Below are 144,179 nucleotides of genomic sequence, written 5' to 3'. Positions count from 1 at the left end.
AGTGGCCAAAGAACTTCCTTCTGGGAGCTCAATAGCTGCTGGCCAGGCAGGAGGACTGTAATTTGTAAACTCTTAAATTAAGATATACAAAAGTCACGGGCAACATGTAAGCAGTCCTCTGCATGATATTTTATTCTGTTTATATAGCTTAGCACTCAGAATGAAAAAACAATGATGCTTCATCACTATAGTTGCCCTGGGCTGCCTGCACCATGCCGAGGGCAGCAGAAGCCCTCTCCTTCCTGCTCCTCTTCCCTGCAGGGTCAGTTTATTACAAAAGCTCACAGCCCTGCTCCATGAGGATCCCGTGCCTCGGGAAGGAAGGGTGGCAGAGCCTTTGTGTTTGAGCAATGATGGCTGCAGGACCATGGGTGATATTCTCAGCTCCATTCATTAAATAGCAACTGCCCTCTTCATCCCAACCCAGGAATCTCCTGGTAGTGCATTGCAAGGCAGGAGCCACTGCCAGGGAACGTGATTTAAATGAGCTCTAGACCAAAATGCAAGATAGCTCCTGGCCTGGTGAAAACTCAGGTGTCCTCCCTGTGCAAGAATCAGCAGTGAGACCCGGGAGAGGAAGCCCCCAGGCTGTTAGCTCACTTCAGGATTATACAGTTTTTAGCACCTGCTGAGCTGTGCTGCCTGTCCCAAGTGGAACTCCTCAGCTACAGCAGGAAGCCTTACAGGGGTTGGAAGCAAGGGCCTGGAAGAAGATCAAGGGCTGCTTTGTCATGCAGGGTTTTGCACATTAGTGGAATTCATTAATGAAGCCTGATAATAAAGAACAGTAATAAAGTGCATTAGACCACCCTGCGCCTCCAGAGCTGTGCTGAGCCCGGCTGTGGCAGAGTGCAGCTCCGGGCTCTCCTAGCTCATATCTCAATCTGCAGCCAGAGCAGAGCACCAGTCAGGGAGATCCAAAGCAGATGCAGCCTCTCAGACTCAAGCAGAACGAATATCAACCAGCACAGCCTTTTTCTCCCAGCCACTCGCCTGGGCCAGCCATGACTAAGGTGGAGGACAAAGCAGTGCAGGCAGTGAAGGCACGTGCAGAGTGAACTCAGTGCTTCAGGCCCAAACATGTGTCGTCTCCATGAAGGCAGGCTGTGCTTCCTTCTGCAGGTCCCACTCTACAGACAATTTATAAACTGGCACAGACTCTTCTGAGATTGTATCATGGATGCCCTGGTGTCCGGGCTGTGTGCTGGCCAGCTTTTGGTTCTCAGCTTCAATCTTGCCCAGGGCTGGGTGTGGAAAGAGCAGAGCCAGGGTGGCAAGAGCTCTGTGGAACAGAGGAGAAGTTCCCCATTACACACTCCCTCCTAAGAGCTCACATGGCAATCTGAAACTTCCCACTCTGTGTTAAGTAAGGAAGACACAGAGAAGGGAATGGGAGGTGGATAGCATTTCATGTGTTAGGACAGCCGGGCCCAGTGCCTGTGGGTGGCACAACCAACCACGTTGTGTACACCTGACAAGGGTCTGGCTGCTACCCCCACACCATCTCAGTGCCCTGCAGCCCCTTCCATCCCCTCAGGAAAAGATGCTGCCTTGGAGATGTGTCAGTAAAGGACCAGCCGGCAAGGTCTGTACTCACAGCTCTTTTGGCATCTGCATCTGTTCTCTGCTGGGCTAGTGAAGGTGTCAGGGACAAGACCTGAGGCATTTTTTCACAGCAATCTCTCTGCAGTTGTTGAGCCCAGTGACTGCCATTACTGCATGCACACAAGGCAGCCTCGTCCCCGTCAATGCCATGGGAAGCTGTCACCCGGTACTTCAGCATCACTGACACCTGTCCCCTTCAGCCCCCACTGCCTGCAGCTCTGCCACTGCCTGGGCACAGGCCTGAGAGGGGCTGGGCTGGGCTTTCAAAGGAGTGGTCTGGGTTTATGGCCCCCCAGACTGCACAAGCAATTTGCACAACTGAGCAAGATGCCGCCCATTGTGGACCAAAAGGGCCTGGCCTGAGCTCTTCCTCCCACCTGCACTGTCCCCTCCAGTGTTTTGCAGATGCTAATGGGCTGTGGGGGAGGCTGCCTCCTGACTTGGGGATGCCTGTAGTGAATTTTTCTGGCTTCCTTAGATCTGACAAACATTCATCAAGCAAAACTCAGAGCTGTTTGTCCACAGCAGCTTCAGGTGTTTGGGCCCCAGCTCCTGTGTTGGATCCAGCACTGCTGGGCTCTTGGTGTATTGTAGGGAGGACAAGGGAAGGTAGGGAGTGAAGAAATGTGAAGACATCTAAAAAGTGTGAGCTGGATTGGATGGACTCTAGACTGTAATGAGACAAACATGGCCTGTGCCCTGGGAGCAAATCTAGCCCAGCATAGGTGGCTGCTATTGTCTAGGTTGGTCAAGATCAGAAGTGAGAGGAGCTGTAAAAGCCATGATGCTCCATAAACCAGGCAGACTCACAGCCCTCTACCCTACCAAGGCAAAGGGATCTGGGAGCAGTGGGGTCCCACGTCCACTTTCTTTAATCTCCCTTAACACTTGGCACTTCAGTCCCAGTGTGAACCATCCACTCACCTATGAGTACAGTCACCAGTGACTCTCACTTTCAATCAAATGAAAGGTGTCAGAGTGTGCCTCTGAGGGCTGGGTGTTCTCTGAGGGCCTCTTCCAGCCTCCACAATTGCCATTCCAGGGCTGGCCTGCTGCCTTGAGCACAGTATAATGACAAGAGAGAATCTCAGCTCAGGGGAAGGGGTTCTTGGTTATCTTGGTAGGGAGAGACATGGGAGACCAGTGCTTGAGAAAGGAGTGAGGAGAGATGGACCCACAATTAGTGGGCAGCAGTGGAGTCTCCCCAGATGGACCTGCATTCACCCCGTAACAACAGAACCTTTGGTCCCAAAGGAACAACTATTTCAGGAGTTTGAACCAAAGTGAGCAGAAAATTGTTGTTAATCATTGACCCCTGTGATGCTGAAAGTGCTGCATTAGGGAGGAGTTGAGTACATGAAACAAAAGCCTACAATTCCATTCTTACAGTGATTAAATTGACAGAGGTTGTGTCCAGCAATGCAGCATTATGAAAGACAAGGCAAACAAGATTAACCCACATTGGCAAGGCATTTATCCATGGCTAAGAAGAGACCCATGCCACAGAATCTCAGTCCCACAAGTTTACACCAGCCCACAAGCTCTAATCCCTCATGGCCTGTCAAGCTATTAGGCAAATCTCTGGCTCTCATTTGCCTAATCCAATAGCTCCCAGCTTCATAAGAAAGACCACCTAGGGGGCCTTAACAACCATGTTTGTTAGGCCTTATATAAGTAAACAAAGCTCTTAAAGCCAGTCAGCTTCCTCTTCCATATGGGACCTCAACACTCGCTTAACCTGGAGATAAACCCAACCACACTCAGGGAAGGAGGATGTGTTTATAACAGGTTGAGTTCTGCCTCAACAATAAGGAGCATCTGAAGGATTTTGCCACCACTACCTCTACACTTAATACCCCTTGCAGAGTTGCCAGGTGCCTTCATATCATCAAGGATTTATTGCACAGCCATGAGGTCACAGTGCTCATTCCCTGTTCTGCCAGCTTCAGGAGGAATAAGCAGTGTAAAAGCATCCTTTCAAGACCACGATGTTTTATGTCCATGTGTGAACATCACCAGGAGGCCAAACACTTTCGCAGGTTTGTACACCTGAATCTACAAATGCTTTATCAAAAACCCTCTAAATATAATTTTTCTGAATCCTACATCTGGCAGTGATACCTCTGACATTAAACAGGATGAAGGTATTTGCTAGTCCTTGAATTTGAGGTCACCATCACCTCTGCTCTAGAGATATACCCCTTCCCAGGTACTTTGGCCAAAAATCCTAACTGTGTCCAAGCTCTGGATCTCCTGGAGCTGAGAGCTGCTGTTATCTCTGACACATCATTAACAATGTCCTTGACAATGTGGTTTGCTCCATAGACAGGAGAATCTTTAGGAAGGGTTCAGGCAGATGTTACTCCAGGCTTGGCTGCCTACTTGTCTTTGCCAGGCTTCTGGGGATTTGGAAACTAGACTGAAAATAACACAGAAACAGGTTTCCTAAGGGGCCTTCCTATACAGCTCAGTTGAGGCTGAGGTCAGGAAGCCATAATCTCATTTTCTGCCACTTTCTTCATAAAGTGCATTTGCAAAGGCAGAGCTGAGAGAGAACATTTTAAGGAGAAACGGCCAACAACAGAGGTCCAGTGAACAGGAGCGCTGGGACAAATACCTCAATGGAAGAAAACCCAAGGGCTGTTACAGACAGTTCTCCACTGCCTGCCCCAACCTTAGGCAATTTGGAGATGACCAGGTTGTGGAAGTAGCAGAAGAGCTCTGTGGAGAAGCCACAGGCAACACCTGAAGATGCAAGAACGAGCCTTTGTCATGTTGGCAGGACTATTCCATCTCCACCTTGCCCTTCCACCATGCATGATAATTTCAATGCACAGGGCAAGACTGAAGAATGAGCATTTTCACCTGAAAATATTAAAAGGCTTCAAGAAAGGCTTTTTGGCCATTTGAACTGCCAGCCTCTGCACTTGCCCAATCTCCAGGGATGCAAGTATGAAACATTATGTGTTTTCCATCAGTCTGGAGTGGAGTTCCCTCAGAGACTGGTAGTGAGCAGGGACCTGATCTGGAACTGTAAATCCTTCGTGCCCACCAGCTGAGCAGCTGTTCAGGTTAGGTCTCATTTGTATGCAAAGCAGTTCAGCCATCAGCAAAGATCTCTAATGATGCAAATCAGTCGTGTGTCATCCTAGCAATGAAAGTCAAGGGAGCCCTTACTTGCTTGAATCCAGCACATTTCAGCAAAAGTGCCATTTAGTAAAAGAAAGGGGGTTTCTACTGTGGAGTGTGGCCCACTAGCCTCAGTCACTTTCCAGCTGAGATCACAGCTAAATCACTTATCTTTACATTTTCATACAAATCTGATTATCCTTGAAGAGCTAATTGTTTCGTAAGTGCCACTTGGAAGCTATCCATTTCCAACACAAGTAAAGAAATTGCACTATAAAACTGTCTACCTTTGCCATGAGTCACTTTAGCACATCGGATGAATATTTGGCACTCTTCACTTTTTCAGATTAACTAGCATATTTATTTTGGAAGAAAAAAAAATGGACTGCTTTAATTCCTTCCCATCAGAATTCCTCATATTTGCTTAGCTTATTGAAACTTTTTTAATAGACCTTACAGTATGTATGTTATATAGTGACTGCTGATGGAGCAGACATTCACATCTCCTTTCATGTAAAAAAAAAGCTGAAAAATATCTATGAGAGCATTTGATACTTCACTTAGAGACTCAGTAAGCCCTACAGATTATGTCACCTGCTATGAAGAAGGGTTTCATCCCTTTGGCCGAGACCATGGAAACATCCAGCAGGGACTTAAATTCAGTGTCTTCTGGATGGAGTATGTGTTTCTCTTCCAAAGAAAAATTCTAACACGTTACAATTAAATTTCTTAAGGATCCATTCTGAGCTAGGCTGGGAAAACCCTTTAGAAAGAAAAGAGGGTTCTGGGCTTCAGAAAGCAAGATTTCCTCAGCTGTTCACTCAGTCTCATGAAAATGTAGTGATACACCTTTGCAAAAGGATGTTGCTCAGCCTGAGTAGAAGAATTCTTAGTATTTTTGTATGTGACTGCATACACAAGCTAGAGTCTAAAAGACTAGCTGAATTTAGCTCAGCATCAGTTAATTACACAGTTTATTAACATCTTTGGACTACTATCTAAAACAAAAAAGTAATGCTCTTCTAGGTGGGCTTGATTTAAATGTCATATCCAGGAGCTGAAACAAAGAGTTCTGACTTCTGAAACAAAAACTTTTGCATTTTGCCAACTAAAATCCTGCAGGGTGGAGAGATTGCAGGAAAAAGAAACAACAAAAGTTGTAGGCATCTCCCAAAGTGCCATCAGAGATCCCAGACAAAGGATGTGTCTCTATGCTATGTATTCTTGGTCAAGTCACTTACCCCAGTCTGCTATTCATTAATTAATGAATAACCAGGGAAGAAATTGCAGAGCAATATAATCAAGTGGTATATCACTATGAGAAAGGCTTGTATCAAAGCCTAATATTTTTATAAATGTAGGTGAAATGGATTTATACAGTGACCTAAGCAAAGACTTAAAAGCAGTAGGAAATCAGAGGTACTTCATGCAGGCAGGAGCCTTCCATTCTAAGAGACTGTGCCTCTGCAGGAGCTACATGCCCTCCATTCCTATAAACTGCAAGGAGGGCTGAGGGCTCTCCTCCCTCCCCAGATCGAAGCCTAAAATTGTCAATTAGGAAAACAAATGTAGGTACTAGACATCTTTTTGTGAGTGTCAGTTCAGCAATCACTTTATTACAAGCAATTTTAGTATTGAATGTAGTGCAATTTTGGTAATTTTGCAAAGTACAATGATGGATTGAAGTGCCTGGTGATAGACATTTATATCACCTTCAGAAACACAATTATTATGCACTTTACTTAATAATAGTATCTTGTTCCAACTAAAACACACGTTGTGTAATTCTTTAAGCTGTAGAATCATAGCAATTAGAGAGGGAAATGGCTGATTAGGTCACTGATTCCAGGTTCTTGCCAGCCCACGATTGTTCCCTGCCCTGTATCAGCTGGAATTTTCCCCAAACTCCTTTACTCCTTTCTTTTAAATGTTTTAGTGATGATGATATACATTAAAAAAAAAAAAATAAAAAAGATACTTCAACCACAGTTGAAAGATTCAGCCTTTTACCACAGAAAATTTTACTCCAGAAAATCCTGAATTTTCACAGTGGGAAGGGTCTGAGGGGTTTTTACCTTCTTATGGGAGATGGCTGAAATGCTTTCAGCCAGAATGCTATTCAATGACCTTTTTTCATGGAAACAGCTTTGCTGAAAAATTTCCCAGTTTCCCATTTAGGTTAAATTTCTGCTTTTCAGTCTGAAGTTCCTCTTACTACTTTTTGCCTAATCACAGCTTAATATTTAGCATTTGCTAAAACAGAAAGAAAAATGAGCCTGACTGAAATTTTACTCAAGAAAAGCCATCGTTCCTGACCTATACTGGCAGAGGGGTGGCTGGGGGATGTGTTTTCAACTGGTCTTTTTAGAAAGCTCACCTGCCCAAGCCATCTCAGTGCTTGGGGACCATTCTGCTGTCAAATGCTGGCTTTGTGCCTTCTCTGCCTTTATCCATGGGTACTATCCTTAAGAACAGGTGCAACCTATGGAAACAGCACATCTTAAATAAACAAAAGAGAATTTCTTGAGAAAGCAGGCTTTTGGTGTAACTCATGGAAGCAGGTGGGCAGAAAAATCTGTGGAGCTGAGCTCCTCCAAACACTGAAGAGAAAGACCAGCAGGGAGCTGCATGTGCAGCCGACACCCCCATGGGGTGGCCACCCCTTACAAGCGTGGCCCAGCTGTGGATGGGCCAGTGAGGCATTGCCAGGCTTGGCAGGGCCAGCAGTGCCCTCAGTTTGCCATGCAGCTGGCACCAGCAGAGGACACCATGCTTAGACACAGAATATGACAGGCTCTCCTGTCACAGATAAGCTCAATTAATGATTAAAAAGGAAAGAAATGTGTGATTCTTCCAGACAGCTCAGCCAAGCAAGCAGAGCCACAGCTTCTGTCATCCACCCAAAAGCCCAGAGCTCAGTCCACCATCCAGCACAGGAAGCAGCTTTAGCTACATGAGAGAGAGTCAACAGACATCTTCTGGGGTAAAATACTTTCTGTGCAAGCCAGTATTAAACTCAGCCCCATGGTCCTTTTCCCCTCTATCTCACCAGCTCTCTGAGCCTTCCTGCCTGGTTCTTGTCCCTTAAGGTTATCCTGTAACTGCACACAGCGACGTGAGTACAAAGGTGCACTGGTGCAACTGACTCAAAATTAAGCACCAAACGACTTCTGTTGAATTGCAGAGTTTTCTGAGGCTTTAGCTGCATAGTGAATGCCTGTGAATCTGGAGACTGGGAGAAAAATTTCCCCTGGTGCAACCGTCGGGTGCCATTCAACTCCAGCCATGAAATCACAACATTTACTTTGTAGGGCCGTGCCTGTGTCTTGTCAGGGGCACAGCCTCTCACAGTACAGGAACAGGCTCTGTTCCCAGCTCTACCACAGACTTCCCGCATCTGTCTGGAAAAAAATCACTGAGAAGCACATCTGAAAAAATGTTACACACAGCTCCAGACATTTGATCTAACACCTGGCCTAGCTCACAGCAGCACTGGACACTGCAAATACTGTTGGCCTCGACTGGGGCACTTGTAAAATCCAGACCTGATGGATGCAATGGGGATGGAGGGAACATCTGCTTCTTCACTGCACTACACAGACTTCACATGAAGGTTCCTTTTCAACGGAGCTGTGTACAAGTCAAACCAGTTAAACCAGCGAACAGTTGCTCTTTGTTCTGCACACATGCCAGAAATTAAAAGCTCTCACAGTTTGGCACCAAGAAGACAGAGACCCAAAGCTAGTGACTGTGTTTGGAAACAGGAGACATAAACTCTTTTAGTTCTGTTTTCCCACGTGTAAACACAGGATGCCAATTCCTGCCTGGTACTTAGGACTCCCAGGCATTTGGAAAGCACTGAGAGCATCCCATAGATGGCACAAAAAGCTGTTTGCAATACTTCAGTTTTTTAAAAGTTAGTGAGGTTCTGGCTGGACACTAGTAATGTTTGCTAGGTCAAGAAGAAAACAAGATACTGTTGCTCACACTATAAAACAAATTACTGTTGAGCATGCTGAATACAGGGGCTGCTTTTTGACATTTCATCCGGTGTGTTATATCCTGTCCTAGACAAAGAATGAGTGTGGAAATAGGATATTGCTTAAAAAAAAAAAGAGATAAATACAAAGTTTCAAAAGTGTTTCTCTACCTTGCTGGATTTTTTTTTTTTTTTTGCACATAGCTCTCCGGGTAGAAGTTTTGAGGAGGAATTCGCCTGTGACAGTGTTTGCATTTGACAGGTGCCTTGTTGGGGCAGCACACCTGTGTTGCACAACCACTACACACAGAAGAGCTGAGCGTGCTGCTCTGCAGTGGTGGTCTGTGAGAAAGGAGCACTGAACCTCATGCTCCAGCAAGCATCCCTGCTCTGGATGTGTCATCTCAGCTGAGGAGGCAGAATATGCTGCTTGTTCACTGCCCATCAGCCCTGATGCTGTGATTTTGCTGGTGTTCCAGGAGCTGTCTTCGTCTGCAAGAGACCTGGGGATGGGTTTGATGGGTGATGTTTGCTGCCGTGGGGAGAAGAGCAGTCTCAGACCTCCTCGTGCGTGAGGGTAATGGCAGGCAGCAAGGCAGCTGCAGGCAGCAAGGGTGCCTGCTGCTCCCCATCGCCTCCGGGGCCAGTCAGGCAGTACATGGCCCTCACTGTCACACTCACTGTCACACTCCACCAAGTCTGCTGGGACATGCCACGGCCAAGGATCACTCCTCATCAGGGCTTTTTCAAATAAGCAAAAAAAAAGTGAAATGTCAAATAAAATAGAGTAAGAAAATAAAAGAGGCAACTTATGTTCCTCTTATCTCCTTCACTCACAGGAATCTCTGATGCCTTAAAAGTGTGACAACCTTTCTGAAAGCAAAGCTTTTTGATAAATGATGCAGTTATTTATTTTGCAGAAAGCTGAAATATGTCACGATGTCGTTTTCAAAGTAACACAGCAGCTAACAAAGAGAATCACTGGCGATTTACTGCATGACACTCTATTTGTCTCAGAGGAAGAAAGACCTTGTTTGAACCTCAGGATTTGAACCTGTAATTCGACGAAACCAAAGGCTCTGAAACCTGAAGTTCAGCACTTTTCTCCCTGAAGATAAAGCTAGGTTTTCCTGTTCCCCATGAATCACCACAACGCTGCAGGCTGCTGTGGAACATGAATTGCCCACTACACAAGAAACACCAGCATCTGTACATCCCATCAGCAAGAGCTGACCAATGCAACTGTGCAGCCATCCATGCCACCAGCTGCTCCTGCTGGTGATCTCAGGTTGGATGTTGAGGATAAGAGAATGAGATCTGGCATGTGGGATGCCTGCTATCTTCTCAGTGCTGCACAGTTCCAAGTTGCTCCATTGTTTATGACCACTTCAGCTTCTCCCAAGGCATCTGACAAACAAACAGTTATTTTCCTTGCCAAAACTCCCAGCTTTGCCTCATGCTGCCCCTGCTAGGGTATGCTTTAATGATCCACCATGAGAAATACATGTGAATCCAGAAGCAACTGCAGGGACCACCAGTGCCCATTGCAGATTTTAAGCAGAAGGCGACAAACTTGGAGCTGATCTGGAAGTCCTGCTTAACCTAAATCCCCTCTGCCCACCCCAGGATCCTGCATTCATCCTGCAGCTGAAAATGCAAATGCAAACAGATAAATGCAATCTTTACAGCTTGGATCAGCACTAGCCTCCTCGGGGAAGCATGACCCCATTGCTCTGACTGCTGGTTCTGATGCAACAGCCAGCCATTGCAAGGACCAGCAAGGACCTCAGAGACAGCCCAGGGCTACACTATCATCATGAGATAAACCCCCTGAATTGCTCAATAGATCCTATGATGATCTGAGGCTGGAAGGACTGTGCTTGCGTACTGGGCTCTGCTGACTGTGACACCCACGACCAGCAAACCCATGCTGACCCTAAAGGGCTGTGGTCCCTTGGGGGATGGCAGCCATCCTTGAGGGAGTCACCCTGAGCCAGGCTGTGTGCAGGCATCCCCATGCTGCCAGGAAGGGCTGGCTCTGGTCACCCAGCTACTCTCCCAGCCACTGTCAGTACCGAATTGTGGCAGCAAGCTGAGCACAGAAAAACATTGGGGTTTCCAAGGAGAGAAGCATGCAGTTGGTGACAGCATTTTCCCCAAGCATTACCCAAATCTGCAATGAGTTGTAAGAGGCTTGTCATAAATCTGCACTGCCAAACTCTCCCTGAAAGAATCTCTCCTGACACCCAGGAAGGCAGAACCTCCCTCCCCAGAGAGGAGGGGAAGGAGGTAGCTGAAGTGGGTAACCAGACACTCCTTTACTGTCTCTTCTCTCTGCCATGTGTTCAAAGTGGCTTGCCATGGGCACATTTTTGGAGGTCAGACACCTTGGGAAGGAGGCTGCTCCCCAGGCAGGCTATGGGAGCTGGGCTCTCTGGCCAAGACAAGGCCAGGAGGAAGGAGAGGTTGTCTCCTGCCCTGGGTGATAAAGCCCCAGCTTTTCCCCAGCTCCTTTGGAGAGCAGCTCAGCTGTACCACCCGTGCGGTGGCACACAGGCCCTCTCTGTAGGCTCAGAAAACACACGTTCCACTCCCAGGGAGAAGTGCTGCCCTCACACACAATTAGAGAGCAGCTGCCTCCATCCTGCACAGAGGTTGTTTCGAAGATCACACGTTCACACCAAACAGCAGTGGAACTGGGGAAGGTGGACCAGGCAGGTTGTGCCAGGCTTTCCTGTACAAGAGAAGGAGGGGATGATGGCCAGAGCACAGGACAGGGAATTAGGACATCCAGGGCAGGATTTGTGCTGACAGACTGAGCAGCCTGGCAGGCATGGTGACATCCCATGTCTGTGTGAGCCCAATCCTGCTTAGCTCAAAGCCTTTCTGCTGAGGTCTCCCATGCTGTGCTGATAGTGTCACACTTGGCATATCTGTGGGGGATCTGCAAAACAGCTCCAAGAAAGACTTATCTGTCCCACCAATTGCTTCACTTTTTACCATCAAGCTGAAGTAAAACATTTCCTGGTGTTCTGTTGTGGGGAAATTACATTCTTCTTCTCATTTTAGTGTCAAAAGCACAGGAATAACCAAAGAAACATAATTAGCTCTTGGGAGATATTTGGCTGGAAGAGGCAAAGAAAAAAAAATGGAAGCAAGGTACAAGGGCATTCAGGAGGATTCACACCAAGCAGGGCTCCCAGATCAGCTCCCAGATGCTCCAGGGAAAAGCATCCAAACCAGACCTGAACTGCAGTGTGGAAGTAGTTTGTAAGACAAAATCAGTGACCAACTAGCCAATGCACACATGCTGCCAGGCAGGTGCCAGCAGCACCACTCCCCTCTCTGTTAGTGTCATCTGCCAACTGAGAGATCAAGAATGTGAATGCCTGCATCTGCCAGCCCATGAACCTAGGGTCAGAGTCAGCTGCTGTGACACACCTGTGACATACCTGTGATACACCTGTGACACACCTGTGCCTGCCTGGCCCCTGCCCCCAGCACTGCTGCCCACAGCAGGGCCAAAGCTGAGCACGCTGGTTACTGACAGGGCTTTAGCAGCAGGAAGAATTAGCAGAGAAGCTTTTGTGGCCTTGGATCTTAATGAGATTCTTTTCCAAAAAAGCCTAAGGTCTCATTGCAGTTTCCAAGCAGAACGCGATCACCTGAGGACTTCGAAAGGGAAAGAAGAGGCACTTCATTAGTGCCACAAGAGCAGAGCTCGGCAGGAAGGGAGAGCAGAGAGTTGAGCCCAGGCCACGCACATGGCAGGGCTGTGTTTTGCTCCATCTGTGGCAAGGACATCCGAGTATGCTGGATTCCAGGTGAAAGGAATACACACTTGTGCACAGTCTTCTATACACAAGTGAGATGCCACTTAAAGGTCACACTGAAGCTGGCCTCTCTGTGATTCCCTAGGAGTTAAATCAGATTTGAGGCTACAATAATTTAAGAAAAAAATACTAGAATTGCTTTTCAGGCTTCACATAGCCTGGGATCTGGTTTCAGGGCCTTTGCAGGGACATTCCATGCCACTTCCAAGGACTTGTTAAAAAATACTTAATACCAGCAAAGTTCTGTGGGATTTTTTTCTTGCTACTCCTGCAGGCTACCATGGGGAAATTCACGAGCAGGATTTCTGTAGGACTCTGACTCACACAGGAACTTTTATTACTGCTTTTAAATATTTGACTGCCTTTTGGCTGCTGGCAGAAAAGTTATAAAATATTTTACCAGACAAGGCCAGAAACTCTTTATAAAAGCATCTTGGCCTGGCATAAAGCATATGTGTCTACTTATCTCTGTAGCATGTGCTCAAAGCTTTCACATGCCCCTGGCAGTGGAAGAAACTTTGGACCTTCATGTTTCTAGGCTGTGGATAAACAGAGCAGCCAATGTCCTGTGCTCGTGTGAGTAGATCTTCTGGTATGGAAATAATCCTGCTGCAATAGGCAAGATATATCAAATTTGTAGGACTGAAGAGGATGAGGCCCTGGTACAAACTCTAGGTTATGGTTTATTTGCACAAGAGCTCTTACTCTTGCAAGTAGTTAATGTCACAGGTTGGGTGGCATTTTCATGCTGTATGATAAGTTGTTTCTTTGCTTGAAGCCCTTTCCCTTCCATTGTTTTTTCTCCCTTCATCTTCCTCATGTAAATTAAGATGAAACAAAGGAAGTGTCCCACAAACCAGAGCAAAGATGAACTCTGTCCAAGTGCTGCATGGAAGAAAGCAGGAATAAAATCACTGTCTCTTTGTATTTTCACAGCAGCAGTGAATCAGGATGTTCTGCTAAAGGGGCTGTTCAACAGAAGGACTCCTGCTTGCGTTTTGTTGCTCTGCTCCCTGATTATTTTGTCGTGTGATACAATGATCAAAAGCAGTGGGTTATCACTGAAAGTGACTGCTGCTTACCTGCTTAGATAGCTGTGCTTCAGGAAAGTAACGAACGTTTCACCTTCTCGCCATCCCTCCGTGGGCACCAGGTAGCTGAACCCGCCTGCGGCAGGGATAAAACCAGCGGCTGAGCGGAAGGAGGGAGGATCCGCAGGTCAGGGGCTGCGCAGGCTGGGAGCAGCCCCATCCTTACCGCACGGAGCCGGGCTGTGCCTCGACTGCCCCCGCGGTACAGGGGTTACCCCTAAAAGGAGCCGCTCTGGGGCTGCTGGCCACCCAGGGGCAGCAGCTCAGGCTCGCTGGGGAGCTCATGCTGCAGGAGCCAGGCTGCTCCAGCTCCGTCCCGTGCTGGCAGCAGCGCTGGAGCGGAGCAGCCTGGAGCCAGCTCGGGGCTGTCCCTGCGGGCTGCGCTGGAGGCAGAGCTCACGCTGCTGTCAGCGAGCCTGAACTCCGCTGGACGCAGGGGAGGCTCGGGCCCAGCCTCTGACCCGCACCATTTCACTGCAGATTAACCTCAAATTCCACATTTCAGTGACTTCTGTCGGGGTGCAGATGACAGGGTCGGGCCCCGCCAGGCAGGAGGAGCAGAGTGAGGATTCCTAAGGGCTGACGGTGCCCTCCCGGGTGTGAGTCCTTCCTGCCCCCCGCTTCCCCCACCCCTCCCCCGCCGCATCCCCAGCACCGCCGTGTGCGCTGAGCGCTGCCAGCAGCACCCCCGGGCCCAGGGGCAGCCGCCGTGCCCCGAACGCGAGGAGCTGCCTTTGCCTGGCAGGCTCCTTCCTCCCGCGGGTCGGCGGAGCCGGGGCAGCCCCGCGTGTCCGGGCAGGCAGAGCCGCCCTAGCAAGGGCCGCTGGTGCCCTCTGTTGTCGCACGAACGCATGGGAGCTGCCGGGAGCACGGCTGGGACGTGCCACCCGCGCCGGGGCACGGCCCGCGCTGCTCTGGGCTGCGGCGGGAGCCGGGCCAGGGCCGAGCCCGGGCTCGCTGCAGGCTGGGCTCGGTGGCCTTGCACCCGCGCAGGGCAAGAACGGCTGCAGCTCACTCAGCTCTTTCACCTTCTGCCTGCAGCAGCCAGGGCATCGCAGCGCATCCCAGGATGCCTTCCAGAATAGTTAGGGATGAGTCTGAAACAGTCCATGGAAATCCCATCCTGGTTTCCCAGCTAAATAGTACACGTGCAATGGAATCTGCTTTTTCTTTTAAAAGGAGTGCAGCTCTGCCGTGGCTGATGGCTCAATACACGCAGTGGCACCAAGACATCTGTGCTGAGAGCAGGGTTCAGCCCTCGCTGCCCAGCTCAGGGAAAAGCTGCTGAGTCACACACCACTGTTCTTGACAGGATTTACCAGCGTGTTCCAACACCGACTGCTCTGGTAATTTCCCCAGTTTGGGCACAGGATAACACCACATACTCGCAGGGCTGCAAAGTGCTGCCAGGAGTGACACAGTGGCTTGTGATTTTCTTATAGTCTTGGCCCAGAGACCCACAGTATGGGCTCTGCAGGCTGTGGCCCCAAAAGACACATCTGACAATCCAGCCCGTAGCACAACTTTTTCCCATGCTCTCGAGGGGCAGCATGCCTCCCACCAACTTCCAAGCAACAGCAGAGCCCTCTGGGCATCCATCAAGCACAAGGTTTTGGGCTCTGTGAGGCCAGGCTGCAGTCTCCCACCTCATTCCCAGATACAGCAGGGTGCTTACATTCCCTACTCACCCACTAACAGAAGCCCAGCCCTGCTGAACAGGCATCTGTGTGTCCTGCAGAGTCCTCAGGCTCGGATGCATTTCAAGGCTTGCAGATGATATGATGATACAGCCATCACCTTTAAAATTAATATATGAAAACAGGGTCTTAACTGGGGCAGACAGATTTGACTCCATTCAGAACAGAACAGACACCAGCAAGGAGTGGCTGGGTTCCATGTCCACAGCAATGGTCAGCTGTAATTTTTGTGCACATTAGAAGGCAGCACTAGTTAATTATTATTTTACTACTATTTTTTTTTAGCATCTATCACAAACAAACCCCCCCTCCTTATGGTCTATACATTTTTGTGTAACCAAGTCTAAGCATTAATTGTTACTGGACATGAAAGAAAAATTGCTATCTGGTCAACTTAGTAGAAATTTTATTCTTTGTGAATTATCTCTGGAAAGATGCAGTTTCTCCATGTGTTATTAAAAACAGCTGCAACAATTGCAGCCTCTGGTTCCTGTTAACTCCTTGTTAATGTAGCAGCTCAGGAGTTTCAGATGTAGCAATTACATGGTGTATTTCTGCTGTTTGGGAATGGTAGTAATGACGTACAGGAAATCTCTCCTAAAAAAATTGCACTGCTTCCTTCAAATGCCACAAACACACCTGCCTCCAAAGACCTCATTGTGAATATCTGTGGGAATTACAGGCTAAGGAGCGACAGCCACAGCTGGGGCAACTCACACAGCCCTGAGAATGAATATCAATCAAATACTGGGCAGCGCTGTGCCTTCAGCACAGATGACCCTCCTCAGAAGTCAGAGTCTTCTCTGAGAGGGCAGCAGGACTCTGTTTTTCACCAAAGGAAAGTTTTTCACACAGGCAGTCTCAAACTCTGCCCCGTTGCTCAAGCAGTCAGTCACAGAGCAGAAACGCAAGGCCATAGAGCGATCTGGGCTGTTCTCTGGGCTCTCAGAAGCACAGCTCAGAGCAGACCTTACCCTTGCCATGCCAGCTGCCAGACTGGACCCCAGCCCTGCATGGTGCTCCCCACAGACAGAGCCTCTCTGCACGGGCAGCTCTGCTCACAGCGGAGGCAAGCGCTGCCGGACTGCACAGCCTGCCCTTAGGAACTCCCAGATCAATGCTATTTTATTTAACAATCCCATTTCCTTTTCCTGAATTTCTGGAAAGAGTGTGGCATAGATCCAGGGTTTTGTCTTTAAAGTGCAGCCTACACATGGAAATAAAAACATTCAGAAAGGTATTGGGCATGCTAATTGACTGAACACCTCCAGCAGCCCCGAGATGCTCAAGGAGCAGAAAGAGGTGTGGAGCTTCACACCTTCTGCAGTAAGCACAGGCAGCCTGTTTGCAGTGCCAGGAGTGTTTGTTTGTGCATTGTGTCCCTCAGCTGCCTGAGTCCCTCTGTATTGATCGCTGCAGGCAGGGGCTGCCAGGCCAGACCTGGCAGGGCTCCTCACACAGAGGGATAACGAGCTTTAGGAAGGATTGATTTCATGACAAAACCCATGTAGGAGCACAGCACACACAGGGCTCTGCAGGCTACAGACCACACAGATATGCAGAACTCCTTGCAGTGGCCTCAATATTATTTAGACCAAGTAAATGTTAATATAATAAATAACAAGTGGCTTAACTGCATTTTGAAGATGGGTCTGATCTTGTAACAAAGCCTTTGCAGACACCCTCATGCATCTGTATAAACCAGGTAGGATCAGGCAAGCTGTTTCAAGGATCCTGTTGTGGTGTTACAATAACATCTTCAGGATGTTTGTGCTTCCATCTGGATCCACATCCCCTGAAAGTGCATTGGAAATGTTCTCTCCAAAGGGCTCATCCATTGCAATACTTTACAGGGAGGAGATGACAGAGGAGAGAAAACCACAGGCTAGAACAGTGCAAAGAAGCACTCAAGTTGCTCTTTCATGGCCAAGAGCGCTGTCTGGTTCATTTGAACTTATGTGGTCAGAGCCTGTTTCAGGCTGAACAGTTTGGAACTGTTCAGCCTGAAAAAGAAATTTATCAATGCGTATAAATATCCGCAGGGAGGGTGGAAAGACGTCAGAGCCAGGCTCTTCTCAGTAATGCCCAGAGAAAGGACAACAGGCAATTGCACAAACTGAAACACAGGTTCTACTTAAACAGAAGAAAATATATATTTACTGTGAGAGTGGTCATAAAACAAACAGTGACCAAAGGGAAGCCAAAAAAAAAAAAAAAAAAAAAAAAAAGGAAGCTGGTAATCACATCAAGCTGAGTGCTCTCACTTCTCAGACTGCTTTCTTTCTGAATAGGACAACCAGGGTAAGCTATTGCTAGAAATATGTTTTTAGGATTATAAACTTGAAAATTTTACTTTTCAATTTATTTTTTAAAATCAATTTTAGTTATTGTTTTATTTTTAAAATATAGTGTTTGGTCATTATTACGTTTTACCCTGTATTTCTCCAGGAAAGTATGATTTATATCCAAATGCAGCATTTTTCTGGGCTTTTAGAGTCACAAGATAAACACAGTAAAACCAGGTGTCTTGCCTCATTGCAGGTAGAGAAAAGCACAGATTTCTTGGCATCTTAATCACCCCATGAAGATCAATGGATGATTTTATGCTTTTTTATGGAGAAAGACAGGATAGGGGAAAAAACCACATATATTGATTCTCAGGCAGCAGTGAAATGAATAATAGGGTGAAACATCCTACATAAGTTCTTTGCAGGTCTTGTGAAAGCTGCCTGGCAAGGAAATGTAGCTGTGCATGTAGGTTGTGATTATGCTAAAGAGGCACTAAATTAGTACATTACATGCCCCATTTAGCACTACTGTGCAAAATCTGAAAGTGCTAATATATTTTGTTTCTAGGGTCAAGAATCATTAAAGAATGGATTCATGGTCATTCATTAGCCAGGAAATTAAAGTTTGACAGCTGCTTTTCAGTTCTGATTTCTCTTAAATGGCAGTGTTATATTAGAAGGCTTTTTTTTTCTAAAAAAAACCTTTGAGGCTGTAGAATGGTGTGTATCATCCCTAAAGCACAGTATCCTCAAGCCATCCAGCCAGACTTTCTTCATAAGAGTGCTGTGTGGCTTTGAGGAGTATTTACAGGAGCTGAAAATGCTGCTGTGTGCTATTGAGAGTGGTTTCTTGCTTAGATATATGGTTGTGAATGATCCGGGCTTGGAGCTGTAACCCTTCTCCGTTTGCATTGCAAAGGCATCCTGCACTGAGCAAGCAGAAACAGGGCCCTGCAGTCCTCTGTGGGCCACCAGTCCCAGGAGGGCAAATGGCAGGTGCCCATGTGTGTTTGGAGAGGATGAACCTCTTTATTAAAACAAAAGGAGCAAGTAAACAACAGTCCTCTCTACTCTCAGCGGGCTCAAGGTAGCAGAAACCCTGCCTGGCCACTATAACAGGCACATAACATGGGGAAAGTCCTCGGCAACCCTGACAGAACTCCTGGGATTAGGGTCTCTGTTCTGCAAAAGCCTCTGCACGTGAGCCACGTCCGTGAGCTCCGTGGCACAGCTCACGTGAATGCACAGCACAGCTCAGACACAAGTGTTTGGTTTGCCAAAGCGCTGGCCCACGGGTCGTGCAGCCCAAGGGACAGATTAGCTGACACTGGAGAGGCCTTTGTTCCCTGCTCTGCATTAGCACCCACTGCAAATATACAGGCACACATCCCCCTTTACTGTTTTCCAGCTTGCTCCTATGAAATTTATATCAACAGTAGGAAGGGTCTCGCTTGCTCCACACGCAGACATCCTAATGAGAGCCCTGCTTTATGCCTAGTGCTGTTCTTCCTGACAGGCCTAAAAGCATCTTGTACACTCCAGCCAATGTGTAAGCATCCTTCCTCGCTGTCCCATGGAGTTAACCCCGATTTTCTGTGTGAACACAACTAGCTTTGTGCTCATCTTTTTGAAGAATTAGTATCTCTCTAAAAAAGCAGCTCTGAAATGGCAGCTTTGCATGGGAGAAAAGGATGGAGCAAAAAAAAAATTATTCTCGGAAAGAAAAACAAAACTAAACCAACCAAAAAAACCAAAACAAAAAAACCAAAACACCAAGCAGCCTGGAGCCTATTGATCAGAGCCCATGGGCTGCCTTGGATTAATAATCTCTGCATTAATATTGCAACTGATGTAATACTCAAATATGTTGCATTAAAAATGCCAACATCCAAATGGATTGATCTGGTTATTTGTACTACAAGAGATGCTCAGTTCCAGTAAGAGGAATAGTGGTATGATCATCTGTATGGCTAAAGAGCAGAACTTAGAAAAAATAGTTATTTCACATTTCACTCACCACAAAACACTGTCCCTTCCAGGAAGACCATCAAATAATGCCAAAAGAATGACAAAGTACATCTGAACAACTTGGACACTTAAATAGCAGAAACAGACTAAATTCAATAATTTATTCATTAGAAATTATTTCCTCCCTTATAAATTGGTAGAATTGAAAGGCCATATTTTAATGATGAAGCTTTGCTTAGTTCTAAAGATCCTGTGCTGTTTGATAAATTTATGCTGAATGCATTTCCCTTTTTCTGAAATGTTGCTATCCCCAGAGAGCACAGCAGGAGCCATGGAGCACTACCAGCCTGACTTAAGTGCTTTACCCAGTCCTGTCTTGGAGGTCTTCTGCACCAGAACAACTTGCCACTATCCTTGAGGATTATTCAGATGTTCTGATGCCCCTTGCTATTACTGTGCTCCCCGCCCCAGGGTGACATGATGCTGAATCTGGGTCTTGAGCTTGGTCTGGTTCGGAGGAGCCTGGTGGAGATCCTGCCACTGCATGATGTGATCCCAGGCTATCTTCAGTGCTCACCTCAGAGCTTTCATGGTGTGCAATGTTTGCTGGATCCATGAAATCATATACATGAAGTGCAGCTGATGGTCTGCCATAACCAAGTGACTCCAGGAGCTGGAGTCCTCCTGACTACCCAGAAAACACTCAAGCAGCCAGATCCTCAAACCAAACCACCGAGAGCTGCTGACACACAGCTTTGGTGCTTTTTCAGTCCCAGCTCAACTCCCTGTTGTATTGGCTGGTACAATGACAACTGAGCAGGAATGGGTACCCAAACAGTCCTGTTGTTCTGGGATCAGCCTGCACAGGTCCACAGTCAGGTACAGCCATGTTGCGCCCTTTCCTGTTGCTGCTTTCTGCTGTTGGCCCCATCACAGTCATCCCAATCCAACAGCATCTCTGGGCCGTGCCTCACAATGCTGGTAATTATTCTCTTGCCAGGCTGTGAAAAAACAACTCTAATTAGTGTTTTCTGGAGAAGTCCCTTCCCTGTCACCCTAGAAAAGATGCTGCAGGAGGCAGATGGGGAAGCACAAGGCAGCGGGGCAGAGAGGAGGGCGCTTGCAAATACTCCAAGAGACTCCTGGGCCAAGCGTTATCTCCTGTTTCCTTTGAGAGCCCACAAGACACGGCCTTCCCAAAGCAACCTCTGAGGTGGCCCGTTCAGCTTTTGTCTCTCTCAGCAAAAAAATTTCTGCCCCAGCGGCTCTGAACAAGGCTTCCATTAACTCCGTCCCCGTGAGGGCAGCACGTGGGACAAAAAGCCCAACACTGCGTCCCAGCCCTCAGACAAGCCTGGAAACAAACGTTGCAGGAATTTGTCAGAATAAAATCACCCGCTCGGTGTCACTGCATAAATTTACCTACCTCAGTGCCTATTCAGGGCCCTTCCAAAGGGGCAATATTAACAGAGAGCGATCGGACACCATCTCTATAGCAACACCAACCCGGAAAGTTATGGTTTCCCCAGCAAAGGGAATCCCTGTTTTAGGCACACCACCAAGGCTAGGGGTTAGTCTTGATTTTTTTTAAAAAATCCCCTTCAACTTACTTTTGTTCCTTGCAATAAAACTTATTTAAGCAACAAGAGCACAGCAACCTGAGTGGAAGGATGCAACCAGCGGATGCCCTGCACAGAAGGGACGCAGCAAGAGGGATGGTGTGAAATGCTGCAACACACACACCTGTCAACGATGTAAATCACCAGCCCGCTGCTGTGGGGAGAGCTTTTAATCTCCCAGCAAATCCCAGGGTACAAAAGCTATCTGATGTCACACCTGAAAACCAGGATGAAAAGCATAGGTCAGAGTTCCAGTTTTCATCATATTAATAATCACCAACTTCTCATTTAAAAAAGTTCTTGAAATTACATGAAATGCCTTTAAATTGTGGGCAAAAGAAAGGTGAGAAAGCAAAGAAAGCTGCTGGAGAGCATGAACTGGCAGAGGAAAGTGGGACTCATTGAAATGAGAGCTTGATCCTGCAGAGGATATTAAAGCCAATCTTGGCAAAGATCCCTTAACTCAAATCACAGAGACAGGTCTGCTCTATGTGGGGTAGGTAGAAATGAGTGAGAATTTAGTTATGCCCCAAACTGGATGAGCACAATGCCCCAGTTTGTGCATACAGAGGTTTGAGCCTGAGAGCAGAGACTGGGTGACTGATGGGAACAAGCAGGAGAAACAGTGTCATCTGGGGAAAATCAGCCCACGCAGAGTTATCCACTGCACAACCAGCAGCAGCTCCATCTGCATGCTTTTTATGCTTGTGGCATGATCCAGTCTTTAGCCTGTGGCAATGCTTTCCATGTTGTAAAGCATTCCAAATGCTTGGAAGCTAGGTTCTCAGGTGATGAATTTCTAAATTTGATATGCAAGAAGCCGTTTTGGAAGGCAGTTTGGAAGGTAGGTGATCCAGCAGCATTGCAGACACTCTTACTTCACAATTCTTGACAATTTATTGCATTGATCTGCATTAAAGCCAAATGAGACAGCTTGAAATAGCCCCACAATTATGCTGCAGAGAAGCCTTAGGTGACCTTCCATTAACATCTGCTCTGCAATAAATGTTGAGCATCAATTCACACCAAGATGAAAACCGGGCTTGTAGCTGGGTTTAAGAAGTTCTCAGCACCCCATGGCTACCCTGGCTGCAGATTTGTCCTCCTGCACACCAATATCTTAGTGAAGGTATGCTAAATAATGGCAAAGGCTCAACAAGCTCTGCTAGTGGGAGCTTTGGGTGGACAGCTGGAGGAAAGACCCTGAAGTGCACAGCTGAACTGTGGCTTCACACAACTTTCTCCCATTAAAGTAAAGACTTGTAGATCTGGAACTATCATAACTTACTTGAGTCTAATCTGCCTGTCCAAACTTCAGCTGCAAAGTAAACTCGTCCAGCTGAAATACCACTGGAAAGATTAATGCTTAGCAAATGCATTAAGTGCTGGGAAGGCAGGAGCTAAGGCAGTTGAGATAAATAAAGGGAAGTCTACTTCTAAGACACATTTGTACAGTTACATTTCAAGTAGGCTTGCCAATAATATGTACTTTGGTACGGCTTCAACAAGTAGAAAAGATAAATTGCAGTATATTTGCACCTGACGGTTTCACTAGGAACATCATGCAGCTACAGCTTCCTCCTGAGGGGAAGAGGAGGGACAGCACTGATCTCCTCTCTGTGCTGACCAGTGGCAGGACTGAGGGAGTGGCCTGAAGTTGTGTCAGGAGAGCTTTGGGTTGGATGTCAGGAAAAGGTTCTGCCCCCAGAGGGTGACTGGGCACTGAGCAGGCTCCCCAGGGAAGGGGTCACAGCACCAGCCTGGCAGAGCTCAAGAAGAGTTTGGGCAATGCTCTCGGGCACATGGTGTGAATATGGGGATGGGGCTGAGCAGGGCCAGGAGCTGGACTTGATGATCCTTGTGATCCCTTCCAAATCAGAAGATTCTGTGAAGCTTCTTGCCTAGAGCTCTGGGATTCCCCAAGGAGAGATAGTGGTACAGGTAAGAAAACACAGCAGTAGAAAACCTCACTGCATGGCTCATAAGACCTCATGTCCATGGCCAATACAGAATCACAGTTTATGACAGGAAACAGCCCTCTCCAGATACCTGCCAAAAGCTTTCAGAGACCAGTACTGTCACAAGAGAGGCTCCCTTCTTGGTCTCTTGTTTCTGCCCCGCCAGATTTACTGGATAACTGGCTAACCTTCTCTGCAAAGTGATTCTCTCAGTCCCAAAGGTAAGAAATATTTAGAGGCTGATGCTGCATGTGATAAACAGCACAAGCCTTGGCAGCAGTAAACCAGACCCTTCTCCTCAGCTGTGACCACAGCTTCTCCTTGTTAAGCTCTTTATGCCATTAAGTGGCCCCACTGGGAACAGCAGAAAGCACAACCAGGAACATTAATGAAGATCTACAGCATTACAAGAAAAAGCTCAACGAATCAATGCCTCGTGCCGTATTCCCACGGCTGTGACCTGTCCCCATTAGTAACAGGAGAGGGTTTGAAATGGGAGAGGTCTCCCCTTCTCCTTCTCTCTTGAGAGGTTTGTACTGCTTGGCACTGATAGATGCTTGCAGCCAACAGAGGCGACTTGTTGCCCTCATGCATCCCTTGAGTCTATCCTCACACCCAACTGGTGCAGACACCAGCAGCTGGGACCAGCACTGGCTCTGTCACACACCTCTTCTGTCAGCTGGCAGCAGCTACGTTCACTGCAAAAGCAAACACCCACCTTCTCTTGTGACAAAAATGTGCACGAGGGCTCAAAAGTGCAACCAGCAGGAAATATACAGCAGAAAGGGAGGATTAGGAGATTTTTAGGCTGCTTAGGAAAACCCAAAAAGCATGCATAAGACAGCAGCTTGCTCAGAGGAGAAGCAGTTCTTATGTCCTGAAATGAAGATCTGAGGCACATGTTCAAAGTGTACCACGGGAACCCAGGTGCATGGCCAGGGGATTAGGAAGGGGCTTTCCACCTGGCCACATTCACTCACAGCTGGGCTCATGCTCTGATCAAATGGCTCAAGCAGCAGGGGGGATTGGGTGACGGAAGGGGTCAGGGGTATGGAGCTTCCTGACCCTTGCAAAGTGATTAAGACAGAGCCAGATCTGACACAGCCACGAGCTGCTGTGCTCTCTGAATGCCACCAGCAGCTCTTGTCCAGGTCCCCAGCCCTGCTGCACAACCCAGTGGAATGAGGAGTGCTTTAAGGGTGCCTGCACCCACAAGGACTTGCTGCAGGAACACATCTATACTGGGTCACACCATAAGAACATAGGGGTGTCTCTCTGCAGGAACGAAAATTTGCCCTTCACAAACACCTTGAGTCCAAAGTGCAATGCCAGGTCTGGGAGCCCAGCTCCAGCTCATGCTGCCTCATTATCTTCTCAGCCTTGTTGAGTCTTTGTCTCTAGTGTAGATGGTAAACTCTCAGGGGCAGTGACCATGACTCAGTTCACTGAGTGCCAGACAACTGCTGGAGCTCAGTTAATGACGAGACAACTCCCATGGGCCCATTATCTTAAGAGGGAGTTTTGGCTAAGTGAAGACTTCGGAGATTTGCCCAATAATAAGTCAGTAATTCAGGATGCACTTAAAGACACATTCAATGTGCCTTTGCAGCAACATCCTTGGGAAGTGAGCATTTGTACTCCAGAGCACAACTGTGAGGAAGTCTAATATTAATTAGGAAGCAAACTCAAGGGCCCTGAATAAGCCCTTATAACAAAAGATCTTTTATTGAATAACTGTAGAGGAGTGCAATGCCAAAGTTTCCATGCCAAAGTAACAATAAATGAACTGCAATTAATGCCTTTAAGGCCAGTCTGTAAATTCAATCTTAGCTTAAACAAAACAAGGAGCTTCTAAAAACATCTTTTAAAAACAGTAAGAGGGGAAAAAGAATGAATATAAACTTAAATAAAATACACAGGTTGATTCAACCTGTTTCAGCTGATAAACGGCATAGTACTTGTTCTGTGCCAAAGTGACACTTGACCTCTATATATCTTCTTAATGAAGTCAGCAGAGAAAGACACCCAGTGAGCCTTTGTAACACTGTAAGCAAGTTGCAAGCTGGGCTTCACTAATGGGAGCTGTCACTTGGTTTTTTCCAGGTCACAAACTAAGAAGAGCAATTAAATCAAATTGGAGGCTGTACAGATTGGAGCAAGCCTCAATAGACCAGGTACCTAAATCATTAAAGACATAGTTCTTTTCCATGATAAATTGTTGAGGAGAGTGAAACATGCTGCTGGTCATTAATCTAGGCTAATCAGCTTGAAAGCTAGGTTGTTTTATTTAGTAATTAACTGGTTATTTGAAAAAAATGATACATGGCCTGTAGAGCTGCCATCCAGCAGATAATAATGCAGAGCAGTGGGGAATCTCTTGAGGGCAATTCATGCCTTTTCAATTATAGCCATTGGCAAACTCTGAAAAATGGCTCTAGGTTTGTATTGACACGTAGTAAAGAAAAACACTCCAAGCAACATAGCAGGCATCTTGTGCATGCTGGTAATTGCTCTGGCCTGCCCCTTGCAGACTGCACTAAAGCAAACCAAACATTTTGGAGGAATCCTTCTTCCCATCTCTTGGACTTAGTGTTTGTCAGACCCTTCTGCTGGAACTGGGTGAAAAGAGCTGCAGCATGTCCATGGCCAGCTCTTCAATTAAGGGGGCCCAGCCTTCAAAGGCAGAGGCTGCATCTTCCCACACCAGTGCCCAGTAACCAGTCTGGACTTCTCCAGAAGTGTCCATGGGTCCCCACTTGGCTGACACCAAATATAGTTCAAGTAAAGAAGCAGAAGTCAAAAGTCTGCAGAACCTGCTGAGCAAGGGCACCAGCTGATCAATGCCGCTGTCCCACCTGTTTATTGATGGGCAAAACACACAGGTCTGGCTGTGCTGCCATGAGAAAGCATCTTTGCAAGAACACACTGCTCTTCTGAGAGGAACCAGTCAGGCCCCCCTGCCATGGCAGTGACAGGTCAGTGTCACTCAGAGCCAGCCACAGCCATGGCAAAGTTTTTTCACACTCAGCCCTTCCACTCATTTTGCACAGGGACACCCAACACCTTTGCTCCAGCCATGGATGTATAAATAATTTTCCTTTGGTGACCGAGACAGGTCTTTTAGCATCATCAGTAATTGCATCCAGGTGTCCACAAAAAGCCACCCAAATGCAGGGATCACACAAGTGAACCACATGTCCCCAGAATACTTTTTGTCCTTTGTTAAGTTATATTGAATACATAGACAACAGCTCTGGCTCAAAAGGCTCCTAACCACGAGTATCATGCACACTTGTCCTGTTTTCACTCTACCCTAGGCATGTGCTGCTGGCTAAAGTTGGAGACAGGAAACTGGACTACCCAGACCAGTGTCTGATGCAGGAGGACTGCTCTTTTGTTAGGTACCTTCTCTCCCTAAGATTCAGAGGAAAAGAAATGCATGGCTAACACAGCAGCAGAAAGGATCTGGGCTGGATGGAAGGGCAGTACCCTTAGCAGGTGGGTAAGCACTGTGCAGATGGATGGGCTTGTTGCTCAGTCACTGTATCTAACCAACTGTACTTCAAAAAATATTTCTTCTTTTGAGAGTCTTTGATGGAGATTTCAGAGGCAGGAGGAGAAAAGAATAAGCCTGATCAATGAGGCAGGAAGCAGCATCCACTGTGCAGAAAGCAGCATCCACCATACACACAATGCTTGCAAATACAGGCCATGCAGGGTTATTAAACCTGGTTGTGGGGGTCAGGAGAGCCCCCAAGCCAGTAACGTCCCACAGAGCAAGCAAAGCAAGTTCCAACCAGCTTAAAAAAGTACCCGCTAATGAAAAACTTTACCAGGAAAGCAGATCACATCAAGGCCACACAGAAGCCTCAGATCCTTTAAGCTGCACTTTGAAGACCAGTGGTGACAGACTGACAGATAAAGGCAAGGTCACAGGCCATCGAGACCCCCTCCAACACACCGTGCAGCTGAGTTGAAAAAAAGAAGAAAAATCATTGTTGCTATTTGACTAAACATTATGAACTAAAAATAGCTGAATATCTCTGATTAGGAGAATTCCAAGGGCTTACAATCCTTGCCACTTGGGGTCCAATTTTCCTCTCTTTTATTATGGGCATTAGGTTTTGGACAATACCAGGGGTACAGAGGGCGTATGTTAAGTTAGTCTAAGCCGGCACCATGCGAACCTTTGCACCCTGTAGGCTACTTTACCGAATATTTCTGTCTCCAAATGAGCTGTAAAGGTTGCAGTTTCTTCTGGCAGCAGCCAGCACAATTCCCATTAACATATTTCATGAGTATAATTTTCAACAATATTAATAATTGTACTCATAAAAGTCCATGAGAGGAACTTAATAGACTAGACTGTTTTATTTCCATGAAATTCCTACTCTTTTAAAAGCTCTCCATGCCTGGAATTTATATTTTCTACTTTCAGATCTTGACCAACTGTTTCCAGGCATAAACTTTCCTACTTCAAGTGGGCTAATGCCAAATGAAAAGCAAAGTGATCTAAAGTTCTGCCAGACCCCGCAAGTTGGATTAAAAAAAGTGAAAGATGAAAGGGGCAGAACTGCCAGTCACCCCCAGATGACCAGGGTGGGACTTTGGGGAATCATTAGCTCCAAGAAAGGATTTTTTGACTGCACTGAAGACCTCATCAACCTTTGGGAATGCTCACTGCAAGGCCTATTCCATAAGGGATGGCAACCAGCCAGATAGGGCCACACAGACATAAAACCATGATCCAGTTCCAGACCAGGACCTTGGGCCTGGGGTCAGGTAGTGGAAGAGCAGCAGCCAGGATTGCTGAGCTGGTTTTGCGTGTTTGGATCATTCAGCCACTCTTAGTTTCCATCAGCAAAGCAGGGTACCAATCTCTGCAGGCACAGAACACTCTGAGCACTGGAAAAAATTCTGGTTGAAGCTGGAAGAATGTGCTTGGAAACCCACGTTCAATACCTTTGCTTAGGCTAGTAGGGAACAGAATAAATAACCTCCAAGTTCAGCATCCAGTCATAATTAACACTCTGTGATAATACATTCAATTCAAGACAACTCTTAAAGCATCAGATAAAAGGCAGAATGAAATCTCAGTTCTTGAAACTACAGCATAAGCTTAGACAAAATAAAGTGGTGCTGTTTACCAATGACTGTAATAAACTTAGCAAACTTACCTGGTGACAAGATCCATCACAGAGGATTGTTACATTAGCCCTCGATGCTTCTTTATTGTAAGTCTCCCTTAGCCCAGCAGAAGTTTGGTGCAGATGATCACAGTGATCCATTCTGACCCATTTCTACCACCTAGAAATACCAAGGAGTATGAATACAAACATTTCTAACAAGCTGCTTATAAGCAGGTAATAGATTTTTATTCACTCCCTGACATCTCCGAATTCCCCAAGACAATCTGTTATAGGAAAATAAGGAAAAAAATTTCTGATGTAGAAATACTTTTCTTTGAGATATTTACCTTGCACTGGAAAATCGCCTTGTAAAAACAAAAAATCAAGCAAGAAAAAGCACAAACAGTGGGTCTGGCTCAAATATTTCATGTCAAGGATTGCTGAACTCCTTTGATTTCCAGTGTAAGTGGAAACAAATTGCAGGAAAAACTTCATTTAAGTCAGTGGACCCCCCACCCCAGCAATATCAAACAACTAATGCTGACAGAAGGAGACCAGATGATCATTGGTGTCCATTATACCTCAGAATCTCCTTTTAACCAAACAAACTCACCTTACTTCTGTATCTTGGACCTAACAGGTCTGTTTTCAGCTTATTATAAATGAAATGGTGTTATCTTAAAAATGCTTACCTGAAATGTTGTACCTCTCACTCCTTAACCCTGTTGTCTTCATTGTTGCCTAAAGCCCTCAATTTTGCATGGGGCATTTGGCTGGGACAATCTTTTCTGAGGTAATTCTGCCCTTGTTCCTCATTAGAGTAATTTCAAGCAAAGTTCATATCACTGTCCCGATGATGCCCGAGCAAAACATAACTAACAGGAATGGCATTCTGGGGGATCTGAAAACTGGAATACTGGCAAAATTCCTGAAAACAAAAGGATATACATGAACTCTTGGGAATTTATGCCATAGTTCTCCTGAAAGGTTTTGACTCAGACTTTGCACAACTTATCAGTCCTCTGTCATCTAACCTGATGTGATTTCAAGGCAATCCTTTTGTCTCTTGACTACAAATTAAGCCCTACCTACAGGAAAGCTATTTCCAGAAGGACTTAGAAACAGGGGATTTCAGGCACGGCATATTTCAACCATGAGGAATTTCCAGGGAAAAAGGCCGTAGCAAAGCACTAGTTTCAGAATTCTAACAAGCAAAAAAGCCACCCTTGTACTTCTCGTCAGCCACGTGGGTTTGCACAATTAAAACACAATAGTTTCTTCCAAGGCTTTGTTGAGCCTGGAATAGCCCTATGTGAGTGTGCAGTGTGGCATACCCTGCCCATTCTTTTCTCTCTGCAGGTTTGTCTGCCCAAGGCAGCTCCTCTGCTCCATGCAAACCTCTTTCTTCCTAAATGTTGGAATGGAGTTGTAGTTTGCTGAGTTTGAGTAGTGTTTCTGATAATGTTTAGGATCAGGTGTTAGTAAACTCCAGGAAATACTCAGTTCAGGTCACAGTGAAGCCTTTGTTCAAGTGAGTATTTCCTTAAACCAGAATGCAATTTTCACATTAGCATTTATTCTAAAATTATCAGGCCCAGTGAACCTGACAAATTCTGGGAAAACTTTCCTTCCATACATGAATGACCATTTTGAGAGATAAAAGGTCTTATTCAGGGATTTCTTTGTCTTATTCAGGGATTATTTTCATCCTAAAATCAACTGTGCAGGTAAAAATCAGTGCATCCAAAAGTTCCAAGCTCAGTGCTTACTCTACACTCTGAATATGGCTTAATGCATATTTCCACTTTTTCTGAGGTGGAGTTGATGGAGGCTACTTAAAGACTGCTTGGGTCTTTTCCATTACAAATTCTGATTATCAGTGGCTGAAAGAACTATTACCAACATGTAAGTGTTCACAATAAAATTTCTTCTGCTGCTTGGTTGGTTCCAGTTGATTTCTTTGTTGCTGTTGAATATAGAGTAAAAAGGCTGAGAATCTCTGGAGCTTCTTTACTTAGGAACTGGACTTCAGATTTATTAGAAGTCTAGTTTTCAAATATCTTCTTAACTAAAAAATTGACTTTTTGGGGTTAAGACACTGTTTTGGATAATTCTGAAGAATGCATTTGAAGACAACAGTTTCTGAAGGAGCAGAGTTAATGAACTGACACCAGTCCATAGGGAACTCCCAGTTTGTCAAACACATATATGCAGTTTTCAAGGCAAGCACAACCAAACCTGTGAAATAAACAGACAAGTATTTTAAATGGCAATATAAAATCTTCTTCCCTTTGTTTAACACAGAACCAGCTGTCCATCTGTAGAGGCATGGGAGTTTGTTACCATGTCATAAGTCCAACTCCACAGTCTCAGCAGGGTGGAGAGCTGCTGCCAGTTGTATTTGGCCTGATGAGCTCCTGCTGGGAGAGAAGCTGGAAGATGCTGCCTCACACAGAATCCAACTTCCTCATCAGAAGGCTGCCATTCCCCTTCCCACATGAACTCACTGCTGTCTTCACTGAAGTACCTTTGCCCCTCTGCTTCCTTCACCCAAACAGCCCACAAGCTCTGGCTGAGCCTTTCTGGGAGCTGCTTCCTTCAGAAGGGAAGCCAGGCTCTGCAAGTTAGTTATCTCATTCCTAGCATAGAGTGCATATAGGTGAATGCCATCTAAAAGGAAAAATCACATGAGCTGAGTGTACTGTATAAAAATGAGCCTTAAACCTGGGAAAAACTCAGACACCAGAATTGGGTAGCAGCTGGGAAATCAGTTTCTGCTGTATCAAGCTTTGGCTGGCTCAGCCAGAACAGCAGCCACTTCTGCCATCCACACGCTCAGGTGACACAAAAATACTGCAGCTTTATGGGATGGCCAGGCTCATCTCTCTCATAGGGCTGATGGCTGCTTTCTTTGTCTACTCCACAGCTACAGCTGGGGAAAAAAAAGTACTTTCTTTTGCAAAAGTAAGAAACAGGTCTGACTTCTCCCTCTTGGCTGGGATTTCAGTCAAGGCAGCACAGTGAAGGCCTTGTTCTCCCCTGAAAGTTCAAGACAGTTTTGTTTAAGGGAAATAGAGGCTTCACCAGCTGCTTTTTGGTTAAAGAAGCCTTATAGACAATAGGTGAATCATACCCAAAAGCAGTCACTTGACATCAGCCACAAAAGCTTCCAGCCTCATGATCAACGAACCTCTGAACTAATACGGGAAGAATTACGATGGCATTTTCCTGAAGCGTGCAGCTTTGTCTCTCCCTTTTTGCTGGGAACACAATCACAATCCCATCTCTCATTCCCTTCAGCTCTGAGTGACCCAAGATGAGTCTGAAATGCAAAATGGTCACGGGACTTGTCCTGTCTCAGCACCTGGTATTGAAATCCATGCTGGCCTCTTTCTTTTTTCTAGGGCCTTACATTTCTTTTTAGCATGTGACTGCATAAATCTCAAAGGCAAAGCTGTTGGTTTTTTTCTGAGGCAGAAAGGAAAAGGAAGCACCACTAGTTCAACCCATAAAGGCAACAAACAGCATATGCTGTTGCTATCTGTGTCTCCATCAAGGATACAAAAAGCTGTGGATTAATTTTTTAATACTTCTGTGGAGGGGACCAATCCTCCAAGCTGGTGGGCACCAGTCTAGAGCAGCAGGATCCAAATGGCTGTAAATGCTCTTTCTTGCAGATTCACCTCCAGTCACTGTTTGGGCTAATGTTTCATATGTAATATTGTAACTGCAGGTGTGCAGCTACACACTTTTCAAACAGATTTAGTGTGATATAGGTTACCAGTGTAGTTTGGAAGCTGGTCTAAATAAAGAGTCCATGCACTCACATGCAAAACAAATTAGGTGAAAGTGAAGATGTGAAGCAAAGGAAGAACAGATCTGTTTTAATCTTCACCCTTGACCTAAATATGAAACAAGTAACAAAGCTGTAGTGAAAAAAGACCAAAGGCAGCAGGGAAGAAAACCATTGTGAATGACACCATTGTTATGGGGCTGGTCCCACTGGATCACACACAGCTGAATCGCTCCAGTCTGATCCACTGGGGTCACTCACAGCAGCACAGGAGTGAACCCGAGATGCTGGCAAAGCAGAAGGGAGAGGCCTTGGATTGATGCTATGGGTGCTGGGACACAAATGACCCTGGACCTTCACAGCAGTCATGAGGAGGTTTAATTTTGGAATGGAAAAGGAAGAGGCAAGGAGCAGTGCTCAGCTCAGGTAACAGGATGTTTGTGACAGAATTTTTTCAGCTGCATTTTGGCTCATTACTCTTTTGTATCTCCTAACATGCTCTCCTGGAAAAGAAAGAATTGACAGTGGACTTGCAACATAGCATTTCCTTTCCAGTGGGATTAGTCTTAACTGTACCAATCCAGAGTGATTTTTTTCTGTGAAGAATTATTTGACCCTTGCAGCCTAGTCTGGGCTCCTCTATGTAGACCTGCAACATAATAAAGGAGGGTGGTACAGATAGCTTTCAAAAAGAGAAAGGAGCTCCTTCAACAGCAGTCATGCTGTCACCCTCCAGTGTTTTCAGGAAGAGTGGATTGTTTCAATATCAGTTTGAAGTAACCATGGCAGAGATAGATGTTTGGTTTTAGAGAGCAGGCAGTAAGTAAGTTTATATTGTCAGAGCAAACACTTGGGACTCCAGAGCACAACATCCCTCGTTGTTTACCAAGTGTGTTATGCCAGAATCAGACGTGAAGATGCACTTCATAGTAACAAAGGAGGACAATGCTTTTATCCTGCAATTGTCAACAGTGTTACAGTGCTGAAGACTTTAGTTCAATATTTGCCAAGCAGTAAAATGAGCAATGCCTGTCAGTTTGTTGACCTAGATGCATCAGTTACTAGAAAAAACTATATTGAGCAGACAGCAGTTCAGTTTCAACTGTTGGGGACCAAATTCCAGCCATAGAATTAAGTGCTATTAGTTACATTCATATTAGCAGAAAGAACTGTTGAAGTATTGTTTGGATGCTATCCTAGGGATACAACAAACAAACAGCCTTATGCTGAGACACTTTGAAAGCAACTTTGTAACAACAGTTTTGTCAGAGCCAGGCACTACAGCTCCTGCAGACTGAAATTCCAAGAGGGATTTAAAATGATGTAACAATCCTTCCTGGAAAGGTTAAAAAGCTTAAAAAAAGATGTTACCTTTGCCTTAATGCAGAATAATCACTCTGGCTTCATGGACAGATGTCCTGCAAGCATTAGGCTACAGCAAATGTTGGCATGAGGGCACATTTTTACCAAACCATAATTCTGCAAACACCTGCCTCAGCACAGCCAGGAAGGCTTGAGCTGACTATATATCTCTGCTGGGAAGGCTGATGGACCAGGAAAATTGCCTGCCCTTGTCATATATCAGGGCACATATATGGAGGATTAGTACTCCAGTTTCACCCAGTCCTGGAAAAGTGGCACAGGCCTGAGGCTGACAGCAGTCTAAATGTCCTGTGCTTGCATTCATTGCAACACCTCCCACTGCCAAATCACTGATCTATAGCTGCAGTCCGTGTACAGGAGAGTCACAATCCAGCAGAATGGGCTGACACATTCCTGCAGAGAAAAAGCAAGCAACAACACTTAGAGCAAAGATCTAGCATGGTCTCCTCTCAGGCACTGTTTCAGGCTTCAAAGGGATGACAACACTAGACTTCAGCTAAAGACCTGACAATCATCCCTACCCCACCAGGCTGAACATGCAACTTTATGCCTGCAGGTAAAAGCTGTCAGAATCAGGACAGGATCGGCATTTGTGAGAATCCCTCTTCACCTACATCACAGTGAGACAATTTTACAAAACATTGATTGATGTGATCTGCTATCGAATATGCCCTTGTGCTGCATTGGAGAAAAGCTGGCAAAATACTTTTGCCCATCTTGCCCAAGGAATCTCCCTTTCACAGAGCATCCCCTGCCACTCACTGGCCTGGAACAGTGTCCTGCATCAATGACTTACTGCAGCTTCTTCCAACTGCGTGGACTCTACACACGGGGTGTTTACTGACTAGCAAGCACACCAAAACAAGCATGACAAATACCCAGTATATTAAAGGCAGAGGCCCACAGTTGGCTCCAACCCATGCTTTTCTAAGACAATGCACATATGTCACAGAGATTCCTCTCCAGCTTATCCAAGCTCTCAGAAAGGCTTTTCACTAACTTTTAAAAGAGGCCTTGGATGCTAAGATACCATTCTGCTTTCTTAAGTAATGTCACAAGACTTCTGGTTTGGCCACACAGTTGCTTTTTAGAAATGAAAAGGAGATTCCGTGCTTCTGCTTGGGACAAGTGGCAAAACCACTGCAATCTTTTTTATAAAGAATGGAGGTGAAAAAAAGAGGAGAAAAAAAAAAGGATCAGGAACTGAGTTCAGTCACTCTGGGAACTCAGCCTTTATGTACTGTTTACCTAAAGGATGAGCTGGGGAAAGGGGTGAGGGGCAATAGTGTGCATTAGGTCTCACCTGCTGATTCTCAGGAGTCATGAATATTCTCATAATCCCCATCTCTTGCCCAACAGGCTACAGGCCTTTTCATCACAGAGCTTGATTTCAGTGAGGATCTGGGAGCTGCTCTAAGCTTCAGCAAGTGCTATAATATTCCCTTGTTTCCACATGAAAACAGCCTCTTGCCATGAACCACTCTCCAATGTTTCTTCTCTGTTACTCATCTACTAGTGGCATTTGTCTTTCAGACTGGATTAGATAAATTCTGTTTTGGGCTAGGCAGAGATCAGTCAGCAAGTCACGATTTCTGAGGCAGTCAGCATGTTTTTTTCTTGCATAATTATGTATATGTAATATAAATGTTGAGACACAGGTATATTTATAAAATGTGATACACGCCTGTAACTAAAGCCAAGACAGCAAAAATAAAACTGAAAAGGGACATGAGCAGTAGCAGAGAATTTTTACCATATATTTTCAAGACAGATTATTGCAAGCATCTGATCTGATGTTCAGCACCTCACAGGCCAGAAAATGTTACCTGGTGTGGACATAATTTCCATGCCCATAGGGCAGAGAAGGACAAGGAATGAAGTTGTGCTGGCAGGGAAAGCAAACGGTGTGCAAAAACATCCAACAAAGCAGTGTCCAGAAATGAACCTCACCAGATAACCTATGGCTAGCTCTACTTCTATAAGCTTTAAGGAATTCTAATTTTCAGACACTAGGCAGTGGAAAATGATTTTCTTTTTCTGACAAGGGATGTGCTATTTCCTCCAGCTGATGGGACTTTGCATAAACTGACAGGAGGGAAAAAAGGAATTTTTAAAAGGGAAGCTCTTATTCTCATTATAGCAATAGTTTCCAGTGATAACAAGTCTTGGGTCATAAAAGAAACATTTAATAGCTTAAAAATGCTTTCTTTCAAAAAGATCTAATTGATTAGAACTTCCAGATAAAAACTAATCTTCTGACCATTGGTGAGAGCAGAGTTACAATAAGAACAAAAGGGATAACACTGTCTTCCTGGTTATTGTTCGAAGATTTAAAAAAATTCAGTTATTTGTATGTATTCTTGAAGGGCCTTATACAGATAATATTCCTGCTGGTCTTGCTTGTGAGATAGTAAGGAAGGCCTACACAAAGCTGTAGATCTGCAATACTGGAATCTTGTGAAAGCATTAAGTGTTTTAGCAAGGAATCCAGGAAGTGGGGCAGCAAACCTTTTATCCATTTGGATAAAAAATTTAGTCCACAATTAGTCCCAAATTACAAAATAATTTGCACATGCAAATACCTTTCAGTTTAGGTGGGTTTGAGATAACAACTGTTAGATGAACTCATCATCCCCCTGAGATACACAAACATAGCACAGAGGAATCACAAATGAAGCATGAGCAGAATTTGGTTTGGGGATACCACAAATCTGTGCAGGATGTGGAAGTTTGCTTTTCAAACTTAATACTACTTACTCCATGACATGTAATTATTATCAGTCTATAACTGTATGCAGAAAATATGTTAATATGCATAGGCATTGATGTGATAGGTAACATCCCTTATGCTTGCACTTTCAAGCTACAGTCTACCAACAGAAAATCATGAGTATCTACATTTTTTAAGGCAACATGGGGTATGACCATCTTCATTCATCCCCTTTATGCCTGTGTCTTTTGTATCAGCTCTGAGGCCTTTTGTTCCTACAGATTTGTCTCCATGTCTGATTTGGTTTGTGGAGCCTTTAGTAAAGGATACCTGCAAGGCAAAGTGATGGGCTCAAATGATACACAGGCCTCTCACCAGCTTCGTGCTGGGCTGGGCAGATGGAGACTTGAACTGGACGCTTCAGGCATAGCAAACTTACCGTGTACAATGAAGATTTGGACAGAGCAGTGTTTTTGTAGGGCCAGAAGCTGTACTTCAATGATCCTTGTGGGTCTCTTCCAAGTCAGGAAGGACTATGATTCTATAATTTGTACTCTGTTTGAGACCTTTGAGACCTTTTGAGACCATTACTCAGGAGGTATGAACAGTCCTCCAAACCTCATGGCACTGACAATGCAGAGGGCAAATTTATTACTCTGCAGGACAGCTCAGGTGGGTATTCCCACCTCGTGTTTTGCTACTGGTCACATTCCTCTGGTCTTTTTTCTACAAAAGTACCTTCAAGGATGCAGAGCTCAGACAACTCTGGTGTAAAAAGTCTCATTGCTCCCAAGATTCAGTCCTGGCATGCAGGAAGGCTTTGCCTTCCTTACCATCAAAGACATGATCCAAGATCAATCCCTAAAACAAACCTGACGCTCTTCAAGAAGTGCTGTGCCAATTTCAGACATCAGTCCGAAATACTCCTTTGAAAGCCACTGGTGTTTGGTGTGTGCTGTAGTCAGCTTTTGCCTCAGCCTCACCTCCTGCCCAACTAAAACACATAACACTGGGCTGTTCAAAGGTCATTCTTTGTTTGCTTCTTGACTGCTCTTAAGACAGATGTTCCAAGGCATGACAGAGGATATAAACACGTGCATACTGGGGGAAAAAAAAGGTGTCCAGGTGTTTAAGCAATGCCAAATGAGAAAGAATTCCAATTCACTGCCTTCTCCTTTAATCTGGCAATTCCAAGGGACCAAGCGTGTCAAGACTTGTACCCAGAGCACTTTCCGCTCGGGTGAGCTCAGACAAGGTCTGCATTAACTCCCCAACCTGCGAGAAAATTATTTGAAACAAAAGGTTCAGATATGTCCTTTTCCCTCCAACAAGCCTGGAAACAAATGGTACAGGAACAAGGTCAGAAAGGAATCATCCGCCTACCATACCACTGAATTCATTTACCTACCTCAGAGCCCATTCAAGGAAAGGGGTGGGATGGGGAACAAGGAATGATATAAAGCAGAATGAAGCTCTGGGGTCGCTTGCTACATTACAAGATTTGACAGGCCTTTGCCAGCCTTCAGCTTCTTTGTGTCTTTCACATAATAGAGAAACACAAACTGAGCAGCCTGTGATCTGGGGGTTGCACTATTAGATGGAGCAAACCCTTTGCAAATGCTAATAGTATTGTAGCATCCTGTCAGGCAGCAACACAAAAAAGGATGTTGATTTTCACATGAACCAGAACAGACTCATTGTAAAGAAGGCTGCTATGAATGTTCCATCTCTAAACATCAAAAGCTACTGGCAATTGGCTTGTGAACATGAGGCAAATACAGCTTCCAATGTTCCTAAATATAGGGGGCATACTATTACCTTAATACTTATTTCATGAGGCTGGCAAAGAGGACAGTTGCTTGAAACAGAAGTGAAAATTGTTTTCAGTTATGATTTCTGTAGTGAAATAATATCGAGATCTAAAGAGGCTTTTGTTGTGCAATTTACTGTTTTCCAACAGTCTGGAAGAGATGATCCTTTCTGAAACATGAATGTGCAGATTCAGTCCAAGGTAGAGCTTCCGTCACTTCCAAATTGTAAGGTTGGTAGTAATGGAGCACAAACATGCTTGTTCTTTGCAGTTCTAAGGATGTGGCAGCTGTCAGTGCCGTCCAGTAATGCTCAGTTAGTCAGGTGTTTCCTGAAAAGGTCTCTAAAATGTTATTGAGGATGAAACACACAAGCTTCTATACTAAAACTCATTATAAAAGACCCTTTTAATTCAAACTTCACATCTTCCCCTATACTAGCAATGGTATAAGGCAAGGTGTTATTGCACCACACTGACTGACCTTCAGAAAGTTTGTTGTTGTCCTTTGGGTGAAAAACCTGAGCAAAGCTCACTTTGCTGGTTGTCACTGCCAAGGACAATTTAGAAAGCTGTATTAAGGTCATATTAGGAAACCACCACTGCTCTGGAAGTCCTCTTGGAGTCTACAGACTTCCAAGAGTAGTAAATAAACAGTCTTCTATCAGTGTTCTGCAACACAAACACATAAGCACTTGCAGATATGTGCAATGAACTGCTTTTCAGCAGATAGGACTAGATGTATTTCTGGAATTGGCACTGGAACAGCACCTAAAGCTAATCCCAAGAAACTTGAGTCAATTTCAGAAAAGTTTCTAGAACAATTTGTGAGGTTGGCTTTAGGACTGTTTCACCAGTACTTTCAGAACTACTTCCTCAGTCATTACTAGTCAAAACTAAAATGTCTCTGACTTTCAGCACTTCTTAAAGAACAGCCTGGATAGTTTCACCTTCTGATGTGCTGAAGCACTGAGGTGATGGCAGATGCAAGCAAGATTTGTATACACAGAAATATGCATGGGTTTTCCATTCCAGTACCACAGTATAAACAACCATTACAATCTCTGTACCATTTCAGCTTCTTCCCATCTTTTCTATGTAGTACTTTATACTAAAAAATTCCTGGCAACAGCCATGTGCTGTGAAAGCTCTGTGATAACAGCCATCTAGAACTCATAGCACTCGTGAAACTACAGCTTTAGGAGTTACCTGTCTTGCAAGGGTTTTATAATGCATTTAATTTATCTTATTGAATAAAAACTAGCAAGTGGTTTATCATGGTCTATGAAGATTACTGCAAGGGAAGATGGATTACTGGACTAATTAAAAAATAGAACAGGATCCAAAAAGTTTAAACTGACGTTTAAAAAGAAAAAGGTTCCTTGGATATGGTAATTCACTAAGATAGTAAGCTTTTTCAGATAGCCATTAATGTTAAGTTCTTGTGAGGGTATTGACAGAATCTGAGTAAACTTTACCACTGTACATCCCATCTGTGCGAGGAAGCATTGCTGGAAGATTTCCCTAAACCACCTCAGGACCCAGAAACACATTCCAAACAGTCAAAAAACATCTCACGCTGCAACTCTGCAAGAACACAGAGGTATTTACACAGACAGTTCATATGGCAGTATCTTCCCTGACACAAGAACATCCCACAGACCTCTCCAGCACCAAATCCCACTGAGAACAAAGAGCTCTAGCTGCCTCAAAGGGTGCTGGGTCAGTTTTAGAGATCCCCGTATTTTGGTATTTCAAATGATGAAATCTCTCGCATCTTTTTAAATACAATTTTTAAGAATTACTAAGCTACATTAAGATACATGAAAATTCTCTAAAACTTTAGCCTTGGAACTACATCATAACTCAGCTTATGCTCAAAAATATACTCAGCAAAGAACCAGATGCATGTGGCTTTGATGGTGAAAGAGCACACCAGTGTGTGTGAAATAACCAAGAACTTCATTGATGTATTCACCCTCTATGTTTGGTTTTTACACTTCTAAACATTTCCAAAATTTTAATTTCTCTCATAGTCTGATAACTTAGGATGAGTTTACTAGTAACCACTGAGAAGGAGTAATTCCTGAAATTTGAAAAGACATCATTTATATATTTTTTATGAAAAAGTGTCAGAATACCTCTTGGCCATTAGTATTTAAACCTTGGCTCATAAATGGTTCATTTCATAAAAAGTAGAAATAACTTAGCATAGCTACACAATAGTAATGAACATGCTTTGGAAATGAAATATCCATTTGTGGAACAACAGTGTTTACATTTGGTGATTCTCCTCCCTAAACTTAAAAAGATACAGAAATTTCAGACCAGTCATTGCTCCTTACAATGAATGGCTGTATCCAGAATCTGAAGGTAGCCTACAAAATACAGAAAAATATCGTGAACTTGTACAAACCAGTTTGGAATAACATATTCTTTAGTACCACATGAATTTTAGGCAGTTGAAATAATTGTGTTTTCTGTCTCAAAACTGTTGTAATATTCAGCAAATCCTTCTTGTGCTGCTTGATATAAGATCTTTGTCTAAATGTATTACATAAATGGTACATTAATTTATATAGTAAAGATAACAGCTGGTACAGCCACCGCTGACCTGGTGCAGACCCAGCTCTACTGAATCAGACATTTTGATATCATTAACATATACTGATATCATTAATGTACACTTGTTCACAACTTAACAAACGAGAAAAAGAAGGTAAAAATGACTTCTTAGCTAGGTGCAATAGCACCGTGTTCAAAACCCACATTTTATTATTCCTTCAGTTACATTTTATTCAATAAATACCTAGTTTCCATGGAATACATCATGCTAAGTCTTAGATGAGCAGCACAGAGAAGTTGGAACTAAACCCATAGGAACATCACACTAAAAGAAATGAACGTTGGGCCACTGGATGCGATATTTTGCAACATTTACATTACACAGAAGTTTCAAACAGTGATCTCTAGGTAAATGCAAAAGTTTTTGTTTGTTTCTTTGTTTGGTTTGGTTTTTTTACAAAGTACAGACTTATTTCACTTACTATACACAAAGGTGTCTGCCTTCAAAATTGTGTAACCTTACATTTCTGAAGTTATCTTCAGAGGATGGTCATGACAAAAGCCATTTTTTCATTCTTCAGTTCTTAAACACTCATTTTAAGGAATTAATTTTAAACAGAAAATCTCCAAACATTCAGTTAGATCACCTTGAAATATTTAACATTTCAACGTAATTTTAAGCTCTATGTTAGCTTTTTGTCCACATGGCTGAATATTTTATGTCCAAACATTTGGGGAACATCTTTCCAAACTTTGTATTGTTTCCTCTCAGAACAAACCAAAACAGTATCTGTTGGAAAACATTCAGATTCCTCTCTTTTCATTTCTACACATCAAAATCAATTGCCTTTTCAAAAGGGAAAATAAATCCAGGTCAGTTTTTCAATGTACATAATCAGACAACTGCAACACAAACTGTTTCAGGCCAAACACCTTCTTCCACACAAGTATTCAGAAGTGTATCCAGATAATTTGTGGCAAAGTGTGGGCAGAGAAATGTGGTGGTGATTAACCACCAGGCACCTATGATAGAGAGCTTTTATCATGCTTAAATTTGTCAGAAGTAACATTGCTATGGCAAAACAGAAAGGCAGTTTTCAGTGCCTTACTAATTTTACTGAATGATAGACATCAAGTGGGTGTGGAAGGACCTTGTGCACAACATTCTTAAAGAAGTGATTTTGGTCTTACAGTAGCTATTAGTAAAAATTAAATTAACAAAAAAATTTTTTTTCTAGTTAGGAAGTTAGAGAAGTTGGAATTGTACATTCTTTTTACATTTCACACCTATTCCATCAGGTTACTCTGTACCTATGGTGAAGGGAGGAGTTAACAAGGAAATCTGAGTCTGTGCAATCCCAGAAATGAAATGTAATCGGCTGACATTCAAGAGTAACCACATATATCAGGAAAGAACAGGTAAAAGCTGCTGACATTATTTCCTGAGCCTAAGCCTTTTAAGGTGTCACTGAATAGCAGTCTGTGCTTTCAGGTGAAAGAACTACAAGAATTGCTTGGCTGACATCTCTCAATAGTTTAGAAGTTTAACAAAATCCACCACTTCCTCTCAGGATGTCAATACAATGCTTTTAAATCTGTACCACAGTGATCAGCAAATGCTTCAACACAGAGCATAACAGATACAAATGGCATTACTTAGAAGGGCATTTTAATGTACATACAAATACTAAAATGTTATGTCAAACTCCCAGCATCATCTGCAGGCAAGAAAATGACAACAGATAAAATCATTTTATGAGTCTGATCCAGCTCTACCATACAAGACACATACTAAAAATAACAAGCTTTTTCCCCCCCTTCAGGAAAAAAGCCCCTTAAATGTACAACTTCAACAAGCTCCCAAGCTATCTCATTAATACACAAATCAGATTCTTCTGTGCATGTAGCTTCAAAAAGTAAACGAGCAGGTGGATTTTAATTAAACTTCTCAATCCCATTAGACATTATTTTCTTTTTCTTTCAACATTTCAGGATGCTCCCCAAAAGACAGGAAAGAGAATGGGACACAAAAGCCATTTCAAGTCAGTCTTTGTGCAAGGTATCCTGGAGAAGGCTGCATTCTTGTGTAAAGTTGCTGTTGAAACAGAATGACAATTATTTTAAAATGTGTACAAATGCATGACAGCACTTGGTCTTACAGATTTGATAATTAATAGAGATTTGGAAATTACCTGCATGCAAATATTTTTGCTAACAATATACAGTGTCTTTAAGAAAAACAAAAGAACCAAAATGCTTCCACAGAAAAGTGTTCCATTAATTTTGATTCCAGCTAGTTATGCTTTCTTCCCGTAATACAAATAAAAATATTGAACTGAGAGTAATCAAATAGCCTACAGTGATTCACAGTACTTAAACTACTGGTCAGTAATTGTATTTTTACTAAGTTTCATGTCTGCTTGTATCGTTCTGCAGATTAGAAGCAAGAAGCAGGAGCAGCCAGAGAATGGAATAAAACAAATAGGAATTTTCACAAAGTCTGTATGAAAACATGCATTTAAATGAGATGGATAATTTTATACAGAGCAATGAGATAACTGTAGCAATCTCTTTATGAACAAAACATGATTACCTGCTTGAACAATCTACTTTTCTTGATGGAGGGCTTCTATGAAGGCTTCAAGCTTCTCCTGGATTTCCCGAACTTTTTCTGGTGGAAATAAAAAGATCCCTGTTCAAATACCTATTACTATTAAGTACCTGAGGACAGGTACCAAAAGAAAAAAACAAAACCACCCACACAAAGCCATGAACAAAAACTTGCAAACACAAACAAAAATTAATGCTGTCATCAATATTATCCTAAGCATTTTGTTTCTCAATTACAGAGGTTTACAACATTTTTCTGCATCAGAAAAAAGGAGACCCTGTCCTGTTTGAAGAACTCCTACAGATATATTTTATTGTTATCCTGCTAATTTAATAATCCAAAAATTTCCTGAAGGAATCCAATACTCGAAATGTATTTCAAAAACCTGAAATTTCCATCAGATCATGCACAGCAGAACCAATGTACACTTGTGACATGCAGGGAGCTGTTAGGTTTTAAATAATGCCCGCTAGCCCCTTTCTTCTTTAACCAAATGTCCTCATTCTCCACAGCAAGTGTAACAAACACCACTAATCATTCTAAATAAAGTGGAAAGCTCATGCCCTTTCCCCCAAGAGAATTTCAGGAAACCACACGTCAGTATTCAAGACACCTCCTCCAAAGGGCACACATGATGTTAAGAATGTTTAAAACTTGCATTTTATTTTCTTGCATTTCAGTAGCAACTAGATGGATATGGGCAGAATCTCATTTTATACAAAAACTAAATCTGGGAGTTTACTTCCCTACCAAAACAAGACTTGACCACAACTACAAATAATTAGAATGAAAAGGCAAAATAGATTGCAAAAAATCCAGGGGTGTAGGTATTTTTCCACTCTTTTCTCAATTCCATACAACACTTGTCATCATATAACCTATTTGATTTATTAAATTGCTTATGAAGCAAGATTTAGAACGCAGTTGGAATCCAAAGCCTGTGAGATTTCCTGCTTCTCTCTCACCACATCCTCATTTGAAACTCCTTCTGTGTGTGATTATAGGCATGAAAAACACACACTTCAGAAATATGAAGGAATGGGGGAAAGCAATAGGACAGACAAAAATAAGTTACATGAGCATAAACACAGACAAATATTTTTTTTCCAAGCTAAAAATACTATTGGATTAAAGCCATATGTTCCCTTGTCTGAAATACAAGGTTTGAGCTTTTTAAAAAAAAACTTTTATGTTTTCTTGTCTTTATCAATACCATATGTTATCAACTTTGCTGAGCTGAAGTAACAGCAAAACAAAAATGTAGGTATGGGAACTGAAAGTTCGATCTAACAAAATGACAACCCCACAAACAAAACATCAACATAAAACATAAAGTACAAACATAAACATAAAATCCATTTCACAGTAATAGTAATAACAACTCAACAAAAACCTGCAGTCCTGCTCTAACAGAAGTAGAGAGTTTTAGTGAGCATTTGAAATAAAGTATGGAAAATAGCCTGCATGACTGTGAAGAAACTCAAGCTTCTCTCTTTATCTGGCAATTCTTAGGTGATGAAGGGTAAGCCACTATACTTTCAACACTTCAGCGTGCCCTCCCCAGTGGTGCTTATCTACAAACAGAAGTACAGTGAAGCTGAATCACACTCAAGTCCTAGAGAAAACACCAAAGAAGCTTACTGAATTTCAGCTGATTTTTTTTCTTTTAAGGTACTTTGCTATTAAATGAAGATTAGAGTCAGTGTGAGGGCAAAAGCTGTACTTTGGAAATAAAGAAACAGCAGTAGCTGATTTTTACCAGGTTAAAAAAAAATCTCATTCAGTTCAGCAGAATCTTTGAAAGCCATCAATGCAAAAAAAAAAAAAAGGTAGTCCAATGATCACTTCTCCTTACTGAGCACATTCAAAGTGTTTTCACTACTATCTTTCTAAATGAAAAAAAGAATATGCATTGCATACCAGTATATAAACCTCTAGTGTATAGAAAATATTATTTCTATGGCATTAATTTAGGCAACTACTTAGCTCAGCTTTCAATACTGTTGCTCTATGAATGTTTACAAAATCAGCCTTTGAAATAATGTTCTGCTATTTTGGACAGAAGTAACATTTTTTGACCACACTATGCTGCATGGTGCTTTGACCAGCATGGAAGGTGCCCCTGACCATGGCAGGGAGGTTGGAACAGATGATCTTTACTGTCTCTTCCAACCCAAAATATTCTATAATGATTCTGGGTTTAGAAATTATTAATCCTGGACCCTGCTCTCCAAAATGAACAGCAGTTGCCTGTGATAACTGAGAATGAGATCTCACCACTCAGAAGATCTCTTTATGTTGTGCTTTCAGTGGTTTTCTGTGGCAGTTTTTTTCCCAATTGCAACATGTTTTCCCAAGTGTGTTCTTTGTATTGATCAAGCCATTAGACCCAGTGAAAGCAGGCAGATTTAGCAGTATTAAATGAAGGTACTTTCCTTTCTCAACCTCTTGCTAATCAAATATTCCAGCTCTGAAAATTAATAGCATCAGCAAAAACCTGTAATTATTATTTCACCCTTAAAAAAAGCTTTGTGCCAACAAATCTATTCTAATTTTCTGATTAAGGCATTTTAAAATAACAGGACAGCAAATATGTATTCCACCAGAATATACTGAATCAGCTATGTTTACTCAGAGAACACGTATACTAAAATTTACTGCATACTATGAGCACTTTATTAGTTTTTATACTTGGACTGAATTGAAATGATTACTTAACTGTAATAATTATGAGGTCTTGAGGTAATTTAATACTTTGAAATAATATGCTGGCTATTCTTAAAAAAGAACAGCTACAATGAGTGCCAAATAGCTGCAATTATTCATGCTATGCCCTGTATTTTTAGCCATGGTAAAGCCTTTTGCAGCAGCAGATCCCAGGGAACCTGTAAGTCCCTTCTGTAGCTCAGAGAAGCAGTCTGCTGAATTGGTCCACTTTTGAAATAGGCTGAGGGCAGAGTTATGCATTTACACAACACTCATCTTAATAAACTAGTAAATATAAGTGCTTGGATAGAATTCTGCTAGAGGAGTGCAAGTGCAGGCCCTGCAGTTCTGGGGTAACTGTCTACACAGCTTCATCAGCACCATGTGACTTTGTATGTGGAACAACTATTCATTCTCACAATTCAAGAATCAGATGTTACCCAACTTTAGGGAAAGTGAAATGCACAAGCTCTGTACCCACATTTGTAGGATTTTGACTGACACTTAAATCAAGCTATCAGTAGTTTATACTTGTAAATTACTATCACTGTTTTGAGGCAGGTTTATCAGCATGCCAAACACAGAAAAGCATCTGGGTTTCAGGTAAGAATACTTACTGTAGAAGTAAATTTAGGGGTAGACAAAAAGTGACCTGTTGCTCTACATTTTGTGATACTGTGTTTTTCCAAGGATAAGTAAACCACAGATTAAAAGCATTCAGCTTGCTAGCAAATTACTTCTGTAACTGGTTGAACTACCCAAGCTCTTTCATACAATGCTCCCACGTCACAAAAGGGACTTTAACAAAAGTGCTACACTTATTACAAGGTATTGTGTAAGTTTTAATACACATATTGCTTGCACTGGATTCTAGAAAGACGATGTGCTCTTTGCTAGCTCTAATGCAGACCTGAAGTTACAAATAAGCAATTCTTCCAGCACCTGGTAAACACTGATCAAAAATCAAATTAAATCAATGAAGAATAACTGTAACTAAACCCTTGTTTCTATCTTAGAACAGTAAAATTCACAGGCCTAGGGGCGATGAATGGTTATTCTATTTCCCATTTACCCCATGTTTACCTAAAAGATAAGCTGGTTCATACATCAACTCATTATGCCTCTTGATCTGGTCATGAATATTCCCATAATCCTCCCTCCATATCCCATAAAACTTCACTGACAGAATGAGGAAATTCTTTATTCAGATGTCTTGAGATCCTCATTCATGCTCAGTCTCTCCTTATCTCCATATGAAATGATATTGCTACCCGCTCATTTTCTTTTCATTAATCCTGTGATCCCAAATCTAAAAGGCTCAAAAACCAGACTAATTGAACTGTAATGAGGATTTGGAATACACTGTGAACACAGAAAGATGCAGGCACAGATAGAGTTTGCTTTTCCTGCTATCGTAACCTGGCCAGAAGGAAACCCCCTGAAATACTCAGTCTTACAAGGAAGGTCTGCTTTCTGATTGCTGCCTGAGATACCCAAGCTTAGCTAGCTAGCAATAAACAGTGCTAAAATGAAACAGCTGAAGTGAGTTATCAAGCAAATCTCCTGATGTAAGGCCAAATAATCCCAAATAATAAACACAATTTGCAAAAGCAAAGTATATTACTGATTTATTTCAAACACACTCCTAGAAGGCAAGAAAAGGTTTTCCTGTATTTTCCAGCTGTGTTAATTGACTTACTAAGAGATGTGGCCTCTGTCCACAGAAGCTGTCTTGCTTATGGTTTTCAAGATAAATTTATTTTGAGACATTCAAATACATATTTACCTATAACAAACCAGTAATTTTAGTACAGAATTTTAGAGATGTTCACGTCTGTCCCAGAGTACATGAGTACTTTGGGCAAATCAATAAGCTTTCCCCTCCCAATTACAAATGTGCACATATGATATCAAATTTCAATTGCAGCAACAAAACAAACTCTTGAAATCTTTCTGGACAAAAATCCATCTTTATTTAGTACTTTGATGAAACCTACAGCATGAAATGACCACAAAAAATGTGTTAATATCTTATTATAAAACCTCCCATTCTACATTAAAGTGATTTCTATCTCCAACTCATGTTTACATGGCTTTGATATTTGAAAGCTCAAGGTTGTTACTCCTTTTGCTCTGGATTGTGTTTAGACTTGAGTTCTCCCCTTCCCTTTTTTTTTTTTTTAATCTTCCTTCCTTTCTTAATCCCTTCTTTGCCTATAAACATTCTCACTTCTTGCTGTGCTACTTCTATGTTATGGTTAGTTAACCACAGAGGCAGAGATTCAGAATTTACTGCTGTGAATGCATCATCTTTCCTCTAGTAAAAAGGAAAGCCCTGTCAGTCAGAATTCATCACAATGCCCAGAAACACACCATTAAAACTAGAGATGTCAATCCAAAGTTTTCTACTCAAAGCTGATTTTTACCTTAGGGCTATCTAAGTCACAAACTCCATAGTTATATAAACCCCTATGAACAGTCAGGTGGAGAAAGGGGTGGGGGTTGGGGAATCATCTCTTTGGAGCTCAGCCTTTTGTGCCACATTCCTTGATTTTCTAAGGGCCATGCAAAAGCTTTAGTTCTTGTTAAAATGGTATGAGATAGCACACTCCCAGGCACTCCAAGTAATGCCTCAGAAGGAAGACTTCCCAGCCGCAGTTACCTGCAGCAACACGCTTACTCATGCTTCGTGCAAACACTGCCAGAATTCCCTGATCACTGTGAGGTCATGTCCTGCTGAATTTTAGAAAATCCTTTGAAACTACATATCACATTTTTTGCCAGTTTCCTCTTGTTCACATACCATATTTTCCTCTGGATATGACTGAGAGGAAAGCTGAAGTTTTAAGGGGGAAGAAGGAAAAAAATAGCAAAACCACCCAGGCTGCCCTTAAAGAGACAGAAAATAATTTGTCAGCTGCAAAGACAGATTTATAAGTAGAGGCCCCCCTCTATTCCTTTAAGGCTGCAAAACAGATGGGAAGTGAATGGACAGTCAAAGGGTCAAGAAAACACATGGGAGGTGCTGCTTGTATGCTGTATGTATGTTCCCAGCAAAAGAAAGAGGTCAAGATTGTAACTGCATGGCTGGGTGCTGGAAAGGTCTTTTCTTTAAGCTGTTACAAAGACAAACGCTGTTCTTCATCCTGCTGTCAAACCGCTATAAATACTGTTTGTCAAGAGAGTACAGCAGCTAAAAGTTTTTTTTAAAAAGGCTGAGCAGGAGGATGAATCATGTGAATGATTCTTAAACAATTAGCTCATTAGTGTAATAAAAGCACTGCAGAATCCTGAAAAGTTTAAATGGAATTTATAATAGTTCATATAGCACATCCACGAATCATTAAGAATGTACAGCCTTTAAAATGCAAGCTTGCAGAATGTAGCTGGCGTGGTCATTTGTTACCAGTAGTTAGCCTGAATGAAGATGCCACTGATGCTACATTGCAGTAGCTGTCTTTTAAATGCCACTGATGCTACATTGCAGTAGCTGTCTTTTAATGTTACGTTTTTTGTATGTGTTGTAATCTGTCAGGACATTTGAATTTGCATCCAGTTTGATCTCCTTTTTCATGTCCATAATAGGAGAAAATGTCAAGGAGCCTGTTTCCTACAAAGATACAGTTTTGTTTTCCCTGTTGTAGGCAAATCCAACTTTTAAACAGGAACAGCTGACCTCCAAATTGTATATTTAGCCTGATGTAGAAACATAATAAAATCAAGAAAAAAATCTTAGACAGAAAAAACCCCCAAGTCACAGCCACCATCACTGAAGTTACTTTGTTGTATTACTATCATATTAATTATTAATCCCTTTGTAGCACACCTGAGCAAAGCTGTCAGCTGCCTGTATGAAACAGCATTACCTTTATTTCACACTAAAGATAACTAGGCAGCAGCAGAAGCAGCTTGTCTGAAAACACTTCAGCTATTTTTGCAAGCTACTGAGCACTGCAACTATATTTTAGCATTACTAACAATGATCTTCAGCCCCAGAAATGGGAACTGTGTATTGTGCTGTTGAAATAGTAGGTTACTAATCCATGTCTTCATCTATAGCTGTTCCAGATTCACTGGTGAGAGCTCTCAGTTTAACAAAACAGTTTTGGTCACGTGTTTGCCCCTTCTTTGGTGGGGCAGAATAGAACAGAAGCTGGCTGAGCTTCTTGGAGCAATCCCTGCAGCTCCTCAGGCTGGTAAGCATGAAATCCTGTCTCTGACAGAGCATTTCAGAACCAAGCTATGGGGCTAAAGCAAAAGTGACAATTATGTAGACTACTGACTTCATACAACAGACATTTCCATGAGCTATTCATACTCATGGAAATCCTGCTTGTGTACAGAAGGAAGCAATATTACTAAACTGTGAGGTGAGGTCACAAACTATTTCTACACTGTCATTGAGGTTAGCCTAATGTACCAGTGATCATTACCCTGTATTAAGATGCAAGTTTATGAGTCACAAGGTCTGCAATATCAAGGTAGGACTTGGGCATCTTTCAGTCCTCTGTCTCCATCTCAGATGTTTTAATTAAAACTGCTTTAATAACTCAGTCTTTCAACAGAACTTAGCTGTGTTCCTTACTGGGCAGCTGGAAAGAGCACAGTAGCAGAATGACAAGGCAACCTCATAAAACTATCTCATACTTTTTATCAGACTTACAGATACAGGAAGATTGAACTTCCAAATCAAAACTGTTAAACTAGAATGAATCAGAACATGGTGATGCTCATTATTTTGTGTGCAAATAGTGAAAAGCATAGAGGCAAATCAGAAATACTACCCAACGATTCATCCAGTGATGTAACAAGGATAAACTTTTCCTTATGCAGAAAGGATATATACAGTGATGAAGATAAACTACTTACATAAAGGCTACTGTAACCTTAAGGCTATAAAACTGTAAAGTCTTTAACACAGAAAATAACTGATATATTTTTGGGTGTTTCTCCACCCTAAAGAAAGCATACTCAGTAATTAGTTTGATAATGAAGTAATATGCCATCAGGACTATTTCAGTTAAAGTGTTTTTAGAATATGGCAGAACATGAAATGGTGATTAGATGAATTTTTAGATCACAGTAATGTTTAATAGTCAGAAATTTAAGTCACCATATCCAAATGGTTCCATTATTTTTTCTTTGCTATCATTCCTATGGGCAAAGTGGAGTCTACTACAATTGACAATGTGCAACATATATGACACTGACCTCTCCAGCTTTTGGAAATGGGAATGTTACATTCCAGAGCTCCATACTACTTTAGAACAAAAGCATATATTGGTCAGTTTACAAGCCTGTAATTTATACCAATACTAAATCTTTCCATGATAAGTAAATCTCTCCATGATAAGCACTTAAATTTTGATTAATAAGTACCCTCACAAGGAACCAGTACTAAAGAGAAAATAGCATCCAATTAGATATTTTGATCCTTGCATCATTCAGAAAATTTTAGGAAAAAAAATAAATTCAGCAGACAACACCACAATGACCCTCAAGTACAAGAGACATGGGTCTACAGAAAGATTAATAGGCATTAAATATGTCATTATTCATGTAGCAGTTTATCACTATTTTTCAATGTCAACTTTAAGTGATAGGCTTCTTTTAGTCAGTGACAAATATGGTGAACTTTGTAAGGATCCGTTTTAGGACCTGGACATCAGTGCCTAACTCTTCATCAATAACTAAGAAATCACAGCAGACAGGCTTTGGTCATCTGGGATTCTTAAGTTAAGTAAACCATCACTCCATCACAGGATATCTGCAAGTGATGTATGTTCTCCCTTGAGGATTACTTCCCTCTGTGAGAAGATGCAGCTTTCTAAAGCACTTTCTGCCATGACACAAAGCAGGAACTACCTTATCTGCACTTTGACACACAGACCATCCTACACATTCTTCTGGTTTTAATTCATTTGTTTCATGCTGCTGCCTCAAAACTCAAGAGAAAAAAAAGAACTTGAACATTTAACCAGTGTCTTTCACATCAAAGTACACTTGCTTGGGGTTGATTTCTTTAATTATCTACAGAGAATTAAAAACATGATAGTCATGCAAAAATAATTAATTTGCATTCTGACGGGAAGTTTGCAAGTCTACTGTGAGATATTGCTTGGGTTCAAAATTAGGGGAAATCAAAGACACGACCATACAGACTGATTCCAAGCACACTGTCCCCCAAGATCCTGCATCATGGAACACCAGGACCTCTACAGAGCTCAAAGGGAGCACAGGAGTCATGCTGCCACCAGCACTCTGGTGACACCAGCACAAGCTTGAACTCGTTAAGAAACAGACAGCCCACACTTTGTGACTGATTGAGATCTGGGCAGAAACGAATGTGCTCTAAATGACAAGCAGCCCCTGATAAGACACAGGCCATACTAATGTCCTCAGGGAAGCTGCTGGCAGGGGACTGTGAAGACAGCAGCTACCCTGCACATGCTTAGCAGAAGTTGGAGATCTGTTTGTTGATTCCCAGAGGGAAATGGCTGCTGTGCATCTCTCTGGGTAGAAGGTCACACCATCTTCCTGGTGTAACCTTCTGCCAGCCCAGGATGAGATGAGTGAGTGTTCCTTGCTGCTATGACCAGGTGAAAAGAGAATGAGATCAAAGCAAGACTGCTGACACCTCTGGAATTGTCTTACAACTACAAAGTAACCATATTTTTACTTAAGTAGCTTCTAAAACACCAACATTTAGGCATTGTGGAAGAAATAAGAACACAAAATAACCCTAATGAATCAGATTCTAATAAAATTACTCCTCCATTTGCATTTCCTAAGATGTTTTTCTCTTTCCTACATCTGTCTTTGGGCAGCAGGGGTGACATTTGGGCACTACCTTCAAATATCTTGAAAATTATACCCTTTTTCTGTATCTTGTAAACACTGAAAACCACACTGGTTCTGATTTAAGAACTACTAACCACTGTCTTTTGAGCTGTTCTATCTGCCTCTAGTTTCTACAGGAAAATTACCTGTGATCTGCTTATTTGAGAGAACTTTCCCCCTACAGTTGAGCTTTGCTCCTATGAAACACTGTGACCTTTTTAAAAAAAAGTTAAAGCTCATAATAGAAGAGCAAATGGAAGTAAAGGCTTTAGAAAGCCAACTGAAAGCCTGATTTTAAGGAGCACATGTAATCAACAATGTCATGAAGGATAGAGGTCAAATCAAAACACGACTGGCAGTCATCTGAAGGAACTGAAATTTAATTAGGCTACAGTAATGACCACAGTATAGGATTACTTTCATGCAACATTTTTGTTCTACAGCTAACAGCAATGAAAGAAAAAATATAACCACAGAGCAAGTAATTATATGCAAAGTACTCTTCACAGACTTTATCCCCAACTTTGAATAAATGCATAACAAAAAAGGGGACTCACTTGGATTAAAACCAGTTTGTTACACAGAACAGACGCAACAGAACCCACTCAGCTTAGCCAAATCACAGGAACTTCAGGTCCTGAGTCAGCAACTTGCATATGGAAGTGCCAACCTTCACTTTCTAACTCCATTAAAACGGCAAGTTTATTATATGACTATACGATATTAAATCATTCATGCTCCAAGATGGCAAATGGCTTACATTCAACGAGAGAAAAAGTAAGTTAAAAAATTAATGCTGTGACTGCAAAGCAATGACTTTAGATATAAAACGTGAAAGTATTTCACTGTAATTCTGGTTTGCTTAGTTTTTATATGTTTTAGTCTTTACAAGAAAATAATTAAGTTCTGCAAACTATTATATTTCATAGCTTACAAACGTATGACAGAATTGAAACAAATGGCCCTAAGCTGTATTCTCTTCATGTGAGGGCTTACTCCTCAAATGTTTCAAAAAGCTTTTGTGCAGAACAAAGTCTCAGCTAGCCCATGACACCTGTACAGGTGTCAGCATTACTGACAAATGAACTTGGAGGCTGATCCATTCACATTCATTCCTAGCAATTTCAGAATCAAGTTTCCACAGGCATTCCCGCCTCCTGCCAATGACTCTCCCATGCACATGGTTTAACTTATAATTTGGTGAAGAACTGGATTTTCTTTTCCAGCTTGTGAGGACACAGGATATTGGATGAATAGAATGCTGACCTAGGAAAGATGCTTTTTATGTACTATGTATTGTTTATCCTGTGGCTTTGCAACATTCATAGTTTTGCTGTCCAAAAGGATTAAAAGGAGAAGAAATAAATGAAGACAGGACATATGTATTTCTTTTGGGTCTGTGAGATTTCAGCTCTAGTGAAGTGAATGGCAAAGCTCCTGCTGCCTGCCTGAAGCTTGGATTCACCTGAAGCATTCAACACCTATGTGCACCACCTAGCATGCTTTAGGTGCTACTGCAATAGGCAGAGATGGCACTTAGCTTTAGGATAAGACACTGGAAGATCCACTTCCTTCCTGAAATGATTAAAGGATTCAGTTCCTAACAATATTTTCTTAATAACGCTTACTAAACTAGTACTTTCCATGCAGTTGCTAACCCGAAATGTGCAGCTGAGAAAAAGAAATGAACGTCCTTTACAATCTCCGTAAATTACATGTCATACGAACAAACCAGAAAACGCCGGGAGAACAAGAGGGACGAGGACAGGCAAGCGCATCCCCCTGGGGGCGGCAGGGGGGAGCCCCGGGGGGAGCCCCGCGCCCCCTCCGCGGCCGCGGAGCGCCACCGCGCGCTCGGCACCGGCACCGGCACCGGCACCGGCCCCGCCGCAGCTCGCCCCAGCTGCTCCGGCCCCGCGGAGAAACAGCACGGCCCGCACGGAGAGCCTGCCATCGGTGAGCAGCCTCCCCAAGTGTTTTACTGGCAACTCAGCACTGTCAACAATTACCACGTTCCAGTCAACAGAAAAGCACGATTTATCCTTACGCTATCAGGTGTTTCTGCTGAAATCAATAGTCTGTCATTTGTGTTAAAAATAAAACAGCAGAAAATACATTATTCATGTTGAAATGGAAGCCTTTCACCTATGTGTTATTTTCCTTTAAAAAAATGTACTGCCTAATACTGAAGAACATAATTAAAAATATACAGTTCTAGGGAAGGTGTGACTTCAAATAATTGTCTTTTATAAATAACCAACCAAGCTGCCATTTTAAAATACATGTAACATTTAAAACCTTCAGCAACTTCAGAGGCAGCCTGCACGAATGTTCAGTATCATTCACTTTGGAAAGTTAAACACAATTACAGGAGAAAACAGTACAAACTTGTAAATACTGCAATGTTCACTGATAAAAGTAAAGTATATATATTGACTCATCCATTTTCAAAGGTACTGTAGAAATAAAGGGTAATTATTATCTAAAAAAAAGAGCAAGTGGAAAAGATTTGTGTAGAGGTGCACACACTTGTGTGTAACAGCTGCAGGAATTTGAAGGGACTGACTTGCCACTATTAGATTTTCCCTCCAGCCCAAAGAAGTGCCTGAAAGCCTGCAATGCAAACAGGGCAGTCTTGCCAAGAGGCTTTTCTGTGAAATTCTTCTTTTAAAATATTAGTGTTTACCATTGTACTTTTAGCTTCTTCTATCCCATTTTACTTCTTATGGAACACAGAATATTTAAGATACTGATATAGCTAAGCAAATACTTAGTTGTGTGAAATATAAATTTCAAATCAAAGTATTCTGTCCATCAGCAATGAGCACAATCAAGATGCAGGTGCCAACTGGAAATTAAATGTAATTCCTCCTATTTCTGGTGAAGCTATCCAAGTCAGGGCTGTGTTCCCCAAATGGCAGACAACTTTGGTGAAGAACTTCAATAAAAATAACACCCCAAAGCTATGAGGGAGTTGTGAACAACTGCATTAAAACAGGTTCCTATCAGCTGCTGAATAAGCCTACAGTATCCAGTTAGACATGTAAGAGACTGATAGCAAATTACTATTGTTTCTGAATCCTCATAATAAAAAACTAATAAACAAATCTCAACTGCATCTACAGTTTTAAAACATGACAAGAAAAGGAAAGTATCATGGCTGTTATTTTTCACACAAGAACTTGGGAGTTGTAGCAGATAGACCACTGCAGCATCAGCTCACTGTTCAGTAATAGGCAAAAGAGGAAGCAGACTAACAGGAATTACTGTAAAAAGACCAGAGTAAAACCCAGAAAGCATCATAACACAGGTGTATAAATCCATAATGTAGATACATTTCAAATATTTTGTGCAAGGTCTGCTCTTTCACCTCAAAAAGGGTTTAGCGGAACTAAGAAAGAGAAGAGTGGCAAGGCTGATTGAAACCAGGAAACAATGTCCACGCAAAGAGCAGCTACACCATGAGAACTTTTCAAGTCAGAAAAAAGAACATCAAGTGCAGATAGCATACATGTCTGTGAAGTCATGAATGGCAAAAAAATGAAAAGAAAAAGATTACTGAATGTTTTTCACAGTGCAAGAACTAAGGAGAACCAAATGAAACTGGCAGGTGGCTCAGACACAAACAAAAGGAAGTACTTTTTCTCACAATGTGTAGTTGAACCCTGGAACTAATTGCCACAGGATGTTGCAGATGCCAAAGTTTACATGAGTTCAAAAAGCAATTAGAGAAATTCACAGGAGGAAAAAAAAACCTCCATGAATGCCTATTAATCACAAAGATATTACCTCAGGATTAGGAAATCTTGGAACCACAGATTGTGGGCTGCTGTGAGAGCACAACAGGCAAGTACTACTGTATGGTTATGCTGTTCCCACGGCTGCTCACTGCCAGGGTCACGACTCTGGGATACATCAACCACAGGTGTATCTTTCAGTACAAGCATTCTTATAGTGTGATTGCATTTTAGGACATTTTTGAAGTAAATTTTCCCAATTCAGCTATTCATATTGTCCTCTGCCCCTTTCTGCACCTTATGATCCTTTCTTCCCAAAGGACTCTAATCCTAGGGCTTCTTTATTTCCATAAACTTAGTAACCATTCACTGGTACAAGCATCATGACAATACTTACATTAAGGAATACATCTACATTACATTTAAAGTATGTTTTTGAAGAAAAAGCAACCTTCAGTACATTAAAAAATTAATAATTTGTTTCAAAGATCTGTGTACACTCTTTAAAATACTTCAAATAAAACTCAAGATATGAACAGTGAGAAGCAGCAAGACTCAGGGCATAAATGTCATATGAGGAATATTCCTGTATAGGATTAAAGTACCATTAAAGGCTGTAGAACACAAACAACAAAACCTGCTCAAGTAGTTTTTGAGTCCTGTGTGAGTTCTCATCATCAGAATCAGTCACTCATGTTAGTAACAGCCATTAACCAGTATCCTGAATAAACAATAAAACACTTTCAGTGCTTCAGCACTAAAAGACTGATATAACAGAAGTGAGACAGTGTTCCCACATAATCAGCATCAAGAAGAGTCATCCCAACCTCAGGTATATAAATAATTTACATCTGCAAGTAGAGTTTCTAATCAGGAAGTGAATCCCAGCCCCATATTTACAAATTTAGACTGGAAATTAGAAGTCTATTTGTAACCAACAGAAGAATGACATCCTGGAACATGTTTTCAGTGTCAATAGTGAGCCCCAACAAATAACTGATTTGAAGACAGAGCTCAAGATATTCGAATCAGCTGGGTTATATAAACACAGCTGCATGGAATACAGAGACTGGACTTTGTGATTCAGGAGATCACTTCCCTTCCTAATTAAAATACCAATACTTTATGAACATGTGTCTCAAGAGTCAGGATTTTTTCCTTTAGGAGAGTTCTGAACTTTACTAAGTGCTACAAGAAGGAAATTATAGCCATCTGAGAGTTCAATGCCCTATGCCATCAAAATCTGTCTCAGGGATATAAAAAGAAAATGTCTGTACTATAGAAAAGCATTCTAATTACCAAGGGAAAGGCAAAGAAACCCCCTTTTCCAGTCATATTCCCATAAAAATCACTTAGCAATAAAAACATGCAGAAAGAACACAGCTGATCTGAATACAGAGCTAAGCAGTGGTATTTTTAAAATCTTCCCACAGGTACAATAAAGCAGAACATGTCATCATACATTGTTTTGTACTGAGTAACAATTATTTCTTTAGAATAATGTGTGGGGGATCTATGACCTCCTGAATTTAAAGAAATACAGTGCAGTGACATGTTTTTGCTACACAGTAATTTATGAAATGCAAACTACACACTTCAAGCATTTATACCAGTGCACTGACACCTCAGGTTATGAACACACACAGGCTGCTCCTACAGGTCTAGTCTTAGTTTACAAAATAATGACCTCAGCTGCCACTGCTTTGAAATGGGAGCTTATTACTGAGGCTGGGGAAAAGCTAAGTTGACAATACAAAAATTCTAAGTCAATTTCAGTGCAAAATAAAGACACGTTAATTTAAACATCATGGGCATGTTAGGGTTTTTAAATTTTGTTTTAAAACATGGAATACTTAAGGATAAATCAAAACCGCCAAGGTTCATTCTATACCAGCGTTTGCACAGGAAAAAAGCCCAAAATCAGCATCCAGCATCAAAGCAATAAACCAAGCAGATCTGCTTGAAAAAGAGAACTTCCTCAATAAAAGTCCACATCCTACTATGCAGCTACCACTCATTTTACCTCAACATATACAGAGGAGGAGAACCTCTTATGCTGTAAAACATGTTATACCTACTCTAAAAGACTGTTTACATAAAGGATTTCAAATGCAACACAGGATGTTTGGAAAAAATTAATTACCTATCATGAAATTATACAGTCATAGCACCTGTTTCGGAGATCAGTCAAGAAAACCTAGGTAATTTGCCCTAGATCACCAAGACTCCTATTCAAAATTCCAAAATATTAAATTTTCTAAAAGAAAACAAACACAATTCACTGGGATTTCAGTAACAATACTTCCAATAAGACAGTATTTTCAGTGTAGCCAAACCAGCACTATTAAAAGTAAATACTTAGATTTTGAGTTTATTTTAAGAAAAACATTTACTTTATATTACATTTTGGATGTAAAAAATGAAAAAAAGATTCACATTTAGGTAACTAATAGCTATTGCAGGCTTCTCTGTCCCACTGAACCCTGGATATAAGAACTTTCCTAATTACTTTGCTAATTGAAAGAAAAAACACTGATCACAAAATTCATTTATTCTGAATTAAATATCCCAAGTAATATTTTAAGACAAAAATTAGTTTCTACATCAAACACAAAACAGAGGTCTAAGAAGAATGGTCACCTATGATGTGAACATGCACGTATTTATGTATCTACAGGAACTTCATTTATCACTAGGTTTTTTTTTTTCTCTTCCCTTTTGCACAGCTCTGTTTTTTCCCCTCCCAGACCAGATGCCCAGCTGGGTTTAAGTGGAAGTCTCACAGAATGGCAGAATACTGTCAAAAAACCAATGGTATTTGTGCAAGACGAGGTCCATCAGCTAAAAGTCAGTCTAAACCCTACTGGATGTGCAGGCAGACAACATCAACCTGGATTGTCACCTTAAAAACTTTAACTGTTTAAAATTTTATTATATTAATCATGAAACCCTAATGGTTTTTGAGCACTTTTTGAGTTACCCAGAGCATTAAACTACTGTAATCCCTCTGGAAGGGGAATCTCCCTTTACATATTACTCTGTTTTAACTACATTTTTTCAATATATTTATGTAAGTGAAGTTACATCTAGTGTAAATTACATTATCACACTATACTACCCATGTCCACCTTAGAATCAGGAAGATCTGACCATATTTAAGAAAAAATCTGCACGATACTAAATAAATGCCAGCACATGCCAGCACATTGTTCATGTGCTGTTCATGTTTTCAGTGTGTGAAAATATTCACACACTGAATATTTTCAAGGACAATGGTAGAATTTGCTTCATTTCAAGCTCATTCCAAAACACTGTAGAGTGGGTACTTACTGAGATCCTCTGCAAGCTGGACTCTCTTGCCAGTTAGGAGCATCACTTTCTTTTCATTGTCTTCAGCAAAATCTTCAAGCACTTCTTTTACATTCTTCTCCAAGCGCCTTACTGTAAAAAAACAAAACAACAAAGCAACCAAAAAAAAGTAAGCAGCAACACTTTTGCAACTCCTAAGACAGAATTTTGGGAAGGTCTGTTGGAGATACAATATATATTACCATACTTATTAATCTGATCTGATAGGAGAGAAAGCAAACTTCTGAACACAGAAGCCCCTTTTCTGGGCCATTAAGAATGGAAATTCTTTGAGAAAGATTTTTAAATTTCAAAGGGTATTTCCCCTCTAAGAAAAATTATTACCGGATGATTTTTTTAGAAGGAAATAATTTTTTGTTTCAAGCCCTTCCACTGACTGAGCCTTACCTTCAGTGTTAGTGAGCTGCTGCCTCAGTGTATTTGCTGTAATGGCCAGCATTCGCTGTATTCGCCAGAAGAGGACGATGTCGTTACATTCGAGCTGGAACGACAGAACTTGTGGTGTCAGACCCCTGATGTCCAGAGAGCATCCTACACACACAAGAATTTCTTGACACTTTTAGCAGCAACTGTAACCTCATGTGTATATATCCAGACCTTGCACAAAAATTCCACAAAATTACTGGGGTAGGTAACAAGGAAACACATCAAAAATACTTCACAAGAATCACATCAAAAATACTTCACAAGAATCACATCAGCCTTATTTAATGCACTGCATCACCTTCACGTCTGCTACTTTCAACAGAAAGAGCTCTATGATGGGAAACCATGGAAAAACAATTTGCACACACTTTATGCAGGCTGGGGAGTGTAACCTAATGCTCACTGGAACACCACTGCTGGTAGCAAATACACTGAGAGACAACAGCTGAGCTCCAGGCTGTGCCTTCCTTCATGACAAATGCTTCTGAAGACAGACCTGAGCCAAGGGCTGTATTTGTTAACAACAGAAGAGAGTTTCTACACCTGCAAGGATGGCAGGAGGGAGCATTAAGTTCACATTAGGGCACCTTAAAACAGACAGGAACATGATTAGGAGTGTCATGAAGAGGCAGCTCTCCATATTGTGATCTCCTTCTCTCTCATCTCTTACAGGCAAAGGTATTTTTAAAGTAACAAATATTTCTGGCTTCATGGCTCATTAAGAGAAAAAGTGAGGAGCTCTACCTTTCCAGCAATTTCTCTTTGATTTAAAATATAATGTTAAGAAAATAGTGTATCCTTTGAGTTATTTGAGGTATACTGCCATTTACTGCACAAGCTTGGGTTCACAAAACTGGAAAAGTTATTATGAAGACGTGTTTGGAAACCTCATAGCTGTTCATTTTTTTCCCACTGATCACACATGGTTCAAAGCATTAACTATAAACATCGTAACCATAGTTTTCCTATAAACCCATAGGGATGTTTTCTGATTTTTTTTGTATAAGTGAAGTAAATAACTATCAATGGGAAGGCAGGAGAAATGGCTGTCAAAAACATATCAACAGCTGTACACTACTGGTTTTAACTGTGCATTTTCAATACACATCAATTAGAAACAGATGTTTAGGTCATGGCTGATACCCAGTGGTCATTTTACATAATTACCACCAGGATGGCATTTTATCCATTAGAAGCCTCATGTAAAACATATCTGAGATCACCAGCTATCTGGTCAGGCTGTTTTGAAATATTTTTAGATTCTTTTTTCAACTGAAGTAGAAATATTAAGGCAAAACACCAGTGTAGATGAAGAACATCTGTTCTTCAATTTACCTCTGAGTCCACAAAATGCCTCTGATAATAATAGAAGCCTCTTCGACATAGATTGCAGTGGTTCAAAGCAGACTTCAGGAAGTATCTTCTATAAATTTGGTGCCATGTGTCTTTAATCTAGGAAAAGAGTATTTAAATTAGACTAAATAAATACATAAACTCACTATCGTGCTTAGATTAATGATTGCATTTAATTTTAAAATGTAACTCCAAATTCCACTGTTCCCATCATGTAACAGACATCTAAATATTTCTCACCAATTTGTTGGCAACTGGGATATGATTAATGTGCTAGTTACACTTGGCAAACACTACAGATGACTTGTCAATTTAAAAACCTACTCTTCCATGAACATAACTGAATGCTTAAAAATACTGTTTGTGGCCAAAACACGTTAAAATTATATACTAGCAAACATTCTTTACATTAACACCGAGAACACATTTTTGAGTTGTACCCATTAATTTACCAATTAAACCAGATTAAAGCTTAGAGAAATATTTAATGGGTCTTGCGTAAACAAACATAACTTTTCTTGATTAGGCTTATTATGTTTCAATTCTTCAAAATTGAACATGTGTATCAAGATGCCTCTCTGGAAAACTCATAAAACTTAATTAAGAAAATCAGTTTCTTAGCTAGAAAAAAACCTCAATTTGCACTCAGCCTCCTCATGGAGAGGATGTGGATCACTACTATGACCTTTATAAAAAATGGTAAGTGCTGTATAGGAAAGGAGTAGCAGATATTAAAACAACTCTTCTTCCTAGAAGAAGTGCATGTATTAATGGTGCAAAGGTAGCCAAAGTTATTGCAGAAAATAAATCACTGCTACAGAAAATCTACATCTATTATTTATTAATGTCTGAATTTTCATTTATTTAAAATCTCACATTTAATTAGATAAGAGGTCTAATTACCCTTAGGGGCCTTTCACTGCAATGAGATATGTAATTTTCCAGAACATTTCAGATGTACAATACAATCCCTTGGAATACCCTAAAAAAGTCCTTCCTTTTTCTAAGTATTTAAAAAAAAAAAATTCTCTCTCTTCATTGTACCAATGATCTGCCAACTTCACATACAAGCACACCGAAAGCTTTATCATGCACAGTATGTTTTTACTGTAACATGCTCACAAAGGCCTTGATTACATCTAAATAATTTCTAACAAGCTTTGTTACAATGCAGGCAAGAAAGTCTGCTCAGCAGATTCTGATTCCAGTCTAAACGGAGAGATTCCAAAGCATTTGTCTGCCAGCCAGCAGAAGTGTGTGAATTGCGTGCAAGCAGTCACTTCATGATTTGTTTGAAAACATCTGCATTACAAACTCAATATTCAGATGAAGTCTTTTCTTTGGCATCTAGAAAACATTCAGATGTTCACAGGGGGCTTCCATGTGTCTTGTTACAATTCTGCATCTCACCAGACATGGATCCACTGCTACTCCTCTTGCTTCCAGATTCTTTCTGACAGTCGTCACTTCATCATTTGCCAGATAAGCTGGATGATCTTCATTGCACTTGATTAATTTCTCAAGTTCATTTTTTGTTTCATTACGAATATTCTAGGATAGGGGATAGGAATGATTAGTTGGAATTTATTATTAGTGACTCGGAGATCATCAGCACCTCCTCAATAAACACTCTATTTGCTTAATAAGCCAGGGCAGAAAAAATCTCTGACATTATTAACTATTACTTTTAAGTTACTTCAAAAGGAATTTATGCAAAGACACATCAAATATAGCATTTTAATGGATAATTCACTGTCAATTCAAATTTATTTTCCTTTTCATTATACACAGAAATGCAGAACAAGACTAGAAGGGTGAATAAAAAACCATAGGTGTTAACCCCCTTTCCCCTACATGAGTATCTGCTAGCAGGTTTCACATTCATATGCCATTTGTGACACCGATTCAAATTGTAATTTTTGACTATTAGTTAGCAGGAACTCTCCATGAGATCATACCTTTAAGCTGCTGTTCATAATAGTCAACTAATACAGGCTGAAGTCACTAGCTGGCTGCATATAGCTAACTTTAAAACTCCTTTCTCTGAAACAATTACTTCCTACTCTATCCTTTTCAATTCTGCTTACTTCTTTAAAGTATGAATCAGTTTGAGAAACATCTAGGAAAAGTAATATAAAAAGCCCATCATCTCAGGGCATCGAAAAAAAGGTGCAATTAAAATTCAAAGGAAATTTCCAAAAGTTATGAGCAAATGAGAGGAGGTGTTATGATGAATATGGCCAATTAGAAGATACAACTGCGATTACAATGCAAGTGATAATGCCATCACATACTAATTAAATCCAAATAGAGCATGACAGAAAATTGCTTGTGACTTCTGTTTAGAAGGCAGGCATGAAAAGTATAGAAGAGAATAGCCCAGTTTCCACTGCTTTCATTGATTTCTTTCTACTGCAAGAACTTCAATACACAGGTCAATGGCATAATAAGCAAAGATGTAATTCAGATGAAAAATGGAAAACAGTTTACAAGTTACTCTGTAGATGGAGCATGGAAAAAGTATACTAAATTCTCCATACTATTTAAAACAATGACAAGTGATGATTTTTCGTAGTCATCTAGATAGTGTAAAGAGAATTGGTAGTTTTGAAAATTTATTGAGTAATAATCTAAATTATTTTTTTTTTTCTTTTACCTGTTCTTTGGTGCGGCCTACCCAGTACAACCATCTTTTTTTCCAGCCTGGACCCACCATATCTTCAATAACAGATTCAGCTGAAAAAGGAGTTATGATACTATCAAACAAAATATATGCAACCAGCCAAATTTATACTTTCAAAATTAAGTATGTGAGCAAGAATGAACATTTTATGTTGAAGAACATAAAATATATCACACTTAGTTAAGTCAGGTGTATTTTACTTCAAGCAATGGTTGATGTATGTTACTAGAATTTAAAAATTACTTCCAAGTAGATACTTCAAGAAGTACATAAAAAACACAACCCTCTACTGAGACAACCCTCCTGGTTCCAAGTCATGCATTTAAAAAAATCTTATCTTGGCTGCAACTTGCATCAAAATTGATTGTGTCAGAAACCATAAACAGACCAACTATTTTCCCCAAATTTATCCTGTTCTACATGTGCATTTAGACCATTTTTTGAGACTATAGATCTCTACTTCTTCTCATTCAGTTGCCTCATTTTAAGAGCAAGAGCATGAGAGCTTTTGAGGCTGTATCTTGCTAAATTTTCTATCAGTTTCAGTACCACTGCAAGCAGTCACCACTGTGTCAGTTGGGCTGACACAAAGGCTGCCCTTCAGTGAAGTGAGCTATCAAGACTGGCTCAGGTTAAAGAGTGGAATACATGACACCACTCACTGTCTTTGAGCCGACTTTGGAGCGTCTCTTCCATGAAATGAATGGCTGCATCCCACTGCTGCTTGTCAGATATTGACCGATCTTCTAAAGCATTGTGCTGGATCACCCGCTGCAATACACAATGTCACCTTAGCACACAGTAAATCATTTATTCAGGATTCAGTTAATCACCCATTTCTAGTATTCTTTTCATTTTTTCATGTCTGCTAAAACAGATTATATTGGGCACACACAAGATATTTAAGAGGTATCTTTCAAAGCACTGCCAAAATTATTTTTGTGTGCCTCTGACTTTTTTCTACAGCCTGCATAAATAATGGAACAAATAAAGCAAAAGATATGAAATCTCTCTGGATTACAGAATCTATAAAGATGGAAATGGAATGATTTTATTTTATAGGCTACACTGAACAGAACAAATAAGCTGATGCCAAGCAACTCTCACCAGGCTGCCCTTATGCAGCCAGTGGGTTATGGAGGACATTCAAGAACCAACTAAAACAGTTTTATTAGATACTATTTAGGGCAATAACTAATAAAAGATAATAATGAAACGAGAAACACTGAATAAAAACATAATAGAGAAAATGTGAGATGGACACAACAACAATCATTTTATGATTACAGTGGAAGAATGCAAAAATACTGATTATTCAACTCTAATAAAAATATTTCAAGGCAAAAAACCCCACTACATTATACCAGGCTATCTTCTGCTCTCTCATTCCATTTATGTCGTTTAATAGTTTCTTCTTTGACAGCTTGCTTCAGTTTATCAAAGATATCATCATGCTCTTTTCCTTTTTTTTCTGTCATGAAACGGGAAAATTCTTCTTGCAAAGTCTCCCAAGCCACCTGGAAAGTTAGCAAACAATTTCTCCTGAAATGGACCATTATACAATGCACCAGCTGATAAAGGCACATTTATTACAGTTCTTCCAAGTATGAAAATCTGGAGATTTTCCAAAAAAAAACATGCAAGCATAAATCACTGAATTTTCCTTTGCTGCTTTATCCACTACTAATAAAAGCAACACTAAACTTTGCTTCACTGTATTCTATCAAGCAGAATTCTGTTAAACTTGGATAAATCTATTAAATGTGAATATACATACTTGAGAATTTTGTTAACCTTGTAAAAATAGGTTCAGGTTCTTTTCTTTAATAGGAAAATTCACCAGAAGAGCAAAATACAATGTTTTTGCTCTGAATGGTTCTGGGACATCAAGATCTTGCCAGCCTTTTCTGACATGTAAGCTAGTTAAAAGAACAGCAGTCAGCCATTCAAACACCACCTTATTTCTCTGGAATTATACTTTCATTTCATATTTTAATTAAGTTTTAATTTGATTTTTTAAATTTAAATAACTGAATTCTTACCTCTACTGCTTTATTAGGCAGTTGCTTGTCAGTCCACTGCTTCAGTTTGATGTCCACAGTGGTGTTAAACGTCCCTGAGTTTGCAGTCTGTGCTGCTGGCAGGTATATGTTCTCAATCACATGAGTAGATACCCTTTCCCATAAAGTTTTCTCAAGCATCTCCTCCCTAAAATGAGAATTATAACACATGTGATGGTTTCCAGTACACAAGTGACTAATAGGTGTGCATTCAATTTGTTAGGAACACAGGAAACAAGACTACAGATCACAGGAACACAATACATGGTCCAAGAAAAACAGTTTCTTACTTATAATTGAGAATGTTGTTTACTAGAAGTCCATTTTAAAGGCAAGCTTCTCCTAGTAAATTATGACAAAAATATAGAAAAAATTACTGTACCAGTGCTTTGGTGTGACCTGAGTCAAACTTATGACTTCATCAAGAATCTCATTCTTTGCTTTCTCAAACAGTTCATTCTGTGCAAAGGAAATAATAAGATTAAGTGTAGTTTGATCATGTCTCCTTTCAAAAGGTAAAAAAATCCAAAACCTTTTCAAGGCCTTTAAGCATCAAATGATATCTCCTGGTCATGTTCTGAACAATGTGTGTGCAAATCATCAGCTACCCTGGTTTACCATACATCTTCCCCTCCATCTCTTGCATGCCTTTGTCCAGGCATGGCATTTAAATATTCAGGATCTCTATAAAACAATTACAAAATGAGATCCCAATTGTTTTGTTACTCTGTCTGGTAGACCAGGGAATGTAACTTCTCTTTGCCAGTTCTGTCATGATCACAAAGAAACACTGACCTGTCCCTGGAGGCAAGCTAGGTCAGGTCACTGTATACTAGAAGAGCAAAAGACTTAAGAGCTGAAGCATCACAATTTTGAAGAACAGTATTTCCTTCCCCTATAATAATTTACACTGTCCTAACATTTTGAAATGTCAGTACTTTATGTTAACTTTAAGAAATCTTTATAAATGAAATTAAAAGGCATAAATTTTAATTCATAGTCTCCAACCCTTTGTAGCACACAGTAATAGCAGTAGTGTAATTTACCCTGTCAAGCTCTCGCAACCGCGGGTAATTGTTCTTCCATTCTGTCTCAAGATTGAAACGTGTGGCTGCAAAAATCAGAAACAGGGCCTTGTTTTTTAGTTGTCCATAAGCACTTCATGGCTACCTTAGAAGTTCAGCAGTCTTAAACATGCCACAAATGTTGCTAATGAAAAACCCTCCAAGAACTTTAAGTGTGTCTGCAAATGATCAGATTTTTTTTCTGTCTATGCCAAGATACTCTGTCTAGAAATTGCAGATTTCATGCATTAAAAAAGCACAGTGCAGTCATTCAACTTCCAGCTCTGCCCATATAGGAAGCCATTTTAAACATCTTAATCCAGTGGAAGACCTGTGTTTTGCCCATAAAAAAAAAAACAACTTGATTTTTATTCTTCATACTTTTTTACTCCTTTGGTTTTTAGAGCAAGTAGTACTTTGCAACATAAATTACTTTTTTTGTTTTTTTTTCTAGAAATTACCTTGGGCAATTATCAATTAATGGGAAATGTTGATCATCTAAAACATATGAAACAATTGCCCAAGCATGCTGGCAAAACATTATATGCATATGGAAGAAATAATTGTTTAATAGCAAGTTGCTATTTCCCTTTTTTTCCCCAAACATTTTTACCTTTAAAAGCATCTGCTTGCTGCTCCACAGACTCTCTCACCATTTTCCAAAAGCAGTCTGAGACAGCAAGACTTAAGTTCTTGGTTGTTACCTGATGTGCTTTCAGCATACTTGTCCTGTAAAGTAAGACAGCCAGAGGAAGTTCTCTGCATACCTATGCTTTCAGGCCCCAATTTTCTCATCTCTAGAATAAAGCTTTGCTTCTCAGAGCAGAAAATAACATGTAACTGTGCACCTAACCCAAATTCCAGTCTCTTCCTCCAAAATATTCCATGGAGATCACCACCAAAGCAAGGGGAAAAAGCCCCAAAACAAAACACAGGAACAAAAAACCCCACCCTAAGTAAGTTTTTATTCTAGAGGTTGCAGTGGAGGTACTACAGTCCCAAAGATCATGTACTGCACTTTCCTGAGGAATACCAGCCTGTGTAATCAAAACTCCACTCAGTGAGCTTCCCTCAGAATACAAACTAACCCTTTGAATACAATATGGTCACACCAAGACAACTGACGTTTAGAGGCACTAACACTCACTTTTGGGCTGGATTCACTCCCCTCAGCTCCAAGTGCTTAGACAGGCTGAAACTTAGTTCTTGTAGAGCTGATGGAGAAACACAAACCTTGGAAGAGTGGCCCAGAACTGCAGTGGAATCAGCTGCTGCCTGAAGATGCCTATCTGTCTCCACTGACTTACAGCAAGCATTAGGAAACTAGGATAAATTGGTCACCTCAACATGATACTTAATTTAAGCATATTAAATCTCAATTAGTGCTTCCACATTGCAATCCTTTTAAATTCCACAAGAAAAACTGATGCTAGCATTTACCAACACAGGCTCATTTTAATAGAAATAATAAAATAGCAACGTACTTTAAAAGCTTTGAATTTTGAAAAAATTCCTCTTCATATTCTTTAATAGATTCAATGCTTTCACTGCTGTTTCCTGCAGAAAGAAAAGAGTGCTGCAACAGTTCCATTTAGACAGCTTTCTGGGCTACCAAGGACAAAACAAGCAGAGCTAGAGCTCTTTTTACCTTTTCCAGTAACAACTGCAAAATAACCCAAAGCTTTCATTGGGAAGAGTTTGCCTTCAATGATTTGCTGGATCTATGAAAATAAAGGATTAAAAAAACCAAAACATTAACTTTGCACAGAGACATTCTTTCCTTCAGCACAGTTTTAAGGCCAGATCTAGTCATAGCTACGCACAGACTACAGCAGGAAGCAGGTTGTCGTGGGACTATGAGTTCTACTGAGATTGAAAAGAAAACAAATGAAAAAAATAAAGGCATGAATCTAATAAGGCATAACACAGCAGAACACAAAACACAACAAAAATGCCTATATCGGAATATCCTTAGCCTTTTTGGGAAATGGAACTTGCTCAGGTCACCTTCATGAAAGGAATCAGTATTATAGCAAGCAAGACTGAAGTCCCACAGCTGATCACTAAAAGCAAGGCCTGAGAGAGATTAAAACAACAACCACCAAAAAAAATCATCATACTGAATACAGAAATAAGTACTCAAAACCATCTACAACACACAGGTGAGGTCCAATATCTTTGCCAGCATCTCAAGTATTTTACCATGTGTGATTTCAGTCAGCATAATGCGAGAAAAAGAGTTTCAACTCACCCTATTTGGACTAGCCACATTCTTCTCTGCAAGATCAACCTTAGTCAATACAAATATTGTCCTTTTTCCTTGGGGATCCATTTGGCTGACTAAGTCTGTGACAATACTGCGTTCTGCATCCACTGACCCATCTAAAATAAATACAAAGATTATTTAGGGACTATGTAATTTAACAGTACTGAAAACACAGTAGCCATCATCAAGTAAGTTTCATGTTACGAATTTAACACAGTAAAAGTAGACTTATGTTCCATTTTTGGATACACATGGTGGAAAAACTGCTTTGTTCCCAGAATCAAAACAAAGCAGTTTTTTGTAGTTCTGTAAGTTTTCAACAAGTACCAGCTTACTCAAGATAATGAACATTATATTATATTCACTATTATTGCATGCTACCTCCAAAAACACTTCTGTGGAAAACTTGAATTTTATTATCATCAACATTTTTCTTTAATGCTAAATAAACTCTTAGCAAAAAGTTGCTTTTTGCCACAGATTGCCTTAATTTATAAACAGACATTCCACATCATGCTGTTTTGTACACTACACAAATTATCACAAAAGAAAAAATACCATCAGAACATGTGGAATATTTCTACCACCCTGCCACGCTGCAACAAGAGCAGACTCCAGACTAACATAAGAACCATGATTAAAAATACAAATGGATAATTGTTTAGATTCTTAGTACCTTGAATACAGAGGATGATGGCATTAGGATTCTGCATGTAGGCTTTGCTGATGCTAAAGATAGTTTCCTTTGTATCAGGAGCCATACCTGACGTCACAGTCTTTAATATGCATATGGAGATAAATATTAAAAGAAAAAAAAACATGTTAAAAAAACCCAGCAGCTAATGTTCTCATCAATAACACTACCTCATTTACATGTCTTCATTTTTTAAATTATTGCATACTCACACTAATGACTCCAGGTAAATCAACCAATACCATTCTCTGCAAACCAGGACCTTTCACACTTAATGAGATGGTCTGTGAAATGAAGTTGAAATTAGATGTTTATAAACTATCTACTTTGAATATAGTTACATACACAAACAGAATATGTGAAACTATATGAACACATATTTACGCACGTTTTGTTCAGCAACAACCTGACATTTTAAATAGGAAGTACAACTTTTCATGCAAGTATAAATGCAGTATTGTTGTATAAAACTGATTTTAACAGTCCAAATACACTTTGTATACTGCAAAATATGAAGTATATGCAGACTGTATTCATCACAGTCCCCCATTTGAAGAATACTTCCAAAACATATACACATACAGATATTTACCATGAACTATTTGAAAAGTCTTACCTCAGTGCTAACAGTGCACCCTTCTTTCACACTATTTCTCATTCTGATTTCTATTTCATTTCTCAAAGCTGCAAGCTGTAACAAGAAAAGTAAAATATCAAACACAAAACTCTTTATAACTATGATGGAAGAAAAACTACCTACACAGAAAAACACTTTTAATTAGGAATGAAGATCTCAGTTTATAACTATTATTTCAAATGCATGTTTAATAAGTCTGGTAAATGGGGAGGGCACTAAATGACAGATTACCTGCAGATCCCTTCATGCTTTAAAAAGTGTCTTGGCAAAAGGAGCACTCAACATTTTATCCACTTCAGTGCCAGCCAAAGACATAATTTAATAACTAATACAATGCCTTGCCCAATAAACATCCTTCACTCTAATTCACAGAATTCACAGAATTTTTCTAGGTTGGAAGAGACCTTTAAGATCATCGAGTCCAACCCATGTTCTAACACCTCAACTAGATCATGGCACCAAGTGCCACATCCAGTCTTTTTTTAAACACATCCAGGGATGGTGACTTCACCACCTCCCTGGGCAGATGATTCCAGTATTTGACCACTCTTTCTGTGAAAAACTTCTTCCTTAAGTCTAGCCTGTATCTCCCTTGGCGCAGCTTGAGACTGTGTCCTCTTGTTCTATCTGTTGTTGCCCGGAGAAAGAGACCGACCCCCAGCTCACCACAGCCACCCTTCAGGAAGCTGAAGAGAGCAGTAAGATCACCTCTGAGTCTCCTTTTCTCCAGGCTAAACAATCCCAGCTCCCTCAGTTGTTCCTCATATGGCTTGTGTTCCAAGCCCCTCACCAGCCTCGTTGCTCTCCTTTGGACACGCTCAAGCATCTCAACGTCCTTCTTAAACTGAGGGGCCCAGAAATGGACACAGTACTCAAGGTGTGGCCTCACCAGCGCAGAGTACAGCGGAAGAATGACCTCCCTGCTCCTGCTGACCACACTATTCCTGATACTGGCCAGGATGCCATTAGCATTCTTGGCCACCTGGGCACACTGCTGGCTCATATTCAGCCGACTATCTACCAGTACCCCCAGGTCCCTTTCCACCTGAGCACTGTCCAGCCACACCGTCCCCAGCCTATAACGTTGCAGGGGGTTACTGTGGCCAAAGTGCAGGACTCGGCACTTGGACTTATTGAACTTCATCCCATTGGACTCTGCCCATCCATCCAACTGTTCCAAGTCCCTCTGCAAAGCCCTCCGTCCCTGTAACAGATCGACACACGCTCCCAGCTTAGTGTCATCTGCAAATTTGCTAATGAAAGACTCTAAACCCTCATCCATATCATCAATAAAAACATTAAACAGAACTGGCCCTAGCACAGACCCCTGAGGGACACCACTGGTGACTGGCCGCCAGCTGGATGCAGCACCATTCACAACCACACTCTGGGCCCGGTCATGCAGCCAGTTCCTAACCCAGCACAGAATGCTCCTGTCCAAGCCATGGGCTGCCAGCTTATCTAGGAGTATGCTGTGGGAGACTAATTAAACAGGGGCTTAGAGATCAGAGAGACACAAAATTATTCAGAGAATCACTAGAAGTCTCATTAACTTCCAGTCACTTTATTATACTTACATCCTCCTCTTTGGTCAGATCAAACTCCCGAGAGCTGTCTTTGAATAAAGCCACATGGTGGGGACCTTCACTAAGGGTCACCTAAATGTTAAAAGCTTTAATGAGAAAGCATAGCAAATCTAACACAGAGAAACATGAGAAGTACATGGCATATGTACACTCTCCCTGTAGAAACACAATTATATGTAATGCTTATTTAGCACAAAATTACTACATGGTACTGCTACTACTCAGTACACATGGATCATATACAGACCTGCAGAGCTTCTGCCATTGGCCAAAACAACTGCCTTGCTTACCGGCCATTTTATAAACCTGTGTACATGTATGCTTCAACCAATGTCATAATCAGAGAGAGAACAATACAGCAAATGCTGATTCAGAGATGAGGATGTTTCTTACCTTGACAGGGGAACGTGTCATCATCTCCCCAGACCCTCGAGGGAATATGCGGGCCTGGGCGATCATTTCTAACACGCTGGTTTTTCCTGCACTTTGGTCTCCAACCACCACCACCTTAAGTGAAAGTATAAACAGCCATTGGCTTTTGGAAGGATATTTTGGAAGTTTAGACAAAAGCTGACTAGAAAGACATACATCTGTAACAACACCAGCTGTATTCTGCTTAATAATAAATGCACTGGTTTAAAGATGGAATCTTTGAAGAAGTACTAACTTGTAGTCAAGCAAAAAGAACTGACTTGTGCTTAAGACAGCACAGCCCACAAAGCACTCTGCCAGGGCATCCAATGAAGAAAGAAAGGGAGGGCTCATTGCTCTCATGGCAGGTAGCTCTTCTCTTCTTGTACAAAATCCTTTCAGCAGGCAAAACATTACTCATCTGGTAGATGCAGCTTCTGCCTGGAAATAGCTGAATCCTGAGTTTCTCCATCTTAGTGGCTTCCTGTGGAACCTATCAATGCTACAGGTGGTTGTGAAAGCAGGAAGCATTCCTGGCTCTCTCCTACATGAGCAGTCAGGCTAACTCCTTCCCAAATTCCCCCCAACAGCAGCATGCTGTGGGGAGATGGACAGGGCACCTTACTTGCTCAGCTCCACTCACACACAGAGGGAAACAACAACCATTTTGCAAAGTGGAGGAGGATGGGATGCACAGACTCAAACCATTTAAAATAAAAAGATGAGCACAGCAGCAGTAACTGAATCTAGACAGGGTTTATCTAAGAGGCAAAACAGGCTTAGGCTGGTTAAATTGGTTATTTTCAAAATTATCTTACTGCTTTTAAAATGATAGACATGTCTTAAGCTAAAAGGTGGAGCTACAAGAAAATAGCCTAGCATTAACTCTGGATTATTCTGGAATATAATTAAATGCTCTATTTAATTGTAAAACTGGTGTTTCAGTAAAAATCATTGAACTTGTTATCTACTTACTCGAGGTAGGTGATCTTGAGTGTTATAACTGGCATCATAATCAGACAGGATGTCAAGTACTTCAGAATACATATCAATCAATGACTTCTACAAAAAGAAGTACAGAGAAAACAGCCAAATAAGAGAACAAAGGTTTCAGACTACTTCTTCTGTAAATTGGTGTAAAAATGCTTTTACTTTCTCCTGATGGTTTGAAACCACAGCTATCTATACTGCAGCACAGATCTTTGTTCTATGAAATACAATACAAAGTAAAGTCACTCCTTGACTCCTGTGGATGAAGGAGGAAATTGAGAGCTCCTATGTACATAAGAGAACAACTGAGTGCAAACTTTGCAGCTTTCAAGTAAAGCTAAATTGAGTTTCTTCCATTAAAAATCTAGACTTCTTTAGTTTGATGAATAATAAACATTAACAAGGATACAGAGTTATCAAACTTATTATGCAAAAGTAAGATTCATCTTTCAGATCCCAGAGGAAAGAGTAAGATCCATATTTGTTAACCAATGCAGAGAAGCAGAACACATCTATTTTAAAAATGCTCAGGATGTTGGCAGACAAAAACAAAAGCTAGTCTCACTGGGTTTATACAGTCATTAAATTATGTTCCCTGACCCCATAACTTACTCCTACCAAACTCAATGAGACCCATTACAAAGCACAAAGGCATCAGACTGTGTGTGCAAGAAAAGTTGGAAGCAAGATTATCTGAAAATACAGTGAAGCTACATGAGAAAACCAAGCCACATTTCCCAATCACTTAGGTAAGTTATTTAGTTAGACATGGTAACTCCTTTGTGATTTCCAATTGAAGCCACTTCCAAAAGTAATACAGTTAAAAAATAAAGGATGTATAAAAGTCCCAATGACTCAAAAAATTAACAGAGGTATCTTAAAACAAATGTTAGAAGTTTATATATGAATTAACAAACGCAATTTAGAATAGCATAATGAAAAATATGGTATAATTATATTTCAATGTGGTTTTGTAACACATACCTTTAACTTCCTCTGATGAATTCCCTTGTCATCTCTTTGCAGTACCAATTTTCTCAATTCTTTGTTCTCCTTCTCTAATCGCTCAAGCATTCTTTGGTATTTGAGCTATAAAAAGTAGTACAAACATATTTGTGCAATTATGGACATAGTAGATTCACATGAGCAAAGTTTTACCTATGAAAAACTTATAATCCTCCAGGCAGGTCTTTCAAAAATATAGAAACCTTCGTGATCACTAGTTATTAAGAAATCAAGGTCACCAAGAGAAAAGTGTTAGAATTACTTTTTTTTTTTGCAATTCAACCCTTCTGCTTCAAAAGTTTTTAGAAGACCACACTGTTCAAACCTCAGGACACAAAGATCAATATTAAAACATCTTAAGCATCATTTTCAAAGAAGATACACACATGGAACCAGACAGAAATTAGTGCCAGTGGGAAGTGGCCAGTCAATCAAAATGGAGCTTGAATGTAAATGTGCAAGCCCCATTTAGACCCTTCAGCATAAAACCTCAGATCGAGACAACTGTTACCAGCTTAGCCCTGTTTAGGAGATTGCAGAAGTACTCTGAAGATGAGAGATGTGTATAGTTTTGATATCTACTCTGAAAATGTTTTTCTACAATGTGGAAATGTATTTGGCCTGAGTGTACTTTAAAAAAAAAACTAATTTCAATATGTTATTTAAAAAGGTGAGTATATTGTATATAAAATAAACACACTCAAAACTAGCAAATATATCATGAGTTTAGGAAAGCCCTTATAAAACAATGTAGCTGAGCCAAAGAGCCAATCAGTTTAGAAGACTGCAGATAAAAGATTAATTGTACATTAATGTGAGTGAGAAAACAAAAACATTGACAAATATGACTAATGTGCATCATCCCTGAAAAAAATCTAGCTTACAAATAACTAGTTCTATCTTGCTAATCAAGGTGAGATTAAAACTTGGTTGGAATGAGGTCTTGCATTCTGTAAGTCATTGTCAGAGAAGAACAGACTAGACTGACCTTTGTTCTGTGACAACAGAGGGGACTCTGCATTGATACATTCAGAGACTGAAAAAAGCACTGCATGTTTACGGAATATACTTCAGGTGTGCTTTTGTCTAGTAAATCTGAGTCTGCTGCACATAAATCGCTACTTAAGGCATCAATAACTCAGAAAAGTCACCTGAGTGCGTAGTAGTTCTTCTTGAAGTTGATCAATCTTCTCTTTGTCAGAAACCTACAAAGAAAAATAATCATGGCTACCATCACTTATTTAGTTTAAGCACTGTAAGTAACTAAATTACGAACTGCAAGGTTCATTCCACGTAAGAAAAGTGACTAGACATGCGCTTTACAGCCAGTAAAATTCTTCAATTAGCATTTGAAATTTAAAGCTGGTGGAAAACCCCATCTGCAACAGGAGCTTTACATCAAAGAATTGTCTGATTTTCAGCACATGCAAATGTAAAAATTAACCCTTGAAGACTTAACACTGGGAAAGTGGGCTAAAGGAAAAGCAGCTTCATTTGGTGCTGAGATTTCTGGCCACTGAACTAAATGTAGTTTTAGTGGCCAAACTCTAAGGACCTTATATATCCACTTTATGAATTAGCACCATCTTAAAGTGATAAAATCACTGAACACCTGCTTGCTACAGAAAATACTTTCAGGTGAGTAGTCACTATTTATGAATATTCATAAGCATTCTTATTTAATGTTTGTCAGAATTCTGAATGTGCTACACAACATCATACATTTTAGATAGGCAGGACAGTCTTGAAGGGTTATTTCAAAATTATTTAAATTACATTAAAACTGGAAGAATTAGGATATTATAGTACAAGAAATTTTGAGATTCAAGGAATTAATGTAATAAGATCAAGCACTAACAAACATTCTAAGCCAAATGTTCCTAAAATGTGTTCATCAAGATGCAGTAAACAGATGTTTTAAACAATCCCCTTTTAATAACACAAAGACAAAAAAGCATTAATGATTGAATACAAATTCTTATGATGTAAATATTTACAAACAAAATCTGGTGGTTGACTGATGAAATATCCAATTTAGAAAAAATGATAACTTAAACAATTACTGAGTGTGTCAATATTTAAATGAAGTTTGTGTGATAAAGCCCATGTGACATTTACAACTCAAGTTGGCTTCAAATGAGAAAGAGACTTTATCTAATATGCAGAGGACAGCTGTTATTTAGACATAAATTAATTCCATTACTAAAACTTTACAACAGTTGTTACAGACTACAAGAATATAATCCACAATTATTCACAGTGGTCAATATCATTTAGCTGTTAAGCCTGAAGAATTATGTCTAGACTTTACAGAAAGAAATCCAATCTGACACTTCCATCTTATTGCCATTATTTTCTTTTGTAAAGAGAAAAGACAAAATGCTGTAAATTAACTTTTCATTGCTGTTAGTTCAGTGGTAGCAAAAGTACATCAGAAACAGGATTAGTTGAACAAAGGACTTGATGCATGCAGCCACAAGCTACTATATGTAAATAAACATTTACATATACACACACCTCCAACACCTCAGAGATATAAGGGGAAAATAAAAAGAGGAGGCAAAGAGAATGATCTGCAGAGCCAATAGAAGCAAGAAAATTTAGGAAAGAAAAGGAAAACAAAGTGTTTCCATGTGCTGCAGACTTTCAAATGAGGTAACATTTTCCTGCTCTCTGCTGCTCTCAAAGGACTTGTGGGGCCACGATGCACCTCTGAAGTGCTTCCCTACAGACACCTGCAACCACGGGCAATGTCTGTGTGGGCTGATGCTTCTGTTCAACACAGAAAGCCAAAATATTGCACAGCCGCGCATTGCGAGATCTGAAGCAAAGAGTTATCTAGCACTAGATGATTAATTCCAACAAGGACTTTAGGTAAGTTATGTTAAAACCAACAAACAGCTCTTGAATGATGTCTTTGCCTCAGTGCTTGGTGCAGGTGTGATTTCAATGTTAGTACATACAGTATTTTGAATATGTGGTCCATAATATTCCTAGAAATTTTTAAGTTGCCAATAAAAGCTAAAGCTAATATATCAGTTTGAAGGACTAACAGTCACAGAAGACTGATTCCTGATTTCTACCCCCCCACAAAAAAAATCAACTATTAAAGTATGTTTATACAGGCACATGAGTATTTATTTAATTCAATTAAATATGGTTTGTAACTCCAGATTACTCCCTCTTTCTCCACTGCCACCATAAAGAATTATGAGAAAAGAATACTGGAGACTTATTTTTAATCAAGGGCCCTTGCACACAGATATCTGTTCACTGCAAATAATTTTAAACTGATTATGTGTAGAACTACAACGATTTCCAATAATTTAAACAAAAATATTAAGGCCCAGACAAAAATGCATTCAAGCAGCCATGCACAGTGCAGCTGTAAACAATTTTACTGCTAAATATTTAACAGGCTGCCCAAAAAAAAGAATTAACAAGAGAGAATTAAATTTTTGTTTTTAGTATCTTCTTCTAATTGTGAGATGGTTTGTACTGTTACTCAATTTACAACTGCAGTAGATTTAATACTGAGTAAATAAATTAAAATGGAAAAATAAGCAAGCAAATTGGGCAACAAAACTTTCAAGAACAGAAATAAAAATATCATGTTTTCTTATAGACATGCAAGCAATCCAACTCAGTTAAAAAATAAAAAGGTTTAGTTTATCCCATGTCAGAAGGGCCTGCAATGACTTATTTCAGAGACAGTCAGAATTTGTTCTTCCAAAAGAGAATGTGGATCAATAATTGGCTTCTTTGACCCGTATCTTCATATCAAGGTATTAGAGAAAATAGTTTACCATCTCTTTCAAATTGATTCAAATATAAAAGTGTGACAAACAAGACTCATTCTTTCTCTCAAGGCATGTATGCCAAACAGCACATTGAATGCTAAGTGAAAACTTTCTACATGCAAAGGAAGGTAGACCTTCAATCCTCTGAAGACACAGTACCCGCCATGGAGGACAGGGTAACATTTACAAAGACAGCCCTTGCAGTTTCCTCACAGCTTGGGAATTGTGGAATTAGTTGCAACAAAGTACTAAAAAAGTAGAATCTCAATCATAAACAAATGTTGTATCAATCTCATTTTTCTTCCTGAATGTGTTTATTAGGCTGATAAATTTTTATATATCAAATATTATGTTGTTTTTCCAGCAATTTTTACAAGTTCATACATTTTATTATTACTTCAATCTATTACTCCATACTCCAGCTCTCTCAATAAACTGTATACAATCTGACAAAGGCACCTGTAACTCTAAACCATATAAAATAATATGGCAAGAAAATAAACACTGAAGTACTACTATACTTTCAGAGTACACTGATTTTCCTCTGTTGATGGACTAAAAAGCATGACAATTACAGCTATGCAAGTATGTCTAAAAGTTTAATTCATATTTAGTGCATTCCTCTTTCAGTGGGATTTATCTTCAGATGTACAGAAGATCAAGTTCTGTATTCAGTGCTCAATTCCAAAGCTGCTGAAAAGTATGACTAATCAGAAAGCTTTTAAGGAGGTACAAAAGCAGCCAACAAAGCAATGTGGTCAAGAATTACAGATTGCAACAGATTAGACAACTAAAATATCCCAATTTAAGAGCGATTTCCAATCAGACATATACTAATTAACAAAATGATCAGAGCTTAAATTAATTAAGTAAAGAGAAGTACAGATGTTCAACAAGCGCAACAGTTCAGTAAAAATTCTGCTTTAAGATGGAAAACAGACAAGGGACTACCACTGATGAATACACAGTAGATACTGTTATTATCAGCAGTATTCAATTGTCTGCGCAAAATTATTACTAAGGAGCTGCTGTCATTTTCAGATTGGCAACAGTATAAAGCAGGGGAGAAAAGCTCCCAGAGATATATTCCCTGTAAATAGCTACACTCTTACAAGACAGAGCTACCAGAAACAAGCAACAGTAAACAGATTTGACATTAATTCATGTACTTTCCTTAAATGCATTTTTAATGTACGAACTTTAAATAACAGTTTTTATAAAGGCAGAGATAATACAATTTCAAAGTGACACAAAGTACCTGTTTTGCTTTTAACATCATGCTTTAAATGCAATTTGGTCAAACTGAAACAGGACTACACATCTGTAGTGAAGTTGGCCAATTACTTGCGTCCACGATTTAATTAGTTAGATTTGTCTAGCTCAAATGCAGAGAGCTGAAGTATTGGATTAGAGTGAATGCAGAACATATCGTCCCTTAAGGCATCACCTTTCGCTTCTGCTGGGAAGAGAAGCCAGCGGCTCTGCGTGCTTCCTCTTCGTGCTGCTGGATTTGCTGTTGTAACAGAATGAGCTCCCCAAGCAGGCCCTGCCGTGAGTTTGTAATAAAAAGGAGAGGAAAAATTTGGGGTGTAAGGAGAACAAAGTTAAACCAAAAGGCATGACAATGACAGATGAAAAACAGGTATGAACGGGTCAGTTCAAATGCAAGTGAAATTTCATTAGCAAGATCTCTTGCTAGCTGGAGTGGACAAAGCCAGCAAAATCTGCATTTTGCAAATCCAGGTAGAACAAAGCAACCAACATTTAACTATATTTTACAGTTATAGTCAAATTTAACTAAGCATCTAAATATTTTAAAAATTCCACCTATAACTATCCCAGCTTTAAAATATTATCAAACTGTTTAGATCAGCTTTGTCAGTAAAAGCTCTTTAGAGTTTTTTTGCTTTGTTTTTATTCCTAGCAGCATACATAAAAAGATGATTTTTGCCTGCTACTTAACTTCCTCAAACTAGCAGAAGTGAAAATGAAAAAAAGAAAAAGCTCCCTCTCCCCTTCTGCAACACACTGCAATTTAAATTCATGATTTCATAACCCTTCCTGATCATTGCAAAAATCCCTAAAACTTGATGCTTATTCTTTTACTCATTCAGCATCTCCACAAAGCTTGGTTTTCTTCTCTTCTCCCTCCACACCAAACAATCCTCTAATGGTGAGCCGTCTTTCAAAACTGGTTGAGAAATACTCTGCCAGCCTCTACTGGAAGCATATGAACTGTTTATTTCAGAGAATGCAGAGAAGAATATTAATGAACTATTTAAATCAAGCTCTTCAAAAAATATTACATCTTCTAATAAAACATTCAGTGAAATGAAATGTTTCAAAAATGAACTTCAGGAATCAAAACAAGCTCTGAAACAGAACTTTGGTGTAAGAATTCAAGACATCCATCATCAAGGTATACATTTGTTGCATGAAATACACACACAGGCATGTACACATAAGGACAAACAACACAAGAGAATGGATAAATGGAGAGACACAATCAAATTACCAAATATAAACATTTGTTAAACAGTGATTTGCATAATTTGAACCATAGAAAAATATTTTTGCATTTTACTGAACCACTTTCAGATTTAATAAATGCCTGTAATGCCAGACTAGCAAATGCACTAAAACTGAGCCAGGAACTCAGGCAAAAGATTTCATTCCCACACAGCAGCAAGGAGAGGAAGCCCCATGGCTACATTTAGTATTAGAACAATAATAATACATTGCAGACAAGGAAACTGCCGGTATGACCCAACACATTCCCTCTAAACACTATGCTATAGGTCCAAAAATACAAGAAAAAACACTGAACAAAATCTGCCATGAAGGCCTTTCAGTGTTTAAACAGGAAACGTAACAGAAGTGTGAAGTCACCAAATCTAATTATTTAATTAGCAATTCCTTTCAAAGACATCTAGTACATATGACTCCTATTCCACAATAAAGTATGACAAGAATAATTTTCAACTACAGTCACGCCATTTAATAAAATATTCAAATTAAAAAATGATGCCATTTAAAACACTTCTCTGTAACATTTTCTTTGTATCTATCAATCAATAACTGCATTATTATTTCCTTTATATTTTAGTTCTTAATTTACTGCTTTAGATGAAAAAATAAATTAATATGAAAAATTAAGAACCTTAAGTAGCACAGAACAATACACAACTGGTTTCTCACTCATTCTGCTGGAAGCTTTTAGAGACCTGTCTGAGGACAACATCCTATAACAATTCTTCAGAAAATTCCTCCAAACAGATAATTTCTAGATTTATCAGTTACTAATCTCTTCACAATGAAACAAAGAAAACCAGCTCATGAGGCACATTTAATATCATATAGCACCCATACAATCACTTTAGGAACCCATACAATCACAGTTCTTAAACTAGCATTGGTTGGCAGTGGTAAGCATTGAATGCAAAAAGGCCATCTTATCCATTGTCTTGAAAGTAATAATTTTGCCTGCCAACAAACTTGGTGATTATGCTCTGTTAGGTATTCATATGTGCCTAGTTTGAAATATGCTGTCCAAACTGATCATATTAATTAACAAATTAACAGTTTCTTATCAGATAAAATTATTAGACCAGGCAAAATTTTCTTAATCATATTAAGTGATATTTTCCACACCACAGTCAAAGTTAAAATGCAGATATCACTGCATCTGAAACAACCACATGATCATAACAAGCTTTAATGCTATTACTAGTATTCAATAAAAGTGTCAGTTATTTCAATCATCAGAGACAATAAACTAAGATGGCCACTTTTTCACAAATCAATAGTAAGGTGTTCTTTATGTTTTATACAGTGAAACCTGTGCTAAGCAATCACTCTGGAGAAAAATACAGACAGATTACAGACAATGGGGAAATAAAAAGCTAGGTTAATTCTCATGTAAAAATCCATCACTGTTCTACAGGGGGGAAAATGGTACTAAGATCTGAGCTTTGTACACGTTTCACTATGTTACCATGCAGAATTAATATAGAATAAATGTATACATGCCTGCATATACAGAAAAGTTGTTTATGGAAAAGCCCCAGTTATAGTTCAGAAAGTTTCAGTTCAAAAAATAACTATATGATAATTTACAAATTCCCAGATATATATTGTTTTCCTTCCATTTTTGTAAAACAATTTTTAATAACAGACACAAGAAAAATTAAAAGCCTTTAAAGAATGAGCAATATGACAATTTAGGAATTTAACAGAAATGTTCATGAAAACATAAAAAAAAACTTCACTTTCATGACTTCAAGAAAAAAGTGCTAAAACTTTAAGTTATCAAAATACAGTAATATTATTTTTCAGAAAACAGTAACAAAAATATGATGCATGCTTTATTTAAATAAAGAAAGTAAAAAACAGACTACTTTAAGAAACAGAATTTTTTTAAGGCAGAAATTCTTAAGTAAGAATTATAACTGTGAAAATGTCAACAGAAATGAGGTTGCAAGTAGAAATGCTTCAAAATAAATATGAACGCCTAAACCAACTTCAGTAACAAGTTATAAACTCAAGTGCCATGGGGACCATGCCCTGAAAAATTGCAAATGCACATACAATACCTAAAATCACATCCTCATTATGGACCAATTTTTTTAATAATGCAATCACTAACATTTTCATGTCTGCCTTGTATATCCTTACACCAAAATGTTTATTATCCCTGCAACACTTTTATATACAAAAAGCACTAATGCATACTGAACTAATTTTCAACAATAAATTCTTTTCAAGCTGCTTCAAATGAACTTCTGCAATGGGCTACTGATGCACTTCCAAACAATAAATACCTGTTTATAGAGACATTTTCAGGTTTGCAAGTGAGTAATTACCTTCTTGAACTGTTTGTCACTGTCGTATCCCTGGTCAGTAGCCCGGAATGCTGTTTCTCCTGGAGAACCTAGGACACAATTATAGAAACTAATAAGATGCACAAGGCACTTAAAAATTCCCAAACTACAGTTACTAGAAAATTAAAGCTTCAACCCCTATGCGTTAGTAATTCAATAATCTTTGAAGTTCCTATAAAAAAACAAATCATCTTAAATTGAAGAAGAAAATCAGTTTAAAACTTATCTGAAAATTTTATATCTAGTTTATGACTCATATTAATTATATCACAAGTAAGCAGGGAGCTTCAGTTAGACTATTAGAAGTTCTCAAAATATTGTAGAATTAGTTTTTGAGAAAGACAGAAGGATAATACAAAATCCACTGATGCTACTATAATGAGAAAAAAAAATCTTTCCTATTGTAATGACAGGTTTTCAAAAGAAGCTTCTGGAACAAGCCTGAAATAAAAAACATCTGCTAAGGACTGTGACAGAGATACATCAACCATTCATCTATTCATTCTCACAGGGGAGGACCTAGGTCAGGAAAAGCTTCTTCACCCAGAGGGTGGCTGGGCACTAGAACAGGCTCCCCAAGGAAGCGGTCACAGCACCAAGCCTGGCAGAGCTCAACTAGCTTTTGGACATCTCTCTCAGGCACATGATGGGATTTTTAGGATATCCTTCAAAAGGACCACAAGTTTGACTCAATGATCCTGATGGGTCCCTTCCAACTCAGCATATTCTGTGATTCTGTGATTCCATGAAGTATTTTTAAAATAGTTGGAAGGTATTTATAAATTCATATTAAGATGCTGTAAATAGTTGTATTTATGTTGATATTCACTCCTCTTAGTATATAGTTTGCTGTAAAAAGGCAGGTTAAGGGCAGGAAAAAGGGCTTTTACACACCTAACAACAGAAGTAGATCAGAAGCTCCTATGACTTCACTAACCAAATTGTAACCTGTGAAAAATCAGCAGAAGAGGGGAAATAAAAATTATAAACACAAAACAAAATGCAAAATAAAGATGAGGGATTTTTTTTTTCATTTGAAGGACCACACAATCATAAATGGCCACTATGCCAGTGTGAGTATGATAACAAGTAATAGGTGACATCTCACTATCAGTCAATAACAACACCAATTTTAAACTGTTAAAGGTTTAAACAGTCAAAATACACAGGAGATTGTAATCTACTTGCCACTCTGCTGAATTTGGCCCCTACTTAGATTCTTGCTGTGTTTGCAAGATTAATAAATTAGTTCTGCCACTGACAGTATTTCAAAGAAACAAAAACACACTACTTAAGCACACTGATATGAAAATATTTTCAAACACACTTAGAACAATGATCTAACCTCTCACAGATAGACTCTTTCATGAGTACAGATTTATGAGGTTTGACAATTACTAAGGTATATAATACAAATAATCTTGCAGTTTATTACAAGAATGAATGAAGTTTTGAGCTGTGTTCATTAACAAGTCAGAAATGATGATCAAATCTAATTGTTCTCAGTTTTAAAAAGCCCAATGACAGAAATGTCTCATTTAGTCTGCTAAAACCTGAAAACCATTAAGCCTGCTTCTGCCTGGATATACTGAATAGACAAACCATCCCCGTGTCTTTTCTGAAGGATTTAGAACTCACCTGCTCCTTTGAAACACTGCCCCACCTAACCTAAATCTCCAAGCAAATTTTCCTGGGTGCATGACCAGATGGAAAACATCATTCAACCCAGAAGAATACCTTAGTTACAAATCCCCTATTTCACATGCTTGCAATATTAAGAACCTTCACTCTTAATAATCCAACTCTTTTCTCCTGTAACAGCTGAGATATTGCTATTGTCCAGTGACACTCTCAACAGGTTCTAGCTGGACACATCCAGCTTCTCTGACTCACTGAAGAGTTGAGCTTTCAAGCTGTTAGTTTATAGTTGTACAAGAATTCTAGTTTTCTATTCAATTTCACATTATAGTTCTCTGCACTTGCTACTAAAATTCTTGCTTTTAAAAATACATTACACGTACCTGTGTCCACAACTCTTTCAGAAGAGATATTCAATGCAAACACAAGCACTTTCAGAATCTTCTTTGTTTTAGCGTCTAAGGACATACCTACACCCTCATCATCAAATAGGTTCAGCTTTTGAAATTAAAACTTAGCTGAAAATTTGTTCTCACCAGGAGAAAGAAATCCTTTCAGCGAAGTGAGGCTCTCTCCAATCTTGTCAAAGTCAGGCAGAAGTTTGGCGAGGTCATCTGCATCAGGGAGGGCTTTGAGAAGTTTTTCTAGGAAAACAGTACAACAGTTAGTGAGTTGGGCTTTTTTCCATTATTTTTGTGGGAAAAAAAAGGCTTAGTCTACAAAACCTTGCAGCTGTTTCAGGATACGGCTTTAAAAAATTTTTTTAAACAAGTATGAAGAAGTTTCTTTCCACATGCACCTCCCCCCACTACTGCTGGGAAAGACTATCAGATCTGAAAAACCACTTGCTTTTTTAGACTTTGAACTTCCTGATATGTTGGCTGCCTCAGGTACTTTATAACTGCCAAAAACTTATTGCTACATTTACCATATTTCATTAATTATTCTTTCACATACTTTGTAGAGGATGTTTTAAAATTACATGAAACTGCAACTATGCTCATGTCTTTAATCTTTTTAAGAAAAGCTTAGTTTTCAATTTCATAAGCAAGCCAATTTTGTGATCCTTAAAAGTAAAAATCATTAGCTTTAAAGTACTATAAAAATGCAGTGTCCATTTGCAGTAAGAACAAGAAAAACTTGTATCAGTTTTCAATCTCTGCATATATCTATGCAATTCTCACATGTGGCATCAAGGTTGGAACTAAATATCTATAAGGTCCCTCCCAATCCAAACCATTCTACGATTCTATGCAGTAAAATCTTCATAGAGATGATTTTTTTTTAAAAAGATCACCACATTTCTACCCTGCATATAAAAATGTAAGTCAGTGCTTGATTTTCAGATTTCTGTTTTTTATCTAATAATACACAAAAGTCTCTACTGCAACCTGAAGGCTCAGGAAAGCAAGTCTCTATTGTTCATTTTCTTTTCTTCTGTATCTTCAAGATAATTTTGTGGATAGGCAGGTTCACTCTTCTGCACTTTCAACTGGTCTTTTACTCACACATATTTTTTACTATCTATTTATATCTTCATTTGTAAGTTATGCATATAGAAAGTAAACATTTTCTGCATATACTATCAAAACCTGTGTGAGTCCCCTTGATCACACTGCAACTCTCACTAACAGGAATATATGGCTTTATGAAAGGACCAAGAACATTCTCAAATGAAAGGATGCATTAGGGAATATCCATGCTAAACAGAGCTTAATTTCTTCTTACAAACACACTGATACAAATGCTTTGGTGAAACACAAATCAAACTCCAAAAATAAAAGTCCACTCAAATTACATCTGAAAGCCTCTCCTGGAGTGAGGCCCTGAGGACCTATACTCCTATGTTTAAGTTTTACACATGCCAGTCCTTAGACAGAGTAACATCATGGCTTTGTGATACCGAAGTCAACAAGTTCATCAAGCTCCCAAATGAAGTCAGGAACAATCCACTTATAATCCTCGAGATCTGGCATCATGTCCTTCCACTGCTCATATGTCTAACGGAGAAAGGAAAAAAATCATGGTAGACATTGAAAAAGGAATGTACATAGAGAAGTGTATGAGCAACTACTACCTCCACATAAAACACACTAACCCACCACCTTTAGATATGAGTAGTACTTTGATCTTTTAAGATCTGTAGCCGTTTCCTAAACAATGTTTTCCATATTCACACATCTTCATTCTTATCAGTTAACCAAGCAATGGCATCCCCTATTTTTGTGGCTATAACAAGAACTTCTGCTCTGAAGTATGTAATAACAAAGACAAAATGCATGAAGTAGCTTCCAGAGATAAATACCTTCTTAGCTGTGTAGCCACCTCCTACTGCAGATCCTAAGATGAGATAGCGAACTTTGAGAAGCCTAGAGGCTAATCTGGCCAGCCAAAAGTTCCTGTGGGACTGGTATCCATGTTTTACATTTAAAAGTTTTGTTTTGTGAAGGGGAAGACGATTCAGAGAAGAGAACTGCTGAATGGATATCCTTAAGGGAGATCTCTGGAGCTTTGAACTTGGGTAGTAGGGATGATGTATACTTCGGGAAACCAGATGCAGGTTTTGAAGTTGTGATTTTCTCTTTATTCCATAGCTGCTACTTGCTAGACTCCGGCAGATGACACTAAGAGAAAAAAATAAAACCTTTAACTGATTTCTTCAACACATCATTAACTCAAACACCTCTTTAGAAGCAATCCACATTATATTTCAGCTGGCTACAGATAATCTTATTACATCACCTTGAATCCACAATTTCCAGCCACTACTGCTATGCTTATGCGCAAAACAAAAAGCTGCAAACATTGTTAATGGGTGTAGTATTTCCAGTGATTACAGACACAAAACCTTAACTACAAATTCTGAAGTCTGTTATGGATTACATTTAACTTTCACACTGCAATAAGGCAGTAAAGTAACACGTGTGGTAAAGCATAGTTTGGGCTAACAGTCCACAGAAGACTTCCAACATAGATGAAAACTTAACAGTTTGGCCTGTCTTATTCTCTAAACGAACTTTTAGAGAACATTAAGTTAGTAGAGGATTTCCAAACTTAAAAAAAACCCAATATACAGAAAAAAAAATTTGTAGAAGACATTTGTCCTATTTAGGCCAAGCACGTGCTTAATGACATCTTTCAGTTCCTTCCACTTGCTGTGGTTCCAGGATTACAAAACTATGGTTTTGTCTTGGGTCATGCATAGACAAGATTAGCTCTCGAGGTGGCTGCATCATGTGCATGGATGCTTTCATGAAGGAATTCAGATTTAAGAGGGAAAAGTCTGGAAGATTTGGCTCTGAAAGCAGAGCTCAGCCATAAAAAGCACATGTTAAAACACAGGAGCCTTATCAATCCTGCCTATGTTATACAAACACGTGGTCTGGAATAAAATCTGTGTACTTTTGATTACACTATCTGCACACTGCAATGGTTCAAGGCAATTTTGTTAGTTTAGGGAAAAGACAACTGCTCTAAAAATAGTAATTTCTTCTGTAATTTTTTGGATGTACCATCATATCAAAATGGTTAATAATAAATCATTTAGTGAATACAAAATATGTGTGAAATTATAGGCTTGAAATTTTAAAAGTTGAAATGAAACCTTGCCCTTTGATGCTTTTTTTTCAGGGTTTTCAATATTATCAAGTGTATTTACTTCCAAATGGAACAAATAAAAAAAAGAAGTGACTCATATCGCTGAAGTGGCAAATTACTAATCCCATAATCCTAAACCACTTTAAATTAACAGATTTTAACAAGAACAAGTGAATCATACTTTGTGGAAAATATTACAGCACTTTCTAAGAACATGCTTTATGACCTATACAGTTCTTTGCCTCAAGATTTTCAGTGTATTAGAAACAACAGGCACATTCTTAATGTCCAAAGAAGTGAAAGACTTTGTCATAAAAAGGACTTTTAATCCAGAAACGGAGCTTTTGGAAGGTAAGATAAAATCAGAATTCAGACATTTTTCTCTCTTAAAGCCCAATTTTGCCAATGATGTAAGTTTAGAAATTTGCTTTAGTGCAATGGAAAGCTCAGTAAAGAACTGCAGGGACTGCTCTGCAAGTCCACTATGGCCGTGAAGGACACCCTTTGCTGCTATACTAAACCATCTCTGTAAGGCTGGGCTTTGGCAATACGAAACCTAGAAAGAGATTAACAAGCAGGAACAGAACAATTCCTAAACCAGTAAAGCTTTCTCCTCTTGGACATGGAATTACAAAAGGCTCAGAAATTAGCTACAAATAGAACCAATATAAAAGGGCCTCCACACTTGAAATGTTTAATTTCCCAGTTTTGAAGCCAGGTTTTTAAATCAGGGTGTGATAAGCCTGTATGAAGCATGCCAATAATGGGGCTGTTCACTATTTTGTTCTGCAGTCATTACCATTTTAGATATTTATTATTTTCAGCAGAGACCACGTGGTAGCACATGCTATGGCAGTCACTCCTCATTATTCTTCTTCACCTGGGTTAAAGGCATTTTGTGCAATATTATTTAACTTTATTCTCTGATTTTTCTTTTGGAACACATTGTGTTTTATAGCATTGTTTGTGTGTTTAAAGTGAAGGGCAAATTGAATTCCACTACAGTTGTCTGGCAAAACCTCAATCCACAACTTCCTTTTGAGTGTTATTGCATATTTCAAACTCAACTGCTTTACTTACACATCCAAAACCTTGTAATTCATCAAAACCCCCACTACTCCTCTATCACACCCAAACATCCATTTCCTATTTCCTCCCTCCTCCTGCTGCTAAGTCTCCTGATGAATACTGACCAAGAAATCACCTCGAGCTCTCCAATGAAAAGTACAGCCAGACTGAAAGAATGGCAGAACACTGCTATTAAATGAAGCACTGAATGAGGTCCAAATTTCAAGGCTCTGCAACGCTGGTTTTAACAATAACAAAAACTATCCTTCCAGACACGAGTGGCTCTGCCTGATTTACAGGCCTGCAACCTGCAACCCTGCACTGACATTATAACTGTCTTGCAAAACACAAAAAAGTGGCCCACTATGCCTGTGATTACAAAGCAAACGCAACCCAATAAACAGCACGGTGGCATTTTCTTTCTCACTCAGCACCACACAACGCTTATTTTCCCACTGCTGCTCCCAAATAGGAGTTGGAACTAGATGATCTTCACATTCCCTTTCCAACCCAAACCATTCCATGACTCTATGAAATTTTCCGAGGAACATCGTGCTATTATCCACCAGTCACTGCCACTGCTCCAGCCGGGAATGCCGTAGTAGAACGGTGGAAAACAAGCGGGACTCAAGGCAGCTGCTGGGAGGGACAACGCCTGGACACGACAGCGGCCTGAGCCCCCCAGGGCGAGAATGCGGGAGAAGCAGCTCCCTCCTACTCGCCTCCCCCAGGTCCCAGGGGAGCTGGAGGGTGGGAAACTGCCCCGGCCAGGGCTACCAGGCTGTCGCCTGCAGCAGCCGCAGGCCCAGCCCTGCGCCACTCACACCCGCACCTCGCACCCCAACCCGCTGTGCTGCTCCGCCTGCAGCAGCCGCAGGCCCGTCCCGCTTACCAGGCCGCCGCCGCCCGCGTCCGCCACATGGTAAGGGCCGGGAGGGAGCGGGAGCGGCCCGGGAGCCGCGGGAGCGCGGCCGGGCTGAGGGCAAGGGCAGCGGCAGCCGCTTCCGGGCACCGCGGTCCGCGCGGCCCGCCCCGCCGGAAACCGCGCCTCACCGCGCAAAGGTTCCGGGCTCGGCTGCGGAGAAGGAGAGAGGGTTTAGAGGGCGCACCGCGGGGGCTGGTCGGCCGGGAGTGCTGGATGTGTAACGCTGGGATCAGGGATCCCTCACGCTTGGATCGGGGCTCCCTCACGCTTGGATCGGGGCTCCCTCACGCTTGGATCGGGGCTCCCTCACGCTTGGATCGGGGATCCCTCACGCTTGGATCGGGGCTCCCTCACGCTTGGATCGGGGCTCCCTCACGCTTGGATCGGGGATCCCTCACGCTTGGATCGGGGATCCCTCACGCTTGGATCGGGGGTCCCTCACGCTTGGATCGGGGCTCCCTCACGCTTGGATCAGGGATCCCTCACGCTTGGATCGGGGGTCCCTCACGCTTGGATCGGGGCTCCCTCACGCTTGGATCGGGGATCCCTCACGCTTGGATCGGGCGTCCCTCACGCTTGGATCGGGCGTCCCTCACGCTTGGATCGGGGGTCCCTCACGCTTGGATCAGGGATCCCTCACGCTTGGATCGGGGCTCCCTCACGCTTGGATCGGGGCTCCCTCACGCTTGGATCGGGGATCCCTCACGCTTGGATCGGGGGTCCCTCACGCTTGGATAGGGGATCCCTCACGCTTGGATCGGGGATCCCTCACGCTTGGATAGGGGGTCCCTCACGCTTGGATCGGGGCTCCCTCAGGCTTGGATCGGGGCTCCCTCACGCTTGCATAGGGGGTCCCTCACGCTTGGATCGGGGCTCCCTCACGCTTGGATCGGGGGTCCCTTACGCTTGGATCGGGGGTCCCTTACGCTTGGATCGGGGATCCCTCACGCTTGGATAGGGGATCCCTCAGGCTTGGATAGGGGATCCCTCAGGCTTGGATCGGGGCTCCCTCACGCTTGGATCGGGGATCCCTCACGCTTGGATCGGGGATCCCTCACGCTTGGATCGGGGGTCCCTCACGCTTGGATCGGGGCTCCCTCACGCTTGGATCAGGGATCCCTCACGCTTGGATCGGGGGTCCCTCACGCTTGGATCGGGGCTCCCTCACGCTTGGATCGGGGATCCCTCACGCTTGGATCGGGCGTCCCTCACGCTTGGATCGGGCGTCCCTCACGCTTGGATCGGGGCTCCCTCACGCTTGGATCGGGGGTCCCTCACACTTGGATCATGGTTCCCTCACCTCGGGGTCATGGATCCCTCCCGCTGGGGTTCTGGATCCTCCCCACACGCCCGGGATCGCCTCGGGGTCTTGTCCCTGTGCCCCGGCTGCTCTCGGGCATCGCAGCGCGGCCCGGCCCGGCTGGGCAGGCCCGGAGAGGGTGCTGAGGTGAAGCCCGGCCCGGGTGGTGGTACCAGGGGCTTCCACGCTGTTACAGATAAGATTCGCATGAATCCCCAGCTGTTGTTGTGCCTGGGGAATGCATGACATGGTGGCAGCGCTGCCTTGGAAGCTGGAAAACACAAGGTGTTTCCCACTGGGCTTCTGTGAGTTGTTGGGGTTATTTTCTGGCCACAATGAAGCAGGAGGCAGAGGTGGCACCAGAAGAGTTCAGCTCTGTCCATCTGTGCTCACACAGGATCACCTCTGGTTAGGTCATTTCTGAGCAGTGCATGCCACACCTGTCCCTAAAGACCACAGACATTGGAGTGTTCACCTAGCAATGCCAGTGCTTGCTGACTTTATTAGGCAGTATTCCCTTGTGCCTGATCTGAATCTTTCTTGTAACATGTCCACAGTGGACATGGATAATATTACATTCTCCGGTTACGTGTTTGAAGACTGTTGCCATGACTCTTCTCAGTCTCCTTTTCCTTAGAGAGAACAATACTAAGTACCTCTTCCATATTTTATGACTCCTTTGTCATTCTTCTCTGTGCTCTCCTGTGGAATGTCACCAGTTGATTCACAGCTTCCTTTCTGTAATGTGGCCAGAACTGGGTGTCACATACTGAGAAACAGAAAATGAGATTGGGGGTGCTTTAGAGGTCAGGTTTCTGTTTATACTGTGAGATTTTTCAAAACAAAGTAAATTATATAAGGATGACATACATACATGTATTTTCAGGACTGGGATAAAAGTTGGGTTGAGGTAAGGCTCGTGTTTTTGTCTCTTGCTTGCCTACTTTGTGACTATTTATTTATAAATTTAAGGGACTATATTTTAAATCCTACTTTGCTTTTATATTTTAGCTTGACCAGTTATTTTTGTAATTTATCTATGATTTTTTTAAAGGCAAGTTTCAATTTAAAAATATGAATGACGACACTCCATAGGACATGCTAACAAATAACTTTTTATGAAGATATACTATGTAATTCTTACTCCGAACAGCAGAGAGCATCATATTCCTAAAGGTTCCAATTTGGGCTGCTTTTTCTCCAGGTGTTGGTGAACATGCTTAAGAAAATGAACAAATGTCACTATTTTCTTTGGTTCTAGATTAACACTTTGATGAATTGTTATAACAGAGTGTCACACTATGGAAATGATGAATGTTTTGCACCTTTAACCTTTTTTTTTCTTTGTTTTCAGTTGTGAAGGTATAAATACTCCTACAAGGGTGTTCTCTAGGAGTGCAGAGCACCTTGGAGCTGGAATAAAACTACGAATAGTGAAAAGATTGTATGAGCCTTTATTCTTCCCTGGAGACCCTGCTTTGGTGGGAGCTCTGCATCTCTCATCTCTGTGCCAGAGCATCCAAGGATCCCTGCTGCACCCTAGTCTGCTACAGACACAAAGAGCAAAGCAGCAGCAAGCAGCAAAAGCTGACCAGGCAGAAAAAGCATGTGTGACCGTCCTGTTTTTCACCCCTAGCACCTCCCAAAATAATGAGTCATTTCCCAAAATCATCAGCCTGCCTTAGAAAAGGCACCTTTGCAGTTTTTTCCTGTCTGTTACAGCTTCAAGATAGCAATGCTCATTTCCCCCATGTAATCAGGTTTATCAGAAATGGAATTTAATATGTTCTTTTTTAGTTTGAGTTTATACTGTGACTCTCATATAATAACTGGAGTTCCCTTTGCTTGGTCTCAGAAGAATAAAATGGTAAGTTGAGAGGCTCAGAGCAAGTTGCAGTGGGAGGAAGGAGAGGGTAGCACTGAAGCTGGGTCTGGAGAGAACCTTCTTTCCCCTTGATCTTGTGCAATAAATCACCCTTACACAGCTTAGTACAGATATATCCTTGTCAGTCCAGCCTCTGGTCTGGGCTCCTTTTGGAGGTGTGGTAGGTGTCAAGGCAGAACAACTTGCCTCCAGTGCTTATCACCAGCATTTTCAAACACACCTGTCCCTGTGCTGGCCATGGGTGCACATCTGTTTGTATTAACTGACCTAATTCCTTCATTTTCTCTTCTCTGTTTCTTGCATTTCTCCATTTCAGTTTCTCTGAGCCTGCCCACTCGAGGATAGGCAGTGGTCTTTCCTGTCACTTGAGGTATGGACTTGTACAAGTCCATGCCTTGCAGCAGCAAAATGCTGAGGAATAGGAACTACCTTGATACCTCTTGATCTGTTTCAGTCACCCTAGAAGTATGTTTTAGTTTTCTTAACATACTTGCTGGAAGAACAGGTTTGCCTTTCCTGACCTCACTCCTAAAATATTTCTTGTGTAACTTCTTAAAAAGTAGCAAAGTACAAGGAAATAGTAGTGGAATGGGAATGAATCACAAGATTAATCAGCAAATGCAAAAAAAAAGAGGTGGCAAAACTCTCAGTGTTGTTTTTCTGCCAGCTTCCTTTTGGCTCTGATTTAAAGGTCAGAGACATCTTATCCAGCTTACTGACATCAGTGTGAAACTCCAGTTTTCCCCAGGAGTGAGTAAATAACCTCAGTGATATCTCCCAAAACTGTTTGGCGAGGTCAGAAGACATTCTGTGAGGATATTCTCAATAATGAATAAAGGTCCTCGTTACAGCTCCTACCTGGCTGAATCCTGACACACAGTCAGTGTATAAATCCACCTGCACAAACTGGGGTCCCTTTTTACAGTGCCAGAGCTTGATTTATTTTCTACTGCATATGTGGAGATCACTGCTGGCCACTTAGCTCAGACTGGTTGCTAAGAATGTTAACAACAGCAATGGCTATTTTGTTATTTGGACACACTCCTGGTCTCCAGTGATTCCATAATCTCTTGAAGAAAAATACTCCCCTCTTGCCCTCCCCTAAAAGTGTTGTGCCAACAGTGCTTGCTTGCACCTACCAGAGTTATGCTCTGGAGTCATATTGTGGAAAACACTTGTAAGATTGAACTTTTTCTTTCTTGCATTTTTGACTGAATTCTGCATGAGCCCTCACAATTGCAAAACTCCAACAACAGAATGGAGGGAGGAGGGATAAAGTGTTACCTGCTAACCCCAGAGAGGGAGGAGCTCCCTACTTCAAACATCATCAGAATTGTAAGGAAGGTGTGTACTTAGAGCACTTCCTCAATGTAGAAGTTCAAGCACACTATGCTGAAGACCTGTCCTGAGGGTGCTGTAGGAAGTCTCCAGAGGGTCATTTCATGGGGGAAGATCCTGCCAAGAACCATTATGCACAGCTTAACCAGGGAGAAGAGAATGAGATGGTGAGTTGTATCTCTGTCTAGGTCTTTCTTAGCTTGAAGCAGAAGGTGGTACGTGTTCTGCAATAAAATGCTACAGACTGAAATTGAGTTATTGCTAGTTGGAGTGTTTCCTTGGCAGAAACATAACAGTTAGAAAGGGATTTTTTTTTTTTAGCAGAAAGAAAAGAAGATTGGTTGTGTCCATTGGATTTAACTGGTTATACCCTCCAACAGGGGATGATGGCTCAACAGATTATTCATGTGATGTTACAAATCTAGATGGAGATGGTTTAATATGAGCTTGAGGGATGGGCCAGGCTGACATCCCCAACCATTGGACAGCCAGGTCTTCAGCATTAGCTCCAGTTAGAGAACTGGAAACCTTGGCTTTCTCCAAAACATAAAAACACCTGTTATGTTTGCATAAATTACTGATAAATGCAGTCTGTTGAATTGCCAGCACTATCTCAGAAGCTGGGATTCCTAAATACTGAAATACTGTATTTCTTTCCAGAGTTTCCCAGGGAGAAATGTGTTTGCATGCATTTTGTAACATCTGGAAATAAGCCCTGTGTTAACACAAAAGTCTCTGGTCTCCTGCATGGCAATGCTCTTACGTAGTAATGCCAGTACACGAATGAAGTGCATGCAGTGCTTCTGCGCTGCTTTGCCATTACTGTGTGTTATGAGTCAGCTATTCACATGGATTCTGTCCCTCTAACAGATTCTGCTGGAGATATCAGATCCACCATGCAGGTGTACAACAACAGTTCTTAGGCATATCTGGTAAATGCAGTGCTTCTCAAAATTCCTGTGCTGCAGAGCCACTGGAGCACTGCTGTGAGTGCCTGCAGGATTTCAATAGCAAAGCTATTGAAACACAGTCACTTACAAGTTGACACAACTGTTCACTTTCAGAAATCCTGGAAAAGTCTTCAAAATCTCCTCACTGACATTCCTGTTCTAGTGAGAGACTGTGTCATGTGCAAACGTGGATACCTGTTATCTTGCAAAGAAAAATGTAGATTTTCAGACAGCTCTCTCAGCCATCCAGGGAAGGGGAGATGCCACATTTTGCGTAATGCAAACCTGGGGAATGCTGTAGAGAGTCACCCAGCAGCATGAACTGAGCAGTGCAGGAAGCACAAGGCACTGGCTCCGCGGGTGGGGACTAATTAGCTCCGTGCAGTGCAGAACCCGACTGGCTCCGCCGGCCAGTTACTAAACGTGCTGGTAGCACCCCGCTCCTGGCTCTAGCCCTGGTGCTGATGTGCCACTGCTCCCCAGCTCCAAACAGCTGCTGGGTTTGTGCCTCTGCTCCACCCTGCCCTGTCCTTCTAGGACTATAAACACCCTGTTGTGCTCTCGCCACTATTGGTGCTGTCTCTAGCAATGCCAGAATTGAGCTGGAGCTAATTAGGTTTAAGTGGATTGTCTGGTGTTGCGTACAGTCACACTATTGTACCCTGAATGTTCACTTCCAGCTGTGCATTTCCAGCTGGACACCTGAGCTGTGCTTGCATGGAGCCAGTTATCCCAAGGATGTTTTTATTTCTCACCAGTATCATACTGAGCCCATGTGTTCTGAATCTGGTGCTCAGGGATCTGTGAATCTGAGGTTTTCCATGCACAGCTGCTGTGTGTGCCCAGTGTAGAGTCAGTCAGGATGTCTGTGAATCCAGAGTGTCTGGCAGTTGCCATGCTCTCCATGCCTGCAGTGAGTAGGATCAGTGCTCACTCACCTGGGGTTTCCAAATGGAAATTGAAGAAAAAAGACTTGTAAAGCACTCGAGTAGAAAATGCAATTAAAACTGTAGCCAAATTATGCTAAATTAGGCAGGAATGTGTGTATGTTTATTACATAGATGTAAGAGAGAAAAAAAGTATGAGATAGAGGAAGATATCCCTGAAGATGTATGAGGTACTGTAAGAGGATGATAAAAAAAGCAATGTGTGTATAGAAAAAAGAGAACAGCTAATGTGTGTATTTGTGTGAAAGGAAAAAAGAAAGTAGTATGTAAATGAGAGTTGTGAAGAAAGAGAAGAAGGCTCTCTTTAAGTAGAGGAATGAAGAAGAATACATGAAGTAAAGAGAATTACTTTTTTAAAATTCAAAGCCATGAAAAATATTTTTTGATGTTGTTTTCAACAGTCAGTTTAATCTACCTGAACCAAATTATTAGCAAGCAGTTCTTAACTTTCCAAACAAGATCAGATCTCTTGGTCTAATAATGTAACAGCTGACACTGTGCAAGTGCCGGTTCTTCCAGAGTGGAATAGTTCAAGTAATTTGAAAGCATGTAAGTAATTCTCTTGAACTCTGGATGTGCAATGCTTCCCTGTGTTGAATCGGCTGTCCTGTTTGCTGAGGAAAGCTGGGGAACTCTAATAAGAAGAAATGCTTTGAAGCTTTCTTCTGTATTTCCATTTCTTGGTACAGCTGAGGTGCTTGGTAGTCCTGGATTTAAGAGTAATCACTCTGACTAAGGAAATCTAACCTGTATATCCTTGTTTATGTCTTTGGGATAACTTTACAATTTCTGCAGAACATTTGCTTGAATGAAAGTTCACTCTTCTGCTATGCAGCTAAAACTTAGCAAAGTGTATTCAGAGCATGAGATAAACTCTCTCTCCATAACCATTTGTAGTACCAGAAAGATCTTAGTAGTGTGAAAGAACTCTGGACACAGCAGCTTGCCTCAGAGAGGGCTAATAGTATACTTCCCTCCAGAAAAATCTGCTTGAAGATTTTGAGGAGAACTACATTTACTGTGGAATATGAAGAGGAAGGAAAACCACAGCTTAATGTTCTCTGCCAATTTGATGTTCTTTTCTGCACAGCTTGGGAATAGTCATTCCCTTTGCACAAAACCTAAAGTGTAAAGCTTAAGTCTTGCAATGCAGAAGATTGTGATAGACTTTGACAGGCTGCTGCTTTGGGAAGGATTTGCCAGTAGCCTGTCTTAAGCATGTGTTCCCCCATTGCTTGTGGCTGAAGGAATGGGAGAACTGCAGTCAGTCAGCTGGTGCACCCCAGTTTACCACTGCATCTTGGCAGCTGTCTGCCTCCTTTGATATGCTACAGTTCTGAAGGGAATCTGATACAGGAATTTTATATACTTTGAAATTGAAAAATGTAACTTTAAAAATTGAAATAAAATCTGAAAGGTACAAGCTTGTTGCTAATGGAACAATAGTGAATGTTGGTATTGGTTTCGGAGAGAACAAGAACAAACCTCTGATGAAACAGGTTCTGGTTGGTAAGAATGAGAATCAGTTATTAAATTGCTTGTGAAACGTAGGCAGTCTTTCAAGTCTAATCCTATTATCTGTTGTTATAGCAACAGGTTGTTCATAATAGAGTACCTGATGTTGAGGTTGCCAGAAATATGACCATTCACAGCCACTGTTTAGATTCCCTGGTGGTAGCTACAGACTTTGTTTTCACCAAAGAAAAATGTGCTTGAATTTGTTTGACATTTGCATTTAAATTCTGCTGTGCAGATGACCTGGCAGTTAGAGGCAATTTTTATTTTAAACATAAGTAACAAAGACTTGCTGGACACTAGAGTGATAAGCCCTTGAATGCTGGCTTTGTGTGATTGTAAAAGCAGCTAAGAACCTTACTTGCCAACTGAGCAGGTCTGGCAGCTTTTTCTGTCCAATAATCCTGGCCCCTTCTCAGACCCTTGACTAACAAGTCAAACCATTTTGTTACAATCACTCGTCTACTGCTGTGAGTCTCAAAAGAAAAGGGATGTTAACAGATGAGGAAACAAAATTTTACTATACATTACAATTTATTAAAAATTATTCTATAGAGATGAGATGAACTCTTTATACCAGCCTATTCTGTAGATGGTGTTACCTTCCATGAGGAGTCTTACAGACAGCTAATCTTCATTTTATTTTCCACCATTTTCTAGTCTGATGCACTCAAGAACCCAGAATTTTGACTGTGAACTGTTTTATATGCCAAATGCACTCATTTAGCTCTAAAAACTTGTTTATGCATTAGAAAAGTTGTCAAGGTGCAAATCTGTATTCGTCAGATCCTCTTGAAAAGAAGCATGTCTGCACCAGCACATTGAAATGAAACACAGCAAAAGTTATTTTCTTAATAACATAAAACTAACCTGACAGACATGCCCTCACTGCATCCTGTCACCAGGACTTCTGCCAGCCTTGAAAGTATCGTTTGCCATAGTGGACATGCATTTGCTTAGAGATCCTTTTAGCAGAGGCCGAGTGAATCAAGAATTTCTAAACCCTAATTACTACAAGTCATTCATGTGGCTAAACAAACCTGCATCATGCGTCTGTTCCTCCCTTCTTCATGCACATTGTGGATACCTCTGTTATGGGTCTAATATTCACCTTTTCGTGGAAGATAATAGTTTTAAGAATTCTTCTAAAGAATTTCATTTTGACTTATCTGATGAGTGAGAAGTTTCTACTTCAACAAGGAGTTATTCATGTATTAACTTTTTCTTATGAATGCAGCATTCATTGCTATAATCCTTCCAGATGAAAGCACAGGGCCAGAAAAAAACTCCTCAACCTAACAGAACATTCTGTACTGAAGTTAAGCTTGAAAGGTTCTGGCTCAGTGGACTTTGGCACAAGTCAAATTTGCAACTCAGTCTATTTCCCTGCCTAGCTTTACTTCTCAGTGACGTGGCCCAGGTGACCCACTCCAGGCATTTCCAAAATGTGGGAAATTACTGCTTTGGCATTAGATTCCTTCATGGACATCTAGATGCATCAGTTAACACCTGATGTTTATTCTTTCTCAGCTTACTCGTTGTAGAACTCCTAAACAGCTGTATTCAGAAACGTCACACTCCTCAAGACATGAACCAACAAACCTGAACCAACACCTCTGTTCATATGGCAAATCATGCCCTTGAAGGGTCAGAACAGCTCAGTGGTATCCCTCTATCTATCTGTCTCTCTGTCTGTCTCAGGAAGGTCCCTTGTGAGAAGCAGCAAGATCCAGCATACAGCATAATGTATATCTTAAAAAGCATGTTTTTTTCTTCCAAGATGAGCTGTTTTCCTTGTTTGCCTCTCTTCTGTATTTCAAGATGAGGAATACTGATGCATGCTTGGTTCTGGGGAGTGTCTTGGAATCTATAGATTCAAATCACTTTTTGAGTTTAAACTACTCTGGAAAAAAGGCCTTAAAACATATGCTGGCATAGGGGGACTCAGATACATACTTTCATATATTGGTGAATGGTTTCCTAGGCAAAAATACAGAGAAATACAGAGTTTGCTCTAGTTTTATGGTTATGTTGTTGTGTCAGACTTGGGAAACCATTGAACATTTCAGTGAAGAACACTGCCAACAGATGATGATCCAAAATGACTGCCAATCATACGCAGAGCATCCACCCTCTCTTTTAATTCTATTAGTGCAGCCTTACTGACTTCTCGGACATTGGGTGTAAGACACAAAAACTGAAAATTAAAGGAGTGATTCACGGGCAGAAGCTAGATGCACATGGCAGTAATCCTGTTCTTCCCCACCCTGATATTCATGCCCATCCCAATTAGAAAATACTATTCCTGTTATTCCAGGTCCAGCCATATACTGAAGGAAGTCCAAAGGCGTGTTCTTTTAACAGTTCTTCACTTAGGTGTCTCTGTCTCCTTGGGAGATCCTTTGCCTTGCTGACGAGTGAAGTCTGGATCCAAGCTAGTAAGCAATCTGGATCCTGCTAGTAAGCATTTGCTGTTAAGAGTAAGTTCACATTGTCCTATGTATTATTCTATATGCTGGTGCTGACACAATTTCTTTAACCTTTTTGGTCAGGTTACAGCTAGAGAGAGTTGAATGGAGACCTTTACCTTGTTATAGGAGCATGTGAATATTAATTGCACATGACTGCCACACCAACTACCTCCTAGCAGACTTGCCTGTCTGGTGTCCTCCATGGGCTTCCTTCTATCTGCTGCAGAGTTATTATCTTGGTCTGCTCAGAAATTATAGAAGCCTTTGAAAATGCTGTGTGTGCATCTCACAGGTGGTATAACTAGGTTCTGTGCAGTGCAGACCGCTCTCCTGTGTTTTTTACCATACTTTTTCCTCACAGTTGCCGACTTCTTCCCCTTAGAAACCTCTTGGAGATTGCCAAGGATGACAGAGTCTGTCTTTTGGAGAATGCTACAGAGCAGGTGTGCCGAGGCAGCATGTGGAACCACTGGGCAGGGCCTGCATTTCACATAACAAGCAAAGACACCAGCACAGAACCAGGAATTATGCATTAGTCATCCTTACAATTACATTGCCTTTTCTTCTCACCTTATAGATGGATCTTGCAATATCTGCGGCTGCAGATATCTGATCCTCAGAAGCAGATTGCACAGTTGCTGCAAACATACTCAGAAGAAGGAATTGAGGAACCTTAACCCTTATGCTAGCAAATTCTCCTGGTCACCTGATGTAATTGCAGCCGTGGAATCTCCCATCTTAGCTTAGGCTGCATCTTTCTATAAATTCACTGTATACATTTTGTTTCACATTTACTGAGTCCCTGCAAGCAGTACTGAGATGAAATTTGGCCATGGTACCAAGACCTGCAGCTCTTAAAATGTAATACTGACAGATATGTTTTGGGCAAGTCATCTTGCCTCACTGTAACAATTTCCCCAGCTTTAAAAATGGAATAATTATACATACTCATACAACTAAAAGAAGTAGCTTCCTTTGGCCTTCACAAAAAGCATTCTGCAAGTGTTCATTAGATGCTCTTCCTGACAGTTATTATTAATACTATTGTCATTAGATGTTAGGCCAATGGCATATTGGCAAGCTCCAAAATCCCCGTACTGGAGCTGTCATGGAAGAGGGCTACAGTTACAAAAGCTGTGTCTGTGCCAAGTTGTGCACAGCAGCTCTGGGAGACCATCGAGTGACAGGAAGGTATAGTATTCCAGGAATTTCTTTAGGAGAAATAGTAATGATTTTTGCCTTCTTTTTGCTGTACAGGACATATTTGGCTACAAAACTCAAGGCTGGCGAAGGGCCTTGTGCATTGCTGGATACATCTTGTCCTGTGGGGCTCTGAGACTGCTGTTTTACTGGAAGCCAGAGTGGGATGTGTGGATAAACTGCATCCGATGCAGCTTGGAAGAAGCGGATATTGTTCTGCTTAGAACAACAGTAGGTGTCTGCTTTAATCTTTAGTTAGTCCCTACTAGGTGGCTATTTGGAAGGTGAGTTAACTGTAAACATCCAGTTAGCTGAAATCTCTTACATTGCTGGTTTCCTGCAATAATATCTTTTGTGTACCATTGTTGATCTAAAGACCTTCAAAATATCCCACAAATTATGTGGATGATGATGATGGGAATGGAGTGTAACAGCTGATCAGACAAGGTGAAAGACATTGGGCTGATAAAACCCGTAATATCTGTCATTTCAAGGCTGTTGTTTGTTCTCAGTCCTTCCTCCTCCCTTCTACCATCCCTGTGCTTTCTACACTGTAGCCTTGCGCTCCAGATTCTAAAGCGTCTGTTTGTTTGGCAGTATCCAGCAGATCCCATTTCCCTCACTTGGCTGGTCTGGTGAAGATGTCCCCCTTTGCCAAAATTTATCTACTGGGCCAAATTAAAAGTTTGTCTAGCAGTGTCCCCAGCAATGTCCAAGTGTGTCATGAGGGATCAGTTCACAGAAGAGGCCAAGCCTACACTGTTTGTTTTCTTGGCTCTGTTTCCATTTCCCATCAGCCCTTCCCCATGTCCAATAAGCTTGCAATCCTGCAGTTAATGCTTTCAGAGCTGGCACATTTTGCTAGTAGTTTCCTAATAAAGGTCTCTTCCTGCTGAGGACTGTTTTGAAACACTGCAACATATGCAAACCCTTGGTTTTATTTCATGGAAGCTACTGCAACACTAAAGAGGTAAACTGAGACTTTGGTCTGAATCCCAGCTGAGCCTGAATACTCCAGGAGCTGGCAGAGTTTGATTTGTTCTGCTTCAAAGATTCCTGAACAATGGCATTTTCAATGTTTGCAATTACAAAATGGATCACTTACTGCCTTCTGTGTTTGACCTGCCTTCTTAAATGAGCAAAGCAGTATGCAGTTAAAATCCCAGGTTTTGAAAAACACAGATCTGCCTGTTGAATACTTTATAATGAAACAATCTGCACCCTAATAGTCTGAGGGTATGTTTTTTTCTTTTATTAAAAACATCATATTAGGCTTAATATCCCTTCTTAATCTTCAATTCAGTTTGCATTTTAATTACCTATTCTTGTGTGCAATTTTTAAAAGATGTGCCATGTCAAGCACTTTTCAAATAAATGAGTTTTTAAATGATCTTTTGTGTAATTAAACAGGAATTGAATCATATTGTATATTCTTGTTATCAAGAAGCTTTTTTAAATGTGCTCTAAGTGTTTGAAAATTTAAGATTTCCTTCATGATTCTTTGTGTTATAATGACAGTTTTGTTTTGTTTTGCTACATTATGATTATATCAGTTCTCAAATGTAATGGCAACTGCTAATGAGGATACAAGTAATCTCATCAGCTTGATCCTTGGAATTATCTTTTGCTTCACATAAGACCTTAATTCTTAAGTCATTATTATCTCTGCATTTGCAATGTAAGAGCCTATTAACTCACTTTTGTTATTGAATTTTGATTCACTTTAGTTCAAATGATGAGCACCTGAGTTATTCACTGGTTCCCATCTCAATCTGCATCCCAATGTCTACTCATTCTGAAATCTACATTAAAGATAAATATCAGAAAATAAATGTTATTCTACACAAAAGGCCAGTTTAAGAAGAAAAGCAGTCAAATAAGATATATAAACATTATTAAAGTTCTTCTTTTAATAATTAAATTATTCCAAAGTACTCATATTTGGTACAGAAATCTTTTTTACTCTGCCCTTTTCCAATTAAAGTTTCCTAACTGCAAAACTGCTCACACACCGAATGTAAGTCAGTAGTCGCTCTAATCTCTCGGACTGTACTACCAACCCTTGTTATCAGGCAGTTCTAATGTTCAGCTTGCTTTATAAAAAATGGGAAGGTCATGAACTCAGTTTGTGGTGAAAGCTTGTCTAAGGTGCCAGAAGTGCTGACACTTCTTCCAATGAAGTGTTAACTCAGGAGTGACTGTAAAGGTGCTGGCACTAAACATCCATTCTGCAGCATAGCGCTGTGTTCCTTTTGATCTTCCCTTTACAGCACGGTCACTGCATCTCAGATTGTCCTGTGCTGTTTGCCTTAGATCTTGACCTTGGTGTTCACATTCCATTCTTACCAGCCAAACACCAGACCTGTGGTCACAGAAGTATTTGCAGTACTCACATTTTGACAGGACAGTGTTCTGTTCCTATTCTAATGATTTTTCTCTAAACCACAAGTGTTGGGAGGCTTCTGTTGGCTAATCCTTAAAAAAAGCCAGAGCGGTCCTCTAGAAAGGCTACTGTAATCATTGACTTCAAGGTGAAAGTGAATTTGGTCTGTGTTTGGGGCAAATTGTGACATTTCTCTTCTATACCCACTTAGGATGATTTTCGGACTTATTCTCGTAAGACTGTGACATGGATCTCTGTGTCTGCATTTATCAAAAGTAGATCAGACTATCCAGCCACTGAGGAAGACTCAATCTTCAGCAAAGCCATAATGAAGCCAAGTTTGCTAGTAAGTAAAGCATTCTTTGCAGCATCTGGGCAAATCTCAGCCGTGCTTCATGGAGTAAAAGTGAGCTGTGAAACATATGCAGCTAAGAATCTTGCAGCTTGAGGAACACAGTGAGTTGAGGAAAAAGAAGAGAACTGTACTCAACTGTACTCGCCTCTGTAAAAATCCTCTCTTATTCTGAGGAGGGTTATGAAATGAGAATTCTCACTATTTATGAGAAAAAACCTATGCTATAAGTAGGAAAGCTTCAGGAGACTGGGGTTGGCAGTTGAGAATTAGAGTTCCAAATAAAAAAGAAAACATTTCTGGCATAGGAATCAGGGAATTTAGAGATGACTGTGTGTCTGAAAGGAGACTGTGCAGAACTGAATGCAGCTTCCCCAGTAACATGAAAACAGGGATGAATGCATCTGATAGGGAATAGAACAGAAAAGTACCTGAGCTACATCAGTTTTTCCAGAAACATTTAATCAACACATTTTGCTTCTTTGCCTTTGTATGCACCAATTTCTTCTTTAAAGACCATTTGCTGGAGTCAGGTTAACATGAGTCACTGTTAACTGTTCTTGCAAAAATGTATTCTGGTGTCTGCCAGTCCCATAGACTTGAGATCCCAGTAAGACACTGGGGAGAAGGTAGATGATGGATTGATCCAAGCAGATGTCAATGTCCCTCATGAGCTGAGTAAATATAATTATTCCATGTCTAAAACATGGAATTAAGTTTGTGTGAGCAATAGGAATGCATAATTATACATTTGCTAATATCTGGCTCTTGATTATAGATACTAGAGCACTGCACCGAGGAATCCAGAAAAGAGCTATTTTCTCTTTCAGGAAATAAATTTCTAATTTACTAAAATTTCTTTTTATATCTACAACAATTTTTAGTAAATATTTTCAATATAAAGCTAACTTTAGCTGAGCAAAGCTGTTGTTATTTCTGCTGTGGACATATATTAATGTACCTAGGAAAGTGTAGAGCCAACTAGTTTAATCAACTGGCACAATATGAAGAAAGTGGAGACAGGTCTGTAACATTCTTTTGAGGATCAAATTAGTAACATAAAAAAGCCAAATATAGCCTCAAATAATAGGCCCTTTGAACACCACTTTCATATCAATCAAAACATCTAGATAGAAAAGACCAAATTTCGAAGCAGCAAAGAGAGAGCAGTTTAATCCTTCCCTAGCAATTCAAAAGCCCCTACTTGTAAGTCAGTTATAAAGTTTTTTTTGCCATTTAAGCTACCTAAGTGCACAGAGTTCTGTGTAGTGCCCAAGAGCTGTCCAAAGACCTCTTCCAACAGGGCACTGAGTCTCTTGCTTCCCACTCCAGTTTTTAGCGTGGCAGATATTTCAGCTCCTATTGCATGAAATCCTAACTTCAGACCTCTTGTTAAGTTAATGACTGTGGTTATAGCTCCATTTTGAGTCGGTGGATGAGCTGAGTCTAGATTTCATTGGCCTATAATAATGCTTATTGCGCTGGGCAGGGAGAGTTCCCTGGAGCTGATTTCTTTATCACTCATGTGTACAGGTGTATAGCTCTGCCTTCTGCCAGCTGATAGGAAGTGCCATTATCTCTAATAGGCTTTGTTATTGTTGTGCAGGACAGGACAAACTCCTCTTGCAAGTTATAAATGACAGCGTGTGTTCCTAATGGGTAACTGCTCTGCAAGGGCTTAGCATTAGCAGTGACTCAGTATCCTGGGATGGCCTTTCTTGTCTGTTGGCACATCTGTTTAGCTGAAGGACTCAGCACCATGCTTGGAAATGGCCCAAAGCCCCCTGCTTTCACCAAAGCCAGACAGGAGACAAGGGAGCTGTTGGCTGAAGACGGTGTTTTTCAGCTGCCTGTGTATCCACCATGGCATCTGTGATCTCTTACATTCATTCTGTGAGGTCAGAGTGAAGATTATTCCTTTCTTCAGAAAGAGCACTGCTTTGTACTTGCTTGACCTAAAGATCTGTAAAGCTTACTGGAACCCACACTGAGCTGGGGATCCCAATCTATAATTCAACTAGGGTGTCATTGTATGCAATCCTGTCTTCTCTCTCTCCTTGCCCCACAACATTTCCTTTACCTGTACTTGACCCCAGTGAGGACACCTAGATGAGCTCTGTGAGCAAGCCTCATGCTGTGTTGCATACATTGTTGTCCCTGTCTTTTTTTCCAGGTGAAAACTATCCAAGTACAAAAAATCCGCTATGTCTGGAATGTCTATGCAAAACAGTTCCAGAAAATTGGGTGAGTTCACTGCACTGGCTGCACAAGTCTCTGAAGAAGTCAAGTGTTTTTGTGAATAATATCCTAAGGAATACACTCCCTTTCTATTTTAGAGTCCTGGAAGACCAGTACACCTGCTCAGCTATACATGATAAATTTGGTTCTGGTCTCACCTGCAATGAACAGAATGTCAGGTACTCATTTTAAAACATGAACATTCAACATATCGATTTCAAAGAGATGTAAATTCCTTCTGTTGGTGCACTTCCCATGAGTTTTTTGTGTATTTATTAATATGCACATAATTTTAGATGAAATAGCCGTGCATGGAAATATTGAATGAAAAGGGCTAGAGAATGTTGTTTATTCCATGTCAAAGTTTTTGAAGTGTCACAGTATTCACCACTGTTATTGTTCTCATTCAGGAAATAACTATGTCCTGTAACTAACTTTAAGCAGTTCTTATTTGGTGTAAGAGAAAGTCTCCGTGGAAGAGTGCAGATAAGTTGTGTGTTTGCTTCTTCACTGGAGCTCCAAATCGACTCGTTCTAGTCATTGAACTTATTCTCATAAACTACTGTATCATTAAGCAAGTTACAGAACATTTATTTATGAAACTGCTAAATAGAAAATAATCTTCAGTTGACTGAATACTGAAAATCCAGCTCCTGACCATAGCACGTATCAAATCTTACATTCCAATCATTCTTAACTTTTTGTAAAATTATTTGGGTTTGGATAATTTGTTTTAGATGCAGAATTCCTTTGTTTATGGTCTCTCAAAGTAATTCTTGTATGATGGAAACATTTGCCTAATAGGTTGTGTTACACCTCTTGTCTGCATAAGTAAATGTCGCTGGTACAGCCATATTTTCTGACATAAGCACTGTAGGGACATTTAAATTTTTTTTCTTGAAAAAGTATCCTTCCAGCCTTTAAACTGGGATCAAAAGAAGCTCTCAGGACTACTGAAATCTGTATTTTCTTGAGTAAGTGACATTGTCACTATTTTATCTGTGAGTGACGTATCTTTATCCTGTACAGGAGAGTTATATGTGGGCCAAACACTATTGATGTTCCAGTGATCCCTATTTGGAAACTACTCATCAAAGAGGTTAAGCATTTCTGTTGCTTTTATTCTAAGCTGCTTTGGAAGCCATGTGTACATATAATTGATTCTATATCTGATTTAACTTCCCGCTACTCATTCTTCAAGCACATTTCTTTTTCAAATCCTGTTGAAAGCTGTTCCATGAAATCATCATAAATTCCTTCATTCTCCCTTTTTCCCTACCCTCCATCTTCATACCTGTGTGTCTGCTTGGTATTTCTATGTATCTCTGTCCTGGGAGCTCATTCTATTTGCCTTCTTAGGACCATTGAAGGTTTCCAAGCTGCACTGGAGATCAAACCTTCCAGACAAGGGCTGTCTCTTAATCAACAGAGGTTAAGTGAACAGCAGTACCTGGTACATGTCTATAGCTTCAGAGAGCTCCAATGGGCTCATGATTTTGGGCACAGCACCACACAAAGCACCAATATCTCTTTCAGACAGGAACAGCCTATATATGGCCTAAACAGATTGTTTGTGGCAGTGTGCTTATGGTATGTGAGCTACATGCTCACAGTACCATATGCTCTTCTCTCACCTTTGTTACATTTCTTGTAAGAAGCAAACAAAACATGGATTGGGCTGAGTCATTCACATCCCAAATAATAGCCTATTGGCCCATATTATTTGTCCCTTCTGTCAGATGAAGATGGTCCAATTTGATTAGACTAAAGTGACTACTAAGAAAATTACAAATGGGGTCAGGATTCACAATATTTAATGTCTCTTATTCCAGACCTTTTCTAACAGGTTGGACTGTCTAAGTATATTTGGGCCATTTAAATGTGGCCAGCTCTTTACTACTGCTGTCTCTCCAAACAGGTCCTAAATCCATTTTACGTGTTCCAGCTGTTCAGTGTGTGTCTGTGGTTTGCTGAAGATTACATGGAGTACGCCAATGCCATCATATTCATGTCTCTCCTCTCAATATTTTTGACTGTATATGATCTTAGAAAGGTGAGACACCTCACATTTTCCACAAGGCAGATTTACTTTTAATGACTGGGACAGGCCAGCATGTTACATCATGCACACAGTGCTACAAGACTTACTCAGAGGTTTAGTCCTGTGACATTGTGTAGTAGCAGGTGCAATGGCCTGGCCTCCTAGTCATCACAATCTCTGTGTAGTACCTTACCCACATCCTCCCTTCCCCATTCCAGTGCTTCACTTGGTAACATTTTGTTACCCTCTCGGTAATTAGGGTGGGGAATTTCTTTCTCTGTGTGGTTGTATAGTTCCCGGTAGAGCCGGAGCCCAGTTTCTGAAGGCTCTCATAACCACAAATAACAAAAGGAAATGATTGTTAGTGGACAAATTGCATCATGTAAGTAAGATGTAACACTTTTGTGTGTTCTTCTTTAATTTATAGCAATCCATTAAACTGCACAGACTGGTTGAGTCTCATAACAATGTCATGGTCACTGTCTACAGAAATAAGGAAGGTGACTCCTCTATGCTTCTTTTTTTCAATGTGCTTTGTTTCTATAGCAATTTAGATAAAGCCTGTATAGTAACAGATTTATTCTAAAGTGGTTTTCATCTTCTGTTTCTCAGCTCAGTTAACTCACTTCTGCACACAGAGTTAATTTGAAATATGTTGTGGGATTTCAAACATATTAATAATTGAGTGCAGCCTTAGCAGAAAATTGTCAGGAAAATTAAGTAATTTTTCTTAAAGCAGTGCTGACATAGCCAACAGCGTACCCATTAAATGGCTGTGAGTCCACCTAATTGCTCCATGCAAAGTCTGTTCATTGTCAAAGTATCTAGAGCATTGTCCAAAGAGATGAAGTCAAATGAAGAAATTTAGATCCAAGACTCTTCAGTTAGGTCAATGCAATGGAATAGTAACCATTGGTTGGAATCCTGGGTAGATAAGGGGGAATTCTACAATTGGAACTGATGCCTAAGCTTTTCTTAAATATTGGAGCTTGTATACATAGGTCCTACTGTGGTCCTTTGTTTATCAGCCATTATAAAGAATTACATTCAGCAATTAGTTCCTCGTATATTTCCCCCCTTGCTACAGAGAAATATATGAAGCAGAAAGTTTGCATTACTTGTAATTTTCAGGTTTCCAAGAGCTGGAATCACACCGTCTTGTTCCTGGAGATATGCTGATTTTGAAAGAGGGCAAAACCCTTTTGCCTTGTGATGCCATCCTGGTCAGCGGGCAGTGCACTGTAAATGAAAGCATGCTGACAGGTACAGCTCATCCCTCCCAGGTTTGCCACCTGAACACCATCATTGCCCCGTGGCTTCAGCCAGTGACACAGGACAGATGGAGTTATCATGTACATCTCTTTCTGTGAGACAGTCCAGAGCTGGCTGAGCAGGGGATTCTTTTGGTTCCATATAATAGAGATTGAATTGTTGTTAATTGTCTAAACAGACAATATGAACTTTAGGAAGGGCAATTTATCCTTTCCCACCTTCATGGGGTGCAGCATTTAGGAAGAGGTGATCTGATTAGAAGGGAAAGAGAGGACAGTGAAGAGGAGTGAGCAGGACAGGAGAAGAAAATGGATATGAAGCAAAGTTGTTCCTACACAGGGCCCACAGTCCACTCTGGCTGCAGGAGTTTCTGTCACTCACTGGATGTCTCATCGCTGCAACATCTCCAAACTGTGGAGTGTATGTCTAGCCCTCCAGACACTCACATTCCTGTGACAGCAGTGGAGGACACACTGGGTGGGAGAGGTCACTACAAAGCAGGATTTTTGGTGCAGGAGGAGGTCACAGTTCTATTTCTTGTCTTTAAATATAGTCTTGGTCTGAATCAAACCGAAACTGACAGTTCTGAAATTTCATATAAATGAGAAATTCCAGAAACACGTTTCATTTAGAAAACTTCATCTGTCACAAAATATTTCTTCTTCACCTTAGTGTCTGCTTTGACATAAATAGGGTATTTGTCACCTGTCAAGATTTGAGCTAAAGGCTCTCCTTTTTACTAGAGAGGGAGAATAGGGGATACCATGTTCTCATCTGCTTGAGGGAATGTGTAGTGACCTGCACATGAGGTTGAAATTAGGTAAACAACTTGTGGCCATTCAAAGGCAATCATGCAACACAAGTTCAAGTCTCTACATCTACAGTCAAGCTTTGGAGTCCTTGGACTGCTTTCAGTTCTCAGACTTACATGAAGCTGCTGTACTGATGCAAAGGAAAACTCTTTGGCAGTCTGTTTGCTAGGCTTTAGACTCTATTCACTCTGAAGATGTCAAAATATAAAAGTAAAATTTCTGTAAACTGGTTTCTCTAGTAAATACCTTTAACTTACCACCTAGATGTCTAGGTACTTATTTGAAAGTGAGCAGGCTGTTATTAAGTGTACTGCACTTTTCCTCATCTGAGCTAATCTTCCCTAGGAGAAAGTATTCCTGTAACAAAGATCCACCTACCCCGAGCTGATAATTTCAAGCCCTGGAGAGTGTATTGTGCAGAGGATTACAGAAAACATGTCCTCTTCTGTGGAACAGAGGTCATCCAGTCCAAGGCAGATGACAGAGGAGTAGTGAAAGCTGTGGTGCTGCGGACTGGTCAGTCAACACTCGAGTTCACTTTTCTTTCCATGCTTTTTTCACTGGAATAGTCTGACAAAGTATCAAATCACATTAAGGCACTAATCCATATTTACAACAGACAGATGGAGAATCATTATCCTGGGCTTGGCTAAGTTATTATGCATTGTTTCTTTTTGCTTGACATAACTTCTACAAAAACTGCCAGCATATAATTACAAAGAAGAATTTTGCTTTGCTTCTAAGACATTGAAACAATCCTTCCCCCTGAGACAAAAATAACTCTTTTCTATATTCTGCAGATAAGGTCACATACACTAAAATGAAACACCTGGGCCTTCCTTCATAAGTTGCAGAAATTATGAATTACTTTGAAGCCCTCCATTCTTTGCAGATAATTTTTTGTAATATTTTCCCCTTGGAATGCTTTTAATTTGTCTTTCCAGGTTTCAACACAGCCAAGGGAGATCTGGTGAGGTCCATTCTCTACCCTAAACCCATGAACTTCAAGCTGTACAGAGATGCCCTGCGGTTCCTGATGTGTCTCATAGCATTTGCAGCCATTGGAATGATCTACACAGTGTGTGTATTTGCACTTAATGGGGTGAGTTACTCAATGCAGGAGAAATGGTTCACTTGAAACCCTTTTGAAGCAGTTCACTCATTCTCATGCATCAAAGTCAATGTGAGAATACTTATACTCTGTAAACAGTAGTTCTGCGAATTTTAAAGCCTAATTGATTTAGAAATTTTTCAGAAGCTTTCAAGAAATCATTTCATGCCATGATAATTATCTGCCAATGTATAGTCCAAGTCATGAGGTGCAAGGTTGATTCTGTAATTCAGCTTTTGAATAATTTTTCTCCTGGGGAATAATCTACAATCAATTAGCTCAGAATATTGTTTCCCTTTATGATATAAAAGAAAGTGTATTTAAGAACATATTCTTGTGTCTGCTTTGCAGTTTTTTTTTTTAATTTAACTTCCCCATTGTAATCTGTAAATACATGCTGATGCTATCTTAATCACTGAAATTGTCTTATCAAACTTTTAAGATTCAATCATAGTATGTACTAAATGCTTTCTCTTCTATGAGGGTTTATCTAAAGGTGGGTGGTAAGTACTTCATTCTAGCATAAAATAGATACAAAATATTGTCAAACTGATGTGTTATGAGAAAATATGAATGAAGGGAGAGTCAGAACATGATGGAAATTCAGTACAAAAAATGTAACATGATTTGTGGTCAAAGTTCCAAGCTCAGAAGTAGTAATAGTAGATTTCTATGAGAGTTTGCAAGTACTTCTGAACTGCAAATTGCTTTAGTTTACAGTGTCTCAGTCCTGGGACCCCAATTTGAAAAGCATTCAATTCTTTAGCATTCGTATCAAGTGCCCAGAATAACGGTGTCCACACTCAGCATCCTGGCAGTTGATTTTACACTGACCTCTAAGCTCCCAAATTATAGATTGCTTTTACAAAGGTAACTGTTACTTCCGTGTCTCTTCCTGCAAGTAAAAGCAATTTGCTTTCACAACTCCTAGAACATAAGGTCAGAAGAAATCATTAGCTCATACATTCTGCTCTCATTTTCATCACCATCCCATATGTCTCACCTGTCACCTAAACATGGAGTCCAGAGCTGTGCCTGTAGGCATTTGGATGAATGCCCATATAAACAGCAGATTCCTGTGTGCTGTGTCATGGGAAAATGGGTTTGACTGAGGATGCAATGATGTAGCTGGCATGTCTGAACACATGTGTTTTGGAGGAGGCTGTGAACCTGGCAGGTTTGTTTGCATGGAGAATGGATGAAGGCCTGGAGGCTGCTCTTTAGCAGTGATGAGGCTTTAAAGCCTCTGGTTAAATCAAGCCTATTAATTTCTTATGGAGATGAATATGTGGTGGACCACGGGCAGAAAACAGCACAGCCTGGAGCACCTGCAGTGGAGGGGAGGAGCAATGAAGAGGGCTCTGTACAAGCAGCACTCCTTGCCACTCTCTTCCTGGTAACTGTCCTTGTTATTATGTCAGGAGGAGACAGGAGAAGTGGTGAAGAAGGCTTTGGATGTTATCACTATTGCTGTCCCACCAGCTCTGCCAGCTGCCTTGACAACAGGAGTCATTTATACCCAGCAGAGGCTGAAGAAAAAGGGCATCTTTTGCATCAGCCCACAGAGGATCAACATGTGTGGACAGCTGAACCTTGTCTGCTTTGACAAAGTAATGGCTATGTGGTGGTTATGCCCTCATTGGTAATGGAGCCATGCTGGGAATGGGATGCTGGGGTTTGATTGAGCATTTCCATTTGTATTTTAGAAACAAAATGACCAGTGCTCTGTACTTTAGTTCTTGTTGTCTGAACAGAAGCTGTGGTAATTTCTTTTTTTTCTTGGAATCTAGACATTGTCTGGTAGTCCTTTTGCTCTGCTCTGTGCTGGTATTTTCTGGGCAGTCACTTCTTAAAATATGTATTGTTTTTTATTCCTATTGGAGCTCTCAAGTGGGAAGTTAATTTAAGTGTACATTTTAACTTAGACTGGCACCTTGACAGAAGATGGCCTGGATCTTTGGGGCTTGCTGCCCTCTGAAAGAAACTGGTAAGGCTCCTTGACACACCAATGGCATCTAAATTTGGTTAGTGATTGGATTCTTCTACTAGACAAAGGACCAAATCTGAAAGACAGTTATTGTTAAACAGTTAAGCAGTTTGAAGTTTCCCGTGTTTAGATTTTAACTTTTATTTCCATTTCCCCTGGAAAATGAATTGTTTGCCTTATCCCAGGGGTCCTGCTCCACATGAAAAGATACAGCCACTGTTGCCAGCATTTGGCACAGCATGTCTGGGCAGTGTTCAGTAGATAGTCTGGGTTAGATCTCAAAGCTGCAGTGTAACCCCAACCCTTTATGACAGGAAGTCATTGTTACCCACAAGATTGACACTCTGTTCTTTCAGTGGACTTGATTTTGCCCATTTACATTTCCAGAAATGTGCATACACAGAGTTGCTCAAACTTATATCAGCTTCAGATCTCAAAGAATCTTTGCAAAAGCCTCAAGGAAAGTATTTTATAATAATCTGTTCCTCTCTCCATCCCACTGGATTCCCTAACAAGGCATAACATACTTGGTTTGAGCATGTGTATCCCAGCCTTTATAGGTGCATGAAAAGCAGTTCATGGGGGATGACAAGTCCCCAGAACATCTGTGTGGTGTGGGCTCAGGATGGGATTTTAACTGTCCCCAGTTTAGGATTTTTTTTCCTGTTAGTCTTACGTCGTTTGGTGTTCTCTGAGAGTAACTTTCATGTTCTCTTTTGCTTTAGCTTTCAGGATATTCAGAGTTTCCCTGCAGACCATGGCCTGCCTTGGGGCCCAGTGTTCAAAGCATTGGCAGTCTGTCACTCATTAATTGTTTGGGAGGGCAAGATCCAAGGAGACCCACTGGATGTGAAAATGTTTGAGGCCACTAACTGGGTAAAGCTGTGATTTGCTGTTATGCAAACAATGGGTAGCTAACTTTGCCATCTCAGGTTTAGCCAGACACCTATCAAAGTTATGAAAAACTCAGAAATTCTGTTAAATAACTTGGGTTTCTTTTGATACCAAAAAATATTTTTGTTCCTCACAATCATGTTGTGATGATAAAAAAATCCAGGTGATTTGTGGAATACTTCAAGAGCAGAGCTTTCTACATTAATACAAATTCTTGTCTATCATTTTCTCATTGAGTCTATGTTATATCTAAAGATTTTTCTTTATTTAATTTTGTTGTAATGAATAAAGGATTTATTGTCAATGAGAGGACATAATCTATTTGCTGTGCAAGGGTACAGCAGGGTCTTAGTGAACCTGCTGAGGCTTTCTACCCGATTGCTAAGAGAGGCAGTGGATTTTCCATTATTGGAAGTGTTTAGTTTGACATCAGACAGACCCCTCTCAGGAATGAACAAGATACCTTGTTTAGAGGCAAAAAGCTCTAAATGGATCCTTGACGTTCCTTTCAGCTGTACTGGTGTTTCAGTCTGAAATATTTTTGTCTTTCAATACACAGGTGATAGATGATTCCAGCACAGAGCAGAGTGAAGGTCAAGGATCCACACGTGCCACTGTTGTTAGACCTGGACTTAAAGCCACCACTGTAAGTTAATTGCGAGATTCATATCCACTATCAAGTTAGACTATTGGTGTCAGGGTTACCTTTCAGTATAGGAAAGCTTGGGTGTCCTTGTCCAAGAGAGCTCTTCCCCACTCACTTTGCCTTTCCTGTACTGCCTGCAGAGAGATTGCCTTGCTCTGTCTGATTACAGATGCCTGGGGGAGCTTGCTGCTCGCACCAGAAACAGGGGGATGCTGGAATAGAGATTGTCCAGCTCAGGGATGTGCCTGTCTTCATGGCTTGAGACTCAGTCTGAACTCAGCTGAGTGGGGAATGCAGTGGAGTCTGGTGGCTGATGTCAGACCCTTACTGGTGACATACACTGGTAGGACACTTTCTGACAACCATTTTCCCTTTGCAAGACCAGTGTAAGACCTAACAGAGTCTTATTAAAGAAACAGGAGTGGTAAATTCCTTTCAGTAAATTACATTTTGTACTCCGCTAAAAATGTCAGCGAACTTTTCCTACTGCTTAAGCTAAATATTTCTGCACAAATTCAATCTCATCTTTATGTACCAGTCTTTGTGTCTAAGTGTAACAAATTAGCCCATTATACATCATTAGCTTCTTACTATGGCCCAAAGGACAGACCTAAAATCCTTCAGTCTGAGTTTAAAATCCTTGCTAGAGTATGTAAACCTCTTGCTTTTCTCCTAGGCCCCTGTGGAAGGAATTACCATTTTACATCAGTTCCCATTTTCTTCATCCTTGCAAAGAATGTCTGTCATTGCCCAGGAAATTGGTGGGGACCCACAGGCCTTCATAAAAGGGGCTCCTGAAACAGTAGCCATGCTGTGTAGAGCAGAAACAGGTAACAAACATTTATAAATGCAACCTAGAAACATATATGTATAAGTGACTTTGGATGGGGCAATGAAATGGAAGGCAAATGAAATCTCATAATGAAATGAGATTTCTAAGAATTTATACTAAAGCCTGAAAAGTGTCTCTGTTGTATTCCAAGTCTAAGGCTAAGCTCTCACACAGCCCTTCTCAACAAAGAAGGATTTTGAGAGAAATAAGAGATAAAAGTAACTACCAACTCCTATACAAAATGTAGAATTCTCTATCTATTCTCTGGCAGAATAGATATTTGGAAAAGTTGTCTACAGGTCCACCTCCCTCAAAAAAGTTGGGATTTTTCCTCCAAACCTTGGGAGGGCATCTTAGAAAAGCACATGTAGTTCATGACACCCTGGGAGAAGGTACGTCTTTGCAGTTTAGGACCAAAATTCAAAATGATAAAGGAGAAGCAAAGATTTTCTTACTGAGCAAAATTTCCTTTCTTTGAATAAAACCTCCTTTATTTGATATGCTTGGCCTATAAGTAGACTTCAGGTGTACAGGTCCTCTGGGACATAAACCTTCCAAGGGTTCCTTTAATTAGAAAGCAGTTAAAGGGTGCTCCAAGGGTTCCTTTAATTAGAAAGCAGTTAAATGCTGTGATAAACTGTGTTTTCCTCTTTTGCACAGTCCCATCAAACTTTGAAAGCAAGCTCCTGCTTTACACAGCACAGGGCTTTCGGGTCATTGGCCTGGCCTGTAAATCTCTGCAGGCAGGGAAGCTGCCTGCTGCTCTAACAAGGTAAGCCAAAAAAACATTGCTCCTGGCCACGTTCAGCCATGGGCCAGGGGTGCCTCACAAAGCACCATCACCACATCACCCCTGCCAAGAGCAGAGTCATAGTACAGAGTTTTGTTGGATTCAGGCCAGTGGGAATCTGATTTAAATCTGGATATAGGTCTGGGACTAGATAGAGGGCACTCCTATGGCACATGCACAGAATCCTTGCACATTTCTTAACTTTCTTAAATCTGGATTTACAGAGGAAGCATATTCCTATTACACTTTGAAGACTAGCACATGCCCCCTGTTCATTCCATCATTTACACTACTCTCCTTGCAGATTTACCCATGCTTTCAGTTGAAGAGAAGCCTTTTCAACATTTTTTTATTATCCACACTCTTCCATTAAGCAAAGGCAGCAGATGACCCCCATTACTGGTCTCCAGCCCAGTTAAAGGCAGTAAAAGGCATGCCAAGGGGAAGACAGAACTGGAAAAACAGGGCTTCCTCCACAGCTTTCTCCTTTGAACCAGTCTTAGCTCCAGGCTGCTTTTATTACTCTCCCTAGGGTTAGGGTTACACTTAGGGTTAGGGTTTGAAAACCACAAAGCCCAGAGCTCCAGGCACACTGCAGCTACAAAAGGCATGCCAAGGGGAATATAGAACTGCCACAACATGGCTCCCTCCACAGCTTTCTCCTTGGAACTAAGCTTAGCCCAAGGCTGCTTTTCCTGCTCAACCTAGGGTAAGGGTTATGCCTAGGGTTAGGGTTCTGAAAACCACAAAGCCCAGAGGTCCCGGCATACTGCAGCTACAAAAGTCATGCCAAGGGGAAGACAGAACTGGAAAAATATGGCTTCCTCCTCAGATTTCTCCTTTGAACCATACTTAGCCCAAGGCTGCTTTTACTGCTCTGCCTAGGGTTAGGGTTACGCCTAGGGTTAGGGTTACGCCTAGGGTTAGGATTCTGAAAACCACAAAGCCCAGAGCAAACTATCTTCTGCTGTTGCTAGTTCAATCATTTAGCTTTCTAGCTTTAGCTGTGTTTAGTTACTAAAGAAGTCAGCAAACTCTTTTATTATGCTTGTGGTTTTAATTTTGTAAAAACTGAGCCTCACAAAAGACCCCTCTGCACATGAATTCATATAGTTTTTTCTAAAACCCTTTTGCTTTTGTATGTGATACTCCAGAAACACCACTTCTGAAATATCTGCAGTTACTGAGCATCTGCTCTCCTCTCTGTTTACTAGCTGTAGGTCCTAAATCAGGTGAGGGTCACTTGTTTTTTCACAGGGTTTTTTGCTTTGCTGAAAGGGCCGATGACAATGAGGCAGAGTGCAAGTGGTTATTTCACTCTTGTGACTGGTGTCATAACAGACCTATCCAACCCAAAGAGCAAATGTGTGTGAAATGGCCCAGATTTTGCAGTGTGTATGCAGTTACAGCATGTGTGATGTTTATGCTGTAAAGAGAAAGGAGAAAGCTGCTGGTCAAACACAAGATCTGCTGTGAAAGCAGTGACCATTCAGGCACCACCTGACTCAGTTACTCTGACTGCCATGCAAGTGTTTGGCATCTCCTTGGTGTCTAAAATGAGTGCTTGAAAGCTTTTCTTCTTTTCAGATTCTTCAGAGAATCTGTTCCTTAGAGACCTCTAGTTCATGACTCAGGGGTGGGGTGTCTATTCTGTTCTCAACTTCATATGTTCAACTGCAAAAAAGTGCTAGCACAGGTGAAAAGAAAAATGTAGGGGAAAACAGAATTGGAGGAAACTAGGGAACAATTTCCAAATTGCCACAGGCTGTTTGCTTAGGTCCAACTGTCAAGAGGAGCAGACACACTAACTAAGGTGTGTTTCTTTGTTGTGCAGTCCTCAAATGAAAAGGTCTAGTGTGCAGGGACTTTCCAAATCAGACCACCACAGTTTGGAAGTCCTGCAGGAAATTCAGGGTTCTGGTACTGAATTAGCGCTGCTGGTATTGAAATAGCCCCACAAAAGACAGACATCCTGGGACTGCAGAAAATCGACAAATTATTTTAATTCTTTTGAGTTGGGTGGAATGGTTGATAGTTATAACTGGCTGTCACCAAATCCAATGGTGATAAAGGTAAAATAAATGATGAAATCTGTCTGTCTCTTTTTGACTGTTAGGGAGGAGGTAGAATCTGATCTGACATTCCTGGGTCTGCTGATAATGGAGAATCGATTGAAGAGGGAGACAAAGCCTGTTCTGGAAGAGCTCACTGCTGCCCGCATCAGGAGTGTTATGGTCACAGGTATCTAAATAGGGTGGATTATTTTTGAGGTCACTGGCCCAGACAGGGAGTCCACCAATGTTTAAGTGAAAAGTCTGCAGTTGTCAACACCACTGGTAGGAAGGCATGGATATTTAATCCAAGAAGCATCTGTGTTTTAATAATGACATAAGGTAAAGCATGTTGTCCCTGGTAACTTCACCAGGCCGTGTCTGATTGTAATAAAGGCTTTCATGCAAGATCCCTTTTTTATAGGGCCTCCTGAAATGAGCAGAAACAGGGTATGTGTGCTCAGGACAAATCTCCAAACCTTTTGACATCTGTAACTCATGCCTTTTTTTTTTTTTTTTTTTCCTTGAAGGGCTATTCTATCCAAATCCAAACCAGGGTTTGGATAACATAACCCCCAGTTTTTCCATTGTCCAAAGACTTGGGCCTCACCCCTTTCAGCCCATATACACCATAGCCAATCAGTGAGAATCAAGGACACCAGCAACAACTTAGCACTGAACCCCTTACTGTTTTTTGTTTAAAACAAATACTCTAGGAGCACATTCCCCATATGGATTTCTTCAAGCTGAATATGAACATACTTCATGTCCAGATCAAATTGTTTCTTTCCCAAATGAAAATATGTCTATTGATTGAGACAAACCTTATCTGCAAAGTTTTAATTTTTATCAAAAATGTTCTTATGCACAGACACTGAAATTTTAGTAATTCTTCTGGATATATTTGAAAACTCAGAATTCAGGCTAATGAATAAACAATTCCTCACTGCAGAAATGTTTAGATAACACTTACTTTGATTTTTCTAGGGGACAACATTCAGACAGCTATAACAGTTGCCAAAAATGCTGGCATGATAGCTCCAACACACAGAGTGATTCTTGTGGAAGCAAACAAAGTGCCTGGATCTTTTTCAGCATCTATAACCTGGAAATCCCTAGAAGAAAACAAAATTGAAGACTACAGAAGCCTGGTGAGCATATCAGAAGAACGTTTTGTGCAGCAGGAAAACAAACTAGGATGGAATGCTTTAAACAAGGAGTGGCATTATGGTAGTATAACAGAGAACTGCCATTCACCACCAGAATATGTGCTAGAAGAGTGTTTATGAAGAGGGGATCTTTTAAAAAATGTGCTCCCCTAGAGCTGACTTCCTAGCATTTTATCCTGAGAACACATTTTTGCTAACTGGCCTAGCTGGGTTTGAGGCCAGCTTTGCAGAAATCCCAGAAAGATTTGTCTCTAGCCCTCATGCTTAGCTGATGCCAGTTTAAATGCTAGCTTTTCCTACAAGACAAATTTGATGGTGTAGATGCGGACTTAAAATCTGTGGAGCTGCATTGAACGAACCAGCCCTGTTCAAGCAGGTAGAGTGTTAGCACTTTCCCATACCTGCAGAATTAAAACACGGACCCACTGTTGAGAAATTGCATATACACAGTGAATCATAGGCAAGCCAGGCTAAGACATTTATTTCATCAAGCATCTCCACAGAGAAGCTGGGAAAAAGACCAGTTACTTTCTCCCTGAAGAGTTAGTCTGAAGGTGCTGACCCCTCTCTGGGAAGCCCAGAGTCAGGCAGATGGTAGGGAATATCTGCAGTGGTTCCTCAGCCTGAGAAACTTGTGCCTTGTGTTTCACTGCACAAAGACTTCCTTAGATGTGGTGCACATCTGTTGTCTTTAGTCCCTCTCATTTCCAGTGCAGCTCACCAGATTGGCACTGTTGCATGAATTCTACCAAATGCAGCAATCCATGCACCAAACACCCAGTTAACACTGAAGTTGCTGGTGTTATATGCCTCCATCCCTTTACAAATCCGAGCAAAGGCAAGGGGGCTTGAATCCAAGTCTCCCAGAGCCTTCAAAACACCCTCTTCACGGTATGTCCTTGACTTTGTCTGTAGTAGTGTCTGTGCAAATGCAGAGTAGCTTTTGAGGGCCTGGGCACAGCACTCATCCTGTCTCATTTTATAGGAGGATGACAGTCAGACTGAGCCAGGAATCAGGCTGGCATTGGGATCAGGCCAGTATCATTTTGCCATGAGTGGAAAATCTTACCAAATTGTAGCACAGCATTTCAGGCACTTACTTCCAAAGGTAAGATCTGGATTATGTAACTGGAGTAGCCTTGCCATTCAGGAGATATGAATTGTCCCAATCCATTTAGCTGAAGAGACCTGTATCAGGACATCTTTGGGAACAATTATAACTCTGAAATACTTATGGGCTGGATGAATCTCAGATACTATTATATGGGGAGGGATCTGAAAATCCCTGTCATTTTCTCTGCACATTAGAGGAGCAGGCATGCCTTAAGATGTTAGGACATGATTTAAAACAATTGTGCCCATATCCCTACCCCTTGCACAACACTGATTCTGACCTGTTTTGGAGAACAGGAGAAAATGTGATATTACACATGGTGCAATTCAGCATAGCTTGTCTGTTCCATGGACAGGATAGTCTCATGAATTCTCTTCTTATAACTGCCTGGCAATCTGTGTTCATCAGGTAACTCAAATGGCATACCAGGCCTCCTGCCCTTATTGTCATTGTTACTTAAAAAAAAAATTATTAAGATCCCCTTTATCTTTGTTCATCAGCCTTTCCTGCTTCAGAGTCTAGAATCAGTTGTTTATAAGTGTGATATTTGATGATTTTAATTTAGATTATTACTGAAGTCACTTATTTCAATTGTTTTAAAAAGAATTTCCTATTTTTCTCCTTATAGCTCTTGCTGAATGGAACAGTTTTTGCTAGAATGTCTCCTAGTCAGAAATCCAGCCTTGTAGAAGGGTTTCAAAAGCTGGAGTAAGTTCCTAATGAATTTGAAATTGTTTGTTGAATTTCCAGGCTTGAAAAGAGTCCAGTAAGAGCCAGCTTTTGTCTAGTACAGAGTTTTGTGGAAATGCATAAAACTGAAATCTTCACACATCTGCAAGTTGGCAATTAAATTCCAAAAGTCTGTTAAAAAAGAGACACTCAATTCTGGTTTGGCAACCTGTCAAAGATCAGATACTTCAATGGTCCTGGCTTTTTTTTTGTTCAGATCATCCTTCATCTTTACTTCTCTCTGGGCCTGAAGGATTGACTTTTGTCTCCCCAAGATTTTTAAGAATCTCTCCCAGCACTGCAGCTTTTCTGAGCTTGCTGCCTTTTTACAGTGCTACTGCTGGCTCAATGTGATGGGTTAGAAAATGTGGCAGGGCAGTCTGGATTGTTCACAGTCACAGTGATATATCTATATCTATATCTATATCTATATCTATATCTATCTATATCTATATCTATATCTATATCTATATCTATATCTATCTATATCTAATCTATATCTATCTCTATCTATATCTATATCTATCTATATCTATATTTAATCTATATCTATATCTATATCTATATCTATCTATATATGTATGTATATATATATATAGAGAGAGAGAGAGATAGATATATTCCTGAGCCACAAGCATCTTGTTGCCTGTTGTTCATCTGTTTCCCAAGTCTTTTGAAGATCCTCACCCTTATTTCACCTAGCTAGCCTTAGGCCTTGTTCTACAGCAAGGTGAACTTTAAACCATTTCAGATTATCAGTCTGGGGTATGCAGTTGTGAGCACCTCAACTGCTGTCTGGCCAGGCAGGCTTTAACTTTCTAGAAAGGCTTTTAACAAAAATCTTGTACGACTTGCATAAATGACTTGCATGGAGCAGAGTCTGATTCCTCATTTGCCTTACCACTTTATTTTTTAGTTACTTTGTGGGCATGTGTGGAGATGGAGCCAATGACTGTGGGGTAAGTGACATTTTTCTACAGTATATTTTTTAAATGAGAAATTAATGCAATGCCAGTAGAATATTCATATTCCAAAATGAGCACATGCTGGAGATGGGAGTGTACCACTTATTCATAGAGCAGCTATACTACCACCAGTATTGATTTAGACCTGATCCCACTGTGTAGTCCTTTTCATGCAAGAGCTGTTCTAGGAAGAGATTTTTGCACTTGGTGATCTCAAAGACTGGTTCATTTTCCTTGCAAAAACCACCAGAAGATTCTCCTGGGGGGAGCAAGCAGAGAACCTAGACAAGCTGCATAAAGTGTGGGAACAAACAAGTGCTAAAAAAGGAGGCAGAGCCAAACCTGTCTTCTGCAGCTGGTAGTGGATGGCTGTGGGGTCTGTGGAAATTGAACTTTCCCATGCTCTCATCCCCATTCTTTCCCTGGACTTGGCATCTCACTGGAGGAACCCTCAGGGTGGAGCACCCAGGGAGTGAAGAGGGACTGCTGCCACAGAACACATCCTGTAATAAGGGGTCACTGCTAGGCTGACATGTAAGTTGCTGTGTCTTCCTGGTGAGCACTGAGAAGGAATGTGACTTTCAGGCTTTGAAAGTGGCACATGCAGGGATTTCACTGTCGGAGCAGGAGGCGTCTGTGGCTTCACCTTTCACATCCCGAACGCCCAGCATAGCCTGTGTTCCAGAGCTAATCAGGTAAGCATGGGGCTTTGCTTCCTATTTCATTAAGAACAAAGTTCCCACTCCTCTCAAACATTAGGATTGGGAGTTCCCACCAAGTCACAATATGCATATCTAGAGAAAAATAAATGTCTTTAACCTTGAAATTGTCATTTGCCTAGTCCCTAACTGAAATTCCTGTAAGATACATTATCACAAGAGGAGGGTATTTACAGTTGAGCTTTATGTCATCAAAAGTATTTTAAATGCAAAAGAAATAACAAAATGAACAATGCTCCATAAAGATGAATCAAATGTCCATCAGCCAACCTGTACACAAATTTTAGGTCCTACCCCTGATACCTTATGCTAGTAAAATAAGGTATCTATTATGTCAGGATCCTGATTTTGTTTACTGGAGTGTTTGAGTAGCCAGGGAGAGAGCATTATCCTGATTGGATATTGCATGTTCACTGTAGGAGGAGAGGACTTGTTAGTTCTGAGCTTACTGGGCAGCTGCTTGGCTTTGCAAATTTTTCCTCATATGGAGTTGTTACCTACACTATTAATGTCAGCAGAAAAAGTTGCTGGGGTAAATTGTAGTCTACAAACAGGTGACTGGAATCAAGCCTATTTCATTGAACAAGATATCTGCAAGTGAAGACTTTAAATTAATTTAGGTCAGATTTTAATTATTTCACCTCCCAGCAAGATACTAGTAAAGGCCTCTCTGCTTGTGACACATGCCTTGTTTTCAACAGCCTTTTGAGAAAACTGGCACCAGGACAAACCCACCACCTAATTGCTGGACTTTATTTGTGCCTTCACACAGGGAAGGCCGTGCTGCTCTTGTCACTTCCTTCTGCATGTTCAAGTACATGGCACTGTACAGCATAATTCAGTACCTTGGTGTTCTCCTGCTTTACTGGGTATGTATTGGGAACACATTGGCTGGAACTGGATAAGCTACTATTTCCTTGTAGGAGAAACAGGGCATAAAAGCCACATGAATCTGGGAGATGGAGATTTGCCTTTACCTGAGCTGCAAACTTCTGTGGTGTGATCATATGGTCCTCCTGTACCCTCAGCAGAAAACTGGCAAGAGTCTTCCCATTAACTTCAGCCAGAGGGCTCAAGATCCAAGCCAGGCAGAAAGGAAGCTGAGATACTGAATGGTGTTTTGGACATATGTCTGTGAAAAGGAAGAATCTGGTGTAAGCATATGCTGTTACAATTTATTCAGCATTTAAAGCATGAATTAGCTTGACAGTAAGCAAATCTCCTGGAGTGCCTTAAACCACTTTTTCATGGCTTTCTCCCAGATGGAGAGGAGGGCTTTGTGCTCAGAAATAACCCAGCAGTGAGAAAGCAGTCTCTTCAAATATCTTCTCTTTTATTGCCTGGAGTGAACTGAAAGTGTAGTTAGTCTGAACAATGTGCAAAATGAGAATATTTACCACAGGCCCAATGGTGAGGAACCTATTGGCAGGGTGGTAAAATGTGTGGTCTCCTTATCCGCAGAGCAGCATTTCAGAACAAAGAGCAGTAGCTCCATGGATATAATACAGCTTTCTGGAGATGATAGAAACGTGTCCATGGCAAATGTCTGATTTGTGAATTTTTCCTTTTTTTCCTTCTTTTCAGCAACTAAACGCCTTTGGGAATTACCAGTTTTTGTTCCAAGATTTGGCTATTACCACCGTAATTGGTGTGACAAGTAAGCCCCTTAGTCATCCTATGTATTAATGAGAGAATGATCTCAAATATTTTTCTCCTCTTTGTACATAGAGAAAGAAAGAAAATGGAGGCCAAGCTTTCTGCAGACTAAACATCCTCTATGTAGAATACAGGATTTTTGGATTAGTATAAGAGGGGTCTTGTTTGAGAAAAGCCCTAAAGATGGGAAGTATTTAGTGGTGCATTTGCTGAGTGTGTAGGTTGTTGCTAACTGGGGGTGCTGTCTTTAGGACCAAGGAGTAAACCCACAGCAAGTGCAGTGGAAAGTCTATTCAGGCACTTTCCTGTTGACTTAGGAAGATAGATTAAGAAGACACCTGACTCCATGCCCAAATGAAAAAGTAGGGATTAGCTTTTATGACTCCAGCTCACATTTGAAGCTGTGTAAACCAGATCCCTGAAAGAAAAGAGAGGTGAAAATGGAGAAGAAAGAAATTACAAATGTCAGACACTACAAAGCAGGGAACTGTAAGCCAGGAATAAGAGGGGAAACCAGTGCTGAGGCAGAAAGAGAATGACAATGTTATTGAGACAGAGTAAGTGCAGGGAGAGTTTTAGAAGCAGGAATGGCAAGGACAGGGCCATGAAAAGCATATAGCAAAACCACATCCTGGTATGTTCCACCCTTGCTGGAACACAGACAACAGGAAAAGACTTTGATGAAATCAAGCCTTAAAAGGTCAGCCACAACAACACTGGGTGCCAAAAGCTACATTGCTGTAAGTAGTTTATCTGGAATTGCATCAAAGCTTTGTGCATAACTCTTTTACTCAAAGACTGGATAATTTTGTTAAACCTAAGAACAGAGGAAAACCTGTTGTGTCAGGTAATGCTGTCCTTCTTCAGCTCAAATAACCTGCTTAGATGTTTAGTACAGGAAGATGAACAGAACACGGGCAGCAAAGAATCCCAAGCCACAGCTGACAAGTGACAGAAAGAGAACAGAAGAGCATAAGTATATGTTCATAATCTTGTGCCTGACAGTAGCCAAATAAAATAAAAAGCCAATATTTTTTTTGAAAAATACCTCATGATAGATGACATTAGTTAACCTCTTCTGTGTCAATATGATTTTGTATGAAAACATCTGTGTGTTTTGTACTTGATACAATCTTTGTATGTTTTATTAAGAATATTACAGACTGCAAAAGTGCCATTGATACAGTCAGTATTACACAGCATCACTGCTTGTATTTTGGACACACTAGTAAACACACCTGTGCATATTTCAGTGAGTTTCACACGTGCCTATCCAAAGCTGGTCCCCTACAGGCCTCCGAGCCAGCTCATCTCACCCCCATTGCTGCTCTCTGTTGTGCTTAACATCCTCTTCAGCCTCAGCATGCAGATCTTCGGCTTTGTGGTGGTCCAGGAGCAGCCTTGGTATTCCAAGACCGATATACACAGGTAGGACCCCTTTCTGGGACTCTGGATACCACAGGGTTGACCTAGTGGGGCAGGTCTGCGTGAAACTATTGGTCAGCTGAACTGCAGGCCAGATGAGCAGCTGCAGCAGACCCTGTGCTGCCCACAGGGTGCAAACACTTTAACCAGTGTTGTCTGAGGTCCCTAAGCTCTCCAGCAACCTGCCACGCACAGTTCATGCGGTGAGAGTGCTTCTGCTGAGCACAGAGAGGAGGATTTGATTGCAGGAGTGACCAGGTTTGAGCTCAAGCTCTAACAAGTTCACCAAGCTCAACCAGTGGTGAGATTGAAGGCATTGCCAATATCATGGCTGTGAGGGAGGATTCTTGATAGTTAACAGTGGAAGCTGGGGGAAATAACCAGGACAATGATCATTCTCTGAACAGTGTGACACTCTTTTTCAGTGCCTGCCTATCAGTGAACAACTATGAGAGGAATTCATCCTTCAGCCTGGAGCTCCATGGGATGAGAGATGGAGCCCATGAGCAAATAGACAATGGCTTCAAGAGCTATGAAAACACCACAGTGTGGCTGCTTAGTACCATCAATTGCCTCATTGTAGCACTAGTGTTTTCCAAGGGAAAGCCTTTCAGGCAGCCCATCTACACCAACTGTAAGTATGGGGAGAGAAGAAATGATATGTAAGTCAACTTATATAAGGAGGTCAGTTTAATAGGGAAAAATTAAACTTGACCAAAATTATGTCAGCCAAAAAGTCAGAAGACTGTCATGTGAAGGGAAGATGAGCACAAAGGTTTGTGACAGTTCCAGAAGATGCAGTGAGTCGTGGAAGAGCTGTTCTTTTTCTGTTTGGGACAAATCCTCCAGCATGCTCTTAGACAAAACTCTCTTCAGCTCCTTTTTTTTACTGAAGAGTTAAAATCATGCTGCAGGTTTCATGGCTTTGATGTTTCAGTATAGTAATAGTGAGGAGGGAACATTCCTTGTAGAGAGCAGAAAAATGGGTCATCCGTCTACCATAACAAGGCAAAACACAAATGAGTGGGTGGAGGATGAAGTTCGGTGCATGCCAGCTGAAGAGAAAATGAATTTACATCACTGGAACTTCTACCTACAGATGGAGAAGATGGAGAAGGTAATAGGTTCTCCATTACTTAGACTCTTTAGATCCTGATCAAGAGCAAAATCTTGACATCACTGAAGTTGAAGGCAGCATTCCTAACCATGTTAACAAGATCAAGACTATATCCTGGCTGTTTTTCTGAATCACAGGATATACTGTGATCAGAGAGAGAACTCACTGGAAGGCTGTGAAGCTTCTCAGATGTAAAAGGTCAAATCAAATGTTCAAAATACACATTTGGTGTTTTAAATCTGTGGCTACAATGCTTGTCCCACACTCATGTACAGCTGGAGTTTTACTCTGTTCATTTCTCTTTTGTTGAATATTCCTTTCTATGTCATGGATTCTTTTGATGACTGTGTAACAGAAAATTATTACAATCTTCTATAGTAAAGGCAAACAGCTGAGATTGCTCATAAACCTGTGGGTTTCTTTCTTTGGTCTTATCCCTTCAGATGTGTTCATACTGGTGCTCACAGGGCAGCTGGGCATTTGCCTCTTCTTGATGTTTGCTGACATTGATGATCTCTACTCCAAGATGGATGTGAGTATTGTTCTAAAGGGGATTTTCTTCCTACTGCCAGTCCATTATAAGCACACTGGGATTGTTTTAACAAGAGGCATAGACTTTTGCAGGGAGACATGGCCCCTCTAAGGACAAATAATATTTAAAGAGGTGGATTTTAGATTGTGGGATTGTAGAAACTTCTGGAAATACAGAAGTATTTCCAGAATATAGAATACAATCTGTGCATTTACAGAATACTATCTGTGCATTCAGCAGGACAGCTACACATGTAATTTTGATTGTTTCAGCACATTGTCCAAGCAACAGAAGATAACATCACTAAGCTTATGTGTGGTATGTTGGTGGCTTGTGAAGCCAGGAGCAGAACAGGGCTGGGCTCTGCGAGTTTCAAATAAAGCACCATGTTCATGTGTTTCTCAAGCTGAGCTAATCTGAACAAAGGTCCTCTCGCCAAAATCTGCCAGTTGGCACTCAGAGCAGCTTTCAGTTCCAGTCCTTAATCTTTTGAGGCTCCCCATTTAAAATTTAGAGAGCCTGCAGTTTCCTGAAGCAGGATTTGTGTTTGGAACAATTGTAGGGAAAGACTAGTGGGGCTGCCATGGCAAGAGAGGATCTGTCTTGATCCTTGATTAATAAATGCCAATAAGGCTTGACTTATGTACTCTGGCAGAATGCAAGCTGGGAGTTGTCTTGTGCAAATCCATCCCAAGGAAAATGTGAGGGAAGGATAAGATCTACATCAGCTGAAGGATGGGGTTGTCAGTGGAGCTGACAATTAGTATGTTGAGGCTGGGAGATGTTAACCTCCTCTGCTGTGACACTCTCACAGCCTTGCTGTAGGAGTCACAGGAACAAAACAAGAAAAGCACCTCAAAGCTATTTTTTCCTGTACATTTGCTAACAGAGCAGTGGCTTTGAATCACAAGTGCTGAACACAATGCAGCTTCCAGTCCTGTATGCTTGCATGTCAGTTAGCAAGTCGGTTTAGATATGGGATTAATGGAATTTGTAAAAAGAAAGATAGTCAAAGGTAGTCATTTAAAATCAAGTCCGAGTCTCGATTTTAAAAGTCAAACAGCCCACTTACCACTGTTGCCTGTAACTATCTGCAGAGCCCGGCTCAGCAGGCAGACCCACTTAGAGAACCTGCCACGAGATGGCACTTTAAAGCAGGTCATCGTCCTGTTGTGGAATGCCGTGGCACAGGAAATTTTTCAGCACTGCAGCTGCAAGGGGATAAAATGCTTTTGGGGACCACTGCAAAGTTCCCAGCCTGAGCGATCTGGAGGGAATTTGCAGGAATTGCTGAGAAGAGAAAAGGAAGGAGTAGCAATAAAAACCTCTGCAATAGCCTAGCCCTGGAGAAATAGCCAATCCAAATTGTGGATCTGAGCTGCATCTCCAAAAACAGTTCAGCTACAGCCAGAAAGCCAGTCCCATCTTTGGGAAGCTGGAACTGGATTTGGGGATGAAATACTTAGTTTGAACTATTTCTTAATATTAGAAATTTAAAAAGCAGTTAGATTTCCTCTTGCCGTTCTAAAGAATGGTTTTCTCTGTTTTCTCTACTGCATCATAGATTTAAAAGCATCTTTATCAGTAATTCCTCAAGACAAATAGCAGTATTAGCTCATCAGCAGGGTAAGCCAGTTTGGGAGTCTGGCTTTCTATGACATGAAGCTACTGAAGATCTGGAGCACAAGTCATGTAAGGAGTGGCTGAGGAGGCTGTGTTTGTTTAGTCTCAGGAAAAGGAGGCTCTGGGGAGACAGTTACCTGACAGGAGGTTGTAGCCACTTATTTTCTCCCATGTAACAAGTGATAGAGAAGAAATGGCCTCAAGTTGTGCCAAGGAAAGTTTAGACTGGAGACTGAGAAAAAATTTTAACTGAAAGGGTTACAGACTGGAACAGACTGCTCAGGGAAGTGGTTGAGCCATCATCCCTGGAAGTATTTAAAAGAAGTGTAGTTGCGGCACTTAGGGACATGGTGGACCTGGCAATGCTTTGCAATGCTTCTCCTGCTTTTTCCCCAGCTCGTTTGCACCCCTACCACGTGGCGAATGTCCATGGTGGGAATGCTTGCAGTCACGTTTTCTGTGTCCTTCCTTGTCGAGGTGAGTGTGCATCATTGGATGTGCTGGTCAGCACTAAATGGAGTGGAAAAATGGTCTAGTCTTGCTCTTTCTCCCTCCTTGATATTCCCTCAATTTGGGAATATCTAGTAAAACAGGAGTAATTGCTGCTACCTCACCCTTGCTCCCTTTTCTTAAAGCACTCCATCTGAATGATAAGGGAATGCAAGGCCTGGCTACCTTTTTCTTTCCTCTGGTGAGTGGGAACTATCAGGCCCTGCCCCAGGCTAGAAAAATATGGGCAGTCTGTGGTGTTTTCTGCTCAGATCCTGAAGACTCTTGGGAGGAACTGTCACAGTTCTCTGGTGGAGAACTCTGGAGGAGTTGCTATGAAATGTGGTCAATAAAAGGCTGTTTAAGGGACATGGATGAGCAGGACATGTGGGAGATCTGGGTCTCCACTATTTGCCCCATGTTTGTACTTTGGATGAAGAGTAAAAGGCTGTCCATGTCCTCTTAAACCCTCTTTTTGCTTTTACCTTTACAGGAAGCTGTCATTGAGAACAGACCCCTGTGGCTGCTTCTGAAAAAGACATTCCGGTATCGCTCAAAGAGCCACTACAAGAGGCTGCAGCAGGTGTTGGAGCAGGACTCAGCCTGGCCACCTCTGAATGAAACCTTCTTTTCAGACTCTGTGGCAGTAACAGTAGAAGGAAATATGGGAGGCCATAGCAATCCAACATTTGACAGCAGTGAGGATTCACTCTGAAGGAAACTGCAGTGGACACATGTCCAGGACAGTTGCATTTGATCTTAAAAGGACTCAGTGACTTAAAAAGAGGAAGGGCTGACTCTCCCATTCTAGGAGTAACCAGCTCTTTTTTACTTCTAAATTAACTGGAAGCATAAAATCTGCTGCAGTGACATAAAGCCACGATGAGGTTTCCTCTGTCCCCTAGCCCATATACAAATGGCTGCCAGCTGTAAATTGAACACCTTACTGAATGTTGGTAAAGTATTTGTGGTTGAAACACCCCATTGCTGCGTCCCTCTGTTGAACTGCATTGTGCAGTCCCTAAGGGTGGGACATGCTCCGGATGAAAAGTAGCTAATTGCAGTAGCAGCACTCCTCTGGGCAGATCCCCTTTGAGAAAACAAGTAGAACTTCTGCTAGAGGCTGCTGAGCATAGGCGTTCCTGGGATTCTTCGTGGAGTTTCAGATACTGCTACTTGGTGTCTTGCTTTTTTTGGAGGTTTTAACCCTTCTGGCAATACTTGGCTTCCAGAGCTGAAAGGAGCTGCAAACAGCCAAACCTTTCTGGAAGTGTCCACTCCCAGCACCATTGTGCTTTTCCTATGGTGGGAACAAGAAGCACTCTCTTGCTAGCTCACTGCTACCAGGAAACCTGTTTGCCCTCTTAGTTTTTAGCAAGTGATATTCGCATTTTATGGGTAAAAAATTGTTGACCTGCAGAGCAGAATTATTTCATTATTTAACTGTTTTTTTTGGGGGGGGCAGGAGGTGTTTTTTCAGGATATCCATTAAAAATATAGAGTAGAATGTATTAATTACAAGTCATGATCTCATCCTTCAAGGACATGCTGTCTCTTGTGGTGTGAGCTTGCTTTACCAGGGCAGGTTCTGCACAGCTGCACTGCCTCCTGGCATCAGTTTTACCAGTGCCAAAAGAAGCAAACTTTGAAGGGGTTATTAACCTCAAGGACCTAAGGTCTGAAGTAAAAGATGTGGAGCCAGCTAGGTCTCAAAATATTTTTTTTAAATTCTGTGGCATGCTCTTAAGTTGAACCATCTGAGGTTTAGTCTCTGGTTTTTCCATAATTGTAGATGCAATTCAATCATCAGCTCATATCCCTCATCTGTTAACCTTTGATGAAGAATTATTCATTTTGCTGTGCTGTATTTGCAATACATAAATGAAACAACACAGCACATTCCTGCAAGAGTTACTTACTCAAAAAAAAAAAAAAAGCAGCTTCTACCTTCACATACTCTCTTAGCCCTGAGATGCTAATCTCTGATGTTAATCTGCCTTTCTCCTCACTGCATTTTGCAATTTTGGTCCTCAGCTGGATAAAACAACAAGATAGCCAATCAGAAGGGCTTTGGATCAAGAGGAACACTTCCTTCTGTGGATAAGGTGTGCAGGGGAGCTGTGCCTTCTGAGCTGAGTTGTTTTCCACAGCTGGAGCTAATCTATGTTTTTACTGGGTGGGGCTGAGAAGCACTTTATTACTGGAAACTGTATTTTCCCACCACTGTGTGCTAAAGCACTCACATGCTGCCACAAAAAGCCAGGAAACAGGCAAGTTGGGAATCATGGGAAAAACTTATTTGGTTTTTAGATTTAAAAATCAGCTTGGGAAGCAGAGAGCAAATCAGAAAAAATCATTAATTGTGTTGAGTCAACATATCTGCACCAGAGCAGAGTCTGAAAATAATCTAGCCTGAACCTAAAAATAACTAAGAAAATAAAGAAATAATAGCTAAGAATAAAAAGAAAAAAAAAAAAAAACAAAACAACAAACTTAACCAAACAATATTTCTATTTGAAAAAAACATTTATTTGACTCAAAGCAATTTTATCATCTGTTTTTGACAAGTTTGACATAAGCAAATGGAGTAAATACCTTCCTACCTACACTAGTTTACCTAATGGTAAATGCCTGTCACAAAACCACACAACTTGACACAAACTAGAGATATTTCATATTAATTCCTAGAAGTGTCTCCAAAGTTTTCATGGGTTCCCAGTTCACAACAAAAGCCACTGGAAGGGGAAGGCTAGATGCTCTCTGCATTCCTTACAGCTTGGGGCACCAAAGAGCAGGTTTAGTGGAGTTACTCCTGACATCCTGTCTTTTAGGTAAAATAACATTTTTCTAAAGACAAAATTCAATGTCCTATTATGAACTCCCTGACCAAACTAATATGTTGCTGCATGTGATACAGTGACAGCAGCAGTAGCATTGCAGACCAGGCATGTGATTTATGTTTAGATATCTCTAACACTATAAAAGTATCAAGTCTTTGTAAACCTGTAGTAATTGCTGGGTTAAGGAGATGAAGAACTACTTGCCTGCTGCTGAAATACAGCCTTACCTGCAAGAGAGCAGAATTCAGATCCTAGATAATGTTTAACCTCTGCCACTCTAAGCACTGTAATCACCTCTACTCATTTTCAGAGAGGGCAGTGAGTCAGGCCAGCACTTGGGGGCACAGTTATAAAGATTTCACCTGGATGCTTTGGGATGGGGTGACTGATACTTCGTAGACATAATCCATGGTGGAAAGCTGGCAAACATCTTTGGCTATTAGCACACATTCCTGGCAGAGGGTTGCAGGGAATGATAGGAAGCTAAGGAAGTGCTGCATATTTGTAACAGCTAAATATTTCCCTTATGATGACTGTGTCCCTTCTTGGAGAGCAGTACTGTCAAAGACTGATGTCCTTCTCTTCTGCTGTTGGCCTTTATTCCTGACAGAACTTTTCCTGTGGACAGGGACATCTTGTCTCCTGACTGAGCAGCAGCACAGACTTGGAGTGCTCGTGCTTTTTGCAGCTGCTGGAACCACAGCCAAATCATAACTGTCCTTTCATGGAGGCTCTTGCTAATGATCTTTATTTTAGTCCAGCTAAGGCACACTCGTTCCTCTTTAACAGCCTTGGTTTAGTAGTCCAGAGACTACAAATCACCAGAGAAATGCTTCTGCTGGGCTTGCTTGTGGCCTCAACAGCAGAGTAAAGCACAAGTGTGTTTTAGAACAGAGGGAAATATTTGCAAAATTGCTATTTTTAACTGCTTTTTTCATCTCATACCTTCCTTTTCTCCTACGACATAGACACAGAATGTTTTTTTTTCTGCATAAATAAGGACACAGAGCAGGACGGATCTTCCTCTACAAAGGACAAAACAAACACATCTTGTGGATAAGAGGGGAAACAGTTATGGATAGTTACTTGCTGAGCTTGCATATAGAAATGCCAGGCCTGTGTTTTTTCGTACAGGATATTGTCACGCCATCTGTGTTCACTTTACTGGGCTATGGATGCTACATCAGTGTCCTTAAAAGGGGAGACACCAATGAATGCTGGGACTCTAAACTAGTATGTGCCTGAACTTTTACTGAAGTATGTTTGAAACAACACAAAATTCATGAAAAGTTCCAGGGCTCTTGAAATGGGTTAGATTTGATGTTACCAACCTTTCAGTGCCCTCTGGAGAGAGGTTTTGAAGAGAACTCCAGTGTGGCACTCTGAAAATTTGAACTTTGCACTTCCATCCAAGGCTGAAACTTCATGTTTGAAATACTAATGGTAGTGCCTGGAGGCAGACTGGTTTCATAAGCCTGTGGTAGTTCAGTCCAGTCCAGATACAACTTCAGTGTCCAAGGACTGGCACCCTGATTTAGTGTCTGTCTCTTTGTTCTAGTGAATGTCGAAGAATGCATTAAATTTTCAGTGGGGGACCAAATTTGTCAGATGAATAATTCATTTCAGTTCCAACCTTTATGCAGAAAACACTTTCAGTGGCTATTTTAGTTCCACTAGCTCTACAGAATAGTCTGTCACTACTTCAGAGAATCCGAGTGGCGTGTAAATCTTCAAAAAATGTCATCTAAACCTTTTGCTGTTAGTTAGGTACCACAATAACCAAAATTCTGCTCTCAGATATCTGTGGGGCTTGTGGCCTGTTTTAACATAAAACATAGAAGTGAGAGATATTGTTATAAGGCTGACTGTAATGTAGAGTAGCTAAAAGTATGGAAGTACAAGGAAATCAAACCATCATTGTAGCAGTAGTCTAAGGCTGATTACTGCTGACCTCACAGACAATTAGGTTTTCTTTTTTTCCAAATAAATTTCATATTAACAGGGACCTTGTTAAATCATAAAATATCAAAGTTTTATTTTATGCTAACTCACTCTTCCCCCTCCCCATTATTTGGATACCGTCTCCTGAGTAGCACTTACATAACAGCAGAAATGCCACCTCTGTTAGATGGCTCTGCTGGGAAATCACATGACTTATAGTCATGACAAAGTCTGACTTTCAGTTTCCAACATAGTTGCTGAATAAAAGAATTGTCTGCCAACATTTTCTAGTTACTCACATGTGTAAGCTGATAAGCTGTTCCCTAGCAGCCAGGAGGAACAACCCTGTCCTGGGGTGCCCCAGGCACAGCATCACCAGCCAGACAAGGGGGCTCCTGACTCCTGACAAATGTTTTATTAATCTTTAGGAAGACATGAGGCTTAGAGGTCAACACTGAGAACTGCAATTCCTGAAGATAGTAGTGGTGTGATTAGAGGTGGTGGAGGGAGCGAAGGGATGGCAGCTCTGAGGTGCAGTGACCTGGTTCTTAAGATCACATGCTGTTTAGAGCCAGGCACAGCATATGTTGCCTCCAAATTCACTGCTGAAATTGTTCTTGAGCTGAATTATGGGGCAAGGACAAGATCCAGCCTTTTGAGAGGTTCCTTGAGAAGCTGAAGTGCTGTCTGTGGAGTGCTGCCCAGGAGAACCTTTATTGCTGCCTCTCACTGATTTTGGCAAAGTCCACGTGATAAGCTGGGGCTTTTACCAACACAGGTGTGTTGGCTGCACATCACATTTTTGCATCTTCAATATCTGTTGGATGAGTAGCACTCCCATGCTGAACAAGTGCTCAGAGATGCCAATCTACCTTTGTACTTAGAGTACTGGTGTCCATCATTTTGCAATTGCAATTTTTAAATCAAAATAAAGCATTGTCACCAGAGGACACAATGAAAAACGATGCACCACAGCTTTGGTCACCATGAAGAGACTAATTTATTTTTTCTAATTCCAATCATTTATAGTTCTCAAAAGGTGCCAGTGGATTGGAAGGTGAATGTGCCACCTCTCCAACGACACTGGACAAACTACCAGTCTATCAAATTTTTCCGCCTCTATGAAAGAATGCAAAACAATAGGTTGTTTACAGAAAGTTGTGTGAGAAAGTTCTCTACAAGAATGTAAATTCAGAAGGCTTTAGAAAATCCTAAGAAATCAGGGCGACAAAGCATTCTGTCTAATGGACTTGCAATGACAATTAACTTCATCATCTCAGGAGATCCAGTTGTATGACTTAGATTGCAATAACTGGCAAAGCTCAGCCACCTAACTAAATTAGAATTTCTGTATTTCTTCTTGCAATGGCAGTTTTATAATACCAAGTCTTGACAACTTGGTAGTTCCGTTGATATCCTGCAACTGTTAAGCGCAAATAAACCTTCTACTAAGGGATTGCAGAGAGCAAGGCTACATTGAAAGGGGCTGACTCTGGCATGAAGCAGGAACTGCTTCTTGAAGGCCAAGGGAGATACAGGGGCATGAATTGGAATCAAACAGAAAATTGGATCCATGTTCCCACCGCATGTTAACATTCTATGTTAACTCAATGAACTCGCATCCTGACTTTTAATGAGTGATGTGAAACCTCCCTGGGAAACTCTGAGTTCAGTTTCTGTGCTGTTAGCACAGAACCGTAACTTCCCGTTTCTTGTTGACTACTGGTGTCTTGCTGCAGTCACTTTCCCATCCACAGCAGCCTCCCAGGCTGCACCACCTTGCTGAGGAGCATTACAAAGTTCAGGTTACCATCTGCACCAAGAGAGGAGTGAGTCACCTGCATCTTATTTTCCTCAGCAGCCAGTATAATGAACTAACATGTTGAAATGTATCTGGAATTGCACAGCAAAGGAGGAATGGGGCAGAGACAGGTGAGGTTGGCAGGGCAGCAAGAAGTATGGACACAGCCTGTGTGATGCAGTAATGATGCATCTGTATCTGCAGCATCTGTCATGATACAGTTGAAACCAGTAATTTGTGTTAAGAGTCTAGAACAGCTTGGAAATTTAATTTCACAAATAAACAACTAGATAACAATTCTGGCCTTCCAAGACCTGCTTCGTGGCTCTGCTATAGGCTGATTACACAATCTTGTCAAGCAGTTTGCGAGTGGTTTTTAAGGAGTTTAGACACATGGCTCCCATCCAGGTATGTGCTTTCTTTCTCAGCCTCAGTTCCTCACTCATGCTCACTTGGAGAGAGAGGTTTAAAGGGCTGATCTTTGAGCTGTTTTTCAGCCAGTATTATTTCTAAGAAGCACTGGTTTAAAATAATACAGTGGAGAAGATTACTGATACTGTGTGTGTCTTGAGACTTACTTGAACTGTCCAAAACTTGTGCACAAGTAAAGTTAATTTTTGTATTGGTCTACAGGAATCTTGTTACTTAGTCCCTGGAGACACATTTCTTTTATGTGGAAAAAGGTTCTGTCTCCCCTGTGATGCTGTCCTGATTGATGGAAACTGCACTGTGAATAAAGGGAAGTTCTCAGGTGCAGCACTGGAGATAGGAATGCTAAGGTTCTTGGAAAGGATGTGTCTATCTGTTCTGACAGCAAATTATTTACTATTTATTAGTGTAGTTTGCAGCAGGAGGGAGAAAAACTGTGGCTTGAATAATTCACAGTTGTCTTAAGCTTTTGGACACTGTCATCGTGTAATATGACTTTCTTATCCACACTAAAAACAAGTAGCAATTATGGACTCTTAGGAGTAGAAAGTGAAAATGTATACATAAGTAAATGGAGTTACTTGACAGAATATGTATTTTTTTAGTTTTTGGATTCTGCTGTTGCAGCAGTTCAGCTCAAACACAAAAAGCAAAGAGGCCAATGTTAGCCCTAAACATCAAGACACTGCAAAGCATAAACTTGGTTCATGGACAAAATGTGACCCAACCTCTTCATACATAATGTACAGAATCTATTGTACCATGGGCGGGAGGAGGCAAGAGAAGGAAAGAAGCTGCTCTTCTCTCTGCCATGTCCCGGCCTGGAGGGGTTCTGGATCTCTACAGTTAACTACCTTGTCATTTTTACTCCTTCCTTGTCAACCTTTTTCTCAAGAGAGACACCCAGGTGTTTTTGGGGAGGCAGAGTGTGATGGGTGTCCCTGCTTCCTACTCAGCTCCCTCCCTCTGAGGAAGACACCTGGGCACTGCTGTGGCAGGTGTAGCCACAAAGGAGGCTGCTAATTCAAGGCAAACAGAACTCAGCAGCAGCCCGAGTGCTTTTAATTACCCTGAGGGCATTAGGAGAATGTGCACAGGGCTGTTCAATTATGTCATTCTCAGCACAGTTAATAAATAACCTAGTCAATAAAACTTTCGTCTTGTAAATGTTAGGATAATGCTTCTTCTGTTGAAATTAGGTCTTGCTGATTTTGGTCATTGTCAAATATTACCTACCTTCTGCAAAATCCATGAGACCACAGATCAGAGCTGCAAAGGTCACATGTCTTTAGGGACTTCCCTAAACCCTGGCAGGCTACATCTCAATTTCAAGCCTAAAGACCATGGAAATCCTAAAGGAATAACCATATAAACATAAAAGTTGATTATATTAAACATTGTACTATTTAATTCATATTGCAAAATACAATAACAGACTTCAGCGCTTCAGTGCATGTGATGCCAAACTCAAAGTGTTAATCTTTTCCAGTGGCCAGGACAAATCATACACCCCATATCAACTCCCAGGATCATTAGTAGTTATTAATACACCAGATACTTCAACATCACAGAGATAATTGTGCCATAATGAATGAAAGAAGAAATTCATTGCAAGAGGAGAATAATCACATTCCCAATATGTCTTAAGAAAGCAGAGAGGAAATTACTATCTGATGCAAATTAATGAGATTAAATTAATAAGTGTCAACCAATAAGATACTCTTCCAGTGGGACCAGACTGCAGGCACATAGTACAATCTCTTCTTGGCCCTCCTCCAGTGCTCAGGGAGGCCCCACTGAGGAGGTGCATATTGAACAGGCTCCACCAAAGGGCAGGCAGCTCAAGCAGTGCCAGAGTGACTTTCACCAAGGTACCCTTGCAGGCAGTGTCTCACATAAGCAGCAGAACAAAACTGGGTCCGTGTGTCAGAATAAATTAATGTAATTAAAACCATCCTCTGTAAGGTGTCACAATGTAAAGCTCTTTTTGCAGATGTGTCCCATGCGTATCCATCTTGGAATGTGCTGGTAACTGCTTGCCAAGAACACGAGGAGGAGCTACTGCTGTGTGCATGGATCTCATCAGTCTATTTGCATAATTGCTCTTTCCTAAATATTCACATTTTTTAATGTATTGTAAGACTAGCTGTCAGCTAAGCTCAAAACTGTGAGGCAGCAAAGGAATTTAATTCTACTTACAAAATATCCTATTTTATGTTTAATAAGATATAAATATTTCTTGGTTTTATGTGATGTTTAGCAGCTTCACAATGTCTCTGAAGTATTAATTAATTAATAAGCCAATTATGATCAGGCTGAGAACAAGGTATAATGTGCTGGAAACAGAAGAGGCTTTGATGGCCCAGAGGCAGAACAGGTCCTGGATTCATTGTGGGTTTTAATAGAGTTAATTGCTTCCAGATTAATTTCACTGTGTCTGTGCTAGTAACAGGGAATGCTAGTGGTGATCAAAAATAAATACATCTATTTAAAGGTCTCCTTAACAGGCCAGACTAAATGGTGATGGGTTGTGTTGTGGTCTGGCAGACACACCTTGTCAGCCAGCAGCTTCTTAGGGGGGAATTAACTTCAGTAATGAAAATTACAGGGTCTTCACCCAGCCCAGCCTTGCATGTCTTCAGTCTGAACTGCATGCCCAGGAGGGAATAAAACTCAAGCCTGGGCTGAAAGAGAAAAGAAAGAAACAGAAAGAAGTTTCTTTCATAGACAGAGACTGGGGCAGGAATCTTTGAGTTATGCTGAGGCATGGTGTTAAAAGGGCCTAACCAACTTACCTATTTTTAACACCAAGGTGGGAGGGACAAGGTGCCTGTGGCTACGCAGATGTAAAATCTACAGCTGGAAGTGAAGCCGGGGCTCCTCATGGCTTTCAAATTGCTCCCAGGATCACTGGGAGCAGGCTAACAGTGCTTATCCAGCCCTGTGAGTGAGCAGCACCAGCCCAAGCAGATGCACTCCCTTTCCACTCTGCAGCCTCACAACCCTTCTCCAAGGGCACATCACCAGGATCATCAAGGATATTTTGAGATTGTTTCCTCTCCAACAGGGCTGTTTCAGCTCAAACAGCAATTGCTAAAAAGGACTCCTATCCCAGCCCATCAGAGTGTTTTCCCATCAAGCTGAACTCATGAGAATTAATCATTGAGTACTATTTGGCCCTCTTAAAAACAGTCCCACTAGCAATATGCTTTTAATAGTCAAGTTTCAGAAAATCCCTAGGTTTCCATCCTCTGCCTGGGGAATTGTATGTGAAGGCATGGAGATCTGTCATCCACTGGTTGTTTTGGATAAGGAGATTCAGGGAAATCCCCTGGATCTGAAAAGGTTTTGACTGCCTTAGGGCTGCCTGCATTTGCTCTCTTAATTTGATTTGGAAACACTGGAGTCTAAGGCAGGGGAGGGAGAGCCTGGTTGCTGCTTGCTGAAAGATGATCAGATCACACGATGGACTTCATCTTCAAAGGCCCTTGGGAAGCTCTGTGTTCTGAAAACAAAAAACATAGACCCAACCAGCTTCTTCCAAGCAGAAGGAGCAGGATTTCTTGTAGCAATACCAGGAAGACAATGCCATGGCAACAATTAAATCAGTCTTGTTTCAAAGGTTGCTCTGTTCCCATGACAATGTCACTGTAACTCATCAAATTTCAGTTTCCAGTTTTCCAGACTGTAGATTCAGGAATATTGCATTAATGTGTGTTTATTAAGAGAAAGGCTGGGACAAAGACTGGAAAACAAGTAAAATAAGAAGAAAAACACCAAGATACCTGAGAAGTATGCTGAGATGACAGTTGTGGAGACCACGGTTCATAAACTTGAAATCAGTGGTCTGATTACATAGCCAGAAGACAGAGGATCTGAATTTGTCAAAACAAAACAATTGCCTGTTATTAATAATTCACTTTATCAAGAAAGACAAAAGGTTCAGGATGGAATTGGTTTGGGTAACTAATGACCCAGGTAATATCTCACTTTCCTGACGTCTTCTGGGCTCCTGTGGAAGGAATAGCAATCCTACCTCAATTCCCATTTTCTTCTGAGCTGTGGAGAAAAGTCAGTGTTTTACAGAAGATCAGGGAGGAACAGTACAACATGTACATGAAAGTACCACCAGAAACATTGTCCAGCCTTTGCAGACAACACACTCATGCAGAGTTTCTATACTCATACAAAAAGAGCAACTTTATAGTGTTTTTGACCTAAATCAAAACTTTAATCAAGCTTATGTTAGAGCTGAGATCCTAAAACGATTTCCACTGGCCCCACTGCAACTGCATGTATGTGACTCCTCCTGCAAACAAGCCTTGGGCCTATTAAATGTCATTAGTTAATGCTACAAACAAGTTTTCATTGCTTTTAAGTTAAAGATGCACAGAGCCCAACGACTAGAGAGATGCACAGCCTGAAGTTCAGCTGCTGTATATCTCTTAGCTGAGTTGCATCTGCTGAAGATTTAGTGCCTAAGTAATATTGATATGTCAAAATATCCAGAGCAGATGTAGGATCATGGTAATTGCATGTGTCACATCAAATGTGTTGTGCTGCACAAGTTCTTAAATTTCTTCCTAACTTATTGCCTTAAATTCAGCATTGAGTTACTGACTTGTAAAGGCTTTAAATCTTAGCAGTGCAAAGCTCACTATTGTGGACAGGGAAATTACTGTTATTAAGGATAATTGATATTAATACTCAAGCCAAGGCTTCTGTCCTCTTGTTGCAAATAAGCACAGGCTTTTCTTTTTGTCTGTCAAGAATGTTATAGGCTTGTACTCAAATTTGAAACTCAGGTCATTCCTGCGATTCACTGAATACCTCAGAACAATCCCAAGCACACACAGAACTAGTGATCTGTGGCTCTATGGTCTGTTATTTTAGGTGTCACTGACCTGCAAAGAGCTCCTCAATGCAAGAGAGACAAGGAGCTACCTGAGAGTACTGCAAAGGCCACAAAGATGATTTGGGGTCTGGAGCATCTCTCTTATGAGGAGAAGTTCTGGTAGCTGGGCCTGCATAGTCTGGGGAAAAGTGAGAGGAAATCTCATTAATTAATATAAATATCTCACAGGTGGGTGTCAGCATCCCTGCTTGGCACCAGTCGATGGTGGGTGGGAACTGACTGTCACTGGCAGTTCATCATCCTACTGTAAAACTTTCACACCTTCTCTCTGGGAGTTCTCACAGGCAGCTCCTCCCAGCACTGACTCCTTGCCTCTTCCTTCCACACGGCCAGCTGACTCCATCCTGTCCCCAGCACAACCACCTGAACCCTTCTCCTCACAGCACAGCCAACTGACTCCAACTCTCCTCCCAACCCGCAAATCCGCTCTTTTATAGCACCCGTCCTTATTGGACCATCCCTGTTGGACTCAGCTGTGACCTGTTAAGGGCAAGGCTGTTCCTATCTTTGGTAATTAGCACAGCTGCAACTCATCAGGGGCGAGATTGCCTTCAGCACTATCTCTGCTCTCTTACAATCCATCCTCCCACAGGTGGGTGTCAAGAGGGAGTGCCACGCTTTTTCCAGTGGAGGAGCAGTGGCCATAAACTAAAACACAGACAGCTCCACCTCAATATGAGGGAGAAGTTCTTTCTATTGAGGGCAGCAGAGCACTGGAAGAGCTGCCCAGGGAGGTCATGGACTTCTCCCTCTCTGGAGATGTTCACAACCCACATGGATGGTTCCTGTGTCCCCTGCTC

At 41.1% G+C, this 144,179-nt stretch overlaps 2 protein-coding genes across 7 annotated transcripts; one reads left to right on the top strand and one right to left on the bottom strand.

Annotated features, from left to right (window-relative positions):
* Nucleotides 1-41,905: 41,905 nt before the first annotated feature.
* Nucleotides 41,906-91,016, bottom strand: OPA1 (OPA1 mitochondrial dynamin like GTPase). 5 transcript variants are annotated; one of them, XM_068200699.1, is made up of 31 exons: nucleotides 90,868-91,016; nucleotides 87,616-87,934; nucleotides 87,214-87,310; nucleotides 85,847-85,954; nucleotides 84,567-84,620; nucleotides 83,655-83,722; nucleotides 80,240-80,338; nucleotides 76,144-76,197; nucleotides 74,972-75,076; nucleotides 73,973-74,059; nucleotides 72,980-73,093; nucleotides 72,578-72,658; nucleotides 70,980-71,054; nucleotides 70,576-70,647; nucleotides 70,346-70,445; nucleotides 69,655-69,785; nucleotides 69,052-69,124; nucleotides 68,888-68,960; nucleotides 68,017-68,132; nucleotides 67,386-67,450; nucleotides 66,722-66,798; nucleotides 66,322-66,487; nucleotides 65,644-65,796; nucleotides 64,942-65,050; nucleotides 64,253-64,332; nucleotides 63,007-63,147; nucleotides 61,579-61,695; nucleotides 60,205-60,298; nucleotides 59,779-59,889; nucleotides 43,148-43,225; nucleotides 41,906-42,649 (listed from the first exon to the last, which is right to left on the bottom strand). In XM_068200699.1, exons 1-30 carry the CDS (start codon nucleotides 90,894-90,896, stop codon nucleotides 43,161-43,163), a joined length of 3,033 nt encoding a protein of 1,010 aa, XP_068056800.1. In that variant the 5' UTR covers nucleotides 90,897-91,016; the 3' UTR covers nucleotides 41,906-42,649; nucleotides 43,148-43,160. The 5 variants fall into 5 exon arrangements, with proteins under 5 accessions (XP_068056800.1, XP_068056796.1, XP_068056798.1 ...); XM_068200695.1 differs by lacking the exon at nucleotides 90,868-91,016 and adding an exon at nucleotides 89,984-90,004; XM_068200697.1 differs by lacking the exon at nucleotides 80,240-80,338 and having other exon boundaries at nucleotides 90,868-90,996.
* A 4,209-nt stretch (nucleotides 91,017-95,225) lies between these two features.
* ATP13A4 (ATPase 13A4) lies at nucleotides 95,226-132,384 on the top strand. Of its 2 annotated transcripts, XM_068200692.1 has the most exons (30): nucleotides 95,230-95,590; nucleotides 102,564-102,737; nucleotides 105,101-105,235; nucleotides 107,415-107,485; nucleotides 107,578-107,658; nucleotides 108,509-108,578; nucleotides 109,398-109,532; nucleotides 109,948-110,020; nucleotides 110,652-110,783; nucleotides 111,950-112,120; nucleotides 112,549-112,706; nucleotides 114,137-114,325; nucleotides 114,641-114,702; nucleotides 115,428-115,578; nucleotides 116,156-116,242; nucleotides 116,919-117,072; nucleotides 117,735-117,846; nucleotides 119,981-120,105; nucleotides 120,903-121,066; nucleotides 122,070-122,192; nucleotides 122,827-122,906; nucleotides 123,844-123,886; nucleotides 124,478-124,587; nucleotides 125,384-125,480; nucleotides 126,196-126,268; nucleotides 127,521-127,695; nucleotides 128,118-128,326; nucleotides 129,253-129,341; nucleotides 131,361-131,441; nucleotides 131,947-132,384. In XM_068200692.1, exons 1-30 carry the CDS (start codon nucleotides 95,528-95,530, stop codon nucleotides 132,166-132,168), a joined length of 3,609 nt encoding a protein of 1,202 aa, XP_068056793.1. In that variant the 5' UTR covers nucleotides 95,230-95,527; the 3' UTR covers nucleotides 132,169-132,384. The 2 variants fall into 2 exon arrangements, with proteins under 2 accessions (XP_068056794.1, XP_068056793.1); XM_068200693.1 differs by lacking the exons at nucleotides 128,118-128,326; nucleotides 129,253-129,341; nucleotides 131,361-131,441; nucleotides 131,947-132,384 and adding an exon at nucleotides 127,823-127,993 and having other exon boundaries at nucleotides 95,226-95,590.
* The last annotated feature ends 11,795 nt before the right edge of the window (nucleotides 132,385-144,179 follow it).

This window comes from Anomalospiza imberbis, chromosome 10 (assembly GCF_031753505.1).
Source record: "Anomalospiza imberbis isolate Cuckoo-Finch-1a 21T00152 chromosome 10, ASM3175350v1, whole genome shotgun sequence".
Lineage (NCBI taxonomy): Eukaryota > Metazoa > Chordata > Aves > Passeriformes > Viduidae > Anomalospiza > Anomalospiza imberbis.
This window is presented reverse-complemented; position numbering and strand designations above follow the sequence as displayed.

What these genes read in the sequence shown, in the direction of transcription:
- ATP13A4 (XM_068200692.1), top strand. Translation starts at nt 95,528, where the DNA reads ATGGGGGAAGATCCTGCCAAGAACCATTATGCACAGCTTAACCAGGGA. An exon ending in TAATGAAGCCAAGTTTGCTA is followed by an intron (nt 105,236 to 107,414) that starts GTAAGTAAAGCA and finishes CTTTTTTTCCAG; the next exon opens with GTGAAAACTATCCAAGTACA. An exon ending in CTGCCTGCTGCTCTAACAAG is followed by an intron (nt 117,847 to 119,980) that starts GTAAGCCAAAAA and finishes TTTGACTGTTAG; the next exon opens with GGAGGAGGTAGAATCTGATC.
- OPA1 (XM_068200699.1), bottom strand. Translation starts at nt 90,896, where the DNA reads ATGTGGCGGACGCGGGCGGCGGCGGCCTG. An exon ending in TGACACGTTCCCCTGTCAAG is followed by an intron (nt 72,659 to 72,979) that starts GTAAGAAACATC and finishes TTTAACATTTAG; the next exon opens with GTGACCCTTAGTGAAGGTCC. An exon ending in GGCATTTTGTGGACTCAGAG is followed by an intron (nt 60,299 to 61,578) that starts GTAAATTGAAGA and finishes CTGTCGTTCCAG; the next exon opens with CTCGAATGTAACGACATCGT.